The sequence below is a fragment of the Thermobia domestica genome, chromosome 5, assembly GCF_964235325.1.
Source record: "Thermobia domestica chromosome 5, izTheDome1.hap1.1, whole genome shotgun sequence".
NCBI lineage: Eukaryota > Metazoa > Arthropoda > Insecta > Zygentoma > Lepismatidae > Thermobia > Thermobia domestica.
In genome coordinates, this window is record NC_137458.1 from 227,235,203 (window position 1) to 227,364,719 (window position 129,517).

The window sequence follows — 129,517 nt, forward strand, 5'->3', positions numbered from 1 at the left end:
AATCACATCTACTCTTTATGTCACTCACTTTTGGTGAGTACGTACTGTATCTACCTACCTGCTTGCCTGCCGCTGTTATGATATTTCCTCTGTATAATAATGTGGAAACTAAATTTCAATAAAAATAATAATAGTCACCAACTTCATCAATAAACGTGTCAGTGGGGACATTTTGAAGTCCCGATGGAGCCACATCGGGACGGTGGGACATTTTCTCCGAGATCGGAACTATCCCGATGAAATCCGGGTGGGTAGTATAGTGACCCTACGTGAACCTACGGTTTAAGGCGGAATCTGAAACACCATAGTATGTTCAATGCTCTGCCTTCGGGAATTGAACCCAGGATATCCTGCACCAAAGGCGCACGCGCTCGTCGCCAGACCATCGGAGAGAGCTTAGACCATAATGGTGTTGGGATCCACGTGATATTTATTTAAACCAGGAATTATTTTTATGTTTGCTTTGAAATAAACTAGAATTTTAGTGATGCTATTTTACCAGAGGCGGATCTCGGGTAAAAGGTGAAAACTGGGATGAGGGAGGCATCCAGACTGTGGTAAGTATATCATGATTATACTATAAACTTCCAAAAATATATAAATAATAGCTTAAATTATTTTTGTCACTCAATAGCTGGGGGGGTCCTAGGCCCCCGGTCCCGGGGTAGATCCACCAATGTATTTTACTCATTTCGTCTACAAAAGTAGTTAAGTGTCTTTTGGTTCCTCAATGTGAATTTACATTTGTATAGGGCTTCAACATTTCTCGACTAAAAAGCCTTATAAAAGTTTACTCTATAAGTTTTATTCATGGTTATGCACTTATTTCTTGCTGAAATATCAGAATTACCGTAAATTTCTGAATCCAATACAACGTTTCTTGTTCAAAAATATGGAGTCATCTTGCTTTTTCGACGTATGGTGTGGATTTTTTTTTCTTTACTCAACAGAATCATAAACTTGAATCATCATTGAATCTGTAAGCTACCGCTTTAGTCTTATTCGTTTACAGATTCAATGACTCAACTGAGTAAGACTAAGGGAGATCTATAACTGATTTGATTTTTAGTGTAGGTTTAGGGGATCTATAGTAAGCTCTATAGTTTTATAGTATACCTAGTAGGGCCTAGGACCTATGTAGGCTACTGTAGGTGTATTTTTTTTTTTTTTTTAATCTTTTGTTAAAATTGGGATTCAGAAATAAGCGGGAACAGGTCCACACTCAGTAAAAGCATGTGACAGAATCAGGGGCGAACATGGGGGTGGTCCACCGGATCCAGATCCCCCTCTCCAAATTTCGTAACTCGACAGAAATTTCTAGCTGTGTAACTGATGAACACAATACCTTTACCAAACCTGTCTGTTCATCTGTGCTATTCGTGTGGCAAATAGTGTTCATCTGTATTCTTATAAAAATATTGTTTTTTAAAATTACTTTTTGCTGAGAATATAAATGGCAGTACTTTAAATTACTTATCGTTTTATCGAGTGCAGAATAATACCAGTTCAATATTACCTATACATTCTGAGTACTACTGCTCGAGTCCCCTCCAAACTTCGGACCCTCACCAACAGAAATTTCTGGGTGTGCGCCTGCAGAGAATACATTATTAGTGCCAGTTCAATAGCGATAAAACGAAAACGGGATTTAAAAAAAAAAAAAAGAAAAATTGTATCGCACATTATCACAACCTGTGCTTTTTTTGGGGGGGGGGGGGGGGCAAGGATGGAACATTTGGACTTAAAACCATTAAAATTTCATTCATTGCAAAGAAATAAGAAAAAATATTTTTTCCCTATGAATCAATGGGCTAAGAAGAAACAAAGATGATGCAAGTTAATTAAGGATCATATTGACGGCAGTTTAAAAGGTTAACAACTTTTTGATTGTTGGTACTCGCTAGCGTGCTACTGTTACTGTGTAGCCAATTGGCTAGCGCATTTGCCAATTCATGGTGTGGTCAGAGGACATTTCGACGTTAGTAAAGAACATTATGAGGCAGCTAAGGACCTAAAATTAAGAAATACCAAAGCCCGAACGATAACGACTATGCGAATCAATGTGCTGACCACACACAACAATACTATCGGTAATAGCTATTACCGGCACTGGAGTGGCCGTACGTAGCGCAGTCGCTAACACTCTCGCCTTTAGTGGGAGCGGACGAGGGTTCGATTCTCGGTGGGGACACTCGGTCGAAAACTGTAAAAGCTTTTTCAGGCTAGCCATCCTGAGTGAGTCTTCCTCATTCACACCAGGCAAATGTCGGGATGGTGCCTAAACATGTAGGTTCCAGGCCGTTTGCTTCCTTCCCTTTCCTCGGATAGTGTGATCGCCGAGGGAGTCATTCTCGTAAGTGCCGGAAGCCCAGAAATTTAATTCCTAAGCCTAATCTTGTTAATTTAATTAGACCTAAGACCTAATTAATTGTTAAAGTTTTCACATTGTTTCCGCCGGTTATGTATAGGCCTAATACAAAATAAAGAGTTAAAAATCACGTACATTGCACATATGTAGTTTTATATCCTCTCCTTTTTCCCTACATAGAGAAACGATAAAATAAGACATTTGCGCAAGAAATGTAAAATTTATTATCATTATAGTCTAACATTTGCCGGGAATTTGTACCTACAGAGGCTTCTAAGGTATTCAATACACAATCCTTCCATATCGTTAACTATTTTCGTAATGACCTTGGAAAGGCCATTGATCGCATTGATTCCAAGGCCAAATTAACTGGGAAGTACTAGCAAAGAAAAAGTATACTATACCTCCTACTCGTTCATATTTGCCTACTACAACCACCAGTGTTAGTGGCATTTGACGCGCTTTTCCGGCCTGCCTCCTGTGGTCTGTTGAATGGGTGGGTGCCAGCCATACATACATTGAGGCAGATCCAAAATGTGCCAATGATAGGGGGCGTGTTAACGAAATAACCTGTCACACAATAATAATAATACCTTCTCTGAAATCAGGGCCAAGACTTGAAAACATTTCGTACAACGGTTAAACAACTACCATTATTCCCAACGTGTCAGTTGTCAACTCGCTTACCCGCCCTCAATGCACAGGTGCAAATGATAAAATGAAGAATTTCATATCAATTACGTAAAACGATTAAAGAAAGAATTTCTACCTATTTCCATATTTTCCCTTCCTTCTGTTGGTGGAGTTGTTGCTATAGTTGGGTTCAAGCAAATATTTCGATCGCTTCATGTAACACGCTAAAATGAAAGCCAAGTCATTTGGCTTAGCTCAAGCGGTTTAAAGGGGTGGGGCCTTTCAAGTATCATACCTGGAGAGCAGGGTTGCGTGAATTATGTGCACCCATGGTAACTTCGTGCTTGGTTGGTATGCGTGGTATGCAATGTCTCGCTCTTTCGCACCTGTTCTCGACATTTTAAACTTCCTTGTTAATAGGAAAACATAAGATAATAGGAGATTACCTTTCAAAATAAGTGTGTATTGTACCAATGTTGCCAATTACAGTGTAAAATTGCTACAGTAAAGCTTTTAATTTTAAATGAATAACGTTCGTTCTAATTTGAAATTTAATACATTATTATTATTATTATTATTATTATTATTATTATTATTATTATTATTATTATTATTATTATTATTATTATTATTATTATAGGTAAATAATTTCGTTCATCAGAAAAATCTCAGATGTTTTCACATAAAAAGAAATCATAGCGCCTTTATTTCTGACTTGCACAAACGGCGGAACTACTGGCGAGAAGGGGGTCATCATATAAAGAAGCCATGGGCAAGAGGGGAACATCATATAAGAAGCCATAATCAGTTGTCTGAGAGGTTGAATTTTGAGTTTCGCATTAATTAGGTACGAATTAACGATATGAAGAGCTCTTTCTTACCTTTAACTGAGCATTCAAAAACTGCAAATTTCTGACGTCACAAGACAAACAGTGAACATTGTTCTAATGGAACTCTTACGATAGATAGATCCTCAGCTAAAGAAAGAATTAACACGATTTCCTGAGAGTTTATTATTACTTGTGTCTGGCGTATGGGTTTCACGTCGTTGATTTATTATTATTTAATTCAGAAGAATCGTACAGACGGCGTTCTCACTGTACTCCTTAGAACCTCTTCTTACCTGTTACATGAACACCGTTAGACAACGAATCAGTACTGTAACACTTGTAAATAAATAATAGTACTGATCATTTTTTTTAAATTTTATGTTATTTTAAACTTAATTTATTTACTTGTACTCAACCTGGATTAATTATAAATCATGTGGTTTCTTTTTAGGACCCAGTATTTTCCACGGAACAGTCAAAGGTTGTTGAAAATGCTATGGTGTCATGGTCATTATTCTATAAAGATTCAGCAGCTATCGCGCGAAGTTTATGATGTAGTTCCGGGGATGGAAATTCCTTCTGGCATATCGTACAGAGACCTAGCTTTTAGCCATCAATTTGTTTTCTTTTTATCGTTTATGAGTCGCAAAACATTAATTATTATCTTTCAAACAGGGCCGTGCCGTGGGAGAGAGAGCGGAACGACGGCCGCGGGCGCCGAATTAAATTCTCGGGAGCGCAAAATTCGGGAGGAAAAAAGAAAAGAAGGAAAGAAAAAGAGAAGGGAAAAATTACTTGAAATATTTTAGATTAACAGCAGTATTTTTCACTTTAATATTTAATTGGTTACTCATGTTAGGAAAATGCATGTGCACATATATAAAACGGAAGGAAAAAAGTAATAAAAAGTGGTCAAAATCAAGGAAAAGCAGGGTTTATTTTTGAAAAATTTTTAACAGCCATAGTGGCGTTTCGCGGCTGGTTTGTCGATCTCACTCAAACGTAGTAAGTAGTTGTTCAGTGTGAACTGTAAACCTAACATTAATTTGATAAAGGATTTCTTGGATTTATTAAACTACACAGTATGTGTGGATGTATATGAGTGAGAGAGGAGGGATAGAGGAGTGAGAAGTGGATGCAGTATCCTGATCCGTTGTTTTTCTTACACATTCTTTTCTGCCCGCGGATTCCTTGGCATAGGCTAAATAGCACCCTAGCAACCCTCGGAGCGCGGGGAAGCGCACAGGCTCAAGGGGTGCAAAATATATGGAAAGTAGGGCGCAACATACATAGAAAGTAAGGACGCATAACTAAGGGTTGCGGGAGACGCTGAAGCTTGAAGTTACGCCACTTCTCCTTAGCATGTTACGTCAGAATAGAATTGTTTCTTTTTTTCGCTTTTTATTTACTTTTGTGTATCTAAATCACTTGTGTGTAGAAAGGGTTGCGAACTCATGACTTTCTAACTCAATAACAAATTTTGCATTGAGAACAATTTTAGAGCAAATATCCACATCATTGCTGCTTTCAATATTTAAGGGGAAAAGGGTTCTGAAAATATAAAAATAAATAAAAGAAAATGTAAATGTAATAAAATGACCTTAATAATGTGTACTATTTTGATCTATCATAGGGGGGCGGGCGAATATTAACATTCAGCTTCATGAAAATTCGTTTTTGATTTGATAGATAAGAACACCATTCTTTGCCTACGAGGTCCTAGCTGACTCGAGATCATTGTTCGGTTGACAGTGTTTGCTTTAGACTCGCGAGTAAGTAATGACCAGCAATTTCCTTACTCAGTTGGCTTTGTGGTTGCTTCTAACTTAGGGATGCGCACGAGACAAGATTTGAGACTGTCTCGTCTCGAAAATGTGCTGTAAAAGTGATGTCTCGACTCGAAAAATATATATTTTTCTATTGGAGGAGCTGTGTCTCGACTCGAATTTTGTCTGGAAAATTCTGTCTCGACTCGACTCGAGCGCATCCCTATTCTAACTAAGCTAGATAAATAGCAGTGGCGCCAATTTCTGTATGTTCTTGAGGGGGGGAGGGGAAGAGGCAATCAGACTTGTTAGATATCATCTAACAAAACATCAACAAAGATTTTAATACTAATAATAAAAAAACGTAGTCCCAGCAAACTTCAGGAGAGGGTCGGCCTACAGGATGCATGCGCCCACGAACACATGGCAAATGGGCCAGAGCCTACCTTCGAACAGAGCACTGAAATAAAATCAGAAAAAAGAATGCAAAGGGAGTTCGCATCCTGCAAAAGAAAAATCAATTAATTTAGATTCTTTGCAAGCAAGTGATCTGGCAACACTGTTTCAACGTGAGATCCATCCATTTGGTGAAACAGCTGCTTCGACACTTGTGTCACCCGAATGGATTTAGGGAAAGGGTTAAAAGGAACCACGTTGACGACGACACATAGTCGTGGGAATAACGATTATCTCGCAATTTTGGAACAATACCAAAAAGGTGATAACGCCACGTGACGGAGGAAAGCACGCTGCATAGTGTCGTCAATCAGGACAACTTTGTCATCACAGAACATAACTCCCAAGGAGGTTCAGAGCACCGATTTTGAACATGATCTCTGCAATATTTGGTTCATTTAGCTGTTCCGTTATGCTATACGATTCTAAAGCTTGAAATTTCGATAAAGGAATGTTATGCAGCTAAATGGATGAATCACCCGCAACTGATTTTGGGTGATATTAAGTAGAAGACAATGTTTCCTTACGATTATAGGCTATTCAATTGTAATATAAAAATATGTGATGCGCTCCACGTGCCTAGAACTTGCGGAACTGCTCATTTTGTTTAATAAAAATAATTTCAAAGCGAATCGTAACTACTCTGCAACGTGATATCAGGTTATAATATAATATAGGCCAGTCAAAGCTGTGTGGCAAGGCGAAATCCAGCCTTTAACTTGGAACTTTTCCTGGGGGAAGAAGCATTAATATTTGGGCCACCCTTAGAAAAATATGAACTTGGATCCCTAGAAAAAGATGAAATAGTAAATTTGGCGCCCCTATTATTTAAAACCTTAGTAAATATTTTTATTAGTTCCAGGGGCCCAGTTCTCCTTTCACAGAAATTATTTTAGAAATTGTATGATTGACCAATTAATTCCACGCTTCACAAGTTAGTATTAAGAGGATAATATTTGACACAGCTTAAGAGTCTTCATCCCGGCGAAATTAAAATGCCGCTAATTTTACAGTAATTATGTGATATCTTCAAATAGATAAAAGATAATCGAAATGTGGAACAAGAGCGCCCTAGACAATATTTTACATGAGAAACCATTATCACGACTCGCTTATCTGCTTTCGATTTCGAGCCATTTTGAAAATCGGCATTTATTTTCGCGTTTCTAAACAGCTGAAAACGGAAAGCCACTAGGTGACTTGTGATAACGGTACCTCACGCAAAATAATATTGTCTAGGGTGCTCTTGTTCCATATTTCAATTATCTTTTATCTATTTGAAGATATCACAGAATTACTGTAAAATTAGCGGTACTTTAATTTCGCCGGGATGAAGACTCTTAAAGCCTTAAGGAATATACAGTATATTATTTCTGTGGACTCTAGTAGTAAATATTTTTATTGAAATGCATCCAGATCATATTTTCATTTCATTTGAGTTTTTTTTTTTTTTTTTTTAAACCTCTTCCATGTATTTGTGTGGTATTCATATTCATATCTCAGGCTATCATGTGGAGTGAAAGAGTTTCACCTTGAAGTGTGCTCCTCAAACGGCGGGGAACTTAAAAGGGGTGGCAATTACCCCTTTCCACCTGCCACAAGGTACGACATTAGCGGAACAAAGAAGGAATATCCATGCCTAAATATCAAGTCTAAAAGAATTAATTTTAGAACATTTTAAATCTCAATAAGAAAGCTTTTTTTTTTTCTTATAGGCAAAATCTCACTCCTCTACCATTTCCGTGTACTTTGCTGGACATGGCCTTGAAATATACATAGGTCTAATATATAGTAATACTGTACTTAAGTGCAGAAAAAGTTCAGTATTAGTTTTACTCAGAGTTCAAATTAGCAAATGAGGGCAAATTCCTTTCTTCAGATGATTTCCTTTGTATGGTAGCCAATTTTCTTGATGCAAGAAACTTGAAATGAAATGAAATGAAATTTTGAGTTTTACGTCCCACGCTTATGCCGGTTAGGCTAAAGGAGACGGTGATGATGAGTAATGAATGAAATGGTGATTTGAAGAAAGTGGGAGGAAACGGGAGAACGCCGAGAAAACCCACGCACACGGTGTTTGTCCACCACAAAGTTCACTTGGCGGGAGCAGGGTTTGAACCCGAGACCCCTAGCACCAGAGGTGAACGCTCTACCACTGAGCCACCGCGGCCCCGCAAGAAGCTTATTTCCCCGTATTATTATTATTATTATTATTATTATTATTATTATTATTATTAGTAGTAGTAGTAGTAGTAGTAGTAGTAGTAGTAGTAGTAGTAGTAGTAGTAGTTTCTCTTTCCAACCTAAGAAAAAAGTAGATGTAAGCAAACCCACATGACTACCAGTTTGTCGATGACCAGTGATTGGTTGTTCGTCTCGTGTTATAAAACACAAAAGAAGACAACAGGAATAGAGACAATCTCGTTTATATAAGGATTTAAGAAAATATATTTCTCCAACATAGCAGTAGTCAGTGTCAGTCCGTTAATTATTTACCAACAAACTGTAGCTTTATAGTCTGGAAATTATGCGACGACAGTAAGTATGCAGACGATCTTACTGTTCACGTCTTTCGCTGCCTAAGCACGTGTGAGCCGCGGAGTAATTCATTTTGCTTTGTTTATGCCTACTTTGTTCTAAGGCTGGAAAGACTTTAGTAGTAGTAGTAGTAGTAGATAAGCTTTAGTAGTAGCAGAGCAGTAGTATTCTTTTGAGAAATCTCATTTATGGAATTTTCAATTATGTATGACAGTTGAAAAAAAAAAGTAAGAACGAAAGGAAATGAGAATTGATAAATCATTAAGTAGTTCACGTTCGTCCCTCTTCACTATATGATTGGTTGAACTAAGTTGATATTATTAAAATTAATGAAAATCAAATGGAGAAGTTTGATGAATTTTCAAATTATGACTCAAGCTATAACTTCTCCAGTGCACAGAAAGAAAATGGTCATCAAACATACTCTTTTACTGCTGAAGGGTCCCCGTGAAGTTTATCCTTCAAGAAGTTAAGAAACACTGTTGTACATGATTTAATCTAGTTTTGCGTTAATTAGAGCCACAGCCAAGTCTTCCTAACTTGTTGCTTTTGTGGACTGCTTATTCGGTAATTGTATTTTAACAAAGTTATCAAAGCTCTACCTCCATGCTAGTTCTTTTTCCCTATGACCAACGCAACTCCATGCTGCGACTTTGGGTGTTCCCAGCTGCGCGATGTGACAACAAGCAAGCCCTCTCGATAGATAGATACATACATTCATTCCATTCAATTCCGACCTACTTACTTACTTACTACTCCTACCACCAGAAACTGAATGAGTGATTATAACGCTGCGCCGCTGACTACAGCAAGTTACTCGATCACTCGATTCGAGTAAAATGCGTGAATCCGTTGGCGCTCCCGATTCGCTGCTCGACCTTTGGAGCAACTCGATTAGAATGGAAGGGCGCTGCGAGTTGCTTCTTCCCAACTTCACGGTTTTCGCCGAGTGCCCGAGTGTCGCTACCCTCGCATCCTCAAAACCAGGAAACAAGAAGGTGACAATAGTTTATTTACACATCATAATAATGATTGATATAAACAAGTTTTCTTGCTACTACCCAATACCATACTACGTTTGAAACCATTGATGATTTCAGGGAGTGTACATACAGGCTACGAAATTCTCTCTCGGGGCAAATCTCCGATCGTGCTCAATAAGGGTTATAAGTATTTTCTCAGTTCTAGTTTAAACTCCCGCGTATTGAAATTTCTCCCCGGGGGGAAGGAATCCTCTGAAGTCATCACTGTTTGAAAGTTACAAAGTATGATCGTTTATTATTTACATATCTTTAACCTTGCCATCAGGGTAATGTCCCCATGTACCCCTTCCCCCAGGTAATTCTTACTACAATAATATACTAAAGAAAAACTCTACTGATGTAGGAAGTCTTACCCTCTCTTTCAAGCAAACTTGAAATGACGCTGCAGCTTGTCATTTGTTTAGATATCTCATCGTCATCATCATCATTGGTATTCTGGCATCAAGAGTTCCGATTTCTCTGTAAATTTGGTGGAGGGCTCATTCAGATGCAGAAGGTATATATATGAGGATTTTAAGGCAAATTGCATTCAAATTATGCCAAATATTGTATATTCATAAATACAATAGGGGGAACCACATGAGCTTTGGGAAGCCTCCCCCCCCCCAGGATCGGCGCCCTTGTCTGGCATCACTGACAGGTCACTTGCTGCATCTGAGAAGCTTCCATGCTCTACGGTCTTCAGCTAATCTCTTCGTCTTCACGTACGACTTTTCTGTTTTGATACCGTTTATCATCTGTAGCCTCCGTCCCCTTCTGGCACGTCCGTCATAACACAGTTCCTTCCCAGCGGAGCCGCGGTGGCTCAGTGGTAGAGCGTTCACCTCTGGTGTTTGGGGTCTCGGGTTCAAACCCTGCTCCTGCCAAGTGAACTTTGTGGTGGACAAACACCGTGTGCGTAAGTTTTCTCGGGGTTCTCCCGTTTCCTCCCACTTCATTCCACCATTTCATTCATTACTCATCTTCACCGTCTCCTTTGGCATAACCGTGAGACGTAAAACTCAAAAATTTCATTTAATTTTTTTCCTTCTCAGCCAATGTCTCAGTCAGTTTCTTTTCTTCTTTTCAATTACATCGAAAATTGCCCTTTTCTCGCTCACTACTTCTCTTTTGTTTTCCGTTCGACCAAGCTAATTCTTCCCATTCTAACCCACATCTACATTTCGAAGGTTTCTAGTCTTTTTTCATCACTTACTGTAATATAATAAAATAGCCCACACGAAACATTTTATGAGTCTTTTTCTCAACTCTTTATTCAAAGATCCACAATATATACTTTTCTTCCTCCTAAATGCTTCTTTCGCCGTTCCAATTCTTGCTTTTATTTCACGTTCGTACTTCAGTCTTTTCTCAAGTTTTCTAACATCTTATTGATATTCTTTTCAGATTCCGCAACAAGCGCCGTATCATCTTCAAACTGTTAGAGGTCTGCACGAGCCGTATCCAAATATAATAAGGTTGAATCTCACAATCTGCAATGCTGAAAGAAAGATTTTTCGCTGCTGGAGTTTTTCCTCAAGTTGGCTACACTGATTATCACTCTTAACACCAAAATGTTTGGATAAAGCAGAAATCATTTAAAAGCAACAAACATGGGAAATAAAATTGAAAGTTAAAAAGAAATGAGTTAATTTAGAAAAAAAAAATTCTGATGGTCAATGTAACCGCACTTAGACTTCCAAATACAGAGCAATTTGACGTAACTTCTTTTAAGTATGCAAAGTACAGGTTAAAGAAACAGGTATATTTTAGAAATGATAATCACAGAAATGCTATTGTCCTAACATTAAATAAACTTTGAATAAATTTAATGAGAAATAAGATTATTTTCTACAAAAATATACAAGAAGGCTAATTCAAATTACATGTGAAAACGATGAAATGAATGAATCGAATTTGCTGAGCATGAATCAGATTTTCGACTGTTTTGACAAAGTGATCTGATTACTCTTTAACACATTTTTAGCTGAAGAACGCAATGTTTAAGTTATTCAATTTTACAGAAAAAATAGCAACAATTTAATACTGCTTACTGAATTTACCATATTCCAAACTTTATAATTACAGTTAACATAGTTTTACAGAAGAAAATTTCTATCAATCTGAATGTTAATTAGCAACTTAACTTGTGATATGATTGTTTGTTTTCCCCCTAGACATGAACAGTTATTATGTAAGTCACTTATAATTAACACCTTTTTCAACAAGAAAAGAAAAGGAAATAAGTTCAATAATCGGATTGATGAATGAAAGAAATAATAATTTTGTTTGCTTGCAAGATTTATGTAGGAGATATATTAAGTGAGAAATGATAGAATGTTTTGCGAAAAATTAGTGCACTTGTCTCTAATTAACTCTTCTGAATGTATGCTATCTTTAATATTAAAAGACTCATGACTTCCTTTATACAATCAATACACAGCTTTATACACATACTATATAAATAGAAAAATAATGCAGTGAAATAAAAATTATCACACAAAAACTAACTACACACAGATATTATACTCAAATATAATGCACAATGCACAAACAATAAAGTACTATTATTGGCCAATTGATTTAAAAAAAAAAAAATACTGTCGACACTTGATTATCTGGATGATTCCTTCTTTTGCAAAAAAAAAAAAAAAAAAAAAGTTTCTCCATAGCTATGGACCCCATCTGCGCTCGTTGCTCGGACAGGTACCTCTGAAAACAATTTTTACTCGAGTGTCTTGACTTGTTTACATTATTTACGGAATTATTGATATATTTCGTGATAAGAAGATATACACTTATTTGTCTACAACTTGTTTGAAATAGCACGACTTTGGAAATTCCTTAGCAATAGTTACTTTTAATAATAATAATAATAATTGACGATTTACAATAAAATGATATTAAGCTTGTTTGATGCTTTAGCACCAATTTCCTTAGCGCAACCTACACAAAAAATGAAATCTGAACAACTATATTTTTACGCTAGATTATGATTTTATCAAGATGGAAGTTATACTATATGCAGACATCTTACACGCAATTTATATTTTTTTTAAAAAAGGAAAATTACTCACATTTGATATTAATAGATATTCAGTTACATATTAATGCTTGCAATGACACCTTCCAGAATTTTAATAGATGGAGAAGATCACGAGTTCCGGAAATATTGGCCTCTGTTCTTCCTCAATAAAGAAAATATTAGAACTGTTCATCCTACCTTATGAAGACTTTCCTCCTCCGCTTATATATCCACACTTTACATGAAAACTGCACTTTACTTTCCTGAGTACCACAGTGGTTCCTACTGTCCATTTCCAAGTCCTGCGGTAGCGTCTCCCACTCAGTTTCCTGGGTTCAAATCCCGGAGAATGAGTCTTCGTCTGCCTGGAGCGTCTATCTCTTCTTATGGTAGGGCATCTGTCTCGGTTGACGGGCTTCGAACTCGTGTCTATGTCCCTCTCTATTTCCATGGTGTTGGGATGCAGCGATACGTGAACTTACAAGTATTTATCCATTTGCACGTAAATCTTCGTTAAAATAACACAGTTTTTATCAAACGATAGCACCACACCCTTTTGCCTATTCCTTTTTCACTTATAGCATAGTGCTAAACTTTTCCGATGCAAGCAGCTCACAGTCCCCAAAATCGCTTTGTTCAAATAACAATATGAAGCGTCACAATTAAATAATAATAATAATAATGAGATGACCGTAATAACGTTTAAAATATTTCAAAAAATCGATATCGGACCGTAGTCGTGGAGAAAGTGTGGGCACTGAGCTGGTAGCTAATATGGTGTTAGCCTGCCATGGTTATTGTATTAAACACTTAAAAAAATATATATCTATGTCCGATTATAATGTGGTGTACTATAGATGTTCTCGGTACGAAAGGCGATCTTGGAGTGTTCTCGTCCTCTACTGGGCATTTTCCGAAGTTTTCTAATATATATTTGTCAAATTTGAATTTTTGGTTCTGATTCGCTGTCGTGGGTCCGTGACACCATTTTCCAAAAAATCGGTTAATGGCGTGGCTTTGCTTTTTTAGCGTCGTTTTCTTGCTACTACGTGATTTTGATGAACTTCATATGCACTTGCGAAGATGCAAGATAAAAATTTTTGGTTCCTGGTTGTCTGCTGCGTGAGATCCACAAGATTCCTTTTCTTATGTGCTGCGAGACTCTACCTTCACTAACAATGGCAGTCCATTAGCGATGAGTCGAGAGGCGCTATGGTGGGTGGTCTTTGAGCGAGTAGAGTCAAAAGTTGAAGAATCTCGGCTGCCGTCTTAATAGTTCTTTTTTTTTCTTGAACAGCAAAGAAAATTCTCTACCTGCGAAAAATAAAGGATTCGCTTTGCAGAAAAAAATAAACAAAATAAAATATGTTTCTTGAATTTCAACATTAATTGAATTTAAATATTTATTTTAATCTAGATGACTAGTTAATCAAGTGTGTGCGAGTAATTATCACAATATAGAACTGCAAAATGGTATTAAATGAACTAATAGTTGCTTTCAGGACCTTTCGTATACTTCGACTATTAAGACGTGATACAAAATTCCGGTAACGGTAATGGTTGTGATTTATTTAACATACATTTTGCAGATTATTATCTGGTTCACTTTCTACTTTTTTTTTTAATGTTAGTCATTGCATTGTCTTTAAATTTCTGACTAAATTCTAATTAGTGAAGATGAAGGAAAATGTGATGATTATCTACCTTAATTCTGAAGCTTTAATCCTAATAAACTCAGGGCCTTTGCTGGTATCACTAAGGATGTTATAAAATAGAGTATCTGCCTACAACAAATTCGTGAAGCCATACGTCACAGTTTCGCCCTCTCGCCCCCCCCCCCACACACACACACTCTGCCTGCTCGCTGCACTCAATAAGATCGCAATGTTTTGAGCCAACATTCATGACGGAAACGAGAGTAGCTAATCAGGGTGTCTGACAGGTGCTCGGTTGTTTCCTGGCTTTCTTGAGTTAACAGAATGAAGATTCTATATAACATATGGGTAGATCCTATCTTTCATAACATCCTTGGTTATGACACTTTTCTTTCTGTTGCAAATGAATACTTTTTTTCTGCAACGCATTTCGAAGTGTTGTAATCAAAAGCACAAACTGTGATTGGTGGTGCCGAATGATACCTATAGACCAGGCTATAGATGTACGGTACAGCGGGGTTCCGGGGGTCGAAACTCTCCCCGAAAAATTTAAGAACTTTTCTTTAACAAAAGAAACATATTTTATTACTATAAACTATGTATTTTTTTTATCATAATGACAAGTTAATTATTATTAACCATTACCTTTCCGCTATCGCTTCCAAACCCCGCATTTGATCGGCCTACGGCCTCACACTTCTCATATCCCTAACATATGTATCTGTAATCTTAAGGGATTTCGATTCGAGATACATATGTTATTATAACAATTTCTACCTCCACCTTTTTTTCTTCCCTTCTAACAAACATCAAAAAATGGTGAAACACGTCTTTAATTAGCTGTTTACTCTTAAGGGATTTCGAGATATGACCACCTTACTTTAACAATTACTGTTCGTGAGTAGAATGTTTTCCAATCTTCGCCTCGCCTTTTTTAATCCTTAGGATAGGTATACAGGTATATACGGGCTTATGATAGTTTTTATTTGGTTAGAGGGACTTTTTACCTGTTTGTGGACAGATAATGACGTAATTTTACCCATAATTCACCTGATTTTCCATTAAACAAACACAATTCATTTTTTATTTTCCCTGTTCATTTTTTTATTAGTCCACAGAAACCCCTATTCATTTTTATTAGTCCACAGAAAGCCCTGCTCATTTTTTATTAGGCATTAGAAATCCCTATTCATTTTTTAACAACCCTTAGAAGGCCTTGCTCATTTTTTATCAGTCCGCAGAAAGCCCTGTTCATTTTTTAACAGTGCTCAGAAGCACTGTTTGTTTTTTTATTTACCTTATGACGCGTGTAAGATGGTTCCGTTGGCGCCCGTACTGTCTGGTTATGTTTTGACTTCCCTTTATACTTTCCCCGCCCGTCTACTTTGTATATTACCGATTGCCGCGTTGTATTGAACGTTAGTTTTTTCGCTGGCGCCATTATTGTCGCGAGTTTCAGCCCCGACCGCTTTGTATATATGCCGCTCGGTAGCCACGGACGCTAATGGTATTTTGGCACACTTTATATGTTTATACAATATTTTAATTTAAGTAGGAAGACATGTTACCTTTGATAATATTCCGCCGCTGCCTATTTCCTGGTTGTGGTTGATGGTTTATGACGTAGAAGAACTTGTTGCGCGAACAAATAAATATTGCGATACCGCATTTTGTAATTTCATGTTTTAGGATATATTTATAACCTCGGTTGACTTTTGATTCAGATTAATATTAAACTTAATAAAATAATAATTCATTGAGTGAATATATGAATTTGATATTGTAATTTTATGAAAAGTATAAATATTGTGCCTTTATTATTACACTATTTTTATACATATGAAGCATATGTATTCTTCCTTTATCTTATACAGAATACACATACTTTAGTATAATGTACGTAAATAAGTTTATATAATAGTATATGAAGCATATGTATTCTTCCTTTATCTTATACAGAATACACATACTTTAGTATAATGTACGTAAATAAGTTTATATAATAGTATATGAAGCATATGTATTCTTCCTTTATCTTATACAGAATACACATACTTTAGTATAATGTACGTAAATAAGTTTATATTATAGTATATGAAGTATATGTATTCTTCCTTTATCTTATACAGAATACACATACTTTTTATATTAAGTACCTTTTTTAATTTTATAGGATGTAGAAATTAAAGGCATGAATATAGTTTAAAAAAATTTTATTGTAAAAATAATGACAAAATATTATATATAATAAAAAATTGTAAATATAATAAAATGAAAATGTAAAATATATAATAAAAATTAAAATGTACATATATAATAAAAATAAAAATTGTAAAATACATAACAATTGATTAATATAATGATATGCACAATGTTCTATTGATTCTTTGAACTTGATTAACAAAACTAATTTAATATCTGAAATATGGTATTTACAATATGAAAAGTCTATTTGCAATATATAAAACTATTTACAATATGAAAAAAATCTATTTGCAATATATAAAACTATTTACAATATGAAAAAAAATCTATTTACAATATAAAAAACTATTTACAATATGAAAAAATGTATTTACAAATTTACTATATGAAAAAATCTATTTGCAACATACGAACAATTTATAATATATAAAAACTATTTACAATAATATACACATTGTGTCTTAAATACAATAAACATAATTTAAAATATTATTTACAATATGAAAAATATTATTTACAATATAAATTATTTAGGGCGTGAGAGGCTGTAAAATATTTAAAGAATTTGATAATATAGCATACCCGGGAATAACATGATAGAGTGTATAATTGTTACGTGTTTCCTTTCATTCATTCATACCACTATTTATATTTTACTGTTTATTCATTTATTTACAGTTTGTTCAATTTTATTAACAATATATATATATATATATATATATATATATATATATTTACATTACATTCATGCACTCACACATTCACACATTTGCCAACCATTAGGCACGGTACCCAAAGGGTAATGTCCTGTAGTCAGTCGTGCTGTCAGGATTTAATCGTCGTCGTTTGTTGGATACCATTTGATGGGTCTTTGTTTCAGGTTTTGATACGATGACAAATCCGCGCTTACGGGTAATCCTACCTGGGATGTTTATTGTTTTCCTTTCAATTTTTCCACGAACCAAGTTGTAAAAATGCTCAAAATTTATTTCTTCACGCGTTCTATAATCCAAAGTGATACCCCGAATTTTATACACATAATCAAATTTTCCCGTCCCAATTTCTTTCATACGGTAACTATAATTTTTGGCCCCAGACCTATAAATTTGTCTATTTCCCACCCCTCTTTTACTTCGTCGGTTAGTTCACCCAAGTAGGGCCCTAATGTAAGCGGAGATTTTTCATCACGGCGTTGTACAAACATGATGCTATCAGTATCACAATACAACACCTTATCGCGACCTACACTTGTCATTAAGTCATACAGTTTTAACCGCGCCCATGACGTAATAAACGCCGCAAGAACAACGTTTGAAAATTTCCAGGGCTTATTCTTATTTTCCGTATTATGAAAAGTAAGAATAAGATGTTTATCTCCGACGGGTAATACGCTTTGTACCTCATATTGCGGTGCCCATAGATAATACAAAAATTTTTCCGGTGTATCAACAATTACCGATTGCGACAAATCCGTTCTTTGTCCCCATTTCCCATAAAGCGAATTGAGGAATATCTTGGAGATATACCTCAGACCAGGGTTCAATCCAATATTATCATCCATTAACTCTATGCCTTCATGGGCATAATAATCTGCTACGTATTTTTCTTTGTCTCCTTTGGTTTTGCACCAAGCAGGAAATCCTGAAGATTCCTGCTTCATTTGGAGGAAAGAATTCACGTAGTTGCGGAACAAACTACGCGAATTACGATCCTCAGAACCGAACAGTTCGAATTCCCATACTTCAATAATTTGCAGAATTTTATATCCGGCCTTTAACGCTTTATGAAGTTCTGGGGTACAATACGTGTCTGTTAAGGCACGCTCGGCGTCACAATGCGTGCAATCATTGATACCTTCTTCCATACACGTGCGACATAAGCCAAACATAAGTCGACCGTTACACGTATATGGGAGCACCGGAAAATACAAATCTTTTGGGGGCAAAATGGTGCATTTTACTAACCCATTGATACTTCCCACATCTGGGAAGTCCGGCCCCTTGTATATTTTTGGCTTACCTATGGGCATTGGTTTACGTGCCATTACCCAAGGATACAATGATGTTACATCATAATATGCAATGAACTCATCGGAAGTACATTCGTACAACGCATTGAAACACTCGGTCCGACCACCATGAAAACCGTCCTTGGGTACAAGATGATTAACAAGATCATTACACTGAGTTTTAATAAACTCTTGCAAACTCTTGTCATTTTTCACCATGTGGTCCGAATCACATTCCCACATTTCAACGAGATTAACACCTCGTTTCTTGAGATAATTAGCTTTTATGATGGTCTTTTCGAAGCGGTCTTGTAGGGATGTACTATCCTTAGAGGCAGAATCGAGACTGACGTGGCGCAATGCTGTAAAACAACGCTTACACCCGTGGAAAAAACATCCATGAAACTCATAAACTGTATTTGTTTTGCTATCATAACCATCGACTTTATATTTACCAATACGCCTTTCCAATCCATTCCCTGAATGTTCAATTTTATTACCTTTGGTACGTTCCAAATACCGTAACCAATACAAAGCTTTTAGACTTTGCCGATCACGGTGATCGAACCCATAAGGCGGAATAATTGGAATGACCTCCTTTGGTAAATATAAGGACCGATAGGTTAGAATTGCCAAACTTGCAATTGTAGGGGAGGAAATAAAACACTGGATACCATTCGTTTTTTCCTCGATTAAGTTCGAAAACTTAATCACAGCCTCTGCAAGAATCTTAACGTCATTTCTACAGTATTCCATCATCTCGTATTGGAGATCATACTCCTCGCCACTTAAAGCACGTTCTTGGTGCCAGGCGATTAATTGTCCCCGTTCTTTTGGGCTGAGACTGTCTGCATCAAAATACTCTAAAGACGGAATTTTGCCTACATAATTTTGATTTTCGGATGTGTTAAATAAATAGGGGAAATATCCCTTTCGCAAATTGCCAGATAAACCTAATGCTTCAGGGAGCCGGGACAATTTAACTCCCATATACAAATATGTGTCACGAAAATAGATTTTATTTCCAAGTCTCATTTCTACAATTTTTTGGCCCGTCATTATTACATCTGGTGCGAGATCATGTTTTTCTATTAAGGTTCTTGCACAGAACTGCATGTCATAGTTACTTCCATTATGAGAAAGTACTATGATCTTCTTGAACATTGGCCGACTTATTAGCACGTGACTAATAAATCCGTCAATATCCTGGAAATCAAACTTACGGGATCCATTTTTATCCCCACACACAAAACATGGATTGTCCAACTTTGTGTCTTTGCATTTATGGCAAATATTAATACAATTTACGAAATTCACGCAATGTTCTCGTTCTCCCCGTTCATTCTTGGGTAATAACATCGTCTCCACGTCAAACACAATGTACAAGAAGGTATCGACATGCTCAACTTTGGCAGCCTGAACAAAACAAATATGGTCACCATCCACATGCATGTAGCATGCTTTGCAGAAATGTTCACCACATTTGTGTTCAGACTTCCTGTTTCGCATATCGAACATATCACCACAATCGGGACAAACTTTCTTTAATTCACACATTGTTTTGCCACGTGCAATTACATTTTTATGATTGGCAAAACACTCATGCGAAGGAAACAGTCGTAAACAATCATTACACTCGCGTTTAATATCGTCACCACAAGACTCATGATATTTTTCACACGCAGAACACTTATATGCACACCTGTGATATTGTACCTTATTATATCCTTGCAGACAATAGCAACAATATGAGTTTTTGTCCAAAAGTGTAGTAATATTGGTAATCAATTCATAATGCCCTTCTGTGTACAATATTAAGATTTGTTTGTTTGCATGAATTCCCGGATATATTATATTATACTCCCGAGTCATTTTGTTCTTCTCATAAATGACAATTTGATATTCGGGGGTTAGTTTGTTTTGGAATTTTTTCGCATCAGTAATAGTGCACCCATTTTGATGCTCAATGGTAACATCAGCATCGTCGCACAAATCCTTGGCCTGCTTCAACAATCGCTCAGGATTGTTTTTTAATTTATATACCTGTTTGGGACGATGGTCGGCCTTAGCCTTCCCGAGGATGATAGCCTTAGGAAGACAATAAACATTTCTTTCCATAGGGATGGTACACTTTTCCAAAAGAGTTGTATATTCCTCATACTTGGCCGATCCACGGGTTCGACCCCTTCCCTTGCGTGGATTAACAATATGGATCTTAAAATCCACCTTTTTCCCAAAAAGAAAATGTTCATTACTATTTAAAACATTTTCAACTGTATGGAATAATACATCAGGGTTCAATTCCTTTTTAGGACGCCATGTCATGTACACCGGTTTGTTTAATTTCGACGCAGAACTTTCAATAGTAATACCGATGTACATATCATCATCGACGTCATTTAGCGTATGCTCTTGTACAAATTCAAATAATGAGCGAATATATGTTTGTGGGTCTTCGATTCCAGTAGTGCGCATACGCTCAATGGAAACTTCCTTTCCACGCAGACCAAAGTAAGGATAGTGCTTAGTTTTACTATTAACAATGCGAAAATAATCCCGGTTGCCTGCACCATACAATGTAGGCTCCAATGTAGAACATGTACTATGTTCTGGCGCAGAACTCGTACTAGCCCCTGGAAGAACACCCAATAACTCGTCAGAATCATCAGCAGTTAAGCCCGTAGTCTTCCCTGCAGACACAAATTCCCTAAATTTTTTACGCGCTAAATCCCGCATGTTATTTTGACGGAAGAAGCCCACACGATATAAATCAACAATATCCTTTGCGGACTTACAACTTGTTAAAATAACAAGTGGGTTATGCCCAAAATGTTCTAATAATGCACGTATTAAACGTGCATACTGTTCGTTATATATACGCGTTCCTAGTGCATGACATTGTGTCACCACCTCCCACGTAAAGAAAATCTCTCCTGCATCGCTGTATCCACGAGATTCCAACATCTGCAACATAGTTTTAATTGTGTTGGTGCCATCGTACGATCTAACAGATGCCATTGTTGAATCTAATTTAAACAAACAATTAATTAGTTATTTCACCTTATTATTATACACTAATTTATATTACTCAGATATTTTAATTTACTTTTATATGTAAACTTTAATTGACGTAATTTCCTAAATACGATATTTACACCTTGGAGTATAAAAACAAACTGAACTATGTTTCCACGTAAGATCAAATTTGTATATTTTCCAACCACTATTACGGCCAAAAACTCACTTACACAGATTTGTACAGTAGAACTGCTTCATGTAGAATAACCAATTAACAATTTTGAGCTTCTTATATACACGCAGATATGGATTATTCCCAAAATTTTATGCGAACTTTTCTGACAATAACCAACTTATAATTTACCAAGTAATTTTCTCGAAGATACTGTTTAATTTTATCAGCTAACACTTTCCGATAACTAAATGATAATACAGAGAGACGTCTTTACTGTACAAAGTTTTTCTGCTATACTAATCGCCGCGCGCTTTTCCCGCTCTTATATACACTAAGCTTTCCGAACATTAACGAAATTTTCCGAAGTTTGCCGAAGATTATCGAAAAATACCAATCCTATATTAACACTGTTTATTGAAAATATAATTAAATCTTTATCGACAGATCCTGATAACTATAACTCCGTAAGTTTTTTCAGTTTACGAAACCGGCAAATCCACTCACAGTTTCCGATAACACTAAATGACAAAATCCTGTAATATTTATTTAACTGTCTTGCAATTGCAGCACACAACGTACAAACAGGAACGTCTTCTATACTGATTCGGCGCGGCCTGCTGCGCTCTATTTATACTTTCCGAAATGTAATCTCGTACCCAAATGCATTTAGTTTGTAATCTCGTACCCAGATAATTTAGTTTGTAATCTCGTACCCAGATAATTTAGTTTGTAATCTCGTACCCAGACGACATAAAATATTTTCTAAAGTAATAATGTTATTTTACAAACATGTATTATTTAAAGTCATGTGACATTTTCGAAGATTTCCGAACTTAACCGAATGTTTCCGAATATTTAATTTTACGGACAATAATATTTTCATATTTGAAAAAATGAACATATCTGATGTGAACATTCCAAAGAATAAAAATCATTTCAAAATAACACTGGCAATAAAAAATCCAAGTAGTAATAAACAGAAACACAAATTAATAAAAATAACATAGTATACAAATCATATCAAAGAAGAAATAATTTACCAAAAATCAAATAAGAAACAAGGTTAGAAAAAGGTTTAGAACAGTTTATGACCCAAATCATCAGAACTTTATCAAACAAACAATATAGCAGATTTAAAGAATATAGATAATTAATCCACATAGGTTAGGAAACCCATATTTAATTCAGCCAATGATTAAAACAAACGATAGCATAGAAATAGCAGATTTTAAAGATAGTTAGTTAATGCAGTTCTATTCAACAAAGAATAGCACAAGATAGCATTAGGATAGTTAATTATTACAAATCGCAGTTAAAGGCCATCCAACAACAACATAACAAAGAAATTAATAGAATAGCAATAGTATAAAAATACCAGAGAATAAACAAACTTGAAACCAAATAAGAAAAAAGAAAAATGGTTAGGAAAAGCGCTAACATCAAATGTATAAGTAAACAAAACGAACACACGCATTAAATATTTTTCTGATAATGTAGTTTTTATAATACAATTTTTTAAATTCTGTTTTAATGTATTTTGTAACGCATGATTTATTTATTTATTACTAAAAATATTATTCACTTGTAATGTTAGTTTCATTAAGTAACTGTTAATAATATTTGTATCTTCTACTTTGATAGCCATTTATATTCTAACTGATAAAATTAAGAATGTCTTGTATTAGTAAAACTTTTTATATTTCTAATTTACTTCTGGCGATATTTTGAAATTGTTATACGTATTTACATAATACAAAATTAAAAAAATACAAGTTTAAAAAACGAAGATGTAACTTTCAAAATTAAAAAATTCAATTTACGAAAATGAAAATACAAGTTTAAAAACAGATGCAATTTTAAAATTAAAAAATGTAACTTGTAAACAAAAAGTGTAACTTTGAAAAATAAAAAATGTTTTGAAAAAAAATTTTTCTGCACACGTTCATGAAAGTTTGTTAATTGTAATATTCAATTCTTCATAATTATGTTATTTTTTTGTGATTAATCTTATATACTCTTTATATTATAGTTTTATTAGATTAAAATATTGATTTTATTATTTCATTTATGTAAGTAACAATTATTTTTATTTCTATTTATTAACAAGTTTTAAAGTTTAACAAAAATGTATATGAACACTTACCGCCGCTGGAAATCCTTATCTAAATGTTCTTAGATGTCAAATAAAATATGAGAAGTGATAAATTCACACTTGAGGATGAAACACTTGAATGCTGTAATAACAAAGAAAGACAATATTACTTTACATGAAATTATATTTCAGTATAAAAAAAATTGAAAATGTATATTACTAAACTGTAGAAATTAATTTGTAAAAATTTAACTATGTTGCATGCTACAAATTTTTTTAAGTGGTGTCAACAAACTGCATGCTAAAAAATTTTTAAGTGGTGTTAACAAAACTGCATGCTAAAAAACTTTCATGTGAACAAAAAAATAAATTCAAAAAGATGTATGCAAGAAAAAATGTATCAGTTGTTAACAAAAAATGTATGTTGTAAACGGAAACATGTTACAAACTTTATGTTGTGCAAAACAAATGCACGCTCTCAAAGAAATAAGTAATGCAAAATAGTTCTTTCATAAAGTAATCTGCATGTTACAAAATAATGCAGACTTTCAAAAGAAATAATGCAAAATAATTCTTTCAAAGTAATCTGCATGCTACACAAGCTCAAAGCAGCTACGCTCTGAACTTGTAAATAATTCGTTTGCTGAGCAAACTCCTTGTTAACTTTAATTTGATCGCTTCTTATTAATTTAACCTCTCGTAATAAATTACTCGAACACTTACAGTGTGAACTTACAAAAAAATTCTTAAGCACAAACTATTATGTAAGTTGTCAATGATACTTACTTTACTTCTGTGAACTTTGATACTTTGGAATTCTGAATTCCGCTGCAACTTTTACTCCAAGTAGTTACCTCCAATGAGTTGCCCTGAAACAATGAAACATTACTAAGTAACACTTGTAATTTATTTTCCTAATTATTTTTAATTGGTTCTTATTAATTTAACCTCTCGTAATAAATTACTCGAACACTTCATGTGAACTTACAAAAATTTCTTATTTCACTATTTCGTATTATTTTCAATAATATTCTTGCACCAACATAAATGGTCTATTAAAGTACAAAAGGAATAAAAAATACCTTTGGTAGCAGAAAATATCTTGCTCCTCTGGTACTTCTGGTTGGTACTTCTTGATACTTGTTAGTAGTACACCAGTAATAATGGTAACCTAAAATATAACGTAACATATGTTAGAACATATGTTGTAGTATAAAACCTTATACCTAACTATATATCTGTATTTACATTAGAGATACATCTATATCTACAACTATAACTATATCTATCTATATCTATCTATCTATAACTATATCTATAACTATATTTATATATATCTATATCTATAAGTATATCTAACTATATATCTATATTTACATTAGAGATATATCTATCTATATCTATAATTATATCTATCTATAACTATATATTTATATTTACATTAGAGATATATCTATATCTATCTTATATGTTAGTATACTATATGGTATGTCTTATATAAGATACAAGAACATGACATTGAGTATATCTAAAGATATATATTTCTGAAATATGTATAAATCATTTGGTTCTGTTAGAATTAAATTTTCAAATATCAGTACTATAAGATACTAGGAAGAGGTGGCAGGAAAAAGGCATACAGGAGATGTCAATGGAGTTTTGATAAGTTACGAGAAACTTAAAGGAAACATTTATAAAAAACGGCTACGAAAACAGAGTACAAAAAACAATACAAAGAAAAAACAAAAGCAGGCATAAAAAGAAAACGTGTATAATGACAAAACATAACTAATTTGAATTATACACAAACAGAAAGCTTCTGCTATATACAGAAAAATAAAAGACATATGATAGCTAATGTCAAATAGTTTGGGTTAGGTTAAAGAAGTTATAATAGAATAACAGATAATCATCTTGAAAAAAAATACAAGTAGTAGTGCTAATAATAGTAAATAGCAGTAGAAGCCAAGCAAGAAAAAAATACTAAACACAATAGAATAGTACTCAAGCAGGTTAAGAAATTCTTCTAGTAGTGCTAATAATAGTAAATAGCAGTAGAAGCCAAGCAAGAAAAATACTAAACACAATAAAATACCAAGCAACCATTTTAAGAAATATATAATGCTAACACAATAAGGAACCCGTACACCACTCTTAAAATCATCTACAAAGAGGAGCACAATTGGAAATTCTAAGAGACATCTAATAATAGAATTGGTAACAGACATATAATAGCAAACAGGGAGACAGAAAACTTTCAAATAGCTTAAGCTTAGTTCAGGATAGGAACATAAACTTGAGCATGCATTAGTTAAAAGCATCATACTGGTTTAGCATTAAGAACTAACGAACTAATTAGTTAGCAAGTAAAAGCAAACCATGAGCTTAAGTTTAGGAAACATTTAAAGCTTAGTTGTTGTTCTGTATGGTTGTGAATCATGGTCACTTACTCTGAGGGAAAAACATAAACTAAAAAGTAACTTTGAAAACAAGATCCTAAAACGAATATTCAGTCCTCGGAAATGGAAAATGGCGGAACTACATAATTTATACGGTTTTACCCAACATTGTTAGGAGCATCAAGTCTAGGAGGGCAAATCATGCAGCTAAAATGAAATAATGCTTTCAAACTCTTGACTGGAAGACCAGTCGGAAAACAATCATTAGGAAGACCTAGGCGCGGCTGGAAGGAAAATATTAAGATGGATCTCCCAGAGATTGGAATACAAAGTAAAAAATGATGCAAGAATAAAAGTCAGTGGAGAGCTTCTGTGAACCTCCGGGTTCCATAAAATTAGTTAAAGCTTAGCTGCGGACAAGATCTTAAAGTTTAAAATAATTCAAAACAAATTATTCAGATCATGGCCGTATTGGTTTTTATTGTAAGTCATTGGCAATTGACGAATGAGGCAAAGCACAAATACAATAAAATAAATTTAGTTCAGTACAATAACAGCAGGAATAAAAGTAGCGGCAGCAAAGTAAAAGAGAAAATCATATAGTACAACAACAGAAAGAAAATATTTAGCGATCCATACCATGGAGTCAATGAAGGACAGATATATATTACATAACAAGTAAGGTGGGTGGACAGAAGCAAGAATATGTTAGCTAAAGCATAGTTGGAAAGATACCAAAGAAAGACCAAATCAGGACGTAATTTATGTAAAATTGGAAGCCCATCAAAATTAGGGTAGCACACAATAAATTGGAATAGCTTAGGTTACATAAAAAGACGTCAGACTCAAGCAAGAGAAAATACTAATCTGTAAGAGATGGCTTGTTAATGGTACTTTACTTAGTTTTTTATCTACTTCATCATATTATTCTATAAAAAAGAGATAGACATACCTAAAAAAGAGAAATATTCAATAGAGATAAACCAAGGAAAGAAACGGGGAATTTAGAAGCTGATCAAGAAAAGAGTAAAATAGAAATAGGTACAAATAGTACAAAAGGTGAAATAGAAATCTAATAGCATTCTGCATAGAGCAAATAGGTAAAAATAGTTAGAAAGAAACACAAAGAAAAGAAACTTTGATTAGAAAAAGGGCATACAGGCAAAGAAAGAAAAAAAGAGGCATACATACTGAAGTTTACATGGTAGTAGAAGAAAGAAGGTTAGATTACAAATGGAACAAAAGAAATAACCACAAAACAACAAGTAGTAGCCGATACTCATTAGTTCACATGCAAGCAATAGTAGTAGTGGTAATACTAATAGTAGTAGTAGCGGAAGTAGCAATGGTAGTACGAATAAAGTATTAGTAGCAGCAGTAGTAGCAGTGGTAGTACTAATAGAGTATTAGCAGCAGAAGTAGCAGTGGTAGTACTAATAAAGTATTAGTAGCAGCAGTAGTAGCAGTGGTAGTACTAATAGAGTATTAGCAGCAGAAGTAGCAGTGGTAGTATTAGTAATAGTAGCAGTAGTAATTGTGGCAGTGATAATACTAGTAGTAGTAGTAATAGTGGTAGAATACTAATAACAGTAGTGGCTAACAGTGGTAATACTAGTCTGTAATAGTAGTAAAGGTTGTAGTAATAGTAGTAGTAGTAATAGAGGTGGTAGTAGTAGTAGCTGTGGTAGTGCTGGTAGAATACTAATAGCAGTAGTGATGGCAATACTAGTAGTAGTAGTAGTAGTGGAAGTAGTAGTAACAGTGGTAGTGCTGATAGCGTATTAGTAGCAGTAGTGATACCAGTACTAGTAGTCGGTAGTAGTAGTAGTAGTAGTGGGAGTAGCAATAGTACTAGTACTAGTAATAGGGTAGTAATAGTAGCAGTGGTAGTGCTGATAGAGTATTAGTAGCAATAGTGATGGCAATACTAGTAGTCGGTAGTAGTAGTAGTAGTAGTAGTAGTAGTAGTGGGAGTAGCAATAGTACTAGTACTAGTAGTAGGGTAGTAATAGTAGCAGTGGTAAAATACTAATGGCACTAGTGGCGGTGACAGTGGTAATACTAGTAGTTGGTAGTAGCGATAGTAGTAGTAGTAGTAGTGGTAGTGGGAGTAGCAATAGTTGTAGTAATAATACGAGTTCATGCAGCTTCAACGATCATGTGTTTTTACATATATAAAGTATCTGTACTTCAAAACTTAGTTACTTAAGAACCCAAGGTAAATACAAATGTAGCGGACTCAACTAATACAGATTTACTTTAAATTAGATACTTTCTGTTACATATACAATAAGTTTCCATATACGTAGACTCTCATTGGGTAAGAATTTATCTAATGTAGGGGTCCAGGGTAAGCATTCTACATTAAACTAAATTAGTCACTATAAGAAAAAAGGGATGCCTAAATTTAATCATTATTATTGGTAAGCTTAAAAATGAGTCTTTACAATGTATCAGTTATATTTTCTAACAATATCAATAACTTGGCCCTATCTGCAAATATAACTTGGACAAATAATGAACCGGTTTTTTTCTTAGTTTCACATGTCTCAGTGTCTTGAACAATAGTATTCACATTGAACTGAAACAAGTGTTTCTGCTTCTATTATTCATATTGACTACTCCTCATACTTTCACGAATATTAACAGCGTACAGTTCTTTCGCCTCTGATTATATTGAAATCTTCTAATTAAACACGTATCCTACTTATAGTTAAAATTGCGTTCATTTAACTCGAATGTATGCCACACTTAATAGTAAAATTGCGGAGCGCTGCTATGAATTCTTGGTTCCCTGTAGCGTTCTCATGACAAAAACAAGTGCTTTGTATAAATTGTAGTGAACAATCATCGTAATCGTGGGTTTCCTTCCACTTTTTTTATATACTTTTTTCAACAGCTTTCTTTGTAAAGCAAATCAATATAAAAATTCATTTCTCATAAGGGACCGCGATGGTTCAGTGAGCCGGTGGGTGTAGCCGAGCGGTCTGAGGCGTTAGGCTGATAATTGTGAGGTAAAGCCAATTGGGGGTTCGAGTCCCTCTGTAGTAGCAAGGGTGGAATTTTAACTGTCCTCGATGTTTCTGTGTTCGTGTCCCTGTCGTGCCTAGTAGTTTGAAAAGTGGTTAAAGTAGGAAATAAGTCAGGAAGTTTAAAAGTGGTAGAGCGTTCACCTCTGGTGTTTGGGGTCCCGGGTTCAAACCCTGCTCCCTCCAAGTAAACTTCGTGGTGGACAAACACCGTGTCCATGGGGTTTTTTTCTCGGGGGTTCTCCCGTTTCCTCCCGCTTCCTATATACTTTTAAGAGCTTATTTTATCTCCCATATTTAGTTCAAACACCTTAGATTGTTCAGAGTTTGTAGAAACAAACGAACCAAAAAAAAATAATCACCGTCTCCTTTAGCCTAACCGGCATAACCGTGGGACTCAAAGATTTCATTTCATTTTCTCATAATCACCATAAACTGAAAGATACTAAATCTTTAACAAGTACATACAAAATTTCCCTTTGCCCCAATCCTAGTGTCCGGTCTTAGTGTCCATGTCCGGTCATAACAATTTTAAATCTTATATAAATTGTGGTGGGACCCCACCCCGCCTTTGGCTTACATTTAAAAGAAAATTAATGAGTATTTTTCGAAACTCATAATTGTGGGACGCTAAACTAAAATATGACATCTTATTATAATAGTAAATTTCAAAGAATAAGTTGAGATATGGTAGCATCCCTGGTTGTATGCAACCCAGCGGTACATAGGTGCTTATTTAGTTACATAACATTTCAGGCACTTTTCTATTAAATATGTTTGGTATTGTTCCCTAAAGTATATGTATTTCTTCCCTGTATAGTTAAACCCGCTGTACGCTAAGCATTTTAAATGTCAAAATATACAAGTCTAGGCATGTCCTCAAATAAGTCATTATCCAAGGAAGCCCAAAAAATCTAAAATCTTAATTCCAATTCTATTTGTATTTCTGAGTATTGTCCTGAACAACCCACTAATCAACCTTACAAGTATTGAGGAGTGCTATAACATTTCTCGACGGCATCAATTATTTTAAGGAAGCTAAAGACTCTATTTGTTAATTGTCATTTAAAATTTTGTCCATCTAAACATTTTTTCATTTGTATTATCAAACGGAAATAAATATAAAACAAATCGGGTACGGTAATATTCAAATATTACTGTAAACAAGGCTGCTAAAAAAAACACAATTTATGATGTATACTGTTCAACTTATTTTACACAAATACGGAACTAATAGCTAATTTGATGATTCTGATATAAAATTATGTTTCCAATAATAATATTGAAACTCAATCGAGTACAAATCAAATTTAGTTTCTGGAAATACTAGTTTCAATAAACTCAAATAGTACGCTACAAACAAAATTCAAAAGTACTATAGCTCGTTGTATCTAAAAAATGTGTCTACGGACCCTGTAATCATCATTATTTCTTAATAAAATGTAATCTACAAACTAAAATACAATGTAATTAATCTAAATAGCAAATCAGTACAACTACTCCTTTATATAGTCTTAGTATTAATCAATTTGTCCTCATACCAAAATATTTCCTATATTTCTTTAATTGTGGGGAAATCAGTGATAGAGTGCTTACTTCAAAGGTAAGTTAGGGCATTATAACAATGTCCCTAGATTTTTTCGAGGTTCTATCTATTTTAATGGATCAAAATAACCACCATTTCCTTCATAACTTAGCAACTATAATTGCAAAAAAGTCGGAATTATTCCTCAAATCATTATAAGTGTTAGTTTTTCCTCAAGTGACTTAAAACATTATAATGCAGTAAACAAAGTGAAAGAATTCTTTAAATTTGTTCTCCAAAACTTAAAAAAAAAAACGTGTGTGCCGTCCGTTTTTTAAAATTACTAACAGTCTTTAGAATCTCAAACCAAACAAAGCGGCGCTACTAATTCAATAATATATGCCTCATATAATTACACCGTTGGAGGTTCATGTCTCAAATAGTCATAACTTTGAAACTTATGTTTCGCCACCCATTAAAAGTAATAACTTAGTTCATACAGTCTATCCAATGTCGTTAAGTGTCAATATTAACTGTATTACGCTATTACATCAGTTATGAATCTATTCGCTTTGCTTCACTCTATGACATCCAATAAATTAAAAACTGTTATTTCGCTCTACGCGATTTCTACTTTCATTTAAGCTCCTCCCCATAAATTTAATTTTATATGCGTCCAAAAAAATAACATCTATAAAGTATTAAAGTTTTCTCGGAGTATCATATACGGCTTTAACGCGGTGGAGGTCCCCCCATGTTACTTCCTGTGGTTCAGGAATATAATAAAATATAGGTCCGTGTCTCCTATAGCCTAGCTGTTAAAAGTAATAATAAAGCTTGTTTCTTACTAATCAATTAACATACACGCCCTAGTTGTGGGAAACCCACCAATGGGGAAGCAACGCTAAGCTATACTTCATATAGCCACAGTTCTAAATGAACTCTATGTATTATCTTGGACTTTAAACGTAATTTTACTCAATAACCGTAAAATTGAAAAAGTACATTTTCGATGAGTTATAATCCAAAAGATCTAACTGGGAAAATAAAATTCAATTACAAAGCTAATATAAGAAATAACATTACGGTCAATAAGCGTAGACTCCTCTCATTATGCGGTGTAAAGCATTTAGATGTTAATGGAAATTATTCTACAATTACATCTCATGACTTGTCCCTAGCTGGACACTCTTTATTTTTACTGCTACCAACTCGCTGGATACTCACAAAATTTTATAATTCAAACCCTTTAAACTTAATTATTCTGTCACGCAGCAATTCCTGTAACATTTGCAATGCCCCATTTCATATAAAGTCAATACTTTATACTATCGGTATGTAAAATCAACAATAAAAAGCTTAGTATTCGATGACTATAAGAAAACATCCTAAATGTAATTCACTAAACTTGACATCATAATTTAATGGTCATATTACAAAATAAGGAAAACAAACGTAATGATGATAAAGGCACTGAAAAACAACCAAATAAGATAATGTTCTTACAGTTCATCTTCTTTGCTGAACGAAGGATTTTCTTTATATAATCTCAAATTGATTCCTAGTTAGAAAACCTTAAACACCAACGTGATAAATACACATTTCACACTACTAAACTCCAATAAATCACTTCAACAAATAATGTTTCCTACAACTTTGATTCAAATTCTGTACTGCACAATAATGAAATACAAAAATCTCCAAAACGAAAAAACAAAGTTTGAATCAAGCTCAAGATGAGCAAAATTCCAACTCAATAATAATAATAATAATAATAATAATAATAATAATAATAATAATAATAATAATAATAATAATAATAATAATAATAATAATAATAATAATAATAATAGAGCTTCTTTACTGCTAAACTTTTTAGCGTATGTGCCTTCGGCAATTAATTCTTTTATTCCTACAAAGCAGTATTCAGCTTTGCTTTCCATTGTTTATTAGTTTGTTCGTTTCATTAAAAAAAAAAATCGGTGCTAAACAGGTCTATAAACTCAAACTTAAGTACAATCAACATAATGAAACAAATCTCTTTCAATAAAACAAAGTTTGAAACGAAATATCAATTTCATGAATTAATCAATCTTTGCAATATTTAATTTTATATTTTCTGTGTATAAAATTAGCTAAAGTTTTCTTACCTTAATTCTGCATAAGCGCTGAAACAATCTTCAATGTCAATACACCTATCTGCAGAAATCAAACACCAAAACTAGAACACCAATAAATTCTAATACGACCACACAATAAAATCTTCTCTATACCAAGCGCAGTACTACCCAAATAATAAATCGGCTATGGTCGGTCATGTATTTATAAAGCCACCTCAATTCCGTCAAAGCATAAGTTCATTTACCTGCCCTCCCTTCTCCTATCTATGATTAGTTACAAAATATCTTTCAGCTTTCTACCATTATGCTTATTTTTTTTAAAAAAAGATAAAATCTGATTTCCTCATGCATTTTCATCAGATATAATAAATGAGGGGTCAGTCTCCTGCCTTGTCCTAGTTTTTGGGTTAAGCAAACAGTTAACCAATTTATTTATTTTATTTCTAGCCAGCATGTTATTCCAAAATAAGATTGCACTTAAAAGAGAAAATTGTGGAAACCGTTTACTGATTACATGGCAATAACCTCTGTAAATAATGACCCCAGTATACATAGCACTTTCTTTCCTTAACTAGCATTCCATCAAAGTAACCTTTAGTGGCCATTCCTTTCAAATCGTCTATTAGTACACAATTAGAGGCGTCTTACAGACATAAATATCTTCACATAAGTAAATCTTAAAATATCTAAAGAGTCGCCATAAAGTGGTTCTTTAGATAATATCACTCATTGGGCCATCACTGCAGATATCATCTATAGGAGAAAGTCCCATAGAGGTTCAGAAAATAGCACTAGAAATCAAAGCATGTATTTATTACAACAGCTGTGGCTATTAATCAGATATTGTCTACATTTATAACTCGTCAACAGTCCTCATTTCAAAAATACTTTATAGTTCTTGTGTACATCAAAATAGACACAAGCATCAAAAATAATATTTCAACAAGCTGTATTTCATTTAGAGGTAAATGACATTTTAAAAATAAATATGATCCACATGGTTTCAAGGGTGAGTTCCAAATTTCCAGTAACAACGAATATCCCGCTACAATCACACGAAAACCTATTGCTAAGGGTTCATTTCAAACAGGTCATATATCTTGTCTCATTTTCCAACTCATTGTAGTACAAATATCTGCCAGCTCCTTATACGCAAAGAGAAATTTATCTTTGAAAGTATTAACACACAAAGAAAGATGCATAGCTGGTTTGTCTTTGATTTTCTTTCACCAACGTATCGTAAACCGTTGTTACCGCTGTACCGTAAAAAATATCAAATATTTTATAGTGTAATTTCCAGTATTTATAATTCCACGTACTTAAATAGATCAACTATTTTTCCTAAATAATTATAATATATAAAAATGTTATTATAACAATAAATAATTCTAAGTTGTTCGGAAAAATCAAGTTCATTCTAGAAATAATTAAAAATTAAAAAAAAAAAAACTCCGGAATCATAAGACCACGATCTGTGCGGTTCATGTGTCATCGAAGTGCTACGTCAAAAACATCAGTGGTGATATCAAAGGTAACATGTCTTCCTACTTAAGTTAAAATATTGTATAAACATATAAAGTGTGCCAAAATACCATTAGCGTCCGTGGCTACCGAGCGGCTTATATACAAAGCGGTCGGGGCTGAAACTCGCGACAATAATGGCGCCAGCGAAAAAACTAACGTTCAATACAACGCGGCAATCGGTAATATACAAAGTAGACGGGCGGGGAAAGTATAAAGGGAAGTCAAAACGTAACCAGACAGTACGGGCGCCAACGGAACCATCTTACACGCGTCATAAGGTAAATAAAAAAACAAACAGTGCTTCTGAGCACTGTTAAAAAATGAACAGGGCTTTCTGCGGACTGATAAAAAATGAGCAAGGCCTTCTAAGGGTTGTTAAAAAATGAATAGGGATTTCTAATGCCTAATAAAAAATGAGCAGGGCTTTCTGTGGACTAATAAAAATGAATAGGGGTTTCTGTGGACTAATAAAAAAATGAACAGGGAAAATAAAAAATGAATTGTGTTTGTTTAATGGAAAATCAGGTGAATTATGGGTAAAATTACGTCATTATCTGTCCACAAACAGGTAAAAAGTCCCTCTAACCATATAAAAACTATCATAAGCCCGTATATACCTGTATACCTATCCTAAGGATTAAAAAAGGCGAGGCGAAGATTGGAAAACATTCTACTTTCGTGGACTGTATTATTTTGAACACGAAGTTTGTTGTACAATATACTATTTATTATATTGTAAACACACAACTAAATACAGTAATTGCTATGCATAAGCACCTACACACTATGCAGTCACACACACCACGTTGACACTTATAAAATACTATAAATTATCCAGTGTTGCCAAATACAAAACAAAAGAATAACGAAATGCGGCCGAACAATTACAATCCTTCTTTTTTTTCTTGCGCCCTTTTTTATCCTTTCTAAGGGGAACACCTAAAAAGGCTGAAACACACCTTTAATTAATTTAAATTAAATGCCTAAATACTAACTTTCATGTCTCTAATCTTAAAGAATTTCGAGATATGGCCAAGTTATTTTAACAGTTGCAAGAATGTTTATTTTTTCCTTAGCCTTTTTTGTCCCTCAAATAGCGCTGAAATGCGTCTTAACTTATTTTAAGTGAAAAGTCTAAACACCAAATTTCATGTTTCTGACTTTAACGAGTTTCACGATAAGAGCATCTTATTTTAACAATTTCAACCCCCAGTCTTATTCTACCCGCCATTTTCTTCCCTTTTAGGTGAAATATCCAGAAACGCTAAACATATCTTTGATTATTTTAAATGGAAAATCAATACTAAATTTCGTGTCTCTAACTTTAACAAATTCGAATTATGACAATGTAGCCATTCCCTCTTTCTTCCCGCCTTTTACCTCCCTTCTAGTGCAAATATTACAGGTCGGCGAAACACGTGTCTATTTTTTTTTTTTTTTTAATTTTAATGAAAAGTCCAAATACCAAATTCCATGTCTCTGACCTTTGAAGAGTCCATATTGCAAATTTCATGTCTCTAGCCTTCAGAGATTCTTTGGTCTTTTTAAGATAATAATTGCCATCCCTTTCTCTCCCCTAATATTCCGAATTTCCAAAAATTCTTTCTTAGTGGGACTTAACGTCACAAACTCTATTTCAAGTTTCAAACTCAAGTGATTTGGCCAGAGCATGCTTTAATGATAATAAATTATTGGCGTTCGAATGTACTTTTTTTATTTGTTTATTTAGAAATTGTCGTTATGATTGGAAGAATCACTATTGAGAAACCAAGAATTTCTTCTCGCCAATGTCACAAGAATTTTTATGCATGTAATCCAGAGAAATATTATAGGTAGATCAGTTTTCATACACTTTCTAGACGCTTCATTCAGAATTGAGCAGTTTGTAAACCATACCGTAGAAATATACAGGCATTTATTCTGATCTGTTTATGTAATGATATTTCTACTATGGATTTACTGGCCTTAGAAAGTCTACACAGTTCTACGAAGATATTTTACCTTATCCCGTAATTACACTCTCTGTATTTGAACTGTGGATAATAACGTGGAATGACAGTTTTCACTCGAACAGTACTGATGCATTGTTACAGTCCAATCAAACATTTTATCCCAATGTATGCAAATGTTGTAAATACTGGCTACTTTACCTGCGCTGGCTTCTTTGGCGAAAATTAATTTCATTGCTAAAGGATCTGAAAAGCTAACCATAGAATACAATATAGAATATCTGCTTACAATCCTGGCCCCTTTTTAGTAATCAATGGAAATTCCTATAAATCCTGAAGAAATGCTTTAACAATTTGCTAGAAATACACGGTGTGATGTATATTGCAAGGCGTATGTAACTTGTTTTCCCTTTTGTTTGAAACACGTAAAGAAAATAGTCCTAATAAGGTTTAAATGCTATCTTTTTATAATTAAGAATTACATGAAAGATATGCGACAGAAGTAAGCAGTCACCAATCTAACAAATCTGTATAAAATATTCTGTTTGTAGTTGATGAAAGTACGGAATCTAATAAAATTTTACAGTCAAGGCAAGTACCCAGTGGGAGAGCACAAACATTTCATTTCTCAATCATTAATTTCCATTAATTATCCATGTCCTTTAGCCTAAAGGGTTTAAGTGTGAAACATTAAACTAAAATACTTTTTCGTGGTAGTCCCCAACCTGTCTGTCATTCATTTTTTAAATAAATAAATATATAATAATACTTTTACCAGATTTCATGTATATAATAACTTTTTGTCGAATCCCTTCTAAATTAAATTTTACAGTTCGCCATTGGCCCAAGTCCAGAAGGGGTGCTTAGGAATGGACGACACTAACTCGTAATAGATAATAAATAGTAGCTAGTTAGTTAGTTAGTAGTGCCTGACAAAAGAATTCGACGCGAAGATGCGGTGTACCAGCGCGCGCACCTGCGTTACACGGTTTCCATGGATGCGTAACAACGTTATAGTAACCAGCAACAATAATACACGTGAAGGTATGCCACACAAAAAAACTTGGAAAGAAAGGTCTGCACTAAGTTTTGTGTTGTTGTTGTTGCTGAAGTTTAACAGTTTGTGGTCACCTCCCTCCAGGTCATATTATACTAGTGAAAATTTGGGAAAAGAGATCCAGAGTTTGTCAAAGACATACGGAAGATATTGCGTGGGTGGAAGTCGAAAGGAAAAGAAATTTCGAATTGCGAAATGAACCATGTGACGCGGAGACTCATCTCCTTTTGTTTTGCCTTTTATCCATCCGCCAAAGAAACCGAATCCGATGGGCGCGAGTTTCTCACCCATCGTGGTGGCGAACGAATTTTGTCTTAACGAACTAGGAAAGTATCATATGATAGCAGGTATGCTTCTACCTCTCTGCAAGTTGCGGTATTCGATTGTTCCTTCTACAAGGATTTTTGTTCCGTCGTACGGATAAGGGCATGAGAATAGAAGTGGAGCATTCAGATCAGCAGTGTAGAATGTGTCACAGATCTGAAACAATATTGTAAACACTAAATGTAAATAAATATTGTAGTAAAACCTCTATCAGTGGATGAGTATACTCGCATGTAATCATTGATAAAAATTAATAAACTAAATAGAAACTAAATTTTCCATCTAACATCTTGTTTTAATTTTGATAAGTTAGAGTCAGCAATCAAATTAGACCCTTTATAAAATAATAATAATAATAATAATAATAATAATAATAATAATAATAATAATAATAATAATAATAATAATATGTTGTGACCATAAGGAACAGTACCTGTTAATTGTTGGAAGCAAAATATATATTATTAATATTTAATTCGTGTTGTTGTCAACAACTCTTTTGTTAATAGTGAAAACAGCATGTGTAAGTAAAGCAAATTAACATTTAGGACAAAAATTATGATAAATTGGTTTTAAAAAAAAGTGGTAATTAGGCTTCAAAAACACTTCTCATTCTCTACGCATAAAGATAATGATATAGCATTTAAAAAAAAATCTCATTTGGACATCTAAGGTTTGGTAAACTTTATTAAGTTAGATTAACAATCCAGGACATCCTATAACAAATAAGTACATTGTCCCGGACACCGTGTCCATATCAAAAAGCCTTATTCGTTATCCCTTACTATTTTTGTTCTATGGCGATAAAAGTTGAAATCAAAAATCGTTTATTTCAACCACTTCCGGTTTAAATAGAGGGCTAAGGAAGGGAGTAAACTTTACATTTGGGACGCTGAATCCATTGCAAAAAAGAAAAAAATGCATCTTAACAGCATCTATCGGTTGCTCTACGCAAAGAACTATTGAAACCGGAAGTAGTAGTAAATTTTAAACATTTCTAATTTCGGTAGAGTGTTATTCATAGTCATAATATGTTGTCTTGAGACGCTGAATCGTTTGCCAAAAACAGATTATTGCTATCTATTACCGTTTCCGTTCCATGCCGACAAACGTTGAAACCGGAAATGGCTCATTTTAACCATTTCCTGTTTGAATAGGAGGTTTGCAGAGTAAATGGGACTTATTCTTGAGACGCTGAATCAATTGCAAAAACCGCATCTTGATAGTATGTACAGCTTTTGATCTAGTGAAATCAGAATTGAAACCTGGAAGTAATAGTAAAAGTGATAGTAAATATGAACCACTTCCGGTTTTAGTAGAGTGTTTTGGATTGTCATGGCATGTTGTTCTGAGACGCTGAGTCATTTAAAAACACTTCTCGTTATCTGTTATTACTTTTTGTTATGTGGCGATAAACGTTCAACTAATTTGAACCATCTCCGGTTTGAAAAAAATGAAATGAAATCTTTAAGTTTTACGTCCCACGGTTATGCTGGTTAGGCTAAAGGAGACGGTGATGATGAGAGATGAATGAAATGCTGGAATGAAGAAAGTAGGAGGAAACGGGAGAACCCCGAGAAAACCCACGAGCACGATGTTTGTCCACCACAAAGTCCACACGGCGCGAGCTGGGATCGAACCAAGGACCCCAATCACCGGAGGTGAACACTCTACCACTGAGCCACCGCGTCCCCTTCATCTCCGGTTTGAATTGAGAGTTAACAGAGGAGATGGAACCTATCTTCGGGACGTTGAATCGATTGCTAAACGACAGACTGACGGACGGACAAAGCCGTTCTATAAGACTTCCGATACTTCATCATCATCATAAGTATTCTGGCATACTCGATTGCAATAGTACAGTATTAGGATAATCTGTATATTTTTGTGATTTTTGAAGTTTTGTACGGTGTCTCATAATAAACGTAATAATCAAAAGCGGCGAACTATTTTGTAGAAGAGTACAAACGTTGGTTAATAAATCAGTGCGTTTCAGTTACACGTGGCTTTATCACCTTTTAGAGGTAAGGCGGAAGACAATAGTAATTTGTATACTTTTTATTATTATTATTATTATTATTATTATTATTATTATTATTATTATTATTATTATTATTATTATTATTATTGGAGTTTAATGGTTTATTTCGAGACCCGGTCGTACGTTTACTGATTAACATAACATCCGAACACTGGCAATCGAACTCGACTCTTTCCCTACCATATTAGAACGTTAATGGAAATTTAAGATATCAACTAAAACTATAATAAACTCCTTAGCAGGAAGCTCGGAAGGGTTTGACGAAACCAATGGGAGATTTGCAATTGGGAATTGTGAGGCTATTACATCTCCGTTATTTGACAGTTTTCTTTTTAATTGCCTTATTTGCCTTCACTATTGGAATAATTCATTATTTGAATGTTCAAATATTTGAATAACAGAAAAGTTATTAAATAACGAATATTTGTAAAAGTTTAACAGTACGTACTAGTTACTACGATGCTGGGTGAACGTAGTACTATCATCGCTACCTAATTTTTCCGGAAGGTCACTTGGTTTAAATACTGACTGAACCCAGCATTGAACTTCCCAGTTATATCATGGAAACCGGTAGACTAATGTGTAGACTAATGTTTTGGTGTGTCAGCTAACAATTTAGCTGTGACAGTAATAATATCTCTTGTTTGTGTGTTTATACTTGCTTGTGTGATTCCCAATATAACGTTCCTTTCCAGCACTGAAACTGTAAATACGCATATGGTAGAACTTGCAAGTAAGACTATTTATTTATTTATTTATTTCATAAGGACAACACAACAGGCTTAATGCCCAGTTATAGTGTCGTATACAGAATTATTTAACATACACTATTATACATATACAAATATACGTTATCTAGTTATACATAAGTTATTGCATGATAATTCTTTTGAACTTGTTCTCTGACATACTAAACACATCTATTACATGAAGTCTAATCATTTCATTTATTTTAAATCAGATTAAATCAGAAATCAGAAATTCTGCGAAACTATGCGAATAAAACATCAAAACTTGATTGATATATCGAAAATTATCAATGTATCGGCCAGTAATAATTCTCGATACCGATATAATTATAAAAGTTTCGGTCGATCGATCGACATATTGAAACAACTCAGCCCTAAGTGTACATACATTGGAATGAATGGATGAACAGACGGGCAATCACGTTATCGGCATGTAGGAGCCATAAAACGTGAAATCCATTGAAATCACGAATTATTTTCACAATCACCATACTTTCTTCTGTTTTATTGGGTAGCCACTCGAAAGTAGAGAAGGATTCAGCAAACTAGCAAAAGTGCTGTTTATATAATTGAATCTAGAAACTTCTTTCTAGATTCAATACAAGATTCTGTACAAGAATTCTTCTACTTCTTGTACAGCGGTGGACACTTCTAAATGGTACAGCCATATGGAGATTTACGGCTAAGGTGTACCATTTAGAAGTGTCCACCGCTGTACAGAAAACCACCAACCATAACTAAATTTTTATAAGAAAATGGAGAATATCGTAACCTCTTGCATATTGACAATATCGAAACTTAAAATATCGATATATCTATTAGACGAATTTTACACCGATATTTCGATTTTTGAAAATATCGATCGATCGATCGATTGATACATTGAAATATCACGCAGCCCTACTTGCACATTTTGCAAAACTGGACCCTAGAATTTGAATAACTAGTAGTGTCATATTGGAAGTGCCAAATATGAAATGTAGAACTGCTGGCCAGAAATGGACATTTTGCAATCAGGCTCACTACCATCAAAGGGGCTCACGTTAATCTCAGTGTTATTTATTCACCCTAGCTTTGCCTCGCACCCGATCGAGCCCCAACTCGCTATCCCCAATGAAGCCTTACTAGCTCGACTAATAATCATTTACGTGATTGGTCTCGCACTCGCTAGTCTCATTAGTGAGGCCCGTACTTGCTCCACTAACGATCATTGACATGATTGGTCTCGCCCTTGATAGCCTCATTAGGGCCCGTGTTCAGTCGGGCTGAAGCTCTAGCTCGCTCCACTTTTAGCCCTCATGCTCATAAGTGATCGTACTCAATTATTGAGCTTGAGGCCGATTAAACCCGAGAATCGAGTTCACGGGTATCGACATTGCCAGTTACCGATCTAAAACATAAGGCTGCTGATGTAAAAAGTTGTCTGTCACGAGTTTGAATAACGTCAAAGCCTGAGTATTTCCTCTCATCGTTCATTATCATAATTCATTTCTCATCCATGGTCCAAAGAGCAGAATTATAGGGCTTAAACTTTATTTCTAAAGATATTGGATTGGATTGAAGTAGATTGAATTGGACTGAAGTGGATTGAGTTGGACTTATTGGAATTTAGTTTTCCTTTCACCACCGAGGCAATACGAGACCTGGACCTACAGTTTAAGGTGAAATCCGAACCAAAAGCGCACACGGTAGCCACTGGACCAGGGGGGAAGGCTTGGAAGAGAGAGAGAGAGAAAAAAAATAATTCAAATAAAAAAGTAGATCTACAGCTTAACGGTAGAATTGAACCGCAACAGTTCCAACCGGAAGTTGAACCCGGATCTCCCATACGTAAAGGCCTGTGATTTATAATACTGTTCATTTATCCACCATTAAGCTCATAAACTAAAATAAATAGTTAAGCAAATGACAATAAAAAAAATAACAATTAACGATAAAATGAATAAAATATATATATACAGTAAATATACAAAATAAATATAATAATAACAACCAACGCACATGCACTTTTTTTTTTTTTTTTTTTACCTTATTACTTTCCCCATTCGCTGCACAACACACAACTTCGCAGCGTATTCCGAAAATCAGGAACACATCACACGATCAAAGGTCCCGCCGCATTCTAGCAACATCAAAGAAAAAGAGACACAGACAGGCAGGGCGAACGTCAGTGCCAACGTAAAGTGACGTCTTGTGTCGTCATTCACACGAGGAACATTTGCTACCCAGGGTGACAGAAGGTTCACATAGGTAGTGGAGAGGATACTATTCATACGGCCTTTATTGATTGGTGGGAAGTTCATGTGGGCATTTAGCATCAGCGCTATCTGTCACTTTTCGTTCATACGCACAAGCGATTAACACCGTTTGATTTGTTTGAATTCTGCTGAACATCTTTGTGGCATTATCGTTTTTTCTTTCGAAAAGTTAAAATAAGTGTGTACTAAGTTTTTTTTTAATGTCCAAATTCGAGAGTTTGACTCGTTGACTGTCGGGTTCAATCGACATCAAGCACAAATAATTCAGCGCGATCTTCATTAGCGGAGAGTGAGCCAGAGCCTGAATCCGAGAAAGCGCAAGAATCAATCAGTGTATTGGGCACGATCACAAAATATTTGATCCTCACTGAAAGAGTTGCACACAAGACAGACAACATGAGACATAATGTTGTCTCGTTACGTCTCGTACATTTTGTAGGTCTCGCCTCGTCTCGATTCTCGAAGAAATCTTTCTTGTATCGAAATGAAATGAAATCTTTAAGTTTAACGTCCTACGATTATGCATGTTAAGCTAAGGTAGAAGATGATTAAAGCAAGTGAATAATGATGGAAGAATTGGTGGAATGATAAGGTAGGAGGAAAGGGAAGTACCTCTCGAAAACCCACGGACACGATGTTGTCCACCACAAACTTACTTAGCCGATGATCGAATCAGGGACCTCACGCACCAGGAGTAAGCGCTCTATCACTGAGCCACGTGGCTCTCGTCTCATTTCGAGTTCAAAGATCTCTGATCGTCTCCCTCGAAAATTTTCTAAATGTATATACAAAATTTACACGTTGATTTTTTAGACTTTCTAACTTTGCTACGTATAAGTATCGGATAGAACGGCTATATCCGTCTGTTCATCTGTACGTCTTAAGACATTCCTCATTTTGAGGTTTAAAAATAATAATATAGAAGTACACAGTTAACGGATCAACTCTAAGTTTCTAGAACAATATAGCAGAGTGAAAACATTTTTAAATAGAACTAACAGCACGTTTGTAGGTAACGCGGACGAATTTAGAAAAGTGAAAACAAAAACAATTCCAGTTCCGTGAAATGAAAGTATTATAAAAACCGTAGACAATTCAGTCTAAGGGTGCAGATAATCTATCAACCTCCTAGTTACCACTCTTGCTTCGTAGAAAAGTGACATTGGGAAGGAGTAGTTCTGTTACTGATGGCAATGGACGTAAAGACACTGTAAGTACGCTCGCATAGAGCTCTGTTAGTGACTCTGGTGAAAAATACACATAGACAGTCCTGACATGTAAGACGAGAATGTGAACCCTTCAATTATCTTGTAAATATCATTCATTTAATAAGCTCTTTTGGTAATGGTTTATCTTATATGCACTTTGTTATATATTGTTGTAATAAATTAGCTTTCTTCACGTAAAGCCTATAAAAGTGAATTTCTAACTCTATACTACCTGCCCTATGGCATTCAATCAATCATATTATTTTTTAAAGATTTGTTATGGCTCCCCGGCGGGGAATCGAACCCCGGTCTCCCGCGTGACAGGCGGGGATACTAACCACTATACTACCGAGGAATTTAAGCTCTCGTTGTTAAGACTGTCTTGTGTACATTTCACATACTTGTAAGGCAAGACTTTTATTTTCATATTTCATTATACTTATACTTTCTGTTATGATATGCCTATAACTCGTAGACAAGCATCTATATATATAAAAGAGAACGTACAAATCCTTTGTTAGCTCATCACGCTAATACGGCTGAACCAATTTCTTTCATTTTTGGGGGGTTATTAAGATTTGGACCCTAGATGGTTTTTATCATATCACTTTAATTTTCAATTACCAGTGTCTTGAGATAATTGACCATTCAAGTGTCCATAACGTAGAAATCCTTTGTTAGCTCATCATAGCTAAATCTAACCGTATTTATATGCAACCCACATGACCGTGTCACTCGGCGGATTAACATAAATGACAGGCGATATAATGTTAACATTTACTGCAATCTTCTATGGTTTTTATCATATCACTTGAAAGCGAAAAAGTAAAAATTATCTAAGTAACAAAGTTTATTGCGTTCCGGGGTGACCCCAGCGAAGCGGGGTGAACGCTGCTAGTCTTTCATACCTCTCACCATGAATTCCACTTCAGACAACAATATCAATAATACTTCTGGAACAGTTTCTATCATTCCCGACATATATGATCCAAGTACGCACCCATCCGCGGAAATATTCTTAAAGAATTTTCTCAAAATCGCATTAGTGAATAATTGGTCAGACTCAAAATGTGTGCAGATTTTTGAGAAATCCTTAGTTGGACCCGCTCATTTCTGGTTTTCCACCCAGAACCTCTCATCCCAACCTTGGGCAACCATCCAATCAAAATTCTTACGTCAGTTTGGTCAAGATCAGGTCCCCCGTTCCCGTATTCACCAATACCGTTCACGCGTTCAGCTCCCCAACGAACCTCTCTCTCATTATGTCTTTTCCAAAAAGCATTTAGCAGACCAAGCTTATACCCAGCTAGACTTTCAGGAATTTTTGTTAGAATGTGTTTCTAATATGTTACCTGAATATATTCGTTGGTTTGGAACGCGCACAATTTCAGATTATCCCACCCTCTTAGATGAAGTAACCTTACTGGAACGGACCAACCACCTTGTTCACAAACGGGAAAACGAAACAAAGACACATTCCACAACCGCGACCGATACCACAGCGCAGGCTATTTCCGAACTAACAGATCAAATATCTCAACTCCGTCTCCATGTTAATACTCTTTCAAATTCCCAATCCGCTTCTGTCCATTTTGCTCCCTCCCGTTCCCGTTCTCCAAGTCCTCATAACCGCTTCTACTCCTCCAAACCATCCCGACCTTCTTCCCCGAACCCAACTCACTCACCTTCCTCTTCCTTCCTCCCACATTCCCATTCCACCAATTCTCTCACAACCTATCAACACCATTCTTCGCCGACTCCTCCACCTTTTCATTCCGCTGCTTCCACCTCTACCTCATGTGCACCTTGCACTACGCACTCCGCTCCCCTCCCACATTCCCATCCCACCAATTCTCTCACAACCTCCTATCAACACTGCTCTTCACCGACTCCTCCACATTTTCATTCCACTGCTTCCACCTCTACCTCATGTGCAGCTTGCGCTATGCACTCCATTTCCCTCCCACATTCCCATACCACCAATCCCAGTACACCCTCCTGCACTAACTGTATCACACAGCAACATCAATGTTGCCAACACGTTTCTTCAACCCCTTCCCATCCTTCTCATAACTTCACAAACGAACCTTCATCTACAAACAATACCAAACGAAAGAACTCCAAGAAACAGTGGCGTTCCAGTCAGAACAAACAACCTCCATCCCAGAATGTTTTTTCCACACAATCTACCCAAATACCTATTCCTCCCTACCCGTTTTATCATCCTTTTTTTCAGTATCCCCCACCTCCGTTCCCTCCTTCTGCCCCTGGGACCACACTAAACACACCTAAGAATTCAAAAAACGGCCAAAATTAGCGCGGGAGTCACCTCACCGCGCGTTAACCACCCAATCTTCGCTCCCCCTTCCTCTTCATCTCCCACAGCGACTAGCCAGGACTACCATACCCTTCCCTTGCAATTTAAAGGAAATTCTCCGTATATACAGGGCACGTACGCAAACAAAGAATTACTTTTCTGCCTCGATAGTGGTGCAGACGTAGGATTATTTCCAATTGAATTATTGGAACCGAATGCTCATACTTTCCATCTCCCGTCCCTTCTTCACGGTTTGTCAGACAAACCCGTCCAATTAAATCGCGCTACTATTCTCAAAATTAACTTTAATGGTCGTAATTACTCCATTCTTTTTCGGTTAGTTCCCTTCAAAAATTTCCCACCCCTTCTTTCATCACGTTTTTTGCAAGATCACCAATCAATTTTGGATTACTCACAAGGCACTTTGTCCTTGAAACATTTTGGAAAAATGCCACATACTGTAAAGGATAAAAACCCAGTTAGTATTAACATCTCGCATTTCTTTCAAAAACACTCCAAACCTCAGGTTGTATTTTTTGCGCGGCGCACTACCGTTATTCCCCCTCATTCTGTTAGATTCATACCACTGGCTACTAATGGGTATTTCCCTGATGCACAGTTTCGCCTACATACACCGATTTCTCGGAATTTAAGTAAATGTTATATGGCACATACTGTAGTCTCCACACAAAACCTTGTTCTCCCGTTAGCTAATCTCACAAACAAAAAGCAAACGATTCAGGCTCATAATCCGGTAGTTATAGGTTCTCTCTTTTCCCAACAAGACAATGACCACAATATCCTGACTGTTAGGCAAATATATTTTCCTACAGACGAAGATGCGGCACGCAACAAAGAAAAGCGTCTTAAAGAAATTGGTCATCTCATAGATATTAGTAAATTTAAGCTGTCTCCAGACATGAATGAGGAACAACAAGCTCAAATGCGGGAATTACTCTCCGAATATGCCTTTTTATTTCAATGGGCAAGTGACCATTTTACCAAGATAGATTCTTTTGTGGCAACATTAGATTTAGAAGACAAAACTCCATTTCAGTGTAACTCTTTTGTCATTCCGCACAAATTACGTCCCAAAGCGAGAGAGTTAGTTATACAACTTTTGAACCAAGGGATTTTTGAAAAGTCGGATTCCCCCTATAAAAACAACATCCTATTTGTTTTAAAACCGAATTCTGAATCTCTTCGAGCCGTATTTGATTTGAGGGTTCTAAATGGGAAATGCCGGACTTTAGCTTCTCCATTAGAGGACATACAGGACGTTATAGATTCGCTTAGTGATTCCACCTTTTTTTCGAGTTTCGATCTCCATTCCTCTTTTCATCAGTTATCCCTTCATCCTGATGATCGCCCTGCAACAGCCTTTAGTTTAAAGGGCCTCTCTTTGCCCTTCAATCATATGCAACTCACTTCAATTCCACAGGGTTTCAAAAATTCATCTATTTTATTACAACAGGTACTGCAAACTATCTTTCGGGATTTATATACCAATAACATCACTTCGTTCGTAGATGACATGTATATTCATGCTGATTCTTTTGATCACATGATGACAGTTTTACGCGCATTTTTTCATACAGCTGCAAAACATTCTTTGCTGTTCAATATCAACAAATCAGTATTTGGCGCTAGACGGATTAAATGCTTAGGTCATATTGTGGAAAATCATACAGTCAAACCTGATCCCGAGAAAACCGCTGCCCTCGCCAATGCACCCAAACCAACCACCATCAAAGGGTTAAAAAGTTGGTTGGCTTCGGCTAATTACTTTAGGAAATTTTTCCATCACATTTCTCTCATATTAGCCCCACTTTATGAAGCTATTTCGAATGGAAATCGCAAATTGATATGGACACCTGAAAGAGACCGTGCCTTCGACCAGATGAAGCACCTCCTCACTTCCCCACCAGTGCTTGCTTTGTACTCAACAAAGAACACAGAACATATTTTAATGTGCGATTCCTCAGCCCTAGGCGTTGGCGCCCTATTGTTACAAAAAGACCTTAGCTCTAATGTAATTCAGCCCGTCTGTTATGTTTCTTCCAGGCATCCAAAAACTGTCAACCCACTCCCAATTTTTCATCAGGAATTGTATGCAATTTTCTTTTCGCTTAAGAAATTAGAAAAATACCTTCTGGGAAAACATTTTACTTTGATCACTGATAACATTTCCCTTCTCGCTATTAGGAAAACTGTTATCCCAAACGCAAAAATTCTCCGGTGGATCACTTATATCAACACTTTCACTTTTACAATCAAACACATAAAAAGTCAGTCTAACGCAGTCGCCGACCTACTTAGCCGTTTTCCTCTGGACGTCTCACCAGACGCCATTGCCTTAGAACAGGATGACACTCCCGATGCCGTCCTCTTTTCCAACACCACTGATACTGACCAGACCCACCCATCCTTGGAGGACACTCCTCCTACTGTTCTAACTACAATAGGTGACAACACTGACCTACCAAATCTCCAGCTTCAGGACCGTTTTTTTGGCAAAATTATTACGACTCTAAATACCAAAATGAATCAGACCCGGCCTTTCAACGTCTCACGAAACAGTACGTTCTTAAGAACAACATCTTGTACAGAAAAATGTATCGTGCCTCGCAAACCCGTTTGCTTGTCTGTATTCCGGACGCGCTAAAACCTGCTTTATTTCAGGAATACCACGGTGAACTTACTCATGTAGGCTTTAACAAACTTTACTGGATGATACGTTATAAATATTACGTACCACGCTTGAAATCTTGGTTAGCGAGTGAACTCAAATCTTGCAAACAGTGTGCAATTTTCAAACGCAATTATTTGCCCAACAACCCCAACATACAACGTTTTCCCCAAGCTCCCCTATTTTCGGTTTATAGCTTGGACTTAGCAGGGAAATTCATAGCCAGTGACCCAGAGAAATACCAATATTTCTATGCCGCAACCGAACATTGCACAGGCTTTACCATTACACAACCCATCACTACCCCAAATACTGACAATTTCATTTCCTTCATTACTAATCAAATAATCATTCCCTTTGGTGTTCCTTCCTGTATTTATACTGACCGTCAGTCAAGCCACACTTCCACTTTATCCCTGAGCTTTCTCAAATCACTCAACATTACAGTTAAGTATGGATTACCATATCAGCATTTCACACTAGGAAAAGTTGAACAACGTCTGGGCACATTGCAAACCAGTCTTAAATTTCTGTGTCAATCTAACCAAAAACTCTGGCCAAAATATTTGCCTCACGCCACTTCCGCACTTAACAAGACTCCATTAACATCTTTAGGTGTCTCATCTCATGAATTGTTATATGGAGTACCTCCTCGCCTACCCATAGATAACTTGCTGCATGTTGAGAAAGAACATCTAGATTTACAGGACCGCCTTTTGGCACTGAAAGACATGAGGGATTTAGTTGAATATAGGAAGCATCAAGCATTTCTTGACTTCAAGAAAAAAGTCGAATCAAGCAAACCACCCACAGAGTTCCTACCGGACTCTCAAGTTATGATTTTGGACACATCTTCTCAGCCTGGTACTTGTAAACCACTGTCCAGAATTTATAAAGGACCTTATAGGCTCATATCAACTGTTTCTCCAAACGAAGTCCTCGTTGACATAGAGGGTAAACCCACCCTTATAGGAAAGACTCGTTTGAAACATTACGTACCACCAACAACACCTAATTCAGAGTTCGAAATGAAATATAAGCGTTTTTTGAAATCACCTAATTAAAGTTTAAGCTGGCAAAACTTCCGACTTTGTCTCTCGTTCTGCCATGACTCATATTTCAAAAGGAACTTTATTTTCAAATTCCCTGTTAGGTAGGCAACACACTTCACACAAATCTTTCTCCCGTGCAATCATTTTCGACCATACAATGCATTCATATCTCACCTCTCAAATCCTGATTTCATATTGAGGCATTGGTTCATTTCCCGATACACCTTAACCTCTTATCCCTTTTCCCCTTCCTTCCCTTCACGTACGTAACACGCCACTTAAACAATAGCGACACTGAATGTTCTCAACACACCTTTTCCTAAGCATGCAAGGAAAAGTACTTGTTTATATTCACGTATTTCCTTCCTGTATCTTAATCTTGAACAGCTGGTTCTGTTCAAAAACTTGAGCGCTCTAAGGATACATGAACGAAATCTGTTGAATACTTCATACAACTCACGCTCAATAGACATTGTTTATATCAGAATAGACACACCCACCCTTTACCATTTTCATAGCATCTTAATACAAAGCGACTAAAATCCGTTTCTTTCGATTCAAATATACGGTTACGTCGTGACCCACCCCCACGAAATACTACTCCGCCACTATGTCCTTTCCTTTCCTACGACCCCTTTGCCTTCGATACATCTGATCACTCACTAATTCAGCGTAACATACTGTTTATCTTTAAACTTAGGTGTTTACTTTATTTCCACAACAACAACAACAAAATAAATAAATAAAAATAAAAAGAGAATTTCTAGGTAATACGTACCAAATTTCTTCTTCCGGACGGTCATAATAACATCCTGTTTATGTCCTACTCACATACACATTAAACTTTCACCCTTGAACCTTCCTTCTACTCGCACAAAATTACGGTACAAATCACCAAGAAAACACTTTCGCACAGGTCATTTACCCTGAATTCTCTATGATGCAGTATGACCTACTTATGCTAGTGGACAAAACCGCCTCTCCATACCGTTACTCTTCTACCAAAATATTTTGTTTCTGTTGAGGACCACAACAAAAGAACTACACCAGATTATAGGGACTACCATAATAATAATAATAATAATAATAATAATAATAATAATAATAATAATAATAATAATAATAATAATAATAATAATAATAATAATAATAATGATAATAATAATATAATAATAATAATAATAATAATAATAATTCACTCCTACTTCCATCCCTTTTCCTCCTTGCAGTTTATTGTGTTGTCCCTCGTTCCACAAATTCCTGCCTTCGACTCCCGATTAGCTCCAATACTTGCAATAATTATTGCCTCCTACAAACATCTTGCACTATTTTCTGTCTGTCGCCGATTACATTTTTTTTCACCCGTGACCTTTGTCAACAGTAATTTTGTGGTGCATACATGGTATCAGACATGTCTTCTCATTATTTTTCTTTTCACCTTTCTTTCCATTTTTTTCTTCTTTTCATATACTGAAATTTGAATATAAGAAGCCTTGCCTACAAACCTAACAGAGAAACTCGTACACAGGCGTACTTTCATTTTTTGATCCACGTCCTTTTTTGAGTTCCTTTCATTTACGTCCTACTTCCTGGACCCGTGCTCCACCCGCCCTGGGACAGCCATTTCCAGAACCCAGAGGGATGCAGCCAGCAATGTCTCCAGAGATTTCCTGTTCCTGCGAGATGCAAACAGCCCTGTTCCTGAGAAATGCAACCAGCATGCCTCCAGAGAATTCCTGTTCCTGAGAGATGCAAACAGTCTTGTTCTTGAGAAATGCAGCCAGCAATGTCTCCAGAGATTTCCTGTTCCTGAGAGATACAAACAGCCCTGTTCCTGAGAAATGCAGCCAGCAATGTCTCCAGAGATTTCCTGTTCCTGAGAGATGCAAACAGCCCTGTTCCTGAGAAATGCAGCGAGAAATGTCTCCAGAGATTTCCTGTTCCTGGGTATGCAAACAGCTCTGTTCTTGAGAAATGCAGCCAGCATGCCTCCAGAGAATACCTGTTCCTGAGAGATGCAAACAGTCTTGTTCCTGAGAAATGAAGCCGGCAATGTCTCCAGAGATTTCCTGTTCCTGAGAGATCCAAACAGCCCTGTCTCCAGAGACTTCTAGCTTCAGAGCGACGCAGCCAGCCCTGCTCCTAGTGCTCCGGTACGATATGCAACCAGCACTTCTCCACGGCATTCCAGTTTGCAGCCTTCTGCATTTTCACATGGACCTTCTTCGCATGTCAGTGTTTTTTTTTTTTCATCCCATGTGTTCACACCCTTTAGTGTTTTATTTTGAGGTTTAAAAGTCACTAGTTCATAAGAACAGATGACAGACATTTTTTTGAGCCGAGGATTAAGACATTCCTCATTTTGAGGTTTAAAAATAATAATATAGAAGTACACAGTTAACGGATCAACTCTAAGTTTCTAGAACAATATAGCAGAGTGAAAACATTTTTAAATAGAACTAACAGCACGTTTGTAGGTAACGCGGACGAATTTAGAAAAGTGAAAACAAAAACAATTCCAGTTCCGTGAAATGAAAGTATTATAAAAACCGTAGACAATTCAGTCTAAGGGTGCAGATAATCTATCAACCTCCTAGTTACCACTCTTGCTTCGTAGAAAAGTGACATTGGGAAGGAGTAGTTCTGTTACTGATGGCAATGGACGTAAAGACACTGTAAGTACGCTCGCATAGAGCTCTGTTAGTGACTCTGGTGAAAAATACACATAGACAGTCCTGACATGTAAGACGAGAATGTGAACCCTTCAATTATCTTGTAAATATCATTCATTTAATAAGCTCTTTTGGTAATGGTTTATCTTATATGCACTTTGTTATATATTGTTGTAATAAATTAGCTTTCTTCACGTAAAGCCTATAAAAGTGAATTTCTAACTCTATACTACCTGCCCTATGGCATTCAATCAATCATATTATTTTTTAAAGATTTGTTAGTCTATAGACATATCAGAGCAAAAACGGTAAAAGATATCGAGAAGTGGTTTCCTGTAATTAATTCAGCTTCTCAAGAATAATTTCCATCTCCTTCAACAACCCTCTATTCAAACCGGAAGTAGTAGAAATAGTAGATTTCCGGTTTCAACGTTAAGGCTCTTCTCTAAGCTCAACCCTACTTTAAAAAAAAACATGAATATCTTGAAGACAATGAAGAATATAAAGAATGTAGAAAGTGAGCCAGAAAGTATCTGGAAAACGATATTATATGGAACTAAGCATTGTTTTTAAGACTCTTCGTATACTGCATATATTTGGATGTCCAAGAATTGTGACGTCCTAAACTGCGCATCCAAATTTCTGATCTATAAGAAAAGGTTCATTAGTTTGTTTAATACCGTTTTGTAGGTACTATCTGGTTTTCTTTCTATATTTTTTGACATTCTTCATTGTTTTTAACCTATTCACTAATTTCTTTAAATAAAAAGTAGGAGTAAGCTTAGCGACGAGCCTTAATCGCCATTGATGAAAAACGGTACTAGATAGCGACAAACGTTTTCATGGAATCGATTCAGTCACAAGAAAAAAAAACATATTGAACCGTACCACTCTATCAAACCTGGAACTGGTTCAAATTCACTTGCTCTTTCGAGTTTCAATACTGATTTCCATAAAGCAAGAAAGACAAGAGAGATCAAGAACCGTTTTTTTTTTTTTTTTTTCAGAACAGATTTAGTAATCGAATAAATAGGGTCGATCCGTTAACAATCTATTCGAACCGCAAATGATAGAAAATAGTCAATTTCCGGTTTCAACTTTTATCATCATAGAACAAAAACGACAACAGATAGAGACGAACGGTTATTTGTAGTTGGTTCAGCGTCTTAAGAAAAGATAATATTTTTCTCCTATTTCCTCTGCTAAGACCGGAAGTCATAGAAGTTTACTATTTAATAGGTCACTATTGTCTCCCTATTGCAGCCAAAAGTTACGTATCAGTTTCAATATTGAGTTTCCGTAGTTTGCAAGTCTACCATAATTTCACAACTGTGAAACGAAACTAGTTATCAATACCTTTTCGCGCCACTAGGGATGCGCACGAGACAAGATTTGTGGCTGTCTCGTCTCGAAAATATGCTGTAAAAATGAAGTCTCGACTCGAAAAATGTATATTTCTCTATTGGAAGAGCCGTGTCTCGACTCGAATTTTGTAAGGAAACTCCTGTCTCGACTCGTCTCGTGCGCATCCCTACGCGCCACCAAGGGACCATAAAAACAATATTTAAAACATGTTTATTATTGGAGTTACGCAAAAGTGATGAAAAACGTGTGGCAGCTTTCGAAATGTGGATGTGGAGAAAAATTGGGAGAATTAGCTGGGTTGAGCGGAAAACGAATGAGAGGGTCTTAGAAATAGTGAGGGAAAAAATAACAATTTTAGATATTATTAAAAAGGGGGAGAGAAACTGGTTGGGACATTGGCTAAGAAGGAACTGTATCATGAGGGACGTTTAGAGGGTATGATGGCAGGAAAGAGAGGGAAGGGGAGAAGGAGACTACAATTAAGGACGATATCAAAAGAGAAAAATTGTACATGAAGACGAAGAGGTTAGTGGAAGACCGTGGAGTATGGAAGCTTCTGAACTGCAGTAAGTGACCTGACAATAATGGCAGCATACCTAGGATGATATATAAAGTAGTAATGACTTCCGTATCTTTAAACGTTGATGGCGTGGGAGACGATAGTCAGCTCAACTGTATCCATAAACATTGATATTATCGATAGAAAAAGAAAATAAATAAATAAAGGATTACTGAGTTATACTTGATGATATTTTTATAATGTCGACATTTATTTGATGAATATTGACTTGTGCACAACTTTTCGTGAACTTAGTCCTGGTAATAGGCTTAACGTTGTATTTCCCTAACAGTAAAAAATTAATTGTTAAGAATACGTCTGAATTGATGTCTGATAATCATATAAATCATACGAGATCAAATTCTGACCCTTGTATTCATTTTATGCAAATCTTCCGATGTTATCAATGACTGAGTGATAAATAAGGAAGCGGTTTTACAATATTTGTGAATATTAATCCACAAATAAGTAACACCTTAATTCGATCCAGAAAATAAGTATTAATGTTGTTATTATTCAAATTTGATCATCCGGATAGTTTTTATTGATGGAGAAAATAAAGTTTTATTTTCGCACAGACAACGAAAATATAAGCCACATCTTCTTTCGGGAATTAAACATACATTTCGGTAAGCTTCTAAAATGAACGTTGAAATTAAAGTTCGTTGGGATACCCCCAACGTAGAACTTATGAATAGATGCAGCATAAGATTAATGAAATTGATGATAACCACAGTAGCCATCGGACTTTGATTCCTCGTACATCCAACAGTCTGATTACTACCCAAAGATTTAAACAGCCTACCTCAGTTTTAATGTGTGAAATCTCTCGATCTCTTACTTCATTTATATACACTCGAGATTGGATTAAGATGCTGGGGTCTGAGTCCTCTCCTTCCCTCTGTGACAAACCAGCCGTAGGCTCTGGTACTGACATCTCGTTGAAGCTTACTTGCCAAGCCATCATATTAGTGGCGTAATTACGTTTTATAGCCCCCCCCCGCAAGAAAATACCCAGGGCTCCCGCCTTAACAACACACCATATATGTAATTAATGTTTCTCTGAACACAATCTGCCTTTACTGTTTCATCCACTTGTCACGTTGCAATATTGTCAGATTCTCGACTCAAAATTTCCGTCCGAGCACCCGACCGACCTGGTTTAATATTTCGGTTCACATCGAAGGAAAATATATATAGCCTATAAAAGCCGACTGGAACAATTTTCCCTCTTTTTGTTCGCGGTGTGATTGACTTACACGCCAACCCTCTCAAAGATAGAAAGAAAAAAAAAGAAAAAAGAAAAAAGTGGAAGAACATTAGCGACTAATGCAAAACTGAAAAGCATATTGATTCGACTTAGGAGGCTAGGGTGAAAGGCCGCCTTGGAAGTTTCGCGCCATAGTAGTTATGTACGCCCCTGCATCATAGTATGCACAAATACACTGTCCAACACATACTGTACATCTTGGTAACGAGAGAGAGTTTCGATTAATAACGTTCGGCACATTCACTCGGACGGCACTACAGTCTATCTATAGGTATGATTCTCTATATAGAGTAATACAAAAAGAAAAAAAAAAAAGAATATGCATTAAAAAATGGAAGACGTTATCCATGTGGTCCCTGTTTCAGTCCTTCAGTATAACTGATTTCGTTTTTAAAATTTTGCCTTTCTCTCTCTCCAGTTAATTTTGAAATTTTGTGTGTGTGTGTGTTTAGTTCGTTGAGATGACTAGGATTTCTTCGCCACCCGAGAACAATAAATTAGCATAGTTACAGCGAGGGTCCCTGTTGGATACTGAACGCGATGACCACTGAACTGTCTCGCGAAAGAAAACGTGGACCAAAAATCAATACATCCAAAGTGAAACAAAAATAGAATAACAAAAAAATACAAATTTTTATTTAATAATATACATACAATTAGGGGAGGTGACGACTGTCATAACATGACCCACAGGTACGGCTCCCAGACGTTTCGGTTTAGCCAGAGTGTCCCAGCTTTTTAGTTTGAAAATCTGGGAGCCTGGTATGAAGGTAAGGCTTCACACTACCACGACTTTAGTACGACGTGATCAGCACCAATCTTGCTCCTTCACATTCAAACTTCTCCAAACATCCATTTTGACAGGTTAAATTAATTCCTGCGACACATTTCGACCAGGATGCAACGGGAGAATAAATCCCACTTCATCGCGGGTCGAAAGTGAAGCATTTGGTAGGTAGAGATCTTACTATGGTAGAGTGTAGTTTCGAAAAAAAAAAGAAAAAAAGAAAGAAAAAATTAGAAGCAGTTAGGTTCTAAAATACAATATATGCTTTCCCAAGTGCCAATGCACCACAGAAATCCATTCATTGCAATCCATTCCGTGTCTTGGGACGGCCTCCAAAATTCTCCGTTTTCTTGGCGAGGTAACAACCAATCTTACATGATTACGCTACCTTCTACATGCATTATTATTATTCCTGTAGTATTACTGTAGGTGCAAGATAATACATTTATTAGTAAATATTTATTTTGCAACAAACCACAGAAGAAATTTCACATAAAAAATCTGAAACTACCAATTCAATTAAATATTATGGATTACATGTTATTTATAAACCTCACTTACAGAAGTAAATAATACTAACTGAGACGGTTATATTTTACTCATATCTATTTGCAATAACTTTATTCGCAACAAGATAATGAATTACTCAATGTAATAAATAGCTGTATAAATGAAGTTCTTCCTTAGTTGTGTGTGTTGTGAACAGCTACTTAAAATTACTACTTCAATGTTATGTTTCTCTAATAAATTCCCGCAGTTGATTCGCGGTCCCGTAATCCTAAAAATCCCGCGGAATCCCTTGCTATTCGGAGAATCTTCCTCCCCATTCCCCAATCAAAACGATTGGTTTACCCGCGGGTACTCGAGGATGATCTCCTTCAAAAGGATTTCAAATGACAGGGCAAACAAATCGGGGCCAACCCTCTGCATCAGCTGTGCGTGAGAATGACACGAACCTTACCACCCGCATTTGAACAAAGAGGAGATGGAACGTTCACCATACCAGGATACAATAAATTGAATAGAGTTTACACTCACGGAACTGAACGCGTGTGCCACAACGAGACACACTGAATAAAGCCTTTGTTTTCAAGAAATGCTGTAGAATAATACCACCACGAAACACCCTAATGATTTGTTTGGAACTGCAGGTATTTGAGCATATGCTTTGTTTGGGGAAGGGAAGTTTTATGTAGTGTCAGACAGCTGAATTTAAAATGTCTGTCCTTACGCACCTCTTAAATATAGGTTATGGGTACAAGGAAAGAAACTACTAACACGCAAGATAAAATTGCATTATTATTTGTATTCCAAACTATTATCATAGAATAGCAGGGCCGGATTTAGGGGGGTGCAAAGGTGCACGTGCATCCCCCTTCGTTGTAAATATACACTACCTAAAATGAGAAGGTAGCAGTGAAAATAGCAACACTTTACGAAAATTTCTGCTGTCATGTTTCCGTTTGTGCTTAAAAGAAAAGGAAATTCTGCAAAATCGATAGTTAAAGTCAATTTTCTAAAAGTTGAAAGAAAAGGATTCACCGAGAACAGACACTTAGCATTTCCAGGGCATTTCCTCATTCACACCACAGATGCCTAAATACTTTTTTTTTTTTAAATTCCAATTCAATTCAAATGTACTGGTAGTAATTGGTGCACCTCCCCTCAGAAAATCCTCGATCCGAGCCTGTACAGCAGTGAATAATAATTCCACTGCTCTACATTATTTTCTCTCTTTTCCGTTTAGGCGACCAAGGAACAACGTTATTTTCGACATTTTCTAATACAGTAGTATTCCTTCATTCGTAGGTGTTGCTTCTTCCTCTCTTCAGGCCATTTCTTTCCTTTTACAGCTTCTTATGTGGTTTCCGCTTTTGGATATTTTCGCAGGTGGACTCAGTGGTGCCCACCCACCCCTTATGTCCATGACGCACTCCCCCAATTGTCTATCTGTAGGTGTTCTTCCATGAAAAAAAATCTTTTCGATTATTTTTACACCCCCTCAAACATATTTATATAGATTTTAAACCCCCCAAATATTTCAATGACGCAGTTTGCGTCATAGCCCCCCTTTGTGGGCACCCCTGGGTGGACTAAACACCACTCATCATTAATAGTTTCTCAAAAGTACTCAATCTTCCGTTAAAACAGTGCCAATAAAACGAATTCCTACATGATTATAATTTTCACAATGGCAATTTTGAAAATTTTATTCTGTGTAGACTATATTGTTTGCTCGAAGTATTCTACTGATTTCTTGCACAAATATACTAAAGTAAATGACGCCACTAACCTACTTTATCAGATTATTTACCTCGTAAAATAAAACTAGGGATTGACAAAAAATAATAAATAAATAAATAAAACCGGATCCGGATCCAATCTGGATCTGGATCCGAACCTAGATCCGGATCCAAACTCGGATCTCGGACTTGGTTTCTTGTTTCAGATCCAGATTCGTATACGTAGGTCCTAATTTAAATCTTGAACTCTGATTCAAAATAAGGATCCAGATTCTCTGCTTTAACCATCGAGTATACCTTTTATCTTTCGTAAAGGTATGCTTCCACGTAAGATTGAGTGTGAGAGACAAAAAGGACTTAGAAATCTCTCTGTATTTATCTTCAATTCTTTCATGTTCTCGTTGTGACATTCAAATAGTCTAAGCAATAATAATAATAAATAAATAAAAATAAATAAATAAATAAAATAAATTATAGACCTATCTTTATTTTTAATTAAGAGCAGTGGCGTAGCACACTTTTGCCCCCCCCCCCCGCAAAGTATAGAGAAGGGGCTCTAGTTGTAAAACCGATAGTTATGGCGACAATAATAAAAATGCCTTTCGGCCAAACCTACAGTGAGAGGTACAGATGGTGATCAGAAAAATGGAAACACCTGTAGTTGGCAACACGTCAGATGTATGGGTTGGCAGTGGTGTCGTGGCGCCCGCAGCGCCGGACCGCTGGTGGTGGTGTGTTAGGTCGGTCTCCATACTACGTCAGGCGCAGTGGAACAGCAGTGTCCAGTGGCTGCAGCAGACGGAGGTAGTGTAAAATGGGAAACCTCTCAGATTTTCAAAGAGGGCAAATTGTTGGTGCGCGGTTATGTGGAGTGAGTGTGACGGCAGTGGTTACTGTGTTAGGTGTGTCGCGTGGGACAATGTCGAAGGTGATGGCGGCCTACACAACACACAGGAAAACCACATCGGAGAAGCGTAACAGTGGGCGGAAGAAAATCATGAGTGACAGGTCACGCCGGGTATTAAAGCGCATTGTCACGCAGAACCGTCGTGCCACTGCGGAGCAAGTGACGGAGGAACTCAATCAGCACCTCCCCCACCCTGTTTCGACAATCACAGTCCGCCGCGAATTACATGACATGAACTTACGGGATCGTGTTGCGTGGGCCAAACCGCTCATCAGAGACCATAACGCTTTCGCACGCCGCAAATGGTGCCGCGACCATGGAACGTGGACCGTTGAGAACTGGAAACGTGTGATATGGTCGGATGAGTCATCCTTCACCCTATTCCCAACCACGGGCCGTGTTTATGTGTGGAGAACGCCCATAGAAGCTTATGATCTGCAGTGTCTCCGAGCAACTGTGAAACATGGCGGCGGCTCGGTGATGCTGTGGGCCGCCATATCATGGTTTTCATTGGGTCCTGTGGTCACACTTAACGGACGAATCACTGCCAACGATTATGTCGCAATTTTAGGAGACCACTTGCATCCTATGGTCCGGATGTTGTTCCCGGACAATGACGCCATCTTCCAGGATGATAATGCACTCATTCACACAGCTGGCGTTGATGCAGCGTGGTTTGAGGAACATCGGGATGAAGTTCAACAGCTCTTTTAGCCCGCCCAATCCCCAGATTTCAACATAATTGAACATCTGTGGTCCGTCTTGGAAACACGACTCCGGCGACGATTTCCACCTCCATCCTCTCTCACCGAACTGGCCGATGCCCTGCACAAGGAATGGTGTAAAATTCCACTTGCTACCATTCACGACCTCTATGCCTCCATCCCACGTCGCAACAAGGCTGTTCTGAAGGCGAAAGGTGGCCCGACACCATATTAATCTGGTAAGTTGCAATTTCGTTCAGGTGTTTCCATTTTTCTGATCACCATCTGTAGATTGTAAAATTTGTACAGGGGAAAGATGTTATTGATTTGAGTTTAACTCTTGTTATGCAACCAGTTGGACAACTAAGGAGAGAGTGGTTGCCGAATGGAAAGGATAATTATTTGGGTAATTTTTCGAGGGATTTTCGCTCGCTATCCGGGCTTTTCATCAGGCCGGATTTCAAATGATTTATAACAAATTTAGTGTGTAACAGTTTTAAGTGACCATGGTTTTGAGGTCTATGAACCATGAAAGGGAAAACTGTGTTGAAACGACTGTAATATACAGGTTTAGATTTTTTTCGAAATAACATAATAATAATAATAATAATAATAATAATAATAATAATAATGATGATGATGATGATGATGATGATACATCCACTTTCTACATACAATTAATCTTGAACTTTGAAACGTCTTTTTCGTGCAGCATTCTTGCGAGCAAAATCTTCCACTAAAGAATGCAGATTTAACTTGCGTGCTCTTTCAACCTTCGATGCTTATCATACTAAGACATGACAAACGTTCCTGCATCATCGAACTCCGCACATGGTTATTAATTAATTTTAGTTTTGAAAAAGATCGTTCTGCTGAAGCCATTGTCACAGAAAGAGTTAAAAACAATTTCAACGCCACAGAGATCTCAGGGATACTGGAAATAATTACATGATTTTTAATAAGGACCAATTCCGCAAAATCGTTCACTTTTTCCACTTTTAAGCATTTGATATCATTTCAAAGTACACTACGGGTCATAAGTAACTGATGAGGGAATTCTGAAGAAATATCATTTGGATAGCTCACAACAAGTCTTTCCGCCTTTAAATGGACTTCCTTGTCACTACTGTTCACGAGAACATTAGGTTGCAAACACTCAAATTTTTCAGTGATGTTCATCATGCTTTCAAACCTGGTCTGTAATTGACTCAATACAGTATCCAAATAACCATAGAAAATATTAATTCTGAAATATTCTTCTGAATTACTTAGTCTTTTATCCTCACATAATTCGCCAAAAGAAAAAAAAAACTTTTTTGCTCTACTTGGACGTGTACTTGTGAAACGACATTCGATCCCCCACATTTGTGCCATTTCTTCGGACTCTTTCTTCACTTTGTCAAAAGAATTCCTTAATTCTTTAAGTGAAATAAGTGCCTCACCCAGTAATTTTGTTACATCTTGTACTGTGCATCTTCATTTGGTAACTGTATTTTTTTTTTTTTTTCGATACGATGGTCGTCGTTTCTAAAACTTTATGTTGTACTGCCACTTGAACTACAAACTAGTAGGATTCAATTTGTTTTCTTAAGGAAATTGCATCGTCGCATTCCTCTGATTTGTTTGATGTGACAATTATGTTGCTTAAAGCCTTCAGAATTTCTCCATAACGAAAACGGACAGTTAATAACGCGTCGTAAGCTGAACCCCACATTGATGGACAGTCTTTTAAGAGTCGTGGCTTTATTATTAGTTTCTAGAAGTTGCCATCTTTTAATACTGGAACTAAAAAATACATAAAGTTTTTCAAGAATATTATAAAAGGATGTTATCTGCGGAATTTTAGCTGCGGCCCTCAGCACTAGATTCAAGTTGTGAGCAACACAATGTACATAACTGGCTGAAGGCTCAAGTCTCTTGATGCGCTCTTGTACTCCCGAATACACTCCGCTCATCACTGTCGCCTCGTCGTAGCCCTGTCTCCTACACTGTCTTATTGAAATTCCCTTTTCTTCAATGAATTGTAAAATTGTACTTACTAATCCTTGTGCACTTCCGTCCAATACGCCCAAAAATCCCAAGAAACCTTCATGTATAATGAGTTCTACGGGGCTGTCGTTTACATCCTTCTTTATTAAGACGTATCGAAAAATGAAGCTTAATTGGTGGTGTTTCGAAATATCTTGAGTAGTATCCAAAATCAAACAAAAGAAACAAGCGTCCTGTATTTCTACGATTATTTGTTTCTCTATTTGCGTTGACAACATTTGAATAATTTCATTTTGTATTTCGGGACTTAAATATGTAATTTTGCTCTTTGTTTTATCATTTATTAATCGAGACAAAATGGGGTCGTATTTACTCAAAAGTTCAACTACCGCAAGAAAATTACCACTGTTAGGTTCACCCAGTTTTTCTCGATGTTTCCTAAAGGCAATATTACACATTGCCAAAGTGAGTGTGACATCGATTATTCTCCTCAATATTTCTCGAAAATAATTTATTTCGTCTTCCATTTCAGATACTAAACTCTCCCTCACAGTACTATTATTTTTCCACGTCGTGTAAGTAATACAAGCTTACAAATGATAATGAGCTCATTCGTACTCTTTAACTTTTCTCGCTAGTCCTTGCCAGTCACTTATTCCTTCAATCCATGATGAAAGTGAGTTGCTTCCCTGTCAGCAAAGAGCCAGCAGGGCTCACAATAACATAACCATTGTCGTGGGATTTTGCCGTGTTGTGTATTTTGAAAATAATCGGAAAAGAAACATCTATTTTTCTCGTCTCTAATAAAAGGACCGGATGGTTTGCAGGGGCCATAACTCAAAATGCACTTTTTAAAGTTTGCTGTGATTTCGAAATTAAAATTATCTCGATCGGTTGGATATTTATGAGAGAAATCTAATGCTTCAGCAGTATGGTCAACATTAGATTGAGAAGTAGAGGGAAGGGGGAACTAGTAAGTGATTTCGGTAAGTTCGGTAAGTAGTTGATTTCGGTAAGTTTGTTATTCGAAGAGCAAGAAACACTATGCTCACTTTCCACGGGTTCACTTCCATATTTGCAGACACCTCGAATTTACAAACACTCTCAGATTTTTCATCTTGTAAAGTTTCTGGTGAAATACGTTGTTCACTTTCTTTGATCACTGAAAAATGTGAAGAAATTTTTAACGTAACGTAACCTGGCCTACGTTATACAGCAGCACTTTGATACGTTATACAGCAGCACACAAATTTTGATAAAATTTCCAAAATATCATTATTGTTTGTCATTTTTCCAGTATCTTTAAATATAAGCAAACTCTCTCACAGAAGCGCCGTTGGTGAAGAGTGCTCTTAATCCTTTCCTTTCCTTTCCTTCTACCTCACACGAGTTTTTTTTTTTCCTTAAAGGCACAGATCTTGCATCCTTGATTGCCTATATCCTGAAATTGAGATTATAATATTTAGTATTAAGTAGGTTGTTTAATTTTTAAGGTTGAATAGTATATGACTTTTTTTTTCATTTATCCATTTGCTCTTGACTAAATTCGCAGGGATGTATAGTAATATCTGATGAATTCCTTGATTGTTATTTTATCTTCCTTTTTTTTTTTTTTTTTTTTTTTACAAGTTTAGATTGTTCTGAATCATGAATTGGATGAGATAGCTTAATATATCAACATCTTTTGAATATAATATCATACTAATGTTAACTGGCAGAGTTTGCATAGTTTTTACTAATCGTTGACAAAAAATATTTCTATTTTTATTAAATAGTTCGCACTGAAATATCAAATGATTGATCGAACCATGATCTTTTTCACACCAACATAGATTATTCTCTCTCTCTCTCTCTCTCTTTTTTTTTTTTTTTAATTTGATGTAGTTTTATTGGAGTTAATATTGTATGAAGAAACATTCGGATGAGTAGTATCGTTTTGTATCTTGACCATTTTTCTATGATATTGTATAACGGTTTATCGTTGATCTCCATTAATTCCCAATAGTGTTTTCCAGGACCTAGTCTAATTTTGTTTTTCCATAAGTCTATTTTCCTTTTTTGTTGTTGTTTAACTATATACTTGAAATTGTGAAATGGAAGTTTTATGTTGTATCTAATGCCAGTTGTAGTCGCTTTTCTTGATAGTTCATCCACTGATTCATTAAATTTTATGCCTACATGACCCTTGGTATAAAATAGATGGATTTGAAAATTCTTGTTTTTTAGAGCGAAATAGCTAGATTTAATTAACATGATATTCCATGATGTAAAAGCTGACCATTTAGGATGATTTATGGCTGTTATAACACTTAAAGCATCGGTACATATGCATGCATTCTTTATCTGTAGCGTATTGATTAATAAGAAAGCTTGACGGATTTCAAACGCTTCTGCTTCAAATATTGACGTACTTTTTGGTAATTTGTATTGTTTTTCAATATTGTACTTAGGAATGATAACCGCAGCACCAACTGGGTTATTTTGCTGTTTTGATCCATCGGTGAAGATGAATGTGCAATCATCTGACAACTGGTCTTTATAATAATTCCATATGTTTTTATGTATGTTTGGCAATTTCTCTTTTGAATGAAATTGTATGTAGTTAGGTATTATTGATGGAATTTTAATTAAGTTTACTTTATACTATAGAATTATTGAAGGAACTTTAGAGATACTTGTCTTATATTGGTTGTATTCAATATATACATGAAATATCCAAGGAAGTCTGTTTTGGTATGGCGTGTTTTTCTTTGTATTTATTATTATTAATTTGTCCAAGTATTTGAATAATAGAGTCGAGTTTTTGCCCATTCTTGAAAATAAATAATTAGCAGTAAGTTTATATATTTGAATTTCAATAGGAATATTATTAGAAATTTCTAAAAGTGCATTCTTTGGACAATATGATGGTTGTGAGTAAATTATCTCGCTGTTTCATATTGTAATTGCTGAATTTTGTCGTAGAATTGCGATAATTGTTGAGAGTAAAATATACTTCCATATAATATTTTTGCCATTATGGTGTTATTTTTTATTTTATTCAGAATTACAGGATTTATGCCCCATTTTCTTGCACTTAAGTTTTTCATTATATTCATATATAGTTGTGATTCATTGAATAAGTATTTTAAATGACCTTTCCATGTTAATTGTTGATCTAAATTGAGTCCTAAATATTTCAATTGCTTCGTGTAATTTAGATAAGAATCCTTAATTTTGAATTTTGGAACTGTTTTTATTTTTCTCTTCGTAAAAATGATGTATGAAGATTTGGACCAGTTGATATTCTAAACCATTTAGGAAGCTCCATTGTTGAAGGATCTCCAATGCTTTGTTCAATTTTTCTGCCGCCGTATCAACTGTTGAAGACGCTTCCCAAATTATTACGTCATCAGCATATGCTTGAACATTGGTTTTTTGTTTTAATTGATATATTAGGTCTCTTATAAATAAATTAAATAATAATGGGCTTAATTTGCTTCCTTGTAAAAGTCCTAAGGACGTAGTTCTTGCCTTAGTCATGAATTTATTTATTTTTATATGAACTTTTCTATCAAAGAGGATGTTATGAATTGTTCTAGTAAATTTTATTGGTATTTTTAGTCGTACTAGTTTTTGTATTAATATATCTAAGTTAACAGAGTCGTAGGCTTTTTTGAAATCAATACTGATAGCTATTAGAAATTTTTGTTGTTGAAAGGAACACCAAATGTCTAAAATTAATGAAGCTATTGCGTCATAAGTTGAGTTGTTTTTTCTAAACCCCGACATATTTTCTGGCAGTAGTTGATTATGTTCCACAAACCACTGTAGTCTATTCAATATAAGTTGTTCAAAGATTTTAAGACTCCATGGTAATAATGCTATAGGTCTGTAGTTTTTAGCTATGTTACATTGTGTGTTAGATTTTAAGATAGGAATTACTAAGGATTTTTTTCCCATAATTTAGGAATGTTTCCAGTATCCCAAATTAGGTTAAATGCGTTAAGTAATACTTGTTTCCCTTCTTCTGTTAAATTTTTATAATGCCAATAATGAATCCCTTCAATGCCCGGGGCAGAATTCTTTTTTTGTTTATTTAATGCTATTTGTAATTCTAATTTTGTAAAAGATTCTTCAAGTTCCGATGGTGTTGATAAATTGGAGTATGCTTGTAAAAATGAACTGTCCGTATGAGACGTATCTGGGGTAAGATTTCTGTGGAAGTCTTCTATCCATTGTTTTTCAAGCATTGTATTAGAATTCGGTTGTTTATTAAATCTATTGAACTGATTTCTGAAAAATTTCCATATTGTAGATTTAGGTGTTTGATACGTGAGTGAATTACAAAAATTTATCCAACAACTCCTTTTAATTTGATTTAGAATTCTAGTGGTTTTTGCTTTTATTTTTATGTACTGAAGGAAGTCTTCCTTGCTTCTAGTTTGGTAGAAATTCCGAAAAGCTTTTTGTCTCATGTTGATTGCTTTTTGTGCCTCAATATTCCACCAAATGGGTTTGCTGTTTTGTTTTTTATATTTTTTATGAACAGCCTGAGCCCTGTCTGTAAGATATTCCGATTTTGTATTTACAACCGACTTTATTATTACGTTATTCAGATCATTCAAGTTATCCTTTCTTATATTGTCCTGATTTAAATGTCTAGATATCATATTATTATAAATTGACCAATTTAATTTAGTTTCAATTCTGTTTACCATAGAATAGTGTATCTTATCCTGAAGAAGTTGATCATGTCTTTTTACAGATATAGGATGAGTATAAATGATTATAGGAAGATGATCACTGCCAAATGAATCGTAATGTACTTTCCATGAAGCTTGAATATATAGTGAAATTGTACATAAAGAAATATCTGGAACACTCACACCCTCTAAGGTCATTCTAGTGGGTGTTCCATCGTTTAACAATAAATACGGAGAAGTTAGTAATGCTTCATTAAATTTTTTTCCAGCTTTATTTATTTTTGTGCTACCAGTTAGAGAAGATTGTGTATTAGTGTCTCCTAAGATATAATCAAACTTATTCTGATGTTGAAAAATATCAGTCCAGAATTTACTATTAGGAATAACATTAGGTGGTACATATAAGTTTTAAAATTTTGTGTTCGCTATTTCAATGCCGTGCATTTGAACATTCTGATATGTATGAGCAAATTGTGAATTTACCTGTTTAAACGAAATATTCTTATGGATGATGGTTGCCAAACGTCCATAACCATCTGATCTCAAATATTCTAATACTACATAATTTTTAATATGGATTGGTATATTGGGTTTCCCCCATGTCTCTTGGATAAACAAAATATCTGGTTCATACGTTTGAATGAGATGTCTTATAGCATATTGTTTAGTAAAATAACTCTGACAATTCCATTGAATTATTACCAAACTCTTCCTAAAAACACTATCCATTACCGAGTAGTGAATACATAATTTTTTTTGATAAATTATATATACATATCGGAAAGATAACTATAATCTATGTATAGATTTGAACTTTTTTTAAATCATGTATGGAGATGAGAAGATTATAGAGCGGTTGTGCTAGTTTTTCAATTGTTTCACTAGTGATGTCACCATTGATTGAGGTAAGTATATTTCCTAAAATTTGTTTTATAGCTATCTTTGTTTTTGTTATGTGAAAATTTGTTTTTTCATTTGTCTCGAATGATAGCTCTGTAGATTGTTGAGAGGTTTGATTCTGCGAATATGACCATAATCTTTTGGAATAATCCATATTAGTGTTCCCTTTGAGACCTTTTGTCTCTCCTATCTGCTTAGAGATTACTCGCTGATCTTTAGAGGAATATGTGTTATCTTTCGAGAAGTGTCCCTGTGTGGAACCAAACTTGTAATTAGTATCCCAATTTTGTAATGTAGTTTTATTATCGGAGTTTTTACTTATTTGAGCAAGCGATGGTTGCTCTTTCTTGTTGATAACATTAGAGTTATACCCTTTTAATACTCTATCATTTGAAAATCTATGACTTGTTGCAGTCACTGAATTATCAGTATTTCTACGTCGCTTCCATGGGGGAGGTGAGTAATCCCTTTGTACTATCTGAGAGCTGGTTATTACAGGAGACTTCATTGTTTGCATTTCAGGATTTGTAATACTAAATTTATTTGAGATTTCCGTACGATTCATTGGTGAGTCCTTGACTACCTTGCTGTAAAGTGATATCTCTTTATTATATGAGATTTTACCTATTTGAGCACTAGCTTCGTTGAAGGATATATGCTGCTGTGCCATAATCAGCATGATTTTCTTTTGCTTATGTCTTTCTGGACAGTCGGTAAAAAAGGCGTCATGATCTTCACCACAATGGAAACAATTGACCGTGTTTGTACATGTTTGGGATTGGTGATCTTGAGCACATTTGTGACAAAAGTGTCTTTTAGCTTTACATGTGCGATCAGTGTGACCATATCGTAGACACAGTTTACACTGTCTAATTGCCGGTATGTATGGATCAACTCTCAGTTTAAGTTAAAATACTTTTACTTCAAGTGGTGAATTTTGGGAATTGATTGATTGATTGATTTTGAGTTTTACGTCCCGTTCAGCAGCGAGGCTATATGAGACGTGGACCTACTGATTAACGTGGAATCCGAACCACATGAGCTCCCGCCGGGAATCGAACCCGGGTCTCCCACGCCAAAGGCGCGTACGCTAACCGCTTAGCCACGGAGGAGCTCTAAATTTTGGGAATTAAATGTAATTATTATAGTAGGAGTTGTTATTTTTTTTACGTTCTTCATTAAATCTGCTCTTAATCTGCATTGAGACATGAGACATCACGTGCGAAATATCGTCTTGCGATAGTTTACTGTTGTCCTTTTCGAATAATTGGACTTGCAATGAAGCCAAGGATATTTTATATCAGACTGTAAATATGAAAAAACTTCTCAAATTGTGAATTAATTTTATAAATATTGCACTGAATAGCTTTAGGGATCATTTAATAAGGTATATTTCATTGATTAACAAGAATGTGCTATGCATGAAATTGTTAATCTGTCAAGGTTTAATGTGTCAAATGATAATAATATTTTAACCTTTGTTACATCATTTTGTGAAGTTATGTATGATACATGAACAATAATTGAAATTGATATCTTATATGTTGTTCATAATATTGTAGCATTTAACTGTGTTTTCATAGCTATTAAAGTGATTGGTATTGGAAAGCACCTGCATCTGTATCACAGGGTTTGAAAATTTCGATTAGTTCACAACTACATTTAAAAGTCTCTCGTTATAGATTGTAAAGTGTATTGTTTGTACATTTTATTGAGTATTATTGCAAAATTTGTAACGTATCAATAAACCTAAAATAGATCAATGTATATACAAATGAATATTGAATTAAGTCAAAGCATTGTACAAAAGGGAAAAAACCGGTGAAAAGCATAAATTAATTTCTTTAAGTAATAAATGTTAGTAAAGAGCGCGTAATCACATGCAAAAATAAGATAGAAAATAATAATTAGATTGGAAGTTTTTTTTTTAAATGTAATCGTTAATAATAGGGAATTTGTGAATTTCAATTTTTATTTTAAGGCCTTTTAGCGTGTTAATAATAGGAATAACTAAATTTCTTGTAGTAGGGAGAACTCAAACCTTCAATTTTGTCCACATCAGATGGTGCAGCACGTCGTTTGCAGACTACTATAAGGCAGGGTACCCAGGTGTAACAGCCCGATTGTGATAAGATTGCACAGACATAAAGAACATCGAAAAAGAAGCGACACGTATTTTTTTATATCCGCCAACAAGCACATTGAAAGGGTCAAATAGGGGCATAAAAATGAGGTCAAAATGAGATTATGTGGAATATAGCGAGAACGAGAAGAGATATCGGAAAAGTTTAAATGTACGAAATACTACCCATAGTCGACGCAATTCAATGAGGTAGAACGCACCCATGAGAAGAGAGCAGAATATCCGAAAATGGACCAATCAAGTGTACAACATTGTCACAATGTGTTACGGAAATGAGCAAAAAGGGTGATAAGGAGCAGGAAGAAAGAAGAAACGAAAACAGAAAATACGTGTTTTTGCTTTGGATGCATATGTTGACCGTATGCGAAAGAGACGCAGATTTATCTCAATGCACGAAGATGGGATAACACGCAGGAAGGATGCAAACGCCGTTCATATAGACAGCCAGCGAGACAGCACTGCGCGGTGGGTTGCATATATCGCGTAATGAGAACAACGATGAGATGGATGTTCTAAACAAAAATGTGTGTAGGCAGTAGTAACACAAAAACAAAATTGTTACTATTACTGTTATGTTCTACGCGTATTTTCGTAGTGATATAATGTTGATACTCATGTGTGGTACTGATATTAATGTTGCTGTTTATCTTATGTATGTGGACCACCTGCTATTACATTCTACTGTGCTATGAATTTTTGTTCCCATTATCCGATATATGCAACCCACTGCGCGGTACTATTTCGCTGGCTGCCTATACGAACGGCGTTTGCATCCTTTCTGCGTGTTATCCCATCTTCGTGCATTGAGATAAATCTGTTTTTTTTTTTTTGTTCTTGTTGTTTTTTCGCATATGGGTGATGTATGCACCCAAAGCAAAAACACGTATTTTCTGTTTTCGTTTCTTCTTTCTTCCTGCTCCTTGTCACCCTTTTCGCTCTTTTCCGTAACACATTGTGACAATGTTGTACACGTGATTGGTCCATTTCCGGATGTTCTGCTCTCTTCTCATGGGTGCGTTCTACCTCATTGAATTGCGTCGACCATGGGTAGTATTTCGTACATTCAAACTTTTCTGATATCTCTTCTCGTTCTCGCTATATTCCACATAATCTCATTTTGACCCCATTTTTATGCCCCTATTTGACCCTTTCAATGTGCTTGTTGGCCGATATAAAAAAATACGTGTCGCTTCTTTTTCAATATTCTTTATATCTGTGCAATCTTATCACAATCGGTGTGTTACACCTGGGTACCCTGCCTTGTAAGTAGTGTTGACCCCTCCCGAAATAAAATCCTGGGTGCCCCACTGGCCGTGATTAATTCTTTTTTTCCTCGCAATTGATTATAAACAATTTACAATTTTTTTTTGAATTACACATCTGGTCCTTTAAACAATTACTAAACTTCAACGTTACGGTGTCTCTCATCGGTTTTATTCTCAAAATATCTCCATAGGTAACGCTAAATTTTGTCACAAAAATCATGTTTTTACCATTCTTACTTCAAAAAATATACTTGATCAAAGTTTGGGCTGCCTTTCTTTTGGGCTGTACCATAGTGTATTTACTGTAGTTAATAAAGTTATGCAATGTGCGTAAATATTTGTTGTTTTACATGAAGTGTTACGTGGCAAGTGAATCATGGTGTGTATGTCGCGACTGAACTTGTCTCTTTTTGCTGCCCTTTGGAAAAATACTGCGGGCGTTCCTGGTAAGTTTCTGTATGAGGGAGTAGAAGAGGCTGGATCAAAATTAATGAGTCTTGTACATCCATCCGAGTGGCTGGCGAGGCGCCACTGTTAACAGTGTCCCACCCCCCCTTTTTTTTTTTTTTTTTTAGAAGGAGAGAGAGTGAAGAAACAATAATAGAACCTTGAAACACACGTCCAAATAAAATAAATCTGATAACATAATTAACACATATACCTGCAATTTGACAACAATGTAAGCTTATCTTCCCAAGGCCATAAACCTATAACATGACTTCTATCATCATCTGCATATAGAGAAGAGACAAGACTGTGTAACTAAGTGGAGTGCTTTGGTTCATGGAGGAAGGATGCTTTGATTGTTCTCAAGGACCTTTGATCGACCTTCGTTTATAGCCAAGAATTCCTTTAGTTGAATACTGATAATTCTCTCCTTTATTCAAGTACTATATTTAACGTTGTCAAACATTACCGGTGTAAACAGTGCCTTGCGCTTAAAGACTTTTGTTTTTAACTACGTATCGTGCGTGTTGCTGAAGTACATGATTGTAAGTATATCAATAGGTATTCTGCCATTACTAGTATGTATATGTGTAATATTATTTATCTTGTTGCTTAAAATATGAACAGTCACCACTGACGAAGTCAAGGTTTTCTTGTGACCTACACAACTAAATATTATCGCTGGTGTGTACAAATGGGAGTCAAGAGTTTTGCAATATTTTAGTCACTTTATATTTGCTTTATTTAAGTTCCAACAAAACCTGTATAACATAAAGAATAGAGACCGACACCCATCTCTTTAGGTAGTATAGAAGAGAGTAAGTCAAAAATTATCCACGATGTAGCTATACGCACGAGGAGGGAGCCGCAACACTTGTGCGACCATTTTTGAATTTTTCAATACATTCGTAGATACTCCGTTGTGGCAAGACACAGTTCCCGTATTGTGCCGAATGTCTTTGATGGATTGTGGACCCTGGTACACGTTCCGTTCACAAAAATCGGACCACTGCTCGTTGTTCCTCTTTGGTGCAAACTTGTAATGGAGTGGCCATGGTCTATCTGCAACAAAAGGAAGACAAATGAAAGAATTAGGATCAAACTTTCATAGCATGACCACAACAGCATAACGATAAAATAAACAAGGGCATAGGTCAGTATGAACAATATAAGAAAAGTTAAGCTACATTACGGACAATTTTTGACTGAAACTGATCTTGTGTAGGATTGCATCACAGGAAAACGATTGAACCGCTTGAAATGAATTTTTGAATGCAGTTATCATCTACGTTGGGGTTTTTAATAGGGACGGCCATTTCCGGAAAAAAGAGTTTTCCGGTTTCCGGAAATCACATTTTCCGTTTTTCCGGAAAATTTTCCGTCTTCCGATTTTCCGGAAAATTTTCCCGTCTTCCGTTTTTCCGGAAAATTTCCGTCTTCCGATTTTCCGGAAAATTTTCCGTCCCGTTTTTCGGAAAAATTTCCGTCTTCCGATTTTCCGGAAAATTTTCCGTTTCCGATTTTCCGGAAAATTTTCCGTTTCCGTTTTTCCGGAAAATTTTCCATTTTCCTTTTTCAATTTTCCAGTTTCCGGAAAATATATTTTCCGTTTTCCGTTTTTCCGGAAAATGTGGCCATCCCTAGTTTTTAACATATCATTTTGAATAAAGGGCGTATCCTAAGGGATAAGGGATTCAAAACTTATACGAGAATACAGTTATCTCACAGTCTGAAGTTGGAAAGATAAAACTCGGTATATAAACACCTGATTAAAAATAAGTGAGCACATGTCCCAATGTTTTCCAAAATTACCAACTTCCCAATTGTTTTAAAAGAAGGGGTATTTTCTATATTTTATAGCCACATTGAAAGCTATATTATCTATTGTTTGTGATCGCATCACGGGAAAACAGTTGAACAGATTGAAATGAATTTTGAAACTTAGTTAGTACCTATCCCGAACTGGGATTTTGTCTTTTCTCTTTGATTAAAGGGCCTATCCTAAGGGGATAGGCGAGTTCTAAACTTATGCCACAGATAGAATATCTTAAGAGTTTATCAATACACATTCATTGAAATTCGTATCTTAAGGGAGGAAGGGGTAAAAAATTTCCCATAAATCTATTCTCGATATCAAAACTCTCGTTGCTATGAAAATCCTCAAAGAAATCAATTGTATTTGTACTCTAAAATGAAGCTTTTTCTTTTTTTTTTTTTAAAAAAAAACACTTTACTAATTAACTGTTTCTAGAATATGAAAAAAAAAAATCCATCACGCCGTGATTTTTGCCATATATGAAATTCGTACAGTACCGGTACACATTATAAAACATAATGGCATCCTTGGCATGCACGTCAGAGTTGCATAATGGCTGCCAGACTATGAGTTAATCTCTATATATGGAAAAAAGAAATCCTGAGTGAGTGAGTGACTGACCAACTTCCAGGCCAACCCACTTAAGCTAGAAACCTTAAATTTGGACAGTACATAAGATTTGTGACCTAAGGTACCACTAAGGAAGGATATTTGGAAATTCGACGTAGAAGGGGAGAAATAGGGGTAGCAATTATTAAATATATTAAAATGTCCATATCTCGGAATATATTAAGATTGGAGACACGAAATTTGGTATATGGACTTCTCATTTAAAATAATTAAACATATGTTTAAACATTTTTAAAGAAATATTTTCCATCACAGGAAAGAAAAAGGCTGGAAGGGGGAAGGTGGAAATTATAATTGTTATAGTAAGATGGCCATATTTTGAAATCTTTTAAGGTTAGAGACACGAAATTTGGTATTTAGACTTTTTATTCAAAATAATTAAAGATGTGTTAGGGGGATGAAATTTGGTATTTAAATTTATTCAATACAAATGTGCATGTGCCACAGGGTTTCCAGAAATTCCGCTTTTGTCGAGAGGAAGGAATCAATTTATAATTTTTCCTACAATGTACAAAAATGAGGTTGTTCGTCTTATCATCATGGGAGAACGGGAGAATCATTTGAAATGAATTTTCGAACATAGTTGACAGTTGGGCCGACATGTGTATTTATAGTTTCCTTTGCTTGAAATGTGTATTCTAATGGGGAAAAGGGTTTAAAATTTTCGTAAAGAACAATGCTATAAATGCTTTCTTTCCGTGCGAAGAACAGGTATTTCAGCATGTTCTCATAATAAAGTAATTTACACCATCCTTGATACTTTAAAAGAAAACAAAATGTTTGTTTAATTTACAGGAACATGGCTTTAACTATTTACACAGTGGATTCTTTCTCCAAAACTCCATTTGCCGGGAACCAAGCTGGTGTTTGCTTGCTTGAAGAAGTAAGTAAGATATATTTACAATATTTCCTTTCTCGACTAGATATTAGTGTTGGAAAGCTTTATTGATAGTAATTAAATTTTTAACAAGAAAACAACCTTTTATATAATATGTGAAAAGAGAATTCGTAAACGAAACACTAAATCATCCTGCCAATTTTATGCACGTACTGATGAAATGAAAAGTGCCTTTTTGTTCAGTCAATGTTCAGTCGTTCACTCCCCTAACAATCATTATATCGAATGCCTGCCAAATCCGTATCCATTACAGTTTCAAATGATACCCAATCTCAATCGTATTGCATAACAGTATCTAGCAATAAATTTACCCTGTGAAATCTTCTGCGGACGCTCATGCTTAATCGCATTACGTTTTCAATAATAACAACCAAATTCACTTCGTATTTCATGACTGCTAAATTAAGCATACTGAAGTCACATTTAGTCCGCTACTGATTTGCACTGGTCATTTTATTTCAAAAGGAACAATTTTCATTTCTCTGGATGGTAACAACCTGTTATGTAATTGTTTATTGTTGCCAATACAACACATACAAAGTTTCATGTATTAAGAACATACTTTCAAATGGGAAATGTCTCAACCTATCTTAATTGCTTTAATGTAAATATTTAAAATAATCGATATTTAAATGGATCGATCAGTATCTGTTTAACTTTGCGATAATCATCAAATTCCACATCGAAAATCGGAATAATGAAACAATGATGAACTTCTGCTGTTGAAATGACAGACAGAACTGTCAAACACAATGATGAACATGAAATAGCTATAACACAATAACTTTGTTTTGGAAGAAGACTCGACCCCTTGGTGGTTTCACCACTGAACAAAATTACATTGAATACTACTTTATGTGCAATTCCGTATTAATTAAGAGAAAAACCGAAAGAAGATACTTGAATTTTAGAATCCAAAGAATTACGGTTGAGCATTTTTCGCACTTTTTAGTATTACTTCACAGAAAACTTAGGTGTAAGCGGAGGCGGCTTGTGGCTAAATAAATAGGTGAGGCACAGAAAACCGGGTCGTAGTGTTTAGTGGCGATGAAACTGGCTCATCTCTCCCCCCTCTTGTTGCAGGATTTTCCCTGACTTTCGGGTTGCTAGTAAGCTAATAAGCATAGTATGATGCCAATCACTTGAGGGGGGGGGATACAGTCGAGGTTTCCCACGTTGTAGAGGCGTTATTGACGCCACTGCCAATGTTACATCTGAAGAAGACGAAATTGAATTCGTTAATCTATATCATATCTCCTTGCATTTTGTTACAAAAATAACATTGCTTTTAAGATAACGATCGTCAGGTTAGAATCTTTTTTTATTTTCTTCAATGTTGAATCACTGTCATAGGTGCAAATTTGTCTTCAACATTGGGGGGACGGGTAAGACCGTTCCACCTTTTTTTTTTTTTATTTTGCGATGTTCAAAATATTTATGAAGTTGAAAAATAACACTGAAGGATCAGGGGAACAGAGTTGTTTTCAACATAGAGAGATGGACAAATTTGAGGCATATTCTGGGGGGCATCAATTTAATTTCCCTTTCCTTTGTGGCAGTCGGAAACAAATCATCACATTTCTCAACCCAAAACACATTTCAAATCGGATTACTGGAGGAAGATTGGGGGGACATGTCTCCCTCATCCCCTCGAGATTTGCGCCAGTATTCACTGTTGCTTCCTCCCTTACCTACAAAAAATCTATATCCTATTCGGAAAGTAGAGAAAACATATATTAACACACAGAAATAAGTTATGCGTTGAATTTCTACCATAAATATTAAAACACGAACTTAACCTTAGTTGTACAAAAGATCGATGCGACGATCCTTTTGTGTTGCATATCGTGTGATCACACGAACCAATGTCCTCTATCATGTACACATTAATTCAGCACAAGTCCAATGGTCTAACACACTGTCACAAACTTACAAAAATACCCCACACATTAATATCTTACAAACGCACAATATCGCTTGAAAACAAGATAAAACTCGATTTTTGCGTTCTTACTACAAAAATGTTTCACAGTATTGCCATAATTGTTATAGTTTTTTTTTCGTCAAGGTTTTTAGCATGTTTACTAGAAATTAAGTATAGATCACTATATATTTTGAAAACTAGATAATTCCCTTCAAAGGAAATATACTTCCTCAGTAAAATGTTCTAGAAGTTTAAAATGTTGTTAATGTGAAAGGAATAGCATATGTAATCGGTTACTTCTATATAATCAACGCTTACGTTTAAATTTATTTAATTTATTACACTGCATGCCCTTGTCTGGGGAACAGTGAAGAGTATGACAAGTACCATTCTCTGGTTCAAGCATGCGCAGTGCTCATAGGCAGGCCCATTTCCAACTGGCCTCCCTTGAAACAGAACATTGGAGTAATTTCTAACTCAAGACTATTTGGTTTTCCCCTCACCCCTTTCAGAGTGCAAGAGGGTTTTTTGCGTTGTCAACAGTGCTTCGCTGCTGAGGAGGCCAAATCTGTTTTAGGCCTCAATATAGGATTGGAATTTTTAAAACTGAAATTATCATGCCAAAGAATATAAATTTTCGTTTTTGCCTATAAGATGGATCACCACCCAGAAGTCAGTACATATTTTAGCTCATTCTCTTAACTACTGGGAACTTTACATATTATAAATATTGTACAATAAGATAGAGTTATGTTTCAGCTACAACACAAGACATTGATTCATTTGGTTGTGTCTTCTGATATCGAAAACGGTAACAAATAAAAGAAAATATTTGATTCGTTTTACAATGAGCACACAAGATGGCACTTTCTGTTAGATCTTACTAGAAGTGCTCAATTTTATGAAATGTTTGTTTGAATGTGTAAAGTACTTTAAAGTAACAATCTTGTTACAAAATAGATATATTGTTCGACCGTTTTTCATGTTATGTTTCACATTTTATTTAAATATTAATTTACATTTAAGGAAATAGATTTTGAGAAGAAACTTGCGCAGAACGCCATAATGCGTTGTTGTCAAATTTGTACGTTTAATTTGTGGATTGTAGCGTTGCAGTTCGAGAAGCAGAACTTCGCTATGAATTGCAGTAAGGGCCGAAAACTAATTTCCCCAGTAAGTATCCAAGCAGAATTCTATGATTACTTCCTTTGTTCTGGCATCAATAAAGACTCGACACTACATGGCAACGCCGCACTATTCAAGCAGCGTTTAGCATAGCATCTAGAACACCTAGTGATCCGCCTTCATTTCTATTAAATTCTGTAATATTTTACAAACATTTTCTACACTTGAGCAAATGAATTTTAAGAAGTCTGTTTCGTGTTATACAATAAATAATTTGAAATAAGTTTTATTTCAAAAAATACATAGAAATATTGACTTAATTTGAAATTTATTGCAAAAAGTTTTGCTAAAAAAATATATGTGAGGCCAGGCCTCATATGCCTCATCTGACGAACCGCTAATGGATGTAAGTTAATCCTAACTTCAAGGGTAACAGTACGATATAGGGCATAATTCCAAATTAATGGAAATACATCTACAGTATCTTGTATATAATGAACATGCATATTAACGTTTGAGGAAGATAACGTTACGTTATGGAAACTGTTATGAAGTAATTTATTTTTAATAAAGAAATGCATACTCTGGTCAGAAAAATAATTATTATTTAAACTTATATATCTAAATGAAGTATGTAATGGTAATAGATCGAAGTATCTTTCAGGACATATCTGATGAACTGAAGCAGAAAATAGCAGCGGAAATGAATATATCTGAAACTGCTTTCGTCACAAAGATCAGACCTCTGGATAATTTTCAGCTAGCACATAAATTCGGGTTACGATGGTTCACGACCACTAATGAAGTACCTTTATGTGGACATGCAACTTTAGCTACTGCGGCTGTATTATTTCAGTGCATAGGTAGGTCACTACAATACACAGTATAAATATTTACTAAATATTTTATGGTTAAAATTGCAGAACACAACAAATGATTTAAAGTAAAAAAGCAGCGACTGCATTAAATGCTAGTGCCATTCGTTATTAAGAGCAGATCTTTGAACAGTTTTCAATTTTCAAACAAATTCTCTTTACACCATACATCATCATTTAATTGTTCTTAGCGAGCATGATACTTTTGGTAATAGCTTTCTTTTTCTTTTCTTTTCTTTCTTTCTTTCTTTCTTTTTTTTTTTTTAATTATTGTCAGATAAGTACTCAAGTATTCACTTCAGTATTTTGGGCCTTAGTTCATTTTTTAAAAACACTTTTCAAGCTATGAAGAATAGCAACTGGAGAAAAGGGGAAGCTCGGGGTTTTAACTCCCCTCTTGAGTAAGATATTATGCAAAAGTAAACGTTTACTATATTAAGATATGATACATATAGAAAATCTCGCGTGTCCTGTAGGAGTACGAGATTCTGTGCTTAACTCGTCTCCCACCTTGATGATCTGCGTACGCCATTGACTGTAATATTTTCCATAAGTAGAATGCATATCAATTGACTGATAGAACGCATATCTAATAATAAAATAAACTAATGTTGACTTACTTACCTATTATTAACTTTTTCATGTACGTTTCAACGACTCCTTGTCGTCATCCTCGATGCGTGTTCGTTAAGGAATTTTTAAGTTGATTACTGGACTTACAATACTGGTACCAGTCTTGTCTATAGAGAAGAACACCACCTTATAACTCGTTAGCACCGAACACCACTTTGAATTTGCTCTTTAAAAAAGAATCATTCGAAGGTTGATATACTGAAGTGTAATTCCACAATGTGAGTTCAACATTGGTTTATTTTATTAAACATTAAATATATTTGCTAATAGAGGATTATAGGCTCCAGAAAACAGACTACTAGTTTAGAAAATGATTTTTTTTTTTAGTTTCTTTAACGAGATATTCTTGTGTAATTTTTAGTGGGATATCTACAGTTTCACACCTTTTATAGTATCAATCTGCTATCTGTGGACAAACCGTCATTTAGTTAAATACATCACCTATGTAAATTTAACAGTTATTAAAAATATATGCAACAGTTCTTTCTAACGTAAGTGAAAACAATATAGGTTATAGGAAGTCTTGCTACATACATTCTTACGGGCTTTTAATTATAAGGGAATGTAAAATGTAGATGAAAACAGCTTATCAAACAATAAAATTTATGAAAAATAAAGAATGTGACCAACCTATGGATTCTAAATAATATTATTAAAGGAGTTCGATTGATTTTTATAGTGAACTTTAATTTTAAATGAATGTCATTTGGTATTCGTGATAGAAAGTCTAACTGTTAATCATTTTACTATTAGAACATTAATACGTACTTCATATAATGAGCGAATTTCAGTAGTTGAGAGTTGTACGAGAAATGTCTTGAAGAAAGAAGAATAACCCTCATTTACTTTCGGCTCTTAGTTATATTTATATTGAGTGTCTGAAGAAACAATATCTTTGTATCATTTGAATTTATTTAACTCAAAATTTTGGTTGAAAATTTGTTAAATACGAGGTTTGTTGAAAAAGTATCCGACTTTTTTTTAAAGTAAACAAATGTAGTTAAGGAGGTGATCCTAATGCTCATTCTTGTTTTTATTTTCTTTCTTCAGCCTACAGAAGCGATCAATTACCCATGAGAGAAGAAGTATAATTGACCGATGTCGGAATTTCTATTTTGACAACATGACTGAAACACTTGAAGAAAGCCAGTGCATTAAATTTTGTGTCAAACTGGGAGAATCCCAAATGAAAACGATCCAGAAGATTCGACAAGCCTTCCGGGACGAAGCATTTGATACAGACTTTAGATCCAACCAAACACATCACACCTGTGCTTCGCCAGGCTCCATACTTTCCCGATATAGCTCCATGAGATTTCTAGCTTTCATAAGGAACCATATTTCAGTCAGACAAGACATCATGCAGAATGTGACGGACTAGCTGTGCACAGTCTTAGAAGAGGCACTCCACCGTTGCTTCCAAGAACCGTTGGTAGATGTGTGGTATCCCAAGGGAACTATTTTGAAGGAGATTAATATAAGATTATGGTACTTGAGTGTGAATAAAAGTCGGATACCTTTTGAACAAACCTCGTATGGTAATGTCTGGTTTCTTGGTTGTTTGAATTGGAGTTTAGCGTGCATTTCAGAAGCAAGAAGGCTATATGAGACGAGGGATTACAGTTTAATGTAGGATCCGAATCACATAATAATAATAATAATAATAATAATAATAATAATAATAATAATAATAATAATAATAATAATAATAATAATAATAATAATAATAATAATAATAATATGATTTTAAGTGACATGGTTTACTTATTTTTAATATTTTTTCACTTCCCTAGGAAATACTAACTCTCAGTTGGAGTTCAACACATTGAGTGGACCGTTAACAGCAGGTAGAGATGAAGCAGGACGAATAGTTCTTTCTCTGCCATGTTACATGCCTCAAAGCCTTGGAGCTGAAGAGTACAAAATTAGTAAAGTAGTTCGAGCTACTGTTGGGGATCTTCCAGTCCACGAAATCCTATATGCTAAAAATATTGGTTATCTTCTTGTAAGACTTGAGGATTCATGTTCAAGGTATCCTGTTTATCTTTGGTTGTACGTATTTCGTTTCACATATTGACACGTTAAATATTTTAGGTTGGTGTGATTTCACTTTTCTTTCGTTGCCGTACTAACTTCATGTCAGTATTTTCACGAGGTTTCGTAAATGTCCTTATTAGTTGATGATAAAAGGGAAAAGATTTGATGGTTATATTCAGTAGTGTACACAAAGGAGAGTTTCGGGTTTTAATCTCTCCATTGAACAAGATATTATTATTAAAAAAAAAAAAAAAATGCCATAGTACAAAAATTCTAAAATGATTTGAACTTGAGAGCTTGAACTCCTCCTCTCCCTTGACGAAATTTTGCGTACGCTACTGGTTAAATCAAATTTTACATTTAACATTTTATTTCTTGGAGGAGGAAAGATCTTCCTCTACTCTCTGTATCATAGCAACACAACTTCATTGGTATTAGCGAAGGCTTCAACGCTGCTAGATTTTTTCCTGAATGAGTTTTTTCTTTTTCTTTCTTTTCTTTTTTTCTTTTTCTTTCTTTTTTTTTTTTTGAGAGAGAGAGAGAGAGAGTTTTTATTCCAGATAATCACAAACTAACATTATTACAACAATAGCAAAAGTATAAATTGATTTCTCAATTTAACCTAGACAACTTGTATTATGTCCATATTCGAAAGATTTCTATGGGTTAACACATTTTTATTTATTATTCACAAAAGTACAATACGAATGAATGGATTAAAGACGCATTCCACTTTGCTAAGATTTAAGGAGAAAAGTGTCCTCTTTTCTTTGACGCTTTAAAGGCACTGCCTAGGTTCCATTGAACCTACAGTAGAGTTAATGAAGGAGTCGCTTAGGTCCCATGGGATCTACATTTCTAACTTGTGCTGTTACTTCCTCAGAAAGTCATCGATCTGGGCTTAGTTTCATTAGAATGAACTGATATGCTCCTTGGAAGAGTTTTCTGCTAACGGTCCAGTAATATTACATTTTGTTTTAACTCACAAAATTACTAACAGCTTGACGGAAAAAGATTACAAAATTCACCATGACGCTTAACGTAATAAAAAAAAGAAAGAGATGAAAGAAGGAAGAAATATCATGCCTCGAAAAAGGTTAAAGCTTTATTCTGAATTTTTAAACGGAGTTGTTTTGAAGTTTTCGCTTCGATTGTTAACTAACTGGTTCATACTAGCTTTGCTATCTTAAATAACTTAAACTAAAAATAAAAATCACTGAGCAAAGCAACGTTTATTTAAAAATAATAAATATGTAACAGTTTCACCAACTAACTGAACATATTGGCTTCATCAGACACTAAAATAATAAATGTGTAACAGTTTCGCCAACTAACTGAACATATTGGCTTCATCAGACACTAAAATGATAAATGTATAACAGTTTCGCCAACTAACTGAACATATTGGCTTCATCAGACACTAAAATAATAAATGTGTAACAGTTTCGCCAACTAACTGAACATATTGGCTTCACCAGAAACTGTCTGATCAAGCCAATATGTTCAGTTAGTTGGCAAAACTGTTACACATTTATTATTTTGAAATAAACGTTGCTTTGCTCAGCGATTTTTATTTTTAGTTTAATTTTTAAATTTTAAAAAGGAGTGTATAATTCTTTTCCTATATCTTTTTTTTTTATTTATCTTCACTGAGTTTTATGGTTTTCCATATTTTGCAAGCCATGGCAAAAGAAACCAGATACTTATAAATTTACTCTTAAATTTCATATTTATTATGAATTCTTTGAGACAATTTTCTTTAGGACAGGATGGTTTAAAACTCCACATTCATAAATGAACGGTTCAACCTCAAAATCTCAAAGTGATACAATCGGCAAGTACACATAACCATAAATAAGAAAATGAATTCCATGCACCTAGCGTATGTTCCTTTTTATTTAAATCCTAATAATTTCGATGCTTATTACATCAATCTGATATATTTTTTAAATAGGCATTGAAATTATTCAGATTTAAATAAAATGGAACATACACTAGGTATGTGAAATTTATTTTCTTATTTATAGATCATGGCGTATAAAATGAATACTCCAGCATACACAGAACTTTGTTTTTTTTATTAGTATGTAAAGTAAATAACAAAGAGAATGATGTGAATAGATAGATCTGGACTATTTTATCTATAAGTTGTCAATAGTTGTCAATCGAGCTCTCTATTTTCCCTCGGCAATTTGTGTAAGGTAACTTATGTGTCCCATTGTTTTCTAAATTCCAGCCTTTCTCGGCTTTGGTTAAATCATTCGGTATCAGAAGATACATAACATGGCTTTTTTTGATCAAAGGAAATTCAACTAAGAACCAGGATGATCGTGTGCTTGTAGCAAAACCGAGAAAGAAAACCACACTTATAGTGCCAAACGTACCAAGATTCTTATGTTAAATTGTTCAAAACGGCGAGTTTTGTCAAGCACAAATGTATGTACGTATGTGAACTAATCTCACACACAAGTACGATCGAACTAACAACAACAAAATATATTTTTTAAATCCCCGATCCTGATATTTATTGAACTCCAATGAAGCAGTGTTCGTAGGTTTCCTTAAGGTTAGTGTAAAGGGACAAGTTTTGCCGATAGATGTCACTACAGTTTTCGTATCTCTCCCTTGTGTTTTTTTTTTACTATTCACGAAGATTTACAATTTCTCTCACAAATTTCAACCTAGAGACTTCATTTTTTTTTAGAGAAGGAACTTCATAACCTATTAAAGGGAACAATCCCTGTCGATTTTTTATTTAGAATTTTCTTCATTGTTGAAACAGTTCCACTGCTAAAAGTATTGGATATCTTTTTCAACAACCAAGGCATTTCAACAATGAAGAAAATTCTAAATAAAAAATCGGTACGGATTATTGCCTTCGATAGATTATGAAGTTCTTTTTCTAAAAATTTGAAATATGTACGTTGAAATTTGTAAGAGAAATAGTCAATTTTCTTGAAAGGTAAAAAATACGTGGGAGAGATACGAAGACTGTAGTGCCATCTATCGGCAAAACTTGTTCCTTTAAACCAACTTTAAGAAAATTTCCCTCCAACGATACAAAATTTTCCCTTTTCTTCTCGAATTTTCCTAGTTTTTGTGTTTCCGATTCCTATGACAGATATTACCTAGGTATATGATACCTATACTAAAGAAGGGCCAATCACATTTGTTTTTTACTTTTATTTTTTTACTTTTTCTTAACTTTTTTTTAACAAAAAATATACACAAATACACCCAGCCAACATTAGGTGCAAATTATGCTACTTTGAACAGATAGACACACACTATTGCTATTTTATTGGTTTATTTCTGAAGAACAAAGAAAAATTTTAAGCATTTATTTTGGTCAATCAGTCAGCGCATGAATTTCCCTGGATTTTCATGAAAAAAATCCCTTTTTCTTCTGAATTTGCCTACGACCCTCAAACTACGAACACTGCAATGAAGCGACATATGAATAAAAAGCAGTTGCCATTCGGTAAAATAGACGATTTCATTCTCGATTTACAGCGAAGTATAGTGTATAAGTGCTACAAGAAAGGAGTGTCACTTACAGCAAGAACACTAGCTCAAATTATGTGTGTAAAGACATCTGTAACTGACTATAAATTTCCAATTTCATCAGAATATTACGTCGTCTACTCCATAGTATGGAATATTACATATCCATACTATGCAAAATTCTATACTACACGAAGTATTACTGTTACGTCTAAGTACTGTTATCTTTTTTTTTTTTTTTTTAATGGATCCTACTGCTCCCAACAATGTGTTCCTAGACGAAACTAAAGATGATAGTAACATTTGGCGACTGAAGAAACAGTCCGAAGATTCTGGCAATTGCACAATTGAAACTCCATATAATCAAAGAGGAAAGGATTGTGATTATGTATGGTAGTGTGCGATTCTGTTTAGTGTGCGATTATGTATGGTAGTGTCTGAAGGCGCTTAGACCTAATATAAAATACATAAGAAAATGAGTGATGTTCCTACCGATTATTATCATGATACAAAACCCGTAGAAATCTATAAGCACTAATTTGAAAAACTTACATTTATTGAAAGCTTTAATTTAGTGCTGTTTTATAGTGTTCACCGCCCGTAGTAAAATTTGCATCCAGCTAAGATAACATGTGATATTTTGCCTTACCATATGTTAGTAAACTCTATTATATTTATGCGTTACCATTAGCCTATGACAAGAGGAATATACGAATGTCATAGAGGCGAAGTTGCTTGATAAGACTTCCTAATATTTTAATATGATTTGATAGAACTGAGAGAAAGTTAGGGAAACAAAGCCTGGTAGGAAGAAATATACATCTTTCCTGACAAGTTTCTATTAAGAACAGAATTCAGCTTTCATCGTGTATATAGTAAGAGTTTTCGTGGTTAAAGCTACTTCTCACCTTAAAATTTTCAAATAAAATAATTACAGATCTTTAAAAAATCTTATTAGGTTCTGACATCTTAGTAAAGATTTAAAGTATATTAATAATCATTACTTTACGTAATATTTTCTTACTTCGTTTTCTCGTTACACAAATCACATAATTTGGGAATGACACTACGGTTTTATAAGTTCTTTGATCTTCAATATTTTTTCTTAAAGCAAAAACATAGTGTTCACGCGTCTTAAAGAAAGAAAAAAAAATTGTGGCAACATTATCCCACAGCACATGGAAACAAGTATGTTGTAGGTTATGCTTACGGAATGGATTATTGCTAAGTATCGGAAAGACCATTTAAAGCTGCTCAGAAGTACTGTAACTGTTTTAGTACACATTAATTCGTTGTTTAGGAAAGGTAAGAACATGAAACAAAGTAAACACGAGCAAAAGCAATGAAGGACACAATTGTTTTGGAAACCCAAAATTCTCTAGATTAGTTTATAAGAAGAACATACAATATTCGCTGATTACTTTGCAAATAAGTATAAAATATGTTTATGGTTCTTCATATAGATACTTGATTTTCAGTAAAGGTTCCTTGACATTATTAACATGGTTTAAATTAATTTACAGGAAGCACAGAACACACCTCTGAGTTACTGTACATAATTGTATTGTCTATTTTACTATTAGCTTGTTTAAGGAAACAAAAGAAAGAGAAATTTACAATACTTATTGAGATGCAATAGTTTAAAATATAAGAGGAAAGTTGCCAATACAATTTTATTATCAATTATCATCAAAATTAAGTAATTACCTAAACAAGATAATATTTATTTATTTGCTTCATTGTTGATTTTCCACTTTGCAGACAAGAATTTGTTAAGTTTAAGCCAGCCTTTGATGACATGATGAGGTTGAATCAGTTGGACACATTGACTGGTGTAATTGTAACATGTCGTGATAGTGAAGGATTTTATGATTTCATTTCACGATACTTTGGACCTTGGGATGGAAATCCAGAAGACCCAGTCACTGGTATGTATATTATTTTCTGGTGCCATTTTGAAGTTGGAAAGAACACTAAAAACATCCAGTCAGTGGCGTATATGAGACTATTTTGTGACGTTTTAAATTCCGATTAAATACAAGAAAATCCCGTTAGAATAATGGAAATTATAGTTATATTATTACACTAGGCATTTGAGAAATGAAGTGCAAACTTTAATTTTACTTTCAGCAGTTATGCGCTGCAGGTTAAGGAATTAATTGTAAATACTAGTGGATTATAATACAGTATGCGGCAAAACAAACAGTAATGAAATTCGAGTACGGGTAGCGTATGTGGTATATATACTCTCTTTCTCTCTCTCTCTCTCTCTCTCTCTATATATATATATATATATATATATATATTGTATATATATATATATTGTATATATATATATATATATATATATATATATATATATATATATATATATATTTATCTGGTGTAACAAAAGTCCCGAGCTATAGGCTATCTAAGTGCGATGCGAAAAAGTGGAAGTAGAGGAAAATTGTTGGAAATATATGATTTTCAATCTAAAATGGTAGAATTTTTCTAATGGCTCCACACTGGTAATGCACCCAATGTTAAATGAAAATGGAACGTTCATTCACCAGGCTGGTCGAACGCAACGTAAGGACATACAAAAATGACATGAGAAACATGCACATCGTTGTGTTAGGGAATCTAGAACACCTCGAATCAATTCCCCAACAATTTTATATTGTGGATGTGGTAAGAACCCAAGGGACAGCCCGTTGAACTGGCAGCATTGGTCATATTACAACTGTAGAGCCCGAACGGCTGGTACAATTGGAAAAATTCCATCATTTTAGGCTGAAAACCACCTTTTCTAACAACATTTCTCTCTTTCCATTTATTTATTTACTTTCGAGCGATGAAAGGAAGAAAGAAAATTTAGACATCATGAAAGAAATTAAATTCGAGATTTCAACGGATTTACAAGATTTCATGGCCTATAGATACCGAAAAAGTGAGTTTTCGACATCTGTCTGTCTGTTCGTTCGTTCGTCCTGACGACCATTTAACGTATCGAGACCAAATTTTAAACATAATGTTTTTATGTGATTCTCCAGAGGATTTTTTTTCGAATTTCCCTTCTACCTCTAAAATTAAGGGTAGTTTACTGAAGGATGAAAATTAGCGATTTTCTCAAAAAACGGCTCTAGCGATTTTTACTTATACTTCATAAATCAATTTTTCAATAACAACACTATAGTGTGGTATAAGTCATATTTCTGGGAAAATCAGGAAGGGGTGAGTTTTACGGACGATTTCCTCAAAAAGACTCAGACGATTTTGTTCATATTTCGTAAATAGTATTTTATTAATGACCTAACAATATGCTGTAACTCATTGGTCCCGAAAAAGTATACGAAGGATAGTTTATTCTTGGGAGTGAGTTTTCTTCGGACTATTTTCTTAAACTTGACGAAGACAATTTTGTTCATATTTCATAAATAAATATTTTATCAATAACCTGATAATATGCCATAACTCAATTGTTCTGAAAATATCTACGATTGGTCGTTTATTCAGTGAAATGAGTTTTATTTTCGGACAATTTTCTCAAAAATGACTCAGATGATATTGTTCATCTTTGATAAATAAATATTTCGTTAGTAACTCTATAGTGTTGCATAAATTACTAATTAAGAATAAATTTACAAGGGATAGTTTACTCTTCGGATGAGTTTCTTTTCAGACTATTTTATCGAAAACGACTAAAAGAATTTTGGTCATATTTCAAAAATAAGTGTTTCATTAATATTCCTGTAATGTGCATATATAATTTCCATGAAAATATCTACAAGATTTTTTTAACATACAGTTTTTTTATTTTATTTACAAATATTTCATTAACTCTAAATTGTATAAATCATGTTATTATGGAAATATCTACAAGGGTAGTTTACTTTTGAATGTAAGTTTTCTTTGGGCAAAGTTTTCCGAAAACCCCTTATAATTTTGCTGCTATTGTTTTATAAATTACTGCAGCACAATATGATTTAGTTTAAGGAATTTGAGCGAGAAAGTTTAGTGCGTAACTCTTATTCGTATTTTTACTCATAACGGAGATGTCCTATGGTCCTGGACTATGTATATATGCATTAAATTCACATAACATTTTAAACGATGATTGTAATAAATTATAAATAAATAAATAAATAAAAACATCGTAACGTCAGGAATCACAAATGGAACCCACTGCCTGTAAGTAAAATCCTTTTCGATACTACTAAACCAGCGAGGAAGGCTTGAGCCGGGACATCCCGCTTCTTACACCAATGAGTGCAAGTGAATTATAATAAAAGGAAAAATATTAATGGTAAATGACAATTAACTATAATGAAATGATGCAAGTGAATTAGAAGTAACTGGCTTAGTGATGTGTATGTTAATTGTAATAGAATAAAAGGGATTAATGATAAGTGCAAAGGAATCATATTAGATGTAAATGGTTTTGTGATAAATGCAAGTGAAGTATAATTGAAGAATTCGTGAAAACAAGAGAGTGAGAGGAAAGGGGAAAGCCCTTCTCAAAAAAACACAGACGTCATGTTGTCCAGCACAAATTTAATGGCTTTGAATGAACCAAGAATCCTGCGCACTATGCACGAACACTCTACATCTAAGTCAGCATGTTCTATTATATAGACTTAAAGTTAGAGCGGAACTCAAGGAAATTTAGTCACTGATATGTAACAGATTATGCTGTATCATTATAGTCTAGAATGGAATACAGAAAACAAGTTATTGATATGATCATAATTGTCATGTCATGAACTTCTACTTTAATATAATGAAGATTCAATAATTTAAAGATTTCAAAGTAATTAGAAAATAAGTTATATCCTTCTTGCCTATCAGCGTATATAAATCACAAAATGGCAATTTTGAGGCATATATTCAGACTATTTCGTATTTAAATGCAAAATTAAGTAATGAAAGTCCTGTCAAAAAAGAACTTTTATTCAATTGATGGGACGTAGAACAAAATAAAAGTACTCCCAAGAAAGCCTATATTGTGTGAGAGAATGCTTAATGTGTCCCAAAGCTTACGAGTTACAATCGAACTATGTACTCTGCAGTCTGTACTCTTGAGATACTTTCATGTATTAGCATGATTTTGAAAATTTATGTTGATATAAAAATAGGCTATAGCTATTGTAGCGTAAAGCAAACTTCGAGACAGACTGGCATTAGAGACACTTATAACATAATAGAAATCAAGAAATCAAGTACCCAGAAAATACCATCGAGGGGGCTAATAAGTGCAATGTTGTAGAAGATCACGCACGCACATACACATATACAGACGCCAAGTGATACAAAGTTTAAGAGTGATGAGAAGGTTATTTCTTTATTTCTTTAAATGTCAAAATGGATTACAAAACTATACACCGATACAAATTAAGAATAAACAAATAAAAATGCATACTGCAACAACAACATAAATTACTTAACCATCATGCTATACATTTGGCCATCAAAAGAAAACAAGAATCAAGACATTAACGCACAATAAAATGATTAGAAACAAAATAGAAGTTATAGAATTAATTTTTACCGATAGGAGTTGGCAACTAATCAAATTAATATATTCAATGAGAAAGCATAATTGAATAATTTATTTTATTTTCTTTCTGAAACATTCTTTCATATCGCTTATTTCAATTTTTGTTTTGCTATCTTTCTTCTCTTATGCTCACTCATTATTATAAGATTGTAGAAAAATGCTTTTTTAGATGCTGATTGAGTTCTGCAGTCAATTGTCACGTTAGCTCCATTTGTGTGTGTGTGTTTGACAACGTTCGGCAATCCCTTTCACTAGATTTGGTTTCAGTCCATTATTCATCTTCCTTGCTAATGTCTTGCCAAGAGGTTTGGTTTGCCAGAACACACTTACAACCTTGGATACACTTTCTTCAACTAACTGCGCACCTATTATTTATCCTTTTTAAAAACAGGAAAGAGGGGCACGGTGGTTCAGTGGCAGAGCGCTTACCTCTGATGCGTGAGTTCTTGGTTCGATGCCCGCCAAGTAAGTTACTATGTGACAACATCATGTCCGTGGGTTTTCTTGGGATACTCCCGTTTCCTCCCACTTTCTCATTCTACCAATCCTTTCATTATCACTCATTTGCCTCAATCATTGTCTCCCTTAGCCTAAGGAGCATAATCGTGGGACGTTAAATTGAAAGATTTCATTTTTCAAAATAGGATAAGTCTTTCAATTTTCATCACATACGTCTGGCGTATTGCACATTCCGTGTCACAGCGCCTTGCGTACTACTATCTGAATACAGTATTAACAAAACGATCACAATGCATGAATAATCAGTGTTACTAACTCACAAAGATTATACGTTTCACAAATATATATATTTAAAAGCTAAAGATGAAATAAAAAGAAAAAGTGGAAGGAGAAGAAGAAAAATTTATTTCTCTAATACTTCATATTATTTCTTTTTCATTTGTTCCATCCATGACTTGATGACACATTACCTTCTATGATTCACTTCTTTCTCTTCTTCATGACCTTGGGCTAACTTGTGTAGTCCTGGATTCGCTTCCCGGCAGAGGTGCTTGTCTCGTCTCAGCTTGTCTCGAATACAAACCCAAGCAGTGGTTTAGATCTAACTTAAAACAGTGAAAAATGAAATGAAATGAAATCTTTGAGTTTTATTTCTCACGATTATGCCGGTTAGGCTAAAGGAGATAGTGATGATAAGTAATGAATGAAATAGTGGAATGAAGAAAGTGGGGGAAACGAGAGAACCCCGAGGAAACCCATGCACACGGTGTTTGTCCACCACAAAGTTCACTTGGCGGGGCTGGGATCGAACCCGGGACCCCAAGCACCAGAGATAAACAATCTACCACTGAGCCACCGCGGCCCCTACTTAAAACAGTGAGTCTCACCTCATATAGCCTAGGCCCTGAAAAGGGACGTTAAACTCTACTCAACCAACTAAAATTCCTGTCCCTTCTTTTTTCACCTTCTACGCTTTCCGGTGCGTGACAAGTGTAAGGGGAAACTAAGAAGTAGGTAGAAAATAACCTCTCTGAATATCTCTTGCACTATATATTTATTTGTCTATCTATGATATCATTTGGAAGAGGGCCATGAATGTCAAGCAGCGGAAGTTTGAAATTTCTCTCTCCTCTGTATGTGTGTTTCTTTCACTCCTTTTATTCTGGAGGAAAAGAAACAAGAAATTGATTTAATTAAATCTTTATTTTTATTATAACAACAACAACAATAATAATAATAATAATAATAATAATAATAATAATAATAATAATAATAATAATAATAATAATAATAATAATAATAATAATAATAATAATAATATAATGTTTCCTAATTGAAATTTGTTTCAGGTTCATCTCATTCACTACTTACACCATACTGGTCAAAGGAGCTTAAAAAGGACATAATGTTGAGTAAGTACGAATAAATTAACAATGTGCATTGATTCTATGCAGGAGTGCGCTCACATGATTCAGAAGTAACTGTTACATATATATATATATATATATATTGCAATATTTTGTTTGGTAGAGTTTAACAAAAGGCCTGCAAACCCTTCACCGTCTTATTATAAAAATAGTGTCCTATAAAATTTACAAAGTTCTTGTAAGTAATAGAAAGTTTATGAGATGTTTTCCAGTGTGGAGACAAAACTTCAGCACACGAAAAGTGGCTTCAGATTCAAAAGGTAAAATGTCCTAGTCCACAACGGCGTCGGACGATGATTCAAAGGATATATCTCTTACTATTCCTTAATATATATAAGCTTTACTTGAGCTTCTCCGCAAGTTTATGCGTTTTATAACAAAATCATTCATATTTTTGAACTCACTCGCAACATAAAATCTGCTGTATAAAAGAAATGTTTAGTGGAGTATTTTATTTTCAATATTCGGCATTTATTTCAGTTGTGCTAACCCAAAACGTTTCAGGAAATATTAAAGGAAGAAAATAAAAGGGCAAGAAATTTACTGCTTTGTTTAGAAAAATAACTTTTGAGGCATGCCTTTTGAGCTCTATATAACACACAGGAACTGAATAATAAATTTGGAAAATTTGAGAATTTTAAGATCTCAATCAGTGGTCATATTTACACTGAAATTTTGCAAATGCTCAGAAGAAATCTTTCTGAGATTTCTTCTGACACAAAATATTATGTAATTCATTAAAATATAAACGTAACAAAGTTTAGTGGCGAGTATCAGCTCTGAGTTCAATAAATATTTTAATTTTTTAAATTAGTGTTTGGAGAATCATTTTACTATTAATGTTATGCAATTTTAGTTCAATATTTTAAGGTTAATGAGTTAGAATATAAGCCCAACCCAACTAACAACATGGGATGTTAATTAAATTATTTCAAAAGTGAATTTTCTTTATCCTCTAATTGTCAGTAAATAATACTTTTAAGGATGCGAGATTCTTAATGTAAAATATTAGAAAATGGAATTAAGACATCCCAGCAATCTTTATTAGCAGTATAAACTTTCTTTTTCGATTTTTTCTTTTCTTTCTGCTTATTGTACTAAGAGAATATAATAAAAGTCAAACAAACAGAAAACTGAGCACATATATAAACGCAGAGTTTTAAAATTATTAATGAATGCTTCAAACTTTATTAATTCATATAGAAATAATATAATTTAATTTATTTGCCTGTTTCATTTTCTTACAAAACGCGAGAATATGCTTATGTAAGCATTACAGTTGTTACTAATATACATACAAAATGTTATGAGGTAGCAAAAGATATACATAATATTGACTTATGCATCTTACTGAACTCTGAAGCCATAAAATAGGAGATATCAAGTATGTACATGGTAATTAGGATGTTCATTCTACCACATGTAAATACTACAGTTTTCAGAATATTATATGAATGGTGTTTTAAGTTATGCATGTACATTACTGTAACAATATAGTGAGTGAGTGTGTCAAAGTTATGAACTTGTTTGAACAAGCATGGAATTTTACTATAGTGAACTGAAAGAAATTTTACTATAGTCAACTGAAAAGTGGACAATGAAAAGTCTTGTACAGTCGTTCGAAAAACATGACTATTTTTGAAGGCTCTCTACTCACACTCATAGAAGATATTCTGATACATTGGATTAAAGAAAGGGTTTTAAAAAAGAGAACAAAGTTAGCTTCTATTTGTTGCAATATTACTAAGCCTCTGATTTTTGGAGTTTAAAAATTTTGTATTATCTGAGAGAAATGGACAAAAGAACGGATCCCCCCATTGTATCCTCTATAGATACAAATTTGATAAAAATTAAAAAATTAAAAAGTGCGACTGGACGGAAACCAAACCTTGGTCTCCGGTCTACCTTGCCAGGGCGCTAACTACCACTTTACTCAAGGTATCCGAGAAGCAACCACATTTTTTTACTGTTAAGTTTGATGCTTAACAATTGAGACCACGTAAAACTCTATTCTGTTCGTTTGCTCAGTCCATTTTTTTAAATTTCATTTGAAAATCTTGTTTCTCATTTTATTTTACTCATACAGGCTTAATACAAGGTTGCAGACATGTATGTCCAAGTCGCCTACCAACAGTTACTGATGTTTTAAGATTTGTATTTTTCTATTGTCCATAGTCTTCCTCAGTTTCATGTGTATATTAATCTTGTTAATTGTTCCTTAGTATATAATAGTATAATTAATACACTTAGATATATCTTATCAAACCATTATATGTAATAAATGTTTACATTCATTTATATTAGTTTAAATGTTTATATTTCTGGTCTTATGTTTATAACAAATTGTCACAAGTTAATTATTTAACATTAAAATTGTTAATAATAGATAATGTTATTAAGTTGAAGCTTTTCTTGAAGATCTTTATCGTCCTTCAGGTTCCATCTTCATTCGTAAAACTTTTTTTATTTTGTTTAAGTATTAAATAGTTAAATGGTTAAAATAATATGATAATGGATAAATAATAAACACATTCATGTTAGAAGCGTTGTAAAAATTCAGAATCCTTCGCATATCACACACACACACAACTTTCACACTGACGCTATCTCTGTTACTCAAATCATGCTTTTAAGTTCTAATAAAGGTGGAAACTCTCAAATAGGTTCTAAAAATATTAAAATAAGTTCAAAACTCTTTTCGAAAGTGTTGATTAGATATATTTTGCGAAAAACTGTAGAACATATAATGGAACTACTTTAATATTTAAAGCTAATTTTCATTTTCGAAGTTATCCTAGAATTAATATTATACTGCTTATGCTGTTAGCAATAGTAGCTTCTTGATATAAAATATCACGAGTTGTATATAACTCGCTACAAAATGCATAACAACAATTTTAAACATGTTATCTACAACCAAACTGCGCTTCTTCTCTTTGAAGATAACCTTAGATAAAGAAACTTGATCTATCACCAGAAGTACTAGTAGGCAACTAGTGCAAATTTGGCAATACTATTTTTGCGTTGCTCATCGTACAAAATTTGGTAGATCATTTGACATTGCTTTAACTTCTTCCAAATGCTGATTATAATACAAAACTTTCTCCACTCATGAACCTCCAACTGATTGTCGTGAGAGAGATACATTTCGCTATTTTTACCTGAATAAGCTTTTCTGAAAGGACCTTGCAGAAGAATATTTTCATAATGAGCATTATGTTATTCATTGTAGGAAACTCACTTATCAGGGCCTCTCATGGTGTGTGTGTAAAACATACATCAAAAAATTGACGTGAATTAGAAAGTTATGTTTAGAACAGACGCTGTTGCATTTTGTAGAAACTGTAATTTTCTATGAAGAAATTTCGAATCATATTGACCATTAGAGTAAAGAAGTAGCAGACTCTTGTTTACGATATGTTAAATAGATTACTATCACCACTTGAATACAGGACAGATAAAGAAGAATCTACTCTTTCCGTTTTCAATAGTTGTATGTATGAATAACTAAATGTGTAAACATATCTACTATAATGTAAACCGTTTGAAGAGCAAATATTTTCAATAATTTAAATGTACTCATATTTACTCCCCCAAAATTCTATAGAACGTTCCAAAAATTATATATTGAACGACGAATTTTTGTGACAACTTTTAGCATTTTCAAGATTTAGGTAAAGGGTAGTATTCTGGTAGGGATGGGGAGTTTCGAAATTACATGTTTACACTCATAAATAAAAACATCTCTATAGAATTTGGTATGCCGGAGATCCCGGGTTCGAGTTCCGGTCCAGTCAAATCGCTTTTTCACTCCTTGTAAGTTATTGAATTCATACCTACAGAGGATTTGGTGTGTAAAAATAAACTCAAATCGGTTGTTTCCTCCTCTAATTAATATATGAAATCACAACCGTCAGAAAGGTTTTCTCAATATATGGATACCGTACTGGACTGTCCACGCACAGCAGCTAGGCTGTGGTACAAGCCATGTGATTTGAGTGGAGAGCACCAACTACAGGAGTGAGAGAATATTTGGCTTTTCTGGGACGCGACCCGGGTTCGAGTCCCCGTCCAATCAAATCGCTTTTTCACTCTTTGTAAGTTATTAAAAACATCTCGTTCTCCGCAGAATATGCATTTTAAATCTTTTTTCTTCTTCTTCTGTAGTTAGTGGCAATGTTTTCTTTTTTGTTTATGAATGTAAATACATAATTTCCATATTTCTGTTTTTACCAAAATTCTGTTGCTATCTTGAAAATTCTGACAGTTGTCAACGAAAATTCGACTTTGAATATTACTTTTTTACTAATAAAGCTCCAACTGACCAAAGCAATATATATATTTTAACATTATATATTTGTGTCAAAGCAGTATATATATATTTTAGGATTATCTATTTGTGTTACAGTTTCGGCTATGTAACATAGCCTTCCTCACACATTATGAGAGAAATATCCAATTTTGACAGCTTATATATAATCTGGATGCAAGACACGCTCACTTCCTCTTTACAAAACGTAAACTTCTAATTGGCTCTAAAAAGTAGATTTTTAATTACTGTAAACGTAAACTTGTAATTGGCTCAAAAAGTAAATTTTTGATACTGTAGTCACTTTCTCTTTTTGCGCAGCTGTTATGAAACCCTCAATTAGTTGTTTGTCACTTACACTTTGTATTCGTTATTGCCCATCTGCTGTTCTCCGTAGTACACCTGCTCCAACAGCTCGTATTGATCCTTTTAATTCTTTCTTTTTATTTTGTCTATCATCTTTTCCCATAATTCATGTATTACAAGTCCACTAGACCAATTCATCAACTTCTCCTTTCCGTATTTCTTAATCCACTAGGATTCTTCTCACTTTCTTATCACACTCCTTTTCTCCCTTTCTAATCCTTTTATTCCTTCCCAATCTATCTCATATCCTGTTTCTTCAATGTGTTTATATTGCGTTGTTCTCTCTTTTTAGTCTAGCATCATCCTTATGTTGCTTTATCCTTTGTCCTAATTTCTTTCCTATTTCCCCTTGACACAAATATATAATCTTAAAATATATATACTGCTTTGGTCAGTTGGAGTTTTATTAGTAATCTTGAATTTTCCAAAGCTACAATGATTTTTTGAACGATCTATGTAATTTTGGGGAGAAAAAATGAGTATAATTTAAGTTTATTGCATAAAGATAATTCTCTTTCATTTGGGTAAGGAATATATTTCTTTTTCACAAATACTATAAATACTACAAAATGTATAAAAGAATTAGATATTATGAAACACAACAGATTCTTTACTCGTGATTTCTTTCTTGAATTTGTGTATTGTTTGTTTCATTAAAAAGATTTTTGGCTTTGTCATTAGCAATTGAAAATAAAATCAGATCACTGTGGCATTCTATATAGGCGCAAATAGTTTTTTTTTTATTATAAAGAATTCAAAAACGATATCTATATCTTTGCTAGTAGGATAAAGAAACAAGTGTGCTTCGTTTCATAGTATGAAGCTACGGTTGCCTTCCAAACTATGCGTATTCAATAATCAAACTTGAAATAGTATATCTATAAATACTGGTTGCAATAAAGGAATAAGATCAAAGGTAGAACGTGTTCCTGAGATGCTGAATCCATACCAAAAAACCATTACTTGTTACCTCTCAACGTTTTTGCTCTATGAGATTTAAAATTGGAACCGGAAGTTCTAGTGGATATCTATCACTTCCGATTGAATGGATGAATAAAACCAGAGGTGAAACATATTATTGCTGTACTGAATTTATGTTTTAAAAAACTCCTTGTCGCTATCTATTGCCGTCATATTCATTATGCGATCACTGTTGCAATCGAAAATTGTAGATTTTCATCCCTTCTGGTTTGAACAGGTAGATAAAAGTCTAGACAAAACTCATTCTTGAGACCCTGAACTCGTGTCAAAAATTCCCTTTTCTCTAACCGTTTTTGCTCCATTAGAAATAAGTATTGAAACCGGAAATACTAGTAAATTTCAACCAATTCCGGTTTTGCTAGAGTGTTGTGGGTGGTAATGATATATTCTCTTCAAACGCTGAATCGATTGCAAGAAACCGTTTGTGGCTATCTATTACCATTTTTTTTTTCTATGGCGATTAATGTTGAAACCAGGAACGGTTGATTTCTGCCGTTTCTGATTCTAATGGAAGGTTAGCGAAGGCAATGGACCCTATTTTTGGTACGTTGAATCGATTGCAAAAAATCGCTTCTCGATATCTCTTAACATTTTTGCTCTGATATCTGTCGACAGACGGATGGTCATAGCCATTCTATAAGACTTCCAGCATTTCTGCATAGCATAGTTTGGAAGTTTAATAAATGAATCAATCAATCAACTAGAAGTCGATGTACTATTTTTATCAGAAAGGGGACAGTAAGAACATTCACACCATTCAAGGCGTTATCTTGTGTTTGAAACAACTTCTAACAGATAATATCTTTGAATCAAATAAATGTCATACGTTATTTGGAAATATTTGGATTTTTTTAATTTTGTTGCAAAGTTCAATGTCTGTAGAATATGACAAAAAAAATGCATTATCTTATACGTGTCTACAGTTGTTTTTATACCTTTCGAACGATTGTCCAGCAATGAGCAAACTACGTCTATAATCAAGAACTCACAAATGTGTTTTATAAATGAATGGATAATAAAGTTTCTCAAAACACATGTAAAGTACTTTTAATATCTATTTATCTATATATTTTTATAAAAAAGTGGAATGATGTTAGAAAATGACTAACAAGAAATATAGGAATTTTATTGATACTATTAGGCACTATTTGCAATTAGGCTTCTCTCTTAAAAAATGAACTACATCCTGGCAAATAAGTTTAAAAATCAAACAAGCAACTGAATAACACGAGGTATAATTATTTTTTTATCTGATCCATAAAATCTATTTTTCCAAAAGTTTAGAAGTTTTGTGTAACTACTGATTAGTAACCTTTCTTTTAAAAAAATCACTTCACAAGTAGTCATTATTTTTGGGAAATGTAAATAAATTAACAATGCCGTAGTTGCTTTTCTAAGTAAAATATACAAAGCTGGAGAAAATAGAAATAAAATATATTAAATTTCTTTGGATTTCACAAAATCATTTGACTTAGTTAATCACGAAATTCTACGGTATATATTAGATTGTACATAATTATGAAATTAGAGGCATACTTATTTATGGTTCCAATCCTGCTTAATTGACCACATGCAAAAGGTTGAAATAGAAACAACCAAGTGACAAATAAGGTACATTAAACACGGTGTCCAAGAATCAATTTTAGGTTTTCTTATTATTTTTATATATGTTAATGATCTGAGTGCTTATACATATTATCCCCAATAAAAGCGTCCTTTTCAATGATAATTAAGCATTCTGGTTGAAATCTCAAATAAATCTTGCTCCGAAGAACGTATATTACATAACACGACAGCTAAACTTACGAAATGAGTAAACGTGAACTAGCTCAGTATAAATGTAGCGATAATAAATTTCGATGATGGAAAACAAGTCCAGAACTATAACGTTAAATATATGTCAAATTCACTTAGATAGGGGGCTCATACAGGTACAGTATGTAATGCTTGTCAAATTTTAGGATTGAGAATGGATTCTAAGTTATACCAGGGATGAATGTGTAAATGATCTGTTGAGAAAATTATAAACGAAACACCTTATACGTAAAACGAGTAAGATCCTAGCTTTGCAGACATTACAACCATATACATTGGCTTGATCCAGATATGAATACCTTACAGAATCATTCTAGAGTAACACTTACAGAATGCGACAAAAATATTAACAATGCAAAAGATACGAACAATGTTATAAATTTCCTTCATGTACATAGCAGACCACTCTATTAACGACTAAGTATATTGCCATTGTTGTGTAAGTATTCTCGAAACAACTTCATTAACACGAATAAACGAAATTTTCCACTAAATTCGGACTTACGCCAACAAAACAATAGTATCACGAATCACATTGATATACACAACTTAAGATTAACAAAAACTCAAAAGTCGTGCGTCACATAAGAGTAAAGCTATATAAGTAAACTTCCAATTGTGAAACAAATTCCAAATTTTCAGTTTAAAAATTCAGATTAAGTTCACCTGTTATACAAATTCACCTGTTATACAACGAAGAGTCCCTTCAACCAGATATTTCTCTGTGTATTACTTTGTGTAGAACTGTTGTAATTAAATGGGAATGTATGTTTAAAAATTGCATATATTATTGTAAATTACATGTATATGCACTACTTTTGGATTATTGTTATGATGTTCCATCACTTGAATGTATAGTATCTCTAAAGTATTGCATTTAAATATTTTGTATATTTTGACGAAATCATGAATTTAGAGCTAAGGCTGAAAAAAAAAGTAAGTAAATAAAGCGCATTAAGTTTGATGTCTGATAGCTAGCCAAAAACACTTTTTTTTTGTTTTTTATTTATTTTATTTTATTTTATTTATTTACTTTATTTTTATTTTATTTTTATTTTATTTTATTTTTTTGTCAAACAATTCAACTGAAATTTCACACTTAGCAACGGTTTTCTATTCTTCTGCCGAAGCTCAGTTATTTCTAAGAGAGAGTTTATCTTAAGAGATAACATGTAGTCATAATATCAAAAGATACTAGAATGATTTAGAAATATTTATCTGCTTCAATACTTTATATTAATAAGGTAGTATTGTATAAATGTTTAATGTATTTATTTATTGCGGTAAGTGTACGAAATACATCTTCAAATTGCCCCTTCATGTAGAGTATGTCAGAAAACATTATTAACATGATTAGTAGGTAGGTATTATGTTCATACAGTATATTATATATAGTTAATTGATTACAACACATGAAGATATTGTTTACGTGAATGACTAAGTAAAACAGTTTAATTAGTTATCCTAGAACTATTGTTTATGTTATTTATTAAGAAACTCATCCACAGAATAAAATGAACCATTGCATAGAATTTTTATTTCTGCCTTGAACTTATTGTAATAGGACCATAATAGGTTTAGGGCTAATGATAGAATGTAAGTCAAAGATCGAAATTTTTCCTTATTTTCAAGTCATCTGGCTTTCTCTTGATAGTATTATGTACCTCAAAACCTTCAATATATTACAAAACCCCTCTTTAAAAGCACCATCATTGTCCCCATCACGATGGAGAAGGCATTGTGAGAGATTTTAAAAGTATATGAACTGCCAGCTTTGAACCTTACTTGTCACAATAATCTGCCTGCAGTGGCTAATCTAACAGAAATAACTCAGCAACTTTCTTCCGATCTCACTGAGGCAATTTTCAACCAAATGGCAAACCAACTCTATTAATTCTCATCAAATCCATAAGTCATACTGAGTTCATGCAATCAATTGAGGCAACACTGGCATCAGACATTTTCTTTTAAGCTTTGGAAGAACCTCGTTGACCTGGATGGAAAATAATCGACAGCTAGAATGTTGCTATTTGATTTTTTGAGTTGCAGAGTAAGTAAAATCGCTGTACTAGTTAATAAGTATAGCCAGGAGCGTCATTTAGGGAGGGCAGTAGAGGGAAAATGCCCCCCCCCCAAGAGTTTGAGGAATACATATACTCTAATGGATTGTCTACTAATATACTAGTACAGAAGGTGAAAATCTTATGTCGGTGGTGCTCTTGCCCCCCTCAACAGAAGTCTGAAATGACGCTCATGAAGTATACATGTGTCGGGTTGAAGGAAATGATTCCTGTAGGAGGTCACGAGGCTCCAGCTTTGCCTTTGTATGCTATACTACTTCTTAAAACATGAAATAAATAAATGAATAAAATAATGACCTAGAAAGGGTCTAACTTAAGCTCATAAATCTAAAGTAGGTTCTAAGAAGTCAAAAAATGTTCTTTTAGACATTATAAACTTTCATTCATTAGTTGTTGTGCTTTTAGTGAAATGCTAATGTAACTTGTTATTTATGCATTTATTACCGAAATAAAAAAAAATATACCTTTAACATCCGAGGTACCCACACACATATATAGACAGGCACCGAATTTTCTAAATTTCATTGAGAGCATTAATGACTAGTTATCTGTGTGTGTGTGTGTGTGTGTGTGTGTGTGTGTGTGTGTGTGTGTGTGTGTGTGTATCTGCATGCATATGCATATAAAGCCTGACTGCTGAATGGCCCATTATATATACGCGTATACGTTTATCAATTTAATGGGAACACCTGAAAAAAAGTGCATCATCTAGATTAACAGGGTGTTGGACACCTTTCGCCTTCAGAACAGGTCTCATGTGACCTGAATTGCAGTCGTAGAGGCCGTGAATGATATCAAATTAAGAGGCCGTGAATGATTAAATTGTTTATTAAATTAATAATAAATAAATAAATAAACAATATACAAATACTCTAATTTGACACAAAATTTTTGTAATACTAGCTTTGTTCATAACCTTAAAGCTGCTTAAGGGTCTTCACTACAGCGAAATTAAACTACCGCTAATTTTAAACTTTTTATATAATATCTTCAAAACAAATAAAAATATTTGAAAAGCAGAAACGTAGTGAACTAGACAATACGATTTTTCATCTGATACCGTTATCACAACTCATCTATCTGCTTTCGATTTGCAACCGTAGACAGATTTAGCATTTTTTGCGGGTTATGTAAATAGCGGTATACCAAAAGCAGATAGGTGAATTGTGGTAAAGGTATCACATTCAAAATCGTATTGTCTAGTTCACTACGTTTCTGCTTTTCAAATATTTTTATTTGTTTTGAAGATATTATATAAAAACTCTAAAATTAGCGGTAGTTTAATTTCGCTGTAGTGAAGACCCTTAAGCAGCTTTAAGGTTATGAACAAAGCTAGTATTACAAAAATTTTGTGTCAAATTAGAGTATTTGTATATTGTTTATTTATTTATTTATTTGGCGGATGGGGAATGGCGGAAGCTTCATAACGAGGAACTACATAATTTATATGGTCTACCCAACATTGTTAGGGTCGTCAAGTCTAGGAGGCTTAGGTGGGCGGGTCATGTAGCTAGAATGGAAGAAAGTAGAAACGCTTTCAAAGTCTTGACTGGAAGACCAATCGGAAAACGACCATTAGGAAGACCTAGGCGCAGATGGGAGGACAATATTAAGATGGATCTCGCAGAAATTGGAATACAAAGTAAAAACTGGATTCAGTTAACTAAGAATAGAAGTCAGTGGAGAGCTTTTGTGAACGCGGCATTGAACCTCCGGGTTCCATAGGCCATAGAGTTATTTATTTATTTATTTATTTATTTATTTATTTATTTATTTATTTATTATTATTATTATTATTATTATTATTATTATTATTATTATTATTATTATTATTATTATTATTATTATTATTATTATTATTATTATTATTATTATTATTATTATTATTTTACAGCTCGACAATGTTCAAAACGAGGCGGGGAGCTCCTAGTAAAGATGGCAGAGAGTGGAAGAGTAGAAGTGGCTGGACATGCCACGATTGTACTGAAAGGAAACATTAATGTGAAATAAAGAATACTAAATTTACAAAATGAATAAAGGACATTTAATTATTATACAACCTAATATGTGTGCTGTAGTGTAATAGTTCTTCATAACAAATGTAATAAACGAATGTGAGGCGTAATTTCTGCATCATTAAATATTTACACAATTAGAGTTCCATTGTTGTACCACAGTTATTTTTATGTAATTTACATTTTTGGATCAAAAGATCCAATATATTTCAGTCAAAAATTTTCTTGTAGGCCTTATATCTGAAGAACAACATATAGTGTAGCGTAGCCAAACCCAAACTATCATTTCACTCAGTATGATGTGCTTATCCCGTAAAAAATACGAAAACTCGATTTAGGGGCCGTTCAAAAATATTGTGGCCCCTGGGCAAGATCGCAATCTTTTGATGCATTTTTTGGGGGGATCATTCCTAAAATTCTTGTTAGGCTACTGATTCAAAACATGGGCTACAGAAATATGAATGAAACACACAATATATATACAGTATATGTACACATAAGAGAAAACAAAGTCTATTTAACTAACGTGGTCGGTTAAAATTATTGGACTGTTTGTTATTTTTGTATACAACAAGATAATCTAACAGGCTACTGATTCAAAACATGGGCTACAGAAATATGAATGAAACACACAATATATATACAGTATATGTACACATAAGAGAAAACAAAGTCTATTTAACTAACGTGGTCGGTTAAAATTATTGGACTGTTTGTTATTTTTGTATACAACAAGATAATCTAACCACAGTTCCTTTTTTCTTTTCTTCACGTACCTCCGCATCGATTTTTTCTTTTCTTATTTTGTTGAGCATACAATATCCAAGTAATTAATTACAATAGATGAAAATATAAAACACATAGAAAACATACATAACATGGAATGCACATTTCAAAACACTTTCCATGGAAAGGAAAATACGCTCATATTTTTTTAATTAAAGTTAGCAATAGGCATGTTAGTATGCAAATTCATTATGGCAGCCGCATCATTGATTTCGGATAAGTAAAAGGTAGTAAAATATTAACTATCGTTTATATATAACTTAATATAACATTATATAACATTTCGTTATAAAATAATAATGATACAACTAGTATCTACCTGTCACTTGTGGAATTTTATCTCTTTATATTCAAATACGACACATCAGAATGAAAGATAAGAGACTGGATTTTTAAGTTTTATTACAAAAAGAGAAATGATGATGACTGATAATATGATGAAGTGGGAGATGGGTATTAATAATAATAAACTGAAACCTTAAGGGTCAGGCAAGATTGATGGGCTATAAATCCTGATAGCAAATTGCTAGAATTTGAACTGGATCAAAATTGAGTTGATTTAATTTAATTATACATATCGATACAAGGCTTACACGTGCGAAACTAATAGATACCTTGACTTTCCTTTTCCTCAACTTTAAAATCAAAAGAACATGAATTTTGATTTACTTACTCACATGAACAAAGCAGCAGACCACAGACTTCGAAACTGGCAGGATAGCACTACTTATTTTCATATTAATCGAGTACTAGCGAACTTGATTCGTGTTGCGAGACGAGGTGCTGGGGTTGAATCCGTGGAAGAATATCTCCACACTTCTTCCTCTGTCGCTTGTCTGTATCAGGGCCGGATTAACCCATCTGGAGACCCGGGGATAGAAAAAATATGTGGCCCCTGCTGACTTCGCCTAATACTTTTCTGTGAAAGTTCAGTGGGAGAGTTAAGGGAATATGTTTGATATTTTTGGTCATATTTTATTTTATGATGACGATTGTATCTTCATGATTTTATTTAGATACCCAGTCGAGATTTTGATCAGAGTACAGGCCCCTGTCTACCTGGAGGCCCGGGACTACAGCTTCCCTTAATACGGTCCTGATCTGTATCGTCAATGTGTTGCGGATCACTGAGGGACTCTGGATTCTGATGTCCTTGGTTCATAGCCGGTCGTAGCCATTCTTGGGTTCTTATTTCTTTGGGACTAGAGACTGGACTGACGTCAACTGCTCATCGTCCTCTTTGGGGTCGTCTTACAGAATGACTGCATCGTGGCTTAGAAGATCTACCCGACGTTTGACTCCATGGAGTTATCTCCTCTTCATAGGCTGAGATAATGAACAGCTCGTGCTACACGGACAGCAACCTCAGCATGTATTCTGCAACTGAACAACTGAACTTTTTAATCCTTGGTTTTTATTTGTCTGTATTTCCGTGTTTGTAGTCTTTGTTTATTGCTTTCACCACTAAGAAAGTTCTCGGTTACTGGAACCTCTATCTGTAACTGGAACTATCTGGTATCTATCTGGTACTGGAACGGTAAAATCTGTTTGTCCTATCACTTTGTATATTCTTAGAATAGCACTGTTCACCAGATATTGTTCCTTGTTTGATGAAATGTGACTTTCTTAAAATAAAACATTTTTCGTAAAAACAATAATTTTGCCCATTCTGGCTTATTGCACGTTATATTCCTCCGAGCAAACTTTGAACTCGGTGAGACTTCGAAATTATTGTATAATGTTATGTATAATGTGTTCGTTTTGACCTGAGGTGAGTAGGCACCGTTGCTCACCTCTATAAAGAAGGTTTACTGTATACAAGACGAGCGAAATTATACACTGGTGAAACATTAGTTCTACGGAAACTGAGCGGGGTTATGACGTATGAAAGTAACGTCACGGAGAAAGCGCCTGCTGGTATTAAGTGAACTAGTAAGCAAATCGTTTACAAACCAAATATGTTCTCAAATGCATAGAATATAATTATCATAAAAATAGAAATACCCAGGAAAGTGTAACTTTCGTCATGATGGTTTCCAGAGGAATATTGTACCATTCTTCGTGCAGTATCAGCGAGGATGGAGAAGATATCTGCTCATACAGAGACTAAGCTGAATAACTGATCACAGATGTTCAGTAATGTTGAGGTGTGAAGATTGAGCATGCCATGAGATGTGATGTAGTTTATCTCAATGTTCATGAAACCATACCTCAGCGGCTCCAGAAGTGTGAATTTACGCATTACCATATTGGAAAATTGAGTCATCGTCTGAAACAACACCTAGACTGTAGTCAGCTAAAATGTAGAATACGACTGTAGATGTTCAAATTGTGCTATTTATCATTGTATGCAAATCGCTTCAGAATATAATGCTTAGAATAGGCTGTTCCAAACAATGAAGTATGTCTACGCGTAAAAATTGATAGTCTACGTTGACATGTAAACAACATGTAGACAATGTAAACAACACAGACTATATAATGTATGTAGATAATACGTAATTAATCTGGTATGCCAACATTTTTCAATAATATGGAAGTTCATATGTTTAATGGTAGAAATTGAATTGCAAGCTCTTTCTCTAAAAGTAAAGTGAAAGAGATTCGTTGTAATATGTTAATATGCATATAATACCAAATAAACAATGGAAAAGGCAGTAGAGAAGATCCGCGAAATATTTTCGTATATGGGATAAGGATAGCCATATGTTAACAGGTTGACTCAATTAATGAACTGGGTCGAGATAATTGCTCTAGCTATCTATTGCAATTTTTTTTTAAAAAACATCTGTTCAAAAGTTATCTAGAGGAGTAACGGATGGACGGACGGATTAAGAACGCAGTCCCACTGCGTGATTCTAATAAGTAGACACAATATGAAAATAATATAGTATTGTTCATAATACCAGGTCGGTCAGATCTGCGTAACACGAAGGAAGAAGTTACATTCTTATATTCCTTTAGTTTCGTGAAAAAATACTAGATGTTACACTAAAAATTTCGATCTTGTGCGTACATATTTTCAATTTGCACTGTCTACATAGCCTACACGGGAAAAAGTATGGCGTACATTACGCATAGATTACAGTAGAAACGCAAGAAGACGTAAAATTATAGTGTATGGCACATCACTGTTTCCAAGTGCTGATTGAGTTCCGCAGTCACTCTTCTCACATGCGCTCTACCACCAGGGCTGGATTAACCCATCTGGAGACCAGGGATTAGAAAAATATATGGCCCCTGCTGACTTCACCCAATAGAAAAGTTAAGGGAATATCCTTCATATTTTTGGTCATTTTTTATTTTATGTTGATGATTATATCTTCATGATACTTTTTAAATAGTCAGTTGAGTTTTTGATCAGAGCGGAGGTCCCTGCCCACCTGGAGGCCCGGGGCTATAGCCCCCCTAAGCCCCTCCCTTAATCCGGTCCTGTCTACGACTATTGGTGACAATGCTCTTCGATATTTGCTGTCTGTCGCTGATGCTTCTTCTCCGTTTACTATTATTCTTTGGAGATGTTTTGTTATGGATTCTGTAGGCTATCATAATCTTGAATCATGTTCTCCACAACACACCTAAGATACTGGCCGTCTTACATATACTTGTGCTAACTAAGCACGTACCAACAATTTGATCTCTTTGAAGTTCAGAGAAGTATCCAATTTTACATCACCACCGTTTGTCCTTCAACATAACGTCTCCGTACTATTCTGCCTGACGTACTACAGATGATCACACACCATTAGCAACGATTAGGTACTACACACATATCATTAGTGAATCCAACTCACACATCTTACGTTTTGCAAACCATGAATGTTTTCGTTCTTTTGATAACTATGTTGTTACAGAATTTAAATATTCTTTTGCATATTCTTTCCTAAGTATTAAGTAAGCTTTCTCCTCCAACTGCAATATGATTAAACAGAGTCGTGTGGAAAGTAGTTATGAATGATTCGCAGTTAATAACAAATTTTATTAAAGTTCTGTACTCTTTACAGTATTAATCGATGATTATTTTATACATTTGGGAACAGTAAATTATGCTTAAATAAACTAAGAAATATGAAATCTGAATAATTAATATGTACAGTCCACTTGCGGTACCACTATCTCATGATAAAATGACTACAAAAAATTTACACGTAATTTGATTTCAAATTCAATTTTCTGTAAACGATATGCTTTTATTAAAAACTTAATCTATATATATAAAAGAGAACGTACAAAATCCTTTGTCCGCTCATCACGCTAATACGGCTGAACCAATTTCTTTCATTTTTGGGGGGTTGTTAGGATTTGGACCCTAGATGGTTTTTATCATATCACTTTAATTTTCAATTACCAGTGTCTTGAGATAATTGACCATTCAGGTGTCCATACGTACAAATCCTTTGTTATTAGTTCATCATAGGTAAAAATAAACGTATTTATATGCAACCCGCATGACCGTGTGACTCGGCGGGTTAACATAAATGACAGGCGCTATAATGTTAACATTTACTGCAATTTGAAAGCGAAAAAGTAAAAATTATCTAAGTAACAAAGTTTATTGCGTTCCGGGGTGACCGCAGCGAAGCGGGGCGGGTTAACATAAATGACAGGCGATATAATGTTAACATTTACTGCAATCTACTATGGTTTTTATCATATCACTTGAAAGCGAAAAAGTAAAAATTATCTAAGTAACAAAGTTTATTGCGTTCCGGGGTGACCGCAGCGAAGCGGGGTGAACGCTGCTAGTTCCATATGTATTAACAATGCTCAACTTACTCACCGTCAGTATAACAGTGAATGTTGTTTAATATTTGGTCAATGTTTTTAAATCTCATATTTTGTGGATTTCTTGAAAGTGAAGTAGATATTACCGGAAACAATTACTGTTTGTGTCAAGTTATAACGATTCAAGTTGAAGTTTTGAAGAAGTGATAGATAAACGATAACTTTCTTCACACTAAAAAGCTAATACACGAATAAAGACTTTAATGAAATTAGTCGGTTAACGTCCTAATGGATAACGGTGGCTATACACAGAAAAAAAAACATACGTGGCGTAGGTTATATGCGTAAATCTTGTAGTTTTTGAACTTAACGTACGAATAGATGTAACATCGTGCAGCTAACATATAACTCAAAACATGTTTTATAATACTTTCCCTATAAGTGTTCGATTTATACGTACTTTCCGTACGAAAGAAAGAAATGTGTATATATAGACGGTAGACGTCTGCACGGGCCGGAATTTTTAGCCCGAGCCCAGCCCGGCCCGGCACGTGAATTTATAATGTGAGCCCTGACCCGAGTCCGAAGTATCTTTTAGCCTTTAGGCCCCAGCCCGTGCAGACCTGTAATAGACGGTCAGAATCTCACATATAGATGGTCGTATATAACATAGACCCTATAGCTTACGTAAGTAACTACGTATACGTATGTAATATATGGAAGACTGTTAGATGTCAGTCATCCTGCAGCGGTGTGATGTAACATCTAAGCGGGAAAGAGGTAGTACGTATGTACAATATGGATAGCATATGCTCCGTACAGATTTCCGTAGTAAACATAAGGATTCCGTATATTTGTACAATCTACCGCTATCCGGATAACGGATTTTTCTCAGTGTAGGTTATAAATTCTATGCATGTAAGTTTCGCGTTATTCTCTTTGCTCTTTACCGGAGTTTGTTGACTGACTCATTTGTACTTAGGTCCTTTGTCGGCATTGAGGTTATATAGAACGGTATATAAAGTTGTGCGTCCAGTGCACTCCTACGGGCAGTGACGCCTCTAAGGAATGGTTCTATGATCAATATACGATAGTAAGTTGAGTTAGTGTAAAAATCATTACTGAACTATATTATCCTTATTATAAAAATGGTCTCACTCTGTGAGTTACGCTAATTTTTTAATAGTTAATGGTCACCGCTCAGCTAGCTTTGCTGCATACCTGTCTTTATTTGAAACTGCATAGTGATTATTCTGAATATGAACGTACTATGCTGTTTATTATTAACACAAAGGCCATATTAGACATATAAGGTTGTAATTACTTATATAAAATCCGCCATTATTTATTTAATCCAAACAAAATAGTATAGTAAGTAACCAACATGAACAAAGTATATAAATCACAGACAGTTGTTACTATTTACCTATAAGATAATGCAATATTTAACAAGCGTCACCATCAACTCGCATTAAGTAAGCCATATATTGCCGTTAATAAACCGTAATCATATTGAATTTCAATAATAATTTTCGTGTAACCGCAAATTAGTTAATTGGCAAATCAAAGAAAAAAAAAGAAGAAGAAGAAGAAGAAGAAGATACAGTAAAGCTCCGCTGCGAGTTCTGCATTTTTTTAAAAGTCTACTATAGTCGCGCTCAATTATTTTTCATAAGTAATCGCCGCGGACTGACACTCCCCATGCAAATGAGTACTGTATGTTCTAAAACAAAAATAAATTGCATTGTAAAACCACCATATTTCCACCAATAAGCAATAGTGCACGTTTCGAAGTGTTACTCTACTCTGATAAGAAATCGATTGTTGCAAGGTATGAAAAACGGGAATTGGGAAGAGTGATTTGCATGGTATAAATTACATTCACTGTTCATTGCGGAATGAAAGTCCGCGAGCGATCACTGGGTAGTTAATTACAAAACTTAAAAAAAAAAAAAAAAAAAATCTAAGCCATCAACCAGGAAAGTACAATAGGCTCTACAGTTAGAGGTCTGCACGGGCTCGGGCTGTAAATATTTAAATATACAACCATATTTCTCGGGCCTAACTTTGTAAATATATTGTACAACGATATTTATCGGACCGTTGTTTCTGGAACACAACTGCAAAATTAAATCTCTAATTGCTGTAAATAAAAATACAATTTTGTGTTAGTTATTAGGTTTCTATAATTCGGGCCTATTTCGGGCTCATTTTATTATCACACGGACTCGGGACGGGCTAAAGGCTAAATCATACTTCGGACTCGGGTCGGGCTCACATTATAAATTCACGGGCCGGGCCGGGCTCAGGCTAAAAATTCCGGCCCGTGCAGACCTCTACCTACAATGCGAAGGTCGAAAATTACTGACAAGTTTATTGTGCATAACTAATCCTATAGGCCATCTTGGAATTTGTGGATAACGGCAGGCTCTTTCTCTTTTGTTGTGGTCATGGCTTTCACATTCTCTGATCACTGACCTTGACAACCCAAGGAATCCTAAACAATAAAATATAGTTTTTATGCTGAAATATTGTTTTTTGTGTGTGTGTGTGTGTTTGTGTTTGCACCTCATTTTTAGTCCTTTTCCGGTTTAGCCTCGATTTTCATTATCTGCGGTGCCCTTGCTACCCAATTCTGCGTATAATCGTGGCTTTACTGTAAATGTAGAGAGCTGACTTTAACGTATAGAGTAAAATGAGTCGAATGCTTGTGGGGAATAACTTTTTATTATAATAATTATTGTATTATTATTATTATTTATTTATTCTACCGATAATAGGGGCTGCGATTGCTTAGTAGTAGAGTGCTCATTTCTAGTGTGTGGTGTGCCTGGTTCCATCCCAGCTTGTGCCAAATTGGCTTTGTGGTAGACAAACACCGGGTGAATGGGCTTTCTCAGAGTTCTCCCGTTTTCTCCCACTTTGTTCATTGCACCATTTTATTCATTAATGTCATCATCATCATCGTCTGCTTTAGCCTCGGTCATAAAAGTGGGAGTTAAACTCGAGAAAGAAACTGATACTAGTATCAACCGTAACAGAGAGAGTTGTAGGCTTCGTAACAGCAAATTTCCCGTCCAAAGCCATACAATTTCCCTATTACGTGCAACCATTTTCGTCTATTTTTTTCCTGGCCACTGAAACATAGTAGTGGGAGTGACGCCTAAAAACACAAAATCATTTAGAGACCCATTTCATGTCGGTTTTTGTCAGCGCAACGCATATTTTGTTTTTTTTCTGACAGGAACACATGTTACAGGCACGAATTGAGTCTATACATTGGCAAAAATTACATTCCGTTAATGAGATGAAGCAGAAGACTATCATGTTTCAACTACAGCGTGTCTTAATTGCCACTTTTAAAACTGGAAAGAATAAAATTGGTTCTCAAAACTAATACTGGAGAATTATACATATAATTATGTTTCTTTAAGTGCTGGTTCTACAGGTAGGAAGAAAATTTTAACGATCGATTGGTACGAACAAACTGAGTGCCACCACTGCTTACAGGGAATCAAACTCGGAAATTCGCGTTCAAAAGGCACCCGTGCTAGCCACTAGAGCAGCGAGGACGGCGCCACCTAACACTACATTAAAAAAACAAAACAATGTTGTGTATGAAGGAAAAGTAACAAATAGGGTTGAACGAGGACATCTGTTAGATTGTCTAGATAATCCCGATATACTGGTATTAGGATGGAGACTAAGGTGGGGTGCTGAATGCCACGGGTGCTGACTGCCACAGCCAATTGTTGGTGCTGATTGCCACGACTGGCGCTTATTGCCAATATCAAGGTGCTGATTGCCACGATGGCGTGCTGACTGCCACAAGCCTGAGAGAAAGTTGCTAGACGTAACATTACCGGACGCCAAGAAGCATGAAAGAAACGTGATGAACCTTAGGATGGCGTTGTTCAGGTTCAGACCAACTCCTAACAAATGTAAACAGGTCTCTGTACGTACACTCATGTCCAAAATTATTGTCGTATGACTAAAATATGTTGTTCTAGTAATATATTTTGATAACGAATTCACCCGGTATTTCTTATAATGTTAGTATGTGTATAGTCGGCAAAGACAAGTATGTGGTAAATTTCATGTCAAAAGAGCAGTAAATAAGAACAATGAAAGGAAAACAAAATTTTCTTGTCCATTTAGTTACATTTTATTTTACTCATTATGATTTTCGTATTTATATTTTTTCCTATGAAATTTACCTCAAGATATACATTTACTGATTATACACATAGTATCAATATTAAAAGTACTCTGCAAAATCATTATCAAATTATATTCTTACAGGAAGACAGTTATAGATATGCGACAATAATTTTAGACATGAGTGTACTTTCAGTTTTGTCAGGGAGCGGTGCGTACAAAATTGGTACGATTTATGTGTTCTCACTTGAACTCCCTATGTCATCATGAACTGTGAACAGCTGCACAAATTGTTTCGAGCAACTCTTGAAAGTTCCATCAAAAAAGCACTGCTGGCTGTCCCTCACAAGGGAAGTTCAGGAGAAAGCACTCGCTTGCAGAGAAATGAAACATGCCATTTGAATCCACAATTCATGATGATTACAACAAGCTAATAAAATTCCTGTATGATTGAGAACGGTTCGAGATATTCAACTTGGAAGTTTATATGAGAAAATGAGGATATGCGCATTTATACGCGTTAAGTACAACATAATTAGTAACGAATATTGACATACGAATTGAAAGCTATAGGAAGTAACAGAAAAAAAAGTGTTTCGCAATAACTAACGGGTTTGTTAGATACAATTGAGTAGTGACGTTTCAAAACTTGCCTTATCCACTTTTTTTCATTTTTGAGTTAGAAACTGAATTCAGTATTGTTGGATATGCTCTTTCTAAATATCATGTCGATTATTGTCAAAAGTGGCTACAAATAACAGTAATTCGCATCTGAATTCTGGTTGCCGGTGCAAAACTTGCTATATTTTGAAGCAGTGCCGATGCTAAACTTGTCTTATCCATTTCGACCAATCATGTGGCTTGTTTTTGACGAGCAGGAATTATGGGTACAGTAGCAGACGACACTCTTACTAAGTCTTACTAAGGTATTCTGTAGTTTCTGCCTTCATCACTCATTACTGACTGTCATTTCGTGTTCCAAATAGGTGAAGTTATTTAAATTTAGTGGAATATGGAAATTAATATTCAGCCTTCAGTAGCAACCAGAGGGCGACGTAAGCAAGTTGGACTGAGAAAACGTGAAAGAGAAAAGATTAGACGTCACCAAGCCCAAGGTATGCCAAGGTATCCCACTTGCGAGCACAATGGAAAGACATTTCGTTGCAGAAAACTAACAATGAGAGATGTGCGTGATTTTCATATAAATTTTTACCAAAATGAAACTAAGGTTATGCAAGATTTGTATATTTTAAAATACATAGAAATGAGCAAGCCCAAAAGAGAGAGACCAAATCGTGAAGACAGTTCACGTAAAAGTGTTTCACTTAAATATTTTGTGAATGTATCTGGATGCAAAACATTTCAGTTGCAGGTATGTCAGAAGACTTTTCTTGGTATACTTAGTGTTAGTAAAGACCGAGTTCAAAGAATTGCACGAAATCACCTACTCACAGGAGCATTGCCGAGAGAAAAAAGAGGTGGTGACAGACAATCGGCCGTTTATTTAGACAGAAAGCAGTCTGTTAGACATTTCTTAGAATCCCTGAAAGGTATTGAATCTCACTATTGTAGAGCAAACTCGATCAGAATTTATCTTTCAAGTGACCTTAATCTTTCCAAATTAAGAAAGATGTACAATGAATCTGTAGGTCCCGAACTTCAAGTTAAGAAACCTTTTTTCAATGATGTGTTTTATAGTGAATATAATATTGGTTTTGGGTCCCCAGCAACTGATGTCTGCTCTCAATGTTGTTGTTTAAACGAAATGGCCAAAAACGAACGTGACCAGGAGAAAAAAACTGATCTGAACATGCAGCTGAAAGTACACAAGAGACGGGCTGAAGCATTTTATGTTAAATTAAACGAAGAGGATCCCTTTATGGTCACTCTGTCCTTTGATTGTCAGAAAAATTTAGTTCTTCCAAAATTGCCAGACCAAGCGACTTACTACAGTAGGCAGTTGTAGTTGTACAATTTCACAGTGGTCCGTCAACATGCATGTAGTTTGATCTCTAGTAATGTTTTTTGCTACACATGGCTCGAGAATGAATACCCGAAAGGTTCCGTGGAAATCGCATCGTGTGTCTACAACTGTTTGCAGAAAATTGACTTTGATGACAGAATAAAGATTGTACGGTTGTGTGCTGATGGATGCGGTGGTCAGAACCGAAATTCAATTATGATTAGTATGTGTATGTACTGGTTGTCTCAAGACGCTCCTGAACATGTGGTAGAAGTGCAACTTATTTTTCCAATCCCTGGACATTCATTCCCGCTGACCCGCTGACAGAGTTTTTGGAAATATAGAGAGGGAGATAAGAAGAAAATCCATTATTGTTGAACCAGAGACCTATCTGGAAACGATAGGAAAATTTGGAACGGTTGTGAAAGTTGGTAAGGACTGCAGTGTGTATGACTGGAAAAAATTAATTGGCCAAGTGGTAAAACCCCCATCCCAGTGGCATTTCAAATTCAATGTTACCAAACGATTTCACCTATTGAAGACTACTAACAAAAATGTACATATCAGGGGGGAACAAAGCTACAATACTGATAGTGGAGTTGGAAAATCTATTCTTAAAAAAGGTAAAACCTTACGCGACTACTATAAAGTGGAAGTTGAACAAGGGGTATCCATTAAACAAGCTAAGCTTAAAGATGTTGATAATCTTTTAGTAAAACATTATGGGGAAACTTGGGCTGCAAATGATGTCCTGAGATTTTATAAAAGTGTATTCGAGTTGCGTAGTAACATCACTGTAGAGGCGGAAGATCACACATGTGAAAATCCCATGTGTGAACCATCAGATTGTGACCCAGATTGTGGTGAACCTATGATCTAATATTGATTTTGCAGTTTTATAGAAATCTGTGTTACAAACTAATGGTAGCTTGTTTTCTTAAACCTATTTATTATTTTAGTTTAGTTTACTTGAACTAAACCAAACTAATAGTAGCTGGTTCACTGTAGTTTCCTTACAGTATTTAGTTGAGTTTTACTTTAACAAAACTAATCTAATGATAGATGTTTTAATCCAGCCTACCCACAGCATTCAACTTTGTACTTTTCTAAACTAGAATAAAATGGAAAGACCCATTTTTATAATGACAATGTTGGATAAAACTTCATAAATACTACATTGACCTAAACCCTTTTATTCATTTAAACCAAAATTTCTGCAACATAACTTGCCTTATCCATATTGCCGGTGCAAAACTTGCTATTATTAATTTTCAAAACATTTTTTTCGTAGTATATACGCATTGAATTTTAAAATGAAATTCTAAAGCCATTTCTAAGATTACAGAGAAGCAACAGTCACATTTTCGCATATTAAGATTGGAAAATAAAATAATAAGATGTTTTTTGCGTTTTCTGAAAAAATTACTGAAATGGATAAGGCGAGTTTTGACCCTTGTGAACCTGGCCCCCCCACCTCTCGGTACAAACGATTTCCGCATATCAATAAAAAGTACTTCGTTTGTACCGGTTTGTACCGCAAATATTTTTGTTTGTACTATACTGCAGTATGAGAAATTAAGAAAACAAAATGGGGGGGCCAACTTCACGCAGCCCCCCCACATTGTCCTAGGATCGATTTAATTGGCTCATTTGAAAGGTTTTCGTTTGTACCGGATTGTACCGTAGTTTGTTTCGTTTGTACCGTTCTGAATTATGAAAAATTAACGAAACAAAATGGGGACCCAGAACAAACAGGCCCCAAATCACGACTTAATACACCTGGTACACATGATTTTTGTATGGCATATGAAAGTACTTGGTTAGTACCGGATTGTACCACAAAGAGTTTTATTTTAGCCGTAATAGATTATGAAAAATTAAGAAAACAAAATTGGGGGGGCTGTGTGAACCTGGCCCCCCCACCACGTTGTACAAACGACTTAGTTGTCTCATTTGAAAGATTTTCGTTTGTACCGGATTGTACCGTAGTTTGTTTCGTTTGTACCGTTCTGGATTATGAAAAATTAACGAAACAAAATGGGGGCCCAGATCAAACAGGCCCCCAAATCACGACTTAATACACCGGGTACACGTGATTTTTGTATGTCACATAAAAGTACTTGGTTAGTACAGGATTGTATCACAAAGAGTTTTATTTTAGCCAAAATAGATTATGAAAAATTAAGAAAACAAAATTGGGGGCCTGTGTGAACCTGGCCCCCCCACCACGTTGTACAAACGATTTAGTTGGCTCATTTGAAAGATTTTCGTTTGTACCGGATTGTACCGTAGTTTGTTTCGTTTGTACCGTTCTGGATTATGAAAAATTAACGAAACAAAATGGGGGCCCAGATCAAACAGGCCCCCAAATCACGACTTAATACACCGGGTACACATGATTTTTGTATGTCACATAAAAGTACTTGGTTAGTACAGGATTGTATCACAAAGAGTTTTATTTTAGCCAAAATAGATTATGAAAAATTAAGAAAACAAAATTGGGGGGCTGTGTGAACCTGGCCCCCCCACCACGTTGTACAAACGATTTAGTTGGCTCATTTGAAAGATTTTCGTTTGTACCGGATTGTACCGTAGTTTGTTTCGTTTGTACCGTTCTGGATTATGAAAAATTAACGAAACAAAATGGGGGCCCAGATCAAACAGGCCCCCAAATCACGACTTAATACACCGGGTACACATGATTTTTGTACGTCCCATAAAAGTACTTGGTTAGTACAGGATTCTATCACAAAGAGCTTTATTTTAGCCAAAATAGATTGTGAAAAATTAAGAAAACAAAATTGGGGGCCTGTGTGAACCTGCCCCCCCCCCACCACGTTGTACAAACGATTTAGTTGGCTTATTTGAAAGATTTTCGTTTGTACCGGATTGTACCGTAGTTTGTTTCGTTTGTACCGTTCTGGATTATGAAAAATTAACGAAACAAAATGGGGGCCCAGATCAAGCAGGCCCTCAAATCACGACTTAATACATCGGGTACACATGAGTTTTGTTTGTCATATGAAAGCACTTGGCTTGTAGCGGATTGTAAAACAATGAGTTTTAGTTTGATTTAGATTTAGAGTTGTGGGTTAAACTGGCCCGCACAACTTATTTTTCTTTAAAATTCACATCAAAACGGTATCAAATATTTTTACCCGATATGTACAAATTTGTAAAGCCAAAATTAAAGTTTGTACCCTCATCAATTTCGGAAGAGATTTGATTTTTGATAACGGGTGGAGCAGAGCCGCAAAACTCTTTTTCTTTCCAATTCGAATCAAAATGGCACCATAAATTGGTACCCCATACTTACCAATTTGTACCACCAAATTAGAACTTGTACTTCCACCAATTTCGAGAAAGTTTCGAGAAATTTTAAGTTTTGATGGCGGGTCAAACTGGATTGCACAACTTATTTTTCTTTCAAATTCGAATCTCAACGGTACCAGAAAATTGTACCTACTATGCGCTCACTTGTACCACGAAAATTAGAATTTGTACACACTACCTATTTCGACAAAATGGGGATGTAATGGAGGATCAGTATGACGTCAACTGGCCTACACAACACATTTTATTTCAATTCGAATGAAAACGGTACTAAAACCTTGTAAACAATATGTACCAATTTGTACCTCCAAAACTGATTTGCACCCTCACCAACTTCGCGAGAATTGAATTTTTAATGGTGAGTTAAGTAGGCTTGCACTCTTTTTCTCCCCATTTCAAATCAAAACGGTACCAGAATTCTGTACCCAATGTGTACCAATTTGTAACACAAAAATTAGAATATCCCAAGAAATTTCGTGGAGCGTGGCAGGTCACGTCAGACACAGAATTTTGTTGGCAGGTCAAACTTGCCCACACAACTTATTTTTCTTTCCAATTTTAATCAAAATTGTTCAAAAATTTGTACCCAATATGTACAACTTTTTCAACAAAAATTAGAATTTCTAGTCCCACCAATTTCGAGGAACTTGAATTCTTGATGGCGGTTCAAATTGACCCACAAACATTTTCTTTCCAATTTAAATCAAAAACCTTACAAAAATTTGTACCCATTATGTACCAATTTGAACTACCAAAATAAGAATTTGTACCTTCACCAATTTCGAGAAATTTGAATTTTTGTTAGGAAGTCAAGCTGGCGAGCACAAAACTTTTTTCTTCCCAATTCGAATCATTACTGTACCAAAAGCTTGTATCCAATATGTAACAACTTGATATCACCAAAATTAGAATTTGTTCAGCAACCAATTTCAAGAAATATGAATTTAATTGCAGGTCAAACTGGCCGGCCAATTTATTTTTGTTTCAAATTCGAATCAAAACCTCACCAAAAATTTGAACAAAATATGTACCAATTTGTACCGCCGCAATTAGAATTTGTACCCCCACTAATTTCGAGAAATTATGATTTTTGGTGGCGGGTGAAACTGGCCCGCATAACTTATTTGCTTTGCAATTCGAATGAAAACAGTACCAATAATGTGTACTCGATATGTATCAATTTCTACCAATAAAATTAGAGTTTGTACCCTCACCGATTTGGAGAAATTTGAATTTTCAATGCTGGAGCCAAATTAACGTCGAAACTTGGCTCGCGCAACACATTTGGTTTACGAATTCGGATTAAAATGTTACCAAAAGTTTGTGCCAAGTAAGTACCAGTTTGTACTCTCAAAATTAGAATTTCCAACCTTACCAATTTCTAGAAATTGAAATTTTCATTGCAGTCTTCCTGGGCATTGCAATCCTTTTTTTTTTTTTTTTTTTTTTGTATTCAATCAAAATAGTATTCGATTCGAACGAGAACGTGCAACCAAATTTCCCTGCAATTCATAAAAGCGGAAGGAAAATTTGCTTATGATTTGCATGAGCAAAATCATGTACGAATAAAGATTAGAAATTGTTATTCAACGAACGGCCAATTTATCACCAAGTCAACTCTTCCAGGCCAAAGGCTTATTCAGAATCCATATGAAAATTGTCCAAATTTTTTTAGACAATTTGTAACAAAAAAATATTACATTGTACCTGCACCAATTCAATAAATTTGAAATGCTTACTCAAATATGTGTATCTATTTGATCTCAAGGTAAACCAGAGGAACGCATTTTTTTTTAATTCGACATCACTACTTCGCAAATGAATTTGTTACTATTTCCATTAAACATTTTAACTCTGGAGTGTATTATTGATGGTAAATGAATTTGTAAAAATTTGTATAAGCAAACTTAGAACTTAGACTCTGTTTTCGAAACGGAGATATGAGTGGATAGAGATGACTTCACAGAACTGATCTTCTGAATGAGTTCTATAATAAAAATTAATATTGTCCATATTCACAAATGGTTGGGGAAAACAATCACCCACTCATAAATATTTTGGAGTCCTCAACATATGTAGATGTTTGACTCTCTCTCCCCAAACCAAGTTGTACAAATGTCAATGCTATCCATTTAATCTGCCGCCTACCCAACAACTTGTTTTGTGATAATGCTTTCCTTTATTCTTTCTAACATTTGGTACACCGTAGAAAAATATTAAAATAATTTTGTCTTCGGTGTTTATAGATGGCGCAAACTGATATCTATTTGGCACAAATTTTTGGTAACATTTTGATTCGAATTAATAGAAGAAATGTGTTGGGCGAGCCAGGTTTCGACGTCAAGTTGGATCGAGCAGTGAGAATTCAAATTTCTCAAAATTCGTAGTTGCACAAATTCTAATTTTTGTGGTACAAATTGGTACATATTAGGTACATATTTTCGATACCATTTCGATCCGAATTGGAAAGAAAATAAATTGTGGGGGCCACCTTGACGTTGCCACCAAAAATTCAAATTTCTCGAAATAACTGGGGATACAAATTTAATTTTAGTGGTACAAATTGGTACATATTAAGTACAAATTTTTGATACTGTACTGATTCGAATTGGAAAGATAAACAAGTTGTGCAGGCCAGCTTGAACCGCCAACATAAATACAAATTTCTCGATATTGGTGGAGGTACAAATTCTAATTTTGGTGGTACAAATTGGTACATATTGGGTACAAATATTTGGTACCGTTTGATTCTAATTGTAATGAAAATGTGTTGTCCGGGCCAGCTTGTCATCAACCTGGCCCGCCATCAAAAATTCTAATTTCTCGAAATTAGTGGGGGTAGAAATTCTAATTTTGTTGATACAAATTTTTACATATAGGGTACAAATTTTTGGTACCGTTTTGATTCGAACTAGAATGAACAAACCAGTGGAGGAGAACTTTTACCACCACAAAAATTCAAATTTCTCGAAATTGGAGTATAACTCTAATTTTCGTCGTACAAATTGGTACATATTGGGTACCAACATTTGGTGCCATTTTGATTCGAATTGGAATGGAAAAGAGTTCTTCGGCTCTGCTTCACCTGTTATATGTGAAAATTAAATTTTTTTTTTCGAAATTAGTGAGGGTACAGATTTTAAGTTTGGCGGTACAAATCGGTACCTTAGGGTACAGGTGTTTGGTACAGTTTTGATTCGAATTTTAAAGAAAAATAAGTTGTGCGGATCAATCTAACCCGCATATTTAAATTCGTATTTCTTGAAATTGGTGGGGATATATATTCTAATTTTGATACTGCAAATTTGTAAATATTGGCTACAATTTTTTGATACCGTGTTGATTCGAATTTGAAAGAAAAATAAGTTGCCCAAGCCAGCATGACCCTCCAACAAAAATTCAAACTTCTAGATATTGATGCGGGTGCTAATTCTAATTTTAGTGGTAAGAATTGGTACAGATCTGCTACAAATTTATGGTCCCGTTTTGATTCGAATTGTAAAGAAAAATAAGTTATGAGGGTAACTTCGATCCGCCATCAAAAATTCACAATTCTCGAAATTGGTGGGAGTACAAATGTAAATTTTATGGTACAAATTGCGTACAAATTTTTGGTAACGCTTTGATTGGAATTGGAAAGAAAAACAAGTTATGCGGGCCAGCGTAACACATCAAAAATTTAAATTTGTAGAAATTGGTGGGAGTAAAAATTCTTACAAATTTTTGATATTGTTTTCATTCGAATTGAACAGAAAAATTTGTTGTGTGGGCCTGTTTGACTCGCCATCAAAAATTAAAATTTCTCGAAATTCATGGGGGATCATATTGTAATTTTCGTAATACAAATTAGAACATATTGGTTACAAATTTTTGGTGCCATTTCGATTCAAATTCGAAGGAAAAAGGTTGTGCGGGCCAGTTTGATCCGCCAATAAAAATGCATGTTTGTCGAAATTGGTGGTAGTACAGATTCTAATTTTGGTGCTACAAATTGGTATATATTGGGTACAAATTTTGGTACCGGTTTAGTTGGAATTGAGACGAAAAATGACTTGTGCTGTCCAGATTGACTTCCCAACAAAATTCAATTTTCTCAAAAAATATTCGGGGTACAATTTCTAATTTTTGTGGTACAGATTGGTGCATATGGGATACAAGTTTTGGTAGTTTTTTGCTTCGAATTGAAAAGGAAAATAAGTTCTCCAGTCCAGCCTGACGCGTCATTAAAAATTCATACTTCTCGGAATTTGTGGGAGTAGAAATTTTAATTTTGGTGGTAAAAATTGATATATATTGGGTACAAATTTTTGGTTCGAATTAGAAAGAAAATGAAGTGCGTTCCAGCTTGACCCACCAACAAATATTCAAACGTCCACAACCTGGTAATAGTTCAAATTCTTATTTTGCTGGTACAAATTGGCATATATTGGGTACAAATTTTTGGTACCGTTTCCATTCGAATTGAAACAATAATAAATGTTTCGTGGATTAGTTTGACCTGCCATCAAAAATTCAAATTTCTCGAAATTGATGGCGGTACAATTTCTAACTTTGATGCTATAAATTCATACATACTGGTACAAATTTTTTGGTGACGCTTTGATTCGAATTGAAAGAAAACAAACATGTGCGTGCCAGGTTGACCTGCCATGACAAATTCAAGTTTCTCGAAAGTCATATGTATCCTGTCTTTTTAAACTTGATTAGAATGTTTGCTTGAATTCGGACCACAGTTTGTTCCGTTAATTTAACATAATCTACGGTACAAACGAAACAAACTACGGTACAATCCGGTACAAACGAAAATCTTTCAAATGAGCCAACTAAATCGTTTGTACAACGTGGTTGGGGGCCAGGTTCACACAGCCCCCCAATTTTGTTTTCTTAATTTTTCATAATCTATTTTGGCTAAAATAAAAGTCTTTCTGGTACAATCCTGTACTAACCAAGTACTTTTATGTGACACACAAAAATCATGTGTACCCGGTGTATTAAGTCGTGATTTGGGGGCCTGTTTGATCTGGGCCCCCATTTTGTTTCGTTAATTTTTCATAATCCAGAACGGTACAAACGAAACAAACTACGGTACAATCCGGTACAAACGAAAATCTTTCAAATGAGCCAACTAAATCGTTTGTACAACGTGGTGGGGGGGGGCCAGGTTCACACAGCCCCCAATTTTGTTTTCTTAATTTTTCATAATCTATTACGGCTAAAATAAAACTCTTTGTGATACAATCCTGTACTAATCAAGTACTTTTATGTGACATACAAAAATCATGTGTACCCGGTGTATTAAGTCGTGATTTGGGGCCCTGTTTGATCTGGGCCCCCATTTTGTTTCGTTAATTTTTCATAATCCAGAACGGTACAAACGAAACAAAGTACGGTACAATCCGGTACAAACGAAAATCTTTCAAATAAGCCAACTAAATCGTTTGTACAACGTGGTGGGGGGGGGACAGGTTCACACAGGCCCCCAATTTTGTTTTCTTAATTTTTCACAATCTATTTTGGCTAAAATAAAGCTCTTTGTGATATAATCCTGTACTAACCAAGTACTTTTATGTGACGTACAAAAATCATGTGTACCCGGTGTATTAAGTCGTGATTTGGGGGCCTGTTTGATCTGGGCCCCCATTTTGTTTCGTTAATTTTTCATAATTCAGAACGGTACAAACGAAACAAACTACGGTACAATCCGGTACAAACGAAAATCTTTCAAATGAGACAACTAAGTCGTTTGTACAACGTGGTGGGGGGGCCAGGTTCACACAGCCCCCCCAATTTTGTTTTCTTAATTTTTCATAATCTATTACGGCTAAAATAAAACTCTTTGTGGTACAATCCGGTACTAACCAAGTACTTTCATATTACATACAAAAATAATGTGTACCAGGTGTATTAAGTCGTGATTTGGGGCCTGTTTGTTCTGGGCCCCCATTTTGTTTCGTTAATTTTTCATAATTCAGAACGGTACAAACGAAACAAACTACGGTACAATCCGGTACAAACGAAAACCTTTCAAATGAGCCAATTAAATCGATCCTAGGACAATGTGGGGGGGCTGCGTGAAGTTGCCCCCCCATTTTGTTTTCTTAATTTCTCATACTGCAGTATAGTACAAACAAAAATATTTGCGGTACAAACCGGTACAAACGAAGTACTTTTTATTGATATGCGGAAATCGTTTGTACCGAGAGGTGGGGGGGCCAAGTTCACAAGGGTCGAGTTTTGAAAAGTCACTACTCAATTAGTCATTACATTGTTCACAATAATCATAGGTTAAAGATGAAAATTGATCACTGTTGTTCTTCTGTCTTATGAAGAAATGATGCAGGCAAGACTCTCTTGCACCATGAACATTTTATATGTGTAATTGCGTTGCATCCGTCAAGGGAACAGTTCGCAGAACCAAAGCAAAAAGCAAATTCGACAAGTGATTCAAAAGTTATAGGCCTATAATTTGTTCGTAACCTGCCTTGTAAAACGCAAACTGAAACAATCCAATGTATCGCGGTGATCGGAAGTGATTCGTATGGACATGAACTTTATTTTTTTGTTTCGTCGGTACATTATAACGTCCGGATGAAGAAAGTTCGTACTATGTACAAATCTCCTTTCATAATCTTTGATTGATCGGAATCAAAACACATCAAATGGTTGCCCAAATCGTGTGCAATTCTTTGGTATTTTCTCAACCATTACGTCTTTGCCATCCGTCATGCAACTTGTAATGGACAATTTGTCTGTGAATGGACACCAGTGACAAGCGCGCCGATCCTGGGGGGCCAAGGGGCCCTGGGCCCCCGTATTGTATTTATGAATATACAATATTTTGCATAATTTGAATGCAATTTGTCTTAAAAATTCTCATATATATACCTTCTGTATTTGAACCCCCCCCCCCAAATTTACAGAGAAATCGGTGCCCTTGCCCAGTGATCAAGCAATAGCAAGTTCAAACTATCATGTTTCGCCATGGGAGAGAATACTTAACGCGTTGAAACGTGTATCCACTCATTTTCTCATATATACTTCCAAGCAGAATATATCGAACAGTTCTCAACGTACAGGAGTTTTATTACCTGTTGTAATCAGCATGAATTGGTCCTTCAAATGACATGCTTATTTCTCTGCAGGCGAGTGGTTTCTCCCGAATTTCCCTTGTCAGCTGGCTTCAGACCATCATATCCATTAAATAATACAATAAAACAATTAATATAAACAATGAAATGTGCAAATTGTACATATAACAGAAAAGACAATCTCTTTATAAACATCCAAGTGTATGTTGTTCCACTTAGTGAGCAACTTTGTAACTTATAGGATGCTACATAGATTTGCTGTGATGTCCCTAATTAATCCCTACTAAATTAATTAATAATCATAAGTTTAGTATAACTAATTAATTCCTCTCTTTCCAAATACAGTTTCTCCCAGGCTCGTGGCAGTCAGCACCTTCATATTTGCAATCAGCCACAGTCGTGGCACTCAGCACCAATAATTGGCTGTGGCAGTTGCACCCGTGGCAATCAGCAGCTATCCGAGACTAATAGGTAAAACACTCAAGTGAGCCTTACAAGATTGTAATATTAGTATGTATGTCCGTTACTCTTGAACGAAAGCTAAGTTTCGTTAATTCTATTTGTTGCAATAGACAGATAGAGCGATTATCTCAGCGAAGTACATTAATGGAGTTAATCCGTTAACATCTTAATGGGTAACGGTGGCCTAGCATATCTCATTTCCTATCTTTGAAGCAAAGATGAATAATAGTAGATTGCTAGAAGTTAGAAATCGCGCCGTTAGATAACAATAAACATCCTGTAGGATTGATATCTACCGGACAAAATTGAAACTCCGTGGGATCCTCTTTACTGTATTAGGCAGAGTTTATTTTATCTTAATGAGAGAGAAAGTTTAGAACAATCATGTTACACATCGAAGACAATACGATAACTTTTAAACATGAACTGGCATTTTTTTCTCATTGGATAACATATGTATGAAAGAAATAAAGTAATACTGAAAATATACGGATTAATGAGTCTTTTATGTAATCTGGGCTATGCGGAAACCCGAATAATTGCGATAACGATTTAAAAAAGTTATGTTGTGAGATTTAAAAAAATCCTTAATCTCGCTTTTGTTTGATAAAAAGGTAGCCCTAATGTACATAGGCGCCCATGTTGTGGTTTCCAAGGGGGGGGGGCAAGTATAAGCGACGTTTCAAATATAGTTTCAAATTTTGCTGTAACTAATGTAAAAATTCTATTCGGTTTTCAATATTACCAAGTACAATTTCCTCTTGGGGGAGGCGAGGGCTCCACCTTGCCCCCCTGATGGGCGCTCTTGCTAATGTATATATAAAAATAACTTTTACCACAAACATTTCTTTTAAATATACAGAAGATTCCAATTAAATATAAATGTTAAAGTTGGTTTGTTTAAATAGCAACTTCAAGGAAATTATATTTTTACGACAATTATGGTTTATATTTCATTTTTTATTTCCTCATTTACTATCAGTAGGGCCCTTCTGCGCATGAACTGAACAATATGCAACCTACAGTATAGTAGAGAAGTTGGGTTGTCTAGCTTGAGATGATTCTGTGATAGCTCTATACTTTTTGTCTCTCCAGAACGTCTGAACTTCAATCCCTCCCCCCCCTTGAGCCAGAAATCGAAGAAACAGCTTCGTACGCGATTAAATCTAGTGAAAATCTATTTGTGTACAAATCTTGGTGGCTTTAGGTGACTCCTTTCTATGCGAAAAACATCACACACCCACAGTTTTTAAATATATATTAGTAACGATAAGTTCTATGGACGGACTGAATAATGTGCAATCTGCAACTCAGTAGAGTCTAACTTGAAGGGCTTCTGAGATACTCTTTACTTTTTCAACCTCCAGAAAGTGTGACCTCAGAATGCATGTGTTTACGGGATAGAAATATAAAATTTGAAGTTCCAGAGTGAAAAGATTTTAGTGTCAAACTAACCCTCTTTGCTATTTGTTAAAACATACGCTAAAGAAGCGCAATGGATTTAACGAGGTGAAAAGATACCTTTGCAAGTTGGCCTAAACTCACTTCAATATCTCAAGAACACAGCTAAAAGAAACCTGTTACACTGAAGAAAATTTAAATATTTTACACCCTAGCACATAAATACATCCAAATGTTTGTTGCTGCTACCATGAGTCTCAGTATAGTAGTATGACAAAATTTTGAAAGAAAGTTTAAGCAATCGCAGTATTTTATTTTTTAACGAATTCTGGCAGAACAAATGCTCTAGCTGTTTATTGCGAGAAACAAAATTCAAAATTTTGCTTACATATCAGGGATACAAATAACCACGATTACCCGTTACGATATTAACGGATTGATTCAATTAAAGAACTCGGCCGAAATAATTGTTCTGTCAATCTATTGCAAAAAGAAAAAATCGCTTAGGCTTCATGTATGGGATATAGATAGCCTTAGTTAAAGTCACCGTTATCCCTTATGACGTTAACGGGTTGACTCTATTAATGAACTCGGCTGAGAGAATTGCTCAAGCTATATATATATATATATGTGTGTGTGTGTGTGTGTGTGTGTATTGGAAAAACAATTTAAAAATTCACTTCTGTTCAAGAGTTATCGTGCAGAGTAACGGACGGACAGACTTACTAATAACATAATATTATAAGTCTCATCGCGTGATCCTAAGGAATAAATTAGATGGCTAATCATCGAGTTTCTTCGCTTTCTTGTAGCTATTAGAATCTGCCTTCTTTCGTTTATCTCTCTCAGAATCTCGCAATTCTCCTTATATTCTGTCGAGGATACACAGTCTGCACCACATACTCAGACCTTCCCATTTTTGCCTATCCGTATTTCGTGTTTCTCGTGTCTTCGATCAGCATAGCAAAATGTCTCAAATAAAGAGTTTTATGAAGCATTCCTTTACTTACGTTTATCGTAGATGTTATTGTAGTTGTTTATTGCAGTTTAGCGTTCCTTTTCAGTACAGATGCTATATGTATATGAGACGTGGAATTCAAACCACCATGATGCCGTCAACGTTCTCTCACTGGGAATCGAATTCAGGAGCATGTGCACTAAAGGGCACTCGAGCTAGACACTGGACAAGTGGGGAGGAC

At 34.9% G+C, this 129,517-nt stretch overlaps 2 protein-coding genes and 1 non-coding gene across 5 annotated transcripts; 1 reads left to right on the top strand and 2 right to left on the bottom strand.

Moving 5' to 3' along the window:
* Positions 1–16,899: 16,899 nt before the first annotated feature.
* Positions 16,900–33,026, bottom strand: LOC145686427 (uncharacterized). 2 transcript variants are annotated; one of them, XM_081759722.1, is made up of 5 exons: positions 32,895–33,026; positions 24,874–24,962; positions 24,578–24,660; positions 23,843–23,933; positions 16,900–21,532 (listed from the first exon to the last, which is right to left on the bottom strand). In XM_081759722.1, the coding sequence occupies exon 5, from the start codon at positions 21,522–21,524 to the stop codon at positions 17,565–17,567; it is 3,960 nt and encodes a 1,319-aa protein (XP_081615848.1). In that variant the 5' UTR covers positions 21,525–21,532; positions 23,843–23,933; positions 24,578–24,660; positions 24,874–24,962; positions 32,895–33,026; the 3' UTR covers positions 16,900–17,564. The 2 variants fall into 2 exon arrangements, with proteins under 2 accessions (XP_081615848.1, XP_081615849.1); XM_081759723.1 differs by lacking the exon at positions 24,874–24,962.
* Positions 33,027–44,257: 11,231 nt separating this feature from the next.
* TRNAD-GUC (transfer RNA aspartic acid (anticodon GUC)) lies at positions 44,258–44,329 on the bottom strand. The gene has a single exon. It is a non-coding gene; the product is annotated as a tRNA-Asp (tRNA).
* Positions 44,330–52,662: 8,333 nt separating this feature from the next.
* LOC145686428 (phenazine biosynthesis-like domain-containing protein 1) lies at positions 52,663–104,626 on the top strand. Of its 2 annotated transcripts, none has more exons than XM_081759724.1 (7): positions 52,663–52,707; positions 75,210–75,297; positions 79,026–79,224; positions 81,663–81,900; positions 87,172–87,338; positions 92,758–92,820; positions 104,282–104,626. In XM_081759724.1, the coding sequence occupies exons 1-7, from the start codon at positions 52,685–52,687 to the stop codon at positions 104,395–104,397; spliced, it is 894 nt and encodes a 297-aa protein (XP_081615850.1). In that variant the 5' UTR covers positions 52,663–52,684; the 3' UTR covers positions 104,398–104,626. The 2 variants fall into 2 exon arrangements, with proteins under 2 accessions (XP_081615850.1, XP_081615851.1); XM_081759725.1 differs by lacking the exon at positions 52,663–52,707 and adding an exon at positions 72,253–72,513.
* Positions 104,627–129,517: the final 24,891 nt, after the last annotated feature.

Excerpts from the sequence above, each read along its gene's own strand:
- LOC145686427 (XM_081759723.1), bottom strand. The coding sequence starts at position 21,524 with ATGGCATCTGTTAGATCGTACGATGGCACCAACACAATTAAAACTATG.
- LOC145686428 (XM_081759724.1), top strand. The coding sequence starts at position 52,685 with ATGGCAATGGACGTAAAGACACT. Across the intron at positions 79,225-81,662 it reads TGTATTATTTCAGTGCATAG|GAAATACTAACTCTCAGTTG; the intron begins GTAGGTCACTAC and ends TCACTTCCCTAG. Across the intron at positions 87,339-92,757 it reads TCCAGAAGACCCAGTCACTG|GTTCATCTCATTCACTACTT; the intron begins GTATGTATATTA and ends AATTTGTTTCAG.